This window comes from Malus domestica, chromosome 11, assembly GCF_042453785.1.
Source record: "Malus domestica chromosome 11, GDT2T_hap1".
Lineage (NCBI taxonomy): Eukaryota > Viridiplantae > Streptophyta > Magnoliopsida > Rosales > Rosaceae > Malus > Malus domestica.
The window spans coordinates 39612690-39749814 of NC_091671.1; the positions used below are offsets into that span (position 1 = coordinate 39612690).

The window sequence follows — 137125 nt, forward strand, 5'->3', positions numbered from 1 at the left end:
CGTATTGCATTGTAATCCTAAGCCGAATAGGTTCGCCACCTCTTCTGATTAGCTTGGGTAACCATGACATACTGCTAGGTGTCACTCATGATTTGTGGAAGCCCTAAACGTGTATAATCACTAAATGGAGAATTAAAAGTAAGTTTCAATTCACAATTGATTTGAAAGAGTTATAATCGCCCACCGCCTCGCTAAAAGGAACCTAATGGATCGCACACCGTGTAAGATAATGCTTGAAAGATTTGACGGAGATGAGTAAGGACAATTAAATGGTTTAATTGTTTATGGCAATAATTAATTAATATGTTAATTAATCAAACGAATAAGTTCGTTTTAAACCTTGAGTTAGTTTTGGGCCTTAAAACCCAAATTGGGCTTCGAATCGTCAAGCCCATTAGCTTAAGTTGTATGACAACTTAACAAACAAAATTCAAAAAGCCCAAAACAGCCCAAAGGCTTGGGAAAACCGGCCATATAGAGAGGGATAGTGAACTTGGCTTAATTGCAAGCTTGCCACTCCATTGTGAGGTGGTATAAAGGCAACTTTATAGCCATTTCATCCTTAGGGTTTCTTTTGGAGAAAAGATGAGAACACAAGCTCCATTTTCTCTCTAAGAGGTCGGCCACCCTAGATGATTTTAGCTAGCAATCTTACTTCCTCTAGGTCACTCATCTTTTCTTCAAGTCCTACCTTGGTGTGGAGACTTAGATATTTTCAACTTTGGGAACTTGGATAATCATTTCAACCATCCCCATCCAAGAAATCCATGGAGCTAAGAAGCAAGAATGAAGGCCATCTCCTTGGGTGATTAGCCTTTGCTTATGCAAAGAGGAATCAACAAAGGTATAAAGTTTCTCAACTCACTTTGTTTTGAGTTGAGTCTTGGTTCACCCTTCTACTAGGCTTTGAATTTCATGAGTAATGTTTTGTTTTTGAGTGCATACAAGCATGATTCCACCTTTAATTGTTAATTGCATGCCATAGATGTTGCTCAAATGAACATGTTTTTTACAAAATTTCCTTTAGGGAGGAGGCAATTTAGAACTTTTGTATGAATTTTTGGTTAAATTTATAAGAATAATAAAAAGTAGGCTAAAAATCATTTCATGGTACAAAATATGGCTAGTTATCCAAATTTTTCGTATTCAGTTCATAATTTGAGAGATTTTAATGGATTTATAAATCTATAGAGTTTAAGAGAGTTTAATTGATTGGCCTTTTTGTTTTGGGTCGCTGCGTAATTGGGCTTAAGGTTTTTCTTGGTCGGGTTTGGACTTTGGGTTGCACCCGATAATGAGGAGATAATCGAAATGATTATCAAATTGGTCATTTTTTACCCTAGACTCTCCTCGCCTGACGAAAGAGAGTAATGCTAGTAAAATTAAATTTTTAAATCAAATTTGCATCCAAATGAAATATGTCACCAATAAAAAATAAGTACGTATCAACACTTAAGTAATAATCCAAACATCAACAACCACATCATTTAATTTAAAAAATTTGATCTCTCCAGCATTAACCGGGCCCAATTGAGCTGGAGAGGACAAAGTACACATTCCGAGATAGTTAAAATTGGTCATGGCTTGCTTACAGTACGCTCCCATCTCATGGCTGCCATGTTAAAGAGGAGCTAATAAAATTATCTTTTTGTTAAGTTGCAATTCTTCGAAATCGGGGTCTCTCTTTCTAGACGGATATTGGACCACCATGGCTTATGGATTTGTATCTTTGATGAGCATTTTATTTCTAATTAATGTTGTTTTAGCATGTGTGACACTCTTTTTTTAATTTTTTTTTTTTAAATTTTTTTATACCTAAATTTTGTCCATGCAGTTTTTCTTGAGTAAAGTTTTGATGAGTCGATTCTTTTACAAGTCCTGTATATGTTTTTTGGTACGGAATCATATTTAGCCTTTGAAAAATTGAGGGCTAATGAATTTTTCGAAAGGGAAATGATTTTCAAGTTTCATTATCTCTTCTTACAACATTTTTAATTTTATTTTTAAGCCTTGAATTGAACAAATAAAAGAGGATCAATTTATAGAAATTAACATGGGTATGTAGAACTATAAATTTTTAATGAGTCTGTGAAAATTATTTTCTTATACCGAAGTTTTTTTTTTTATGGATTCTCAAGTGAATTTCATAAATTTCTTAAAATAAAAAGTAGAAAAGCACAAATAACAAACTTCTATGCAGGAAATATTAGAGCTTGTGTGAAAATATTTTTAAAATGACTAAAAATGTAAATGAATCTTGTAAGCACTTTTAGAATCTAAAAATATTTTTATCAAAAACATTTTCTAACTTATTTCAAAAACATTTTCAAACGAAACCCTTAGATATCACGATTATTTTAACTTATACTCTCTAGGCATTACCAAATATAATTGAAAGTACAACAAGGAGCTCTCAAATCAAATGTTCACAAAACCAAGATCTTCTTTGGGTCCCAAAATGTTCTACACAAATAATTCCAAATATTTTATTGGAAAAGAAAAGGGTAATAATTAATACAATATAATTGCGGAAAATAAAAGAAAAATACAAAAGCTCAGCGCATTTTTCCTCACTCGATATTTGGCCTAAAAAGCCCTCCACTGATGGACGCATCAAACTTGTCGTTACTTGCGGGCCCGCCAGATCACTCAACGGTCGGATCTCCACAAATTCAAATTGTTTTCTTTCCCAAATTCCAAGGACCGACGACCACATGATTTCTTCTGAGCAAATGACATTTTGACTTCCATGTTTGGTCGTTATTACTAACAAAGTATCAAGAGAAAAATTATACTGTAATAATTATTTCGATGTAAATTTAATGGGATACATTACATTTCGATGATCGAATCGATATATGATATTTATTGTTTTAACATGTTTTCTTATTAAAGAAACATGATTTACGAAATAATACAGTCAGATTTGATGCTATATAATTGTATTTTGTTGAGTTTGAATTTAACAGTTGAATGTATGTTGAAGAATTCCTAAAATATTATAATATATTGCTTATATTAACGCCTTAAGAGGTTTGTTTGAACTGCTTAAAATACAATGTAACTATACACTGATGTATGGTAGAACGACTCTTTAAAAGCTTTTTAGCCAAAATGGTTTCTGAAATTTGTATAACTCTTCACTTTGGTCATTGAGATTTGAAATAAATAGAAATGTTCATGAGTTTGTCCATTATTAATCATTTTGGTATTTCCTTGAAAAATCTCAATTAAATAAAGATCAAATGACAAAAACATCGTCATTTTTTGTCAAATCATTTTGGTTTATTGTTTATTAAATTGAGAGTATTTTTATCATTTAGTCCTTAATTTTTTAAGGAATAACCAAAATGATTGATAATAGACAAACTTAGGGACCACTTTTATTGATTTCAAATCTCAGGGACCAAAGTGATGATTTATACAAATCTCAATGACCATTTTGGCTAAAAAAAAACCCTCTTTAAATTTATTATGAGATCCTACGATCAAATATTTTAGTTCTTCGATCCAATTATGGATTACTTCGTCCATTCAAGTGGGGAAATTAACATGAAAAGTGATAAATTTAAGCATATGAGGAAATTGGCACGTTTCAAAGGATTGTAAAAATTTGCATATGACATTTTATCGTCGTGAGCAAAAAATCATGCATATGCACTCTGGTATGTATTTGATCCTCCATTGTTTTCCCTCCTTCTAATAAGTTAATAACTAATTATTTAACTTAGTAACGTTTTCGTTTGTAAAAAAAGAAAAAAATTATCATATTATCAATGCTTAATTGTGATGTAATTAAATGATGTTAACCATTGACTTGAATGAATTCATAGTAAAGATTTGTGTTGCCAAAAAATACCGAAAGCCAAAGTGGTACAGTGGCACATTTGTTATTTCTATAAACTAGGAGGTCAAAGTCACCAAACGCTGGAGATAAAGTGAAATTTCAAACGAGTGGCCGTTTGAACTTCGAAAATAAGTTGGAACTTCAAAAACCCTCGCACCATCTCTTCAATGCGATTCAAAGCAACCCTCAGATTCTCACACTGCGACTGAGATTTGTACTCTCTCTCTCTCTCTCTCTCTCTCTCTCTCTCTCTCTCTCTCTCTCTACCCCAACAGCAAAAGTCTCAGCATTTCGGAGACACCCAAAAGATTTTACAGTGCAGAGAGAAACACAGAGAAGGGGAGATGACAGGGCTTGTGATGCTGACGAGGGGCGGCGGCTGCGGAGGCGGAGGTGGCGGAAATGGGAAAGGAGCAAAAGGAGCTAACAAGAGTTCAGAAGAAGAGCAGAACCAGATCTCTCTGGCTGCTCTTCTGTTAGCGGCTGTGAGGAAGTCCATGGTGGCCTGCCGTGTCGAAAGAGGCGAAGAAGTCATCTCCGCCGTCCACAACATGGAGATCGGGTGGCCCACGAACGTCCAGCACGTTACCCATGTCACATTCGATCGGTTCAATGGGTTTCTGGGCCTTCCGGTGGAGTTCGAGGTTGAGGTTCCAGGCAGAGTTCCCAGTGCTAGGTAAGTAAAGTTCTTGTTTTTGTTTTTTTGGGTAGTCCTAGGTTTACGAAATTCGACATGGGTTTCTCTTAGAATGTTCAAATTATTGTTCTTTATGATGTTTTTATAAATCTTGGAGAATTAAAGTAAGTTGCTTGATGAACGTGTATTTGAGTTTTGAGCTCTTTTAGCTCTCGTCTTTCGACAAGGCGACATTCTAAACTACTCTAATCTAACTCGAAGAAAGTAGCGCATTTCCTTAGCCAATTGGCGTAACTCACATAGTCAGCTCAATTAACTCTTTATGCTTCTGATGTGGGGTTTTGAGGTCGAGGAAGATGCTTGGTTTCGAAGAAATTGTAGTGCCAGGCAAGGGTTTAAACTTGACCAAACTGTTTTATTACATCGAGTGTGTCCTACTGTAGTAGTTATCTTCAGTAGCCATTCAATGAAAATTGTTCAAAAATGTGCAATTTTTGTTTCAGTAGTTTCCCAACCCGCGATTACCCCAAGGACTAGATGGGATTATAATCGTGTTCCGGTATCCTATTTTTCAAAGCGTCTAAAAGTTCTAATGTTAGGCTATACGGGAGTTAGATGTTCCGATTGAGGTAACAAAGGGAAGTAGAAGTTCATTGTGATTTATTTCTGTGTGTTTAATGCGTTGTCTAACTTGTAAATTGTCTAATTTTACAGTGCAAGCGTGTTCGGGGTCTCAGCGGAGTCAATGCAGTTGTCTTTTGATTCAAAAGGGAATAGTGTCCCTACTATTCTCTTGCTGATGCAGGAGAGATTATACTCACAAGAAGGATTGAAGGTAAGAAATTTTTTGTGCATTTGTGAATTTCGTATTTCGGTTCTTTTATCCTTATCAGTCTTCTTACTGGTCCTTTTGGAAGTTTCAGGCAGAAGGAATATTTCGTATAAACCCCGAGAACAGCCATGAAGAGCTTGTGAGAAGCCAATTGAACAGGGGAATTGTGCCTGATGACATTGATGTCCATTGTTTGGCAGGCCTAATCAAAGCCTGGTTTCGAGAACTTCCTTCGGGAATACTAGATGGACTGTCTCCTGAAGAAGTTCTTCAATGCAACACGGAAGAGGAATCCGTTGAGCTTGTGAAGCAATTAAAGCCAACCGAGACCGCATTGCTCAACTGGGCAGTCAATCTGATGGCTGATGTTGTTGAGGAAGAAGAACTCAACAAAATGAATGCGCGAAACATCGCTATGGTTTTCGCTCCAAACATGACTCAGGTAATTTAAAACAGCAGAAAATATGTTTTTTTTGCCTAGTATTGCTCAATGATTAAGGTTGATCAATTAACCCCTTTTTGCAAATTCTTTCCCCACCAGATGTCTGATCCTCTGACGGCTTTAATGCACGCTGTTCAAGTAATGAATTTGCTAAAGACACTGATTATGAAGACGCTAAGAGAGCGTGAAGAAAACGATGAAACTGGAGGATATTCACCAATGTCATCTTGTTCATCTGATCATCAAACCGACGAAGACTCTGATGATAGTCAGCAGGAAATGGATACTAGATCTGAATTGGAGGGTCCAACATCAGACTATGATGAAAACGCGCACTCCATCCACAGCAGCGAAGATGAAGATGAAGTCCGATCAGTAAGTGAGATAGAAGAGCGTTTTTTAAGGCACTTAGGGGAGAACAAAACTGCCGGAAACAGCTTGGTGGTGGCAGATCAACCAACAGGCGAGTTGTGCGGGGAATATCTGAGCCCTCAAAGTTGCTTGAGCTTCAACATGGACTCTGGCACATCGTTTTGTGACAGCAAAAATGGGAACTCCGCCCTCAGTACTACGAGTGATGGGGAAGCCTCATCAGGGAAATGTATGGCAGCTGAGGAAACTAATGTTCAAATGGAGAGCCCTTCGTCAGCTTCGAGTTCAAACAGGATTAAAATAGAGACAGTGGACAGATGAGCGGAGTCTAATTCACCAGCGCTTCATTTTCGCATACTTTCTCTAGAGATTTAGTTTGCTTTCCACAGTCAAGTTTCTTCTGTATATTATATAATGGTTTGTGAGATGATTTAGTTGAACCAAGCTTGGGAAAGCTTGCTTGTCGTTTGAATTGTGACTTGTTTAGCAAGTTAGGGTACAGCTTTGGGCTGAACTTATGCTGGATTTGCAGTAGAATTAGGACCGTTACGGTTAGGAACTCTAACCTCTCTCTTTCATGTTCTGGATAGTTTGTGTGGAAGTCTGTTGTTGAAATCATGGGGAGATTGAATCATAATTTCTGAAATTCTGCTTGTTATGTGTTTTTGTAGTATCCTGATGTTCCTGTAGTTCATAATATGCATAATGAAACCTTTTCGTGCATTCGAAATTTTATATATTCCCGGAAAATTTTATCATACAACGTATAGCATACATCAGTGTTTGTATCCCATTATATGCATAATGAAACCTTTTCGTGCATTCAAAATTGTATATATTCCCATAAAATTTTATCATACAACAATGTATAACATACATCAGTGTTTGTATCCCATTATATTGGACACGTCCACATTTTCCTCTTAAAAATAGAATAATAATTACTGTTAGATCTGTAATGTACATTAGACATTGTTGTATGTCGTACGTATATTATCCGTAGATATTTGGAAAGAAAATTAAACAAATATATGGAATTAGCCTTTTCTTTTGAACATGTAATTTGTTGAACAACTGCTGTATCTACCACTAGACCTTAAAATATATATTTTACTTTGAAGAAAGTGGAAAGCAATCTCATCAGAAAACCACTGCTTTTTGAGGTACATATATCCATCCGAATCCAGTTCGCATTTTCAACAGTGTGTCAACTTCTTTTTTGTAAAACATAAACTTCATTGGTAGAAGAAAATGTTACAAGAAATAAACATAAAGATAAATTGCAATTAGGTCAAATAAGCAAAAAAGTCCAAGCAAATCACATGATGATCCAATTAGACTCAATCCGTTGACACAAGTCATCACCACCACAGCCACCATGCATTTCGCAATTTCATCATTCGAGTAAGTGGATTCACCGTCAGCACCCACAAAAACCAAACGTACAAATATAATGCCAATCTAATAGAACTGGAGAGAGAGATGATGAGAACAATTATGTCTTCATATATCTGAATCTGTTATGTACAATTGCAATATCATTTAAAATACAGGAATTATTTTTTTTAAACACAAATCCTTCCGTAATTTGCGAAACCTGCTTTTTATATCCAAGCTTAATTTTCCCCTTCCACTCCACTTTTTGAAGAAAAAAGAGAAAACAAAGTTGAAAAAATTGATGACTCAGAAATTAAGCAAAGTCTCATGAGGCCAAGCAAGTTTCCCAAAATAGCCTGCTCTTCTCCACCTCATTCAACAACTCAAACTCTTTGGTTGAATCAACGGACACAGTTGATTTCAGCTGGTGTCCCCCCATCAATGGCATACCAACATTTTCCCCACTCCTCCATCTTTGATGATGATCATAAACTGATGAACATTCTTCTTCTTCGTCCTCCTCCTCATCGTTGCCACGATCATCGTCATCGCGACCATGATCATCAAGATCATTGAGCACATCATCAGCAATAGGGTTCCGATCAAACGAATCGTAACTGCACGATTGAGCATCATCCTCATCAGCCATAGACAACATGGGATGATCATCATCTGATGATACTGCATCAGCCTCAGAATCACCAGTTGCTTCAAACAACATGAAAGAAGACACATCCATAACGTTCTTCTTCTTCTTCTGCATCGTCGTTGCGTCGAAAATGTCGTCCTTCACGTTCGCCTCCACATGAAACCATGAATTATGAATCATATTCGAAACATGAAGAGTAAGTTTACTCCCTTTAAGGCTGTGCAAAAGTAGGGTAAAGGCCTATATATATTACAGAGAAACGTAGGCTGTCTTGTTTTGACACTCAAAAGTCCTGCGGCCCTATCTTACCTGGTCGATCTGGGTCGCCTTGGAATAATAATATTACTTAATTTTAATTAAAAAATCATGGAAAAATTATAATAAAAAATAAATGGAAAAGAGAGTACTTTTTGAAAAAGACCTGCATATATACTAGAATATAAACCATGTGAATTGGCTGGCTGGCTTCTAGAAGAAAACGAAATACAACTAAGCTTTTGTCTGCTAAAAATGGCCAACAGAATTGACCTAATCTTCCAGAAGGAGGGAACAGTTTAACCCTTGTTGGCTTCTACGTGTCTGAAACGTAGGCTGCCTAATTTCATCAACTTGATTTACTGAGTCTGTGCACATGCATGGTTCTGAAATGTTCTAGTATGTTTTAGAGCACTAAATATAAACGTTGTTTCTCTTGCATTTGCTTTTACTGGTAGTGCGGGAGAGATTTTTTGCTACACGATTTGGTATACCAAGTCTCTTACGTGTTTTTGGAAATTTTTTTCCAGGAGGTTATAAGTGAAGTTTTCTTTTGCGTTTTACCATAGATTAATTTTTTACTATTGTTAGTCGACACAATCCCTAAAAACTATTAAGGAAATTGTTGGTCAAGACTCAAGTTTCTTTCTATGACGTGTTAGTACTGGACCTTCTAGCAAACAGTTTTAATTTAGTTGACAAACCTAATGAAGACTTCATCAATACGTCAAGATTAAATAAACAATTTTTGCAGTTGTTTGTTTACCACTCAGACATGTCAAGCTTGAGTTGAAGAAGAGAAACGAAAAAAAACAGAAATGACTCATTTGCATGGGGTTGTTTATTTCAAATGATCAAATCTATTTACAATTTGCGTACATCTAGTTATTTGAAATACATTCAGTTCAACGTTAATTTTCTAGTTTTTTGGCAAAAAATTAGCCTTGTTAATTAAAAAAAAAACAATACCAACAAAAATCGAACCTTATATCACTAAGTATGATTGGGTGTATGAATCCTAAAACGTCAATGCACTCATTTTTGTGCCAAATCTTCCTTGTTTATCAAGTCTGAATTTTTCCTATCAAATTTCTTTCACTTTCTAATCATGAGTAATTAGGTAACTTTAACTTTAACACACGTAATTCCGTAGAATAATCACCAAAGATGAGTCAAAACCTACAATTTTTTTTTGGGTCAAATCAAAACCTACATATTTCGGTGGCCACGTTTGGATGTTTCAAATATATGTGTGGATAGATGATGAACTTTCCTACTTAATTAAGAAAACGTGTCCGGCCGGGAAAATGAAATAGCACTACAAGGATTTTTCTGCATAAATTTAAAAAAGAAAGTCGACCAAGAAAAGTTTGTAGCCTGATAATTATGAGTGATGGCTAACACTTCCAACATCTCTATCCAATAAGATTAAAACATGCGTATATATGTGTGTGGAGTTCTTCTGCTTTTTTTTTGTTTTTTGCGTCATATCTGTGCCTGGTATATTTGGGTTACACGTATTTTATTGACTTAATTTATTTTTAATTTTTAAACTTTTTATATGTTGAAGAGTTAACATTGTTAAGTGCAGTTTAAATGTATGGACTAGCATTAACAAATAAGATAAGCATAGAGAGGCCACAAAGAGTTTTGGGTGTTCATATTCCATAAATTAAGTGTCAATTATAAGACGGAGATCCTCTTGGACTTATCTAATTAATTCACTTGATTAATTTTGATGTTACTTGTAATTATATATTAATTTAGTGAAATTCTTGGACAAAAATGAGGTTGGTGATTGTTGAAACTGAGCTATACCAAGTCTAAGTTTTAAAATATGTTAATAAAAATAATTTTACGTGTTATCGTTTGAGAAAAATAACAAAGCTGAAATTTCACGTGTTATATATTAATTTTGATGTTATAATTTGATCATTGTCAAATTAACTTTCTTCAAGAGATAAATACGTATATACCAAAACCCTTACTTCCATTTCCTGCAAGATTTGTCAAATTGATTTGTTGGGAAAGGAACACAGCAGAAACAACAACCATGATCATCGGTCACTCCTTCATGTCAGTTGGGGCATTGATGTAACCTACCATTCATCAATATTATTATAATTTCCACGATATTCCAAATTTGATGACTGGGAGTTAAGTCATAATTTCAAATTCAAGCTGTTAACATCTTTACACAAAAGGAAATTTGGCATACAAGCTACCGACAGAATTTTACTTCCCTGAAAAATTGTAGTAAATTTTTTCTTTGCAACTAACGATTAAACCCAATTAAACAACCCAACTCACAACTTAAAACATGGAAGTCTCGTTTGGAAGTACTTTTAAAATAGCTGAAAGTGTTTTTGTGTAAAAAATGTTTGGAACCAATTCTTAGTAAAGCATGTGAATCTTGGAAAAACACTTGAAGTGCTCCTTGCAAGAGGCCCCAGTTATGTGCTCGCATGAAGCACTTTAAGTGCTTTAAAACTCAAAAATATTTTCTCTACAACCGTTTTTAGTCATTTTAAAAGCACTTCCAAACGAGTACATAAACTTTGCTCTGAGTTGTTAGAGAAAGTTACTAAGAGTTTCTACGTAACTTAATAACATTTTAAGTCCCTACTAGTAATATTCTATAAAAGGACAAACCTCTAATAGGTCATTAATTAGCTAATAAACTTAATATACACTATAATGGTTGGCCTCCAGAGGACCACACAGCAACTAGTTGCATGTTAATTAGACTAAAATTAAGGTTAGTATATATACTTATTAATCAGTGCCCTCTTTTCCTTTTTTTTATTGGAGTACTCAGTCTTCTCTGCTCAGCTGTGCTAGGATATATATTTATTAGAAGTCTGCTTTATTTATTAGTGTTCAAGCGTGTGACACCAAAGTCTCATATTCCCATGAACAATAATGCAGACGGCATTAGGGTTTGGAATAGGTCCAACTTCAGAGCTCGGTCATGATAACACTGCATTACATATATATATATATATATTTTTTTTAAATTTATTTATTTATATAGAGTCCTCTTTCACTGAGGAATTCCTAAAATAATTATTTGAGAAACACCTTGTGCGTTCTTTTTGTCACTTTTCTCAACGATCCAAACTGTCTATATTTTAGTATATTATTTATATATGGCGTTCATTTTGGAACCAAATATTAGAACACAAGTGGTTAAATATTTGAAGGAAAAAAAAAAGTTTAACCATTAGATATTAAGGAAAACTAATGAAAAGGGCTTGAAAACTTTGAGTTTTAATGATAAGGACAAAATAAAGGGTAAAATGAATAGTACCAGGATTGACTTTTTAGTGTAAAAATGTGGTTTTTCGTTAAAGTGAACAGTACCGGGTGCTTTTTGTTAAAGTTCCCTAGATATTATGATACTTGATGTACTGAGTCGACTTCTTGGTCCACTGAAAAATATTTCATCATAATGTGGGTTATTAGTGAAGTTTCCTTTTGCTTTTTTACTATAGATTCATTTCTCACTATTGTTAATTAGTTGACAGTACAATCCCAAAAAACTATTGAGGAAATTGTTGGTCAAAACTCTCAAAACTCAATTCTTTCTATGACCTGCTAGCATCACCTAATGGAAAATAAACCATTTTTGCATTTGTTTGTTTACGACTCAGACATGTCAAGCTTGAATTGAATGAGAAAACGAAAGAACACAGAAATGACTCGTTTGCTTAGAGTTGATTATTTCAAATTCATTTACAAATTGCGTTACGTTTAGTTATTTGAAATACGTTCAGTACGAGATGTTAATTTTCTAATTTTTATAGCAAATTTTTAGCCTTGTTTATCAAATCTAAATTTTTTATCGAATTTCTTTCACTTTCTAATCACGAGTTTAAAATCTTAAACTTGAACGCATGTCATTCCGAAGAACAGTCACCAAAGATGAGTCAAAACCTACATATTTGGGTGTCCACGTTCAAATATATGTATGGATAGATGATGAACTTTCCTACTTATAATTAAGAAAACATGTCCGGGAAAATAAAAAGCACTAGTAGATTGTGCTGCATAAATTTCAAAGAAACAAAGTCGACCAAGAAAAGTGTAGCCTGATAATTATCAGTAATGACCAACACTTCGAACATCTATATCCAATAATAGGAAAACATCTGTGATATATCTGTGGAGTTCAAATCTTATGTACTATGTGACATTTTTGTGCTCTATCTACTTAAGTTACACGCGTATTGACTTAAATCATCTTTAGTTTTGTATTTTTTTTATAATATGAACAGTTAGTGTTATTAAGTAGGGTGTAAATGTATGGCCAGATGTCAACAAATAAGATAAGCACATAGAGGTCACAAAGGATTTTGGCAGAAAATTTGAACTCTTATGTGTGTTCGTATTCCATAAATTAAGTGTCAATTATAAGGCAGAAAGTCTGATGTTAATTGTAATATATTTAGTCATATTCTTGGACAAAAATGAGGTTGTTGAATGTTGAACTGAGCTATATACCAAATCTAATTGACCAGATTTTACATATTATAAGGAGGATAAACGGCATGATTTATTGTAACATCTCACATCGTCCAAGGGAGTGATCCTTAAATGTATATTCTCGTCTCTACCTAGCACGAGGCCTTTTGGGAGCTCACTAGCTTTAGGTTCCGTAGGAACTCCGAAGTTAAGCGAGAATAAGGCCAGGTCGCTCCCAGGATGGGTGATCCACTGAGAAGTTGCTCGTGAGTTCCCAAAAACAAAACCGTGAGGGAATGGTAAGCCCAAAGCGGACAATATCGTGCTACGGTGGTGGAACTGGCCCGGGAAGTGATCCGTCTCGGGCCGGAATGTTACAAATGGTATTAGAGCCAATCCCTAGTCGGAAGTGTGCCGACGAGGACGTCGGACCCCTAAGGGGGGTGGATTGTAACATCCCACATCGCCCAGGGGAGTGATCCTTAAATGTATATTCTCATCCCTACCTAGCACAAGGCCTTTTGGGAGCTCACTGGCTTCGAGTTCCGTAAGAACTCCGAAGTTAAGCGAGAATGAGGCCAGAGCACTCCCAGGATGGGTGACCCACTAGGAAGTTGCTCGTGAGTTCCCAAAAACAAAACCGTGAGGGAATGGTAAGCCCAAAGAGGACAATATCGTGCTACGGTGGTGGAACTGGCCCGAGAAGTGATCCGTCCCGGGCCGGAATGTTACATTTATTGAAATCTCACTTTTAAAGTATACTAATAAAAATAAATTTACGTGTTATAATTTGAATAAAATAACACAGCTAAAAAACCGATGCAGATCGTTTTCAAACTAATTTCTCCTAGAGATAAATATGTCTACCAAAACCATTTCTTCCATTTCCTGCAAGAATTGTGATGTTGGATTTTCACCCATGCGTCTTGGGTTCGAAACTCTCTCATTCCCTAAATTATTGTAATAGTTTTGAATAATTTCCCATCTCCTTAATAATATAAAATTAAAAATGAAAATGAAAAAGGAACATAGCAGAACAACAACCATGATCCTTCATGGCATTTGCCGCATTGGTGTTCACAAAACCTACCATTCATCAATATTATTATTCTTTCCACAATATTCCAAAATCCTTTTTTTTTCTTTTTTTTTTTGAACGATCCAAAATCCGTTCTATAAGCATCTTAAATATATTTCATTTGATGCAAAACTTGCGAATTTGATGACTGGGAAGTAAGGCATAATTTGATCAAATTCAAGCTTGTTAATGTCTTTATACAAAAGGGAATTAGACAGATAAGCTATTCAAAAAAAAAAAAAAAAAAAAAAAAAAGCCCTAAAAAATTGTAGTAAACTTTTCTTTACAAAAAAGGATAAAACCCAACAAAACAACCCAACTCACAACTTAAAACACGAAGCCTTTTTTTTTTTTTGGGTAACAAAAAGTTTAAAGGGAGAGAAGGCTACCCCGTTCCAGGATTATGACATACGTACCATAAGTCTCTTACTCGAACCTAATGCTCTGTCTAATAAAGAAAACGATCCTTACCAACTCAACCAAACCACGTTGGCACCTTAATTATATTTTTGTTTTCAATATAAACTCTGTCCTTAATTAGTTGTTAGAGAAAATTATTAAGAGTTTCTAAGTAACTTAATAATATTTCAAGTCCCTACTGGTATTATTCTTTAACAAGGAAAAACTGCTCAAATAGGTCATGAGTTAATTAACCAAATATAATGGTTGGCCCTCCACACTCCACAGGACCAGACAGCAACTAGTTGCATGTTAATTAGATTAAAATTAAGGTTAGTATATACTTAATCAGGGTCCTATTTTTCCCTTATTTTTTCATGTCGGTGTACTTGGTCTTCTCTGCACAGCTGTGCTAGTTTATTTTTTTAGAAATCTGCTTTGTTTGTTAGTGTTGACATCAATGTCCTACATTCCCTTGAACAATAGGCAGTCGGAATTAGGGTTTTGAATAGGTCCAACTTGAGAGCTCGGTCATGATGATCTTGCATTACATATTTAAAACGTGAATTTTACGCCGTAGCCTTCACAAGTTTCGAAAATGTATATAGAGATCTAGACAGTGATTCCTTAAATAATTATTTGTGAGTCATCTCGTGATACTCACTTTGTAACTTTTCTCCGCGATCCAAATTATTTATATTTAAATGCATTATTCATAGATTATCGTTGTAAAAAATAAAAATTAGCTAAATTTAAAACTATTTAGATATCCAATTATTGTGAAGAAAATATACGAATACGGTTTTTTTTTTTAAACATTATTATGACTACCATTTAATCCAAAGGTCAAATGGTTTCGGATTTTGGTGATTTTTTTTGTAGAGATGATCTTTGAATGAAGATCTAAAAGCTGAACGGTTGGGTCGTTGAAATACGATGTATAGTTACCCCTATAAATAATCCTTCAAATATATGGCATACGATCTTGGACATCTTTTTTTGACACACAATTTGTAGGGAAGCTCTGTAAATTTTTTCACAGATCTAAACCGTCTATCTTTTAGGTATTTCTTTAAAGTTCATGCCTACAAAAAATCACCAAATCTGAAATCATATGACCATTAGATTAGATGATAGTATTTTATATGTATCTTTGCAAAACCGTATTGTCCATTTTCTTCACTACAAATGAATGTCATAATAATTTTGAATTTGTCTAATTTTTTGTAAAAATGATCTATGAATACTGAATTGAAATCTAAACAGTTCGAATCCTTAATAAAATTACAAAATCAACCCTACAAAATATGTGTTAAAAATGAGTGTCCTCCAATCTTAACCCGTAAATAGAGAGAGAGAGAGAGAGAGAGAGAGATAGAGAGAGAGAGAGAGAAACTCAATCAAAGTACGAGATTTTAATGCCTTTTGTTAGTAGGTGAATGTGTCGTCTGTGTGTGGGAACGTATATACATAGAGCTTATTTGTCATTTGGTCCAAAACTTGCTGCAAATAAGATGCTCTTGACTTTTGTCGCAGCTGGCTGGCGGGCTGCCGGCAAAAACCCTAATCATCGAGTAGCAAAATTGCAATCACAAAGAGCCAACTGTATCTTTCCGATGTTGATATATGCACAACTTTCAACTTTGTTAGTATTTGGAGTTGTTTCATTGGTTTAAGTGGAAGTGACTTGACCTCCCCAACTTCGATAAGTCTTCTATTTCTCACTCGTTCTTCGTTTAGAGACAATTATTTCTGAGCTAATTAAGTACGTACATTTTAGTTATATAATCCACGTTTTATTCCTAAGTTAAGCTTGAACAAGTTCGAATTTCTCTGTTCGTAATTAAAATTAAATTAGAGTACCGTTTAATTATATATATGATGTACTATGATCAACCCTATATCGTATATGAAGTGATTAAAGTCAACAGAAAACAAAGGGTGCATTTGTAAAAAATCCAATAGAATATGGTAACCCGTGGGCGATTTGCTTCCATGCATAATGGATGGACTGATACTGTTGGCCAAAGTTGGAGAATTCCTCTGAATGAATAAGATATTTCTTCTTATTAATTTTTATAGAAAACTTCATTTTAATCATTGACAAAGATGACTTTTAGATTAAAACCATGAGTAAGATCAAAATCTAATTTTAGTCTCTTGATACATTAATAACCTCATTTATTAATTATATTTTAATTTTTTTATTATTTCTCTTTTTCTTCCTGATTTTTAATGTATTAATTTTATTTCATTTTCATTTCATTTATCGTAATATATTTTGTTGTAAACATTTAGATGTTATACAATATATTTCGATGTACTTTGTCTTCTTCATTTAGGTATATTAAATTCATTATAATACATTTCGGTGCATAGATTTAGGTACACATATTTCGGTATATACATTTCGATACAAACATTTTGATACAAACATTAATTTAATATAATACATTTCGGTGCATATATTTCGGTACATACATTTCGGTACACACATTTTAGTACTAACATTTAGGTACATTAATTGAGTCTTTCAAGTTTGAATAATGTTAAATAAAATTAATAAATAAATAAACTCTTTTTTGGTCAAAAAAAAAAATTAAAATTTGTATATTAATAAATTTAAATATTTAATGGGAGATATTAAATAAAATGCACATTAATTATTTTGAATTAAGGACACATCAATGAATTATAATTAATATGTAATCTAACACCAGGTTTATTTTAAATTTCAATATTCTTGAAGGATTAAAGTTAAAAAACCCCTAATTTTTATTTGACTAAGACCTTATTTAGAAGTGCTTTTAAAAATGATTGAAAGCGCTTCTAAGATATTATTTTTGGGTTCTAAAAACACTTAAATTGTTTCCTGAAGGAGGCATCAGTTATGTGTTTCTGCTAGAAATCACTTCAAGAGTTTTTTTAAGGATTCACTTACGTTTGATTAGTTCTAAAAATATTTTCATCAAAAGTGTTTTCAGTTATTTTAAAAGTAATTTCAAACAAACCCTAAATTTAAATATACACATACGTATGTGCTTCTCGTTGTAATTATATCCACTACTCAATTTTCAGAAAGGTAAAGTAATGTTGTGATCCATTTTTGGTAAATCTACCACCAGAATTCTCGGCATAGGAAGTCGTCAATATATTATTTCATTTGATAAGTCAATGAGTTCATGCGCTCATCAAAAAGCTTTTTCCAGAAAGTTGCTTCTCATCAAAAGTCAAATGTTGTTCAGAACATAATTAAGTTCATATAAATACAGTGCACCATGTACAACACCACATGAGCACAAGTATTAAAGGCATATTTATCGATTTGTCCACTGAATTTGCATAGAGGTGCTAATTTTTTCTTCTGAACTTTAATTTTAGCCGATTATCCTCCTGAATTTTTATAATTAGCTAATTTTCCCATTGAACTTTAATTTTAGCCGATTACCCCCTGAACTTTTGTAAATGGCCAATTTCCCCCTTGACACTATATTTTAAAAATTTTCATCCATCCATTTTTTATCCATTTTGATTACATGGACAACACATGACAATGTATTGGGACAAAAAGAATGGAAAATTGGATGGATGAAAAATTTAAAATCTAACGCTAGGGAGGTAATAAGATGGCTATTTATAATATTTTAGGGGGGTAATCGGCTAAAGTTAAAGTTCATGGGGAAATTGGCTAATTATAACAATTCAGGGGAGTAATCGGCTAAAATTAAAATTTAGAGAGGAAATTGACACTTCTATACAAGTTCATGAGGCAAATCAATAAATACCTCAATATTAAAAGGCCATCCACAACTCAAAGTATACTCGGTTCTAGAAAAATAGAAAAAGTGTCTTTGTATTATTCTTCTCTTAAGTGTCTTTGTATTATTAAGAACTTATTAATAAGTATAATATTTGGGACAGAAATCCACTCCGGATCTCACAATCCCGAGTCCAAGGACCAAGCAATCCAGACCACTCAAATTGAATTAACCCATTTCGCTGGCCTACCTAACACAAATCAAGGGCTTGAATTTCCTATTCTTAGACTCCGGACGCTAAAGTCTAAAGGGGATCCAAATTTTATTTGTTGTCTATAAGAAAAAAAAAACTTGCATATGACGATATGTTTTTGTTTGTTTCTTTCCTTGTGTTAGAGAGACAGAAAAAAGATAAGGGAACTTTAACGAAAAGCTCATGGTACTATTCACTTTAACGAAAAACCACATTTTTACATTAAAAAGTCAATCATGGTACTATTCACTTTACCATTTATTTTGTCCTTATCGCTAAAACTCAAAATTTTCAAGCCATTTTCATTAGTTTTCCTAAAAGAAAAAAGTATCTAATATGGTGCAAGTAAAGTTTTCTTGTGCACTAGCAACACTACGTCATTACTAGAAGGAACTGAAAGCCTGAAGGGGAGTTGTAATGACTTGACAAAGGATGAGAAAAAAGAGAGAATATTGCCCAGAATTCGACATCAAGCTTTTGAGTTTTGAGAATTTTAACGATGTTGGGAAGTCATGAGTAGGGAGATTGAGACACTTTGAGAGAATGGGGACCGGGCACCAAGAGAGTGATCGAGAGAGCTTGGAATTTGATACCAAAAAAAATAAAGAAACAACTTGCCAAGATGTTTGTTGATATGTAATCAATATTTGGTAGATATAATTTTGGTATTTGGTATCAATACGTCAATATAACATTGTGTATATAAGGTCAGTATTCGATTGCAAGATTGTCGTTTGAGTCCCTCCGTGTATCACATCAAGTCACTTTTGAATCGCTCATATTGTATGTTTACTTTAATGTTTCCGCCGTAAAATACAAAATATGTTGTAAGCATAATTTACTGAACAACTATGGAGGCCAGAGAGAAGGAAGATGAGGCAATAGTAGAGAGAAAGAGAGATGTGTAATTGTGGGTGTCTGTTATTCCGTCCCATTCTGCCTTCATTTGTAGTAGTAGGAAAGGTTAATTCCTTACCCTTTAGGATTACAACATTTAATAGGTAATCTACTCCTAATAGGAATATAAGATACATTCCCATATCTACTAGGATTTACATAATCACATTTCTAATCTAATAGAACTGCAACAAAATACATTTTTTTTTAAATTTATTATTAAGGGAGGGATACTGTTATAATAATTTGAGGGAGAAAGAGCTTTAAACCCGGACACATAGATGAAAACCTAACTCCCTATCCACTCATGCAAATACAAAATACATTTTGTTTTTCATTTTGTTGGTGATGGAAGATCAGTTGTCACGCACCCGATGGTTGCTGACGGAAGATCAGTCGTCACGTAATGAGAGAGACATAAAAAGAAGAGTATAAAACCCGTTACAATTATAACTTTTTCCCCACCACCAAAGTGGGCCTTGACAACAACTATAATGTACACTCTTTCACAACAAATTATGAGATTTTTTTAGTTAAATTGAGCATATATAATATAACCTTTACAACTCACAAGAACACTTTTTGCTATTACCATAAAATGTAGTGAGATACAATCTATCTACCATTTCTGTGCAGTGAAGCTTAGAGATGCAGAATTGGAGTTCCATATGGTAAAAAAAACTTAAGTCGATTGCAACAAAACGAAACAAAAAGCAATTACTCTTTTACCTAAGTTAATTGACTTGTGCTTACAGGAGGACTGGAAGGTAAAACGTTGGGACGAGACGACAGAAATATGAGAATTCACCGTTGGGCCTCAGAGATACATCAATCAATGAGCATAAAATGGTGGTGGGATGCGGCATCGAGCTGAAGCACCACGAAGCTTTGCTAGCTGCAGATATCAAAGTACCGATTTCGAAATTTCAAAAGGAGATCCAACAGAAGGGGACAGAAAGTTAGCTAGTGTAGCAGGAGAGATACAGTGGTTCACATCAATGTCATAATGATAGACAAACATATGCATTTTAACAACATCAACAAGATAATTACATTCCCGACAAACAAATGATCTCAATCCAGCTTCCTCCACATGCACGTTCAACCTAGGCAACCTTTTCCACTTCGTTCATCCTGAACCCTACTCATTATTCAATCCAAGTGATCTAAGTTTCCGCGTTTCTTATTTTTCGTTCCAAGTTATTTTGACCAAGGTCAACCCATGGTATGCGACAAATCAATCTTTGAATCTATATAAAAGCACCAAACTCCTAACAACAAAGATCAAGGAACATATACATTCAGCAGACTCTGCACGAAAGGGTACAACAGGCGTAAACAAGAGAGAGAGAGAGAGAGAGAGAGAGAGATGATGTCCACAACACAAGTTAACGAGTTATGCTTATAAACAATAATAATACTCAAGTCAATCAAAATTTCAAAAGGAACTATTGATGTGTCCAAGGTTATGGCATACCTTCATCAGCGACAATCTGGACTACAATACGGGTGCTGTGAATTCTTTCATCTGCTACTGAAAACGCCTCAATCTCCTGGTAATTTGATAGTTAATAGCAAAGGAGAAAAAACTGAGACTACAGATGCAGAGTCTACATTTACCCCACAACAACAGCAATATTTAGGCAGTTTAGTACTCGTGAATGTAGCTAAAGACATAAAACATGCTCAAACTTCAGTCCAACATACATCCGCATGAAAATGAGCCAGCCAAATCTCCAAAATTTCATAACATAGTGCCAGATACAACTTGGATAAGAACATCTTAAATCACAACCGTTGCAGCAACAAAGTCCATGATATATTTAAATTGTAACCGTTGCAGCAGTAAAGTCCATGAAATATTTAACATATTGGGAGACAAGTATCTATTAACTGGTAGGCTACAAAAATCAAAATTTACCTACCAACCTTCATGGGAATAAAAATATATTAGTAGCAAGTGCTCCTATCTACGATTAAATGCTAAATAGCGAATATAGAAAAAAAATGAACACCCAAAGAAGAACCAAAATGAATAGCATCAACTTATAAATTAAATGCACAGCATTCAAATGATAACTAAGAAATAGCAGAGACAACCACTGTACCTAAAATGTAACTCTGGCATGAGTATACAACATACCTTTTCAAATAGAAGACTGCTTGCTGATTACCTACTTACTTCAACGTATGCCACATTAAAACAAGTCACCGGGATACAGCAAATGAGATAAGAAACGAAAGAAAATATGAAAATGTCTTTGAACTGTGAAAACGAAAGAATTAGGGATCAAGTATACATCCAGATGTTCATGAGAGAAGAATGAATAAATTGATAGTTACTGACTAAATGAACTTTCATGATACCCAAATTACAGATTGTATTGGCACAGTATGCACCATGAATTACAAGTTTGAGGGCTTTCAATCCCTTGAGGAAGTTACAAGAAGGATGGAATAGCCCTATAATTGCAGATCAGCTCCTACGATGTTGATGAAGTGACTCCCATACATCCGATTTGCATAAGACCAGAGGACTCGCATCCTTGTGTAACTCACCTTCAAATCAATATGGTTTGCTCTGTTTGTTGTCTCTCTTAAGCTGGACCTTCAATTTCTTACCCCCTAATTGGTATCCATTCATCATATTTATAGCAGATTCAGCAGACTCTGGTAAATCGTAACTTACAAATCCTGCAAACCAGAGACTGATTAGAGGGTAAAAATTTCCACATAACTTGCATTGCAATCAAAACTAAGTTGAGAATATTCTCACCGAAACATTTGCTGACGCCAGTTGCTTTATCAACAAAAACCTTGGCACTCAAAACCCTACCAAATGGTTGAAAAGCATTGGCAAGCTCTTGATCTCCAAATTCTTGAGGTATGTGATAGATAAACAAATTAGCACCAGCTGGACCTAATCAAAGAAGATAAGAGTAACTCACAAAGTACCACCACCAAGAACTATATTTCTAATTTGAAAAAATAAATAAACGTGTAGATAACAACCTTCAACCTGACCCCCAGGGCTTTTACTAGTGCCAGGCGATGCTGGATTAATGTTCACAACTGTAGGTGACACTGAACCAGGTGAACTCAATGGCTGGTGGCTCATTATTCCTCCAGGATACATCATCGGATGCCGAAGACCTGGAACTGCATGATAAGCAGAGGCCACATAACTTGTAGGAGGCATAGGAAAATTTCTAGGGGCAATATTGCGAGGTGTGATTCTATGCAAAGCATTTTCTTGGTTTATGGGGGGCATCATATTTTGGAAACCTTGTTGATTCTGCAATCCAGGTATGCGGTATGGCATGAGTCCATAAGTCCCAGGAGCCTACAGAGGAAATGAAATATGACATTACTCCATTACTACATAAGACCCTACATGGATATAAGGTCAGGAATTCATATATAGCGTAGGTCATTATACTCTGATGCCAAAGCCCAACTACAAAAGTGCTAATGGTTTCCTCACCATGAAAAACGAAACAAAGAAAAAAGTAGTTTATAGAGACATAATTGTGGAAAAAAACTGACCTGATAACCGTAACCATTATACGAGGGAACATAACCCATGGGCAAGGCTCCAAATAATGAAGGATGTTGTGAATCACCATTTGGCTCGTTAGCAGCCTGGGAATGAGCTTTCTGAGCTCGCCGAGCTAGCCTTTCCTTTTCTGTGTCTGCCCATTTGACAACTAAAGGAACACTTGAACCCTGATACACGAGCCATAAGAGTGGGTTAGAGCCTTGTATTGATAGATCCATACTACTACCAAGTTGTCGTATTTATAAGCAAATGTCAAGAACAAATTCAAATCAATGAGTCAATGAGTAAGCATACAAGCCTTTTTATTAATTTGATACACAAGGATAATTAGACAAAATCTTTGATGGCTGGCTTATCATCCATCATTATGGTCCCCTCCAATCAGAAAAAATAAAATGTTTCTGCCAATGTAATAGAATACAGAACATCCAATACTACGTGCATATTAACAGTTTTCAATATACATTTCCAGCCACCAAAACATGCATTAGACACAAACCTCCATTTTATACTTTCCATTGATGGCTTCAAGGGCAGCAAGAGCTTGGTGTTTTGTCTCATACTTTAAGAATGCACAGCCTGCCAAAAGAAAAGGGCATGGAAAATTCATTTATTAGTTGACAATCAGTATATTTTAGTGTTTGCCTAGGAATAAACCAACCCCGAGGGGCTAAACATACCTTTGCTCGTTTGCTGAGAACCTCTTAATATTTGTAGGTCCTTTACTGTCCCATATTGAGAGAAAAGATCAGAAACTTCAACTTCGGAAACATTCTTCGGAAGCATACCAATAAAGAGCTTATGTTCTGGATTGCAGGGGAAGGCAAAGATTAATAATTAGGGTACGTATAATAACCAATAAATAAACGGGATGAACAAAAAAAATACACAATAAGCATTGGTTCAACAAAACTTCATAGGAACAAGACAAATCAGTAATTAAATCATGAAAATGTATTAACCTAGTCTTTCCAACTCGCCATCAGCATACTTCACTTGCAAAGGACTAGATGCCTGGATTGGACAGAAAGAACAGGGTAGCTTCGAATCAGCTGAGAATAACAAACACAACAAGAGGAACTAAAAGCACAAACTGCGAAAAGTTAACACCAGCCTAGGAAAAAGTGGACAGACAACAAATTTTTAGTTGACTTTATGTTTCTTTTATCAAGTAATACATTTGTGTAAAGTCGCATTAGCAGGCATAGGCAAGAGCCCAACTGAGAATCTTGCCTGGGAAACCACTTGAAGGTCCAGCAAGGCCTACATAGGCTCCCCCAGTCGCTCTAAGACCTATGCCAGGAAAATGCCAAGTTGCATAAGCACACATTTTATATAAAATTGTCCAAATATCAATCTGCCAATCATGGATTCAAGTGGATATACTGTACCAAAAGAAGATTGCCTGCAATGTTGGACAAATTCAATACTTTACTCACATGATGTAACCCAGTCACTGATACTCATATTTTCTGGAACAAGCATGCAGCCTTCTTTATTTAACTATTTTGTAAATTGACATCATAACCATATCGAAGTTTGCCAAAATTGTATCTTTTTTTTTTTTCAGGGCACCGGTTGCACCTTAAAACTTTCATGGGGCAGAGCCAATTAAATCAGTTCATAATCTAACCCTAAACCCCTTTTTTTTTCTTTTTTGGGTGGGCACTGTAGCCAATATCTCATGCATGGTCATGCCCTGATACTCTACTTTCAGTAGTCGTTAGGCCAATCTGCATTACCATACGCAAATTACAATACCCATTTCATCAAATCGATCTTACAACACCCTCTTGGGATTAACATCATGTCCATATCTCATCTGATGTAAATTTGCTAGCCCTCTACAAATGTCAAAGGAGCCTATTGCAATTTAACTAGGAATAAAAACAAAGGAACTTTACCATGAGGCTATTCATTTCCCTTTTTCCTACGGTATATTAATTGCAGAACCTTTTGGTCACAAGTATCAACATTCTCAAATTAAGTAAGTGGATATAGTTTAGTTACTGTTAAAAGTTCAAATTACCGTGATCTGCGATCGACAAATAGTCAGACACTACGCAGCTACTCTTCCTACTATTAATTGTATACACTTTCGAATGACTTACGAAATCATCTATTCATACTTTACCAGCTTAGATTTGAATCACATTCTCCGAAATTCGAAGCTATGAGCCTACTAACTAAAACAACAAAAGAAGCACACTTAAGTACAGTGGAAAGAGCTGCAAATTGCACTAACCCCGGGCAAAGTCGTCTTGTTATGACACGCATCGACCGCTTTATCCGCCTCCTCCCTCGACGGGCATATCACAAAGCAACACCCTGCAAACACACACATGCCCGCACAAATCCGAGCACGAAATTAGGGTTTCAAATACCAATTCAGCTACTAAACGCCACAATCCTCCAAATCGTGGAAAATCACACACACTAACCAAATCAAGATACGCACATTTTTCAACTCAAACAAGATTGCTAAGCGGAACAGAGAATGTAGAGAGAGAAAGAGGAGGGGAGAGAGAGAGAGAGAGATTTGAAACCTCTGGAAGCGCGCGTGGCCTTGTCCTTGATGATGTTGACTTCGTCGACGAGAGCGAAGTCTTTGAACATTGCGAGGAGCTGAGCCTCCGTCATGTGCTTCGGCACTTGGCCGACGAACAGCTTCACGCTGTCCTCGCCGTGCGAGTTCCTCTCCTTCTTCCCTCCTTCCGCCATTAATGCCTGCCTTCTCTCTCTCTGTCTTCCACTTTCTCTCTCGAACTTCTCCGGTTTCTTTGTTTTGTTTCTCTCTCCCTCTCTAATATTTTCTCTCTCTAGATTTCCTCTTCTTTTTTTTATTATTTTTTCCTACGCGGAGTCGTCGAAGGGAGAATCTGGGGCTTTACCCGCGCATTTCATGTTTATTACAGGACTGCCACTTTAGACCAGATGAAATGAGTTTGAGTGAACTTACCTTTCTACCCTTTTCAAGCTTAGTCACATGATTAGGTTGTTGTTCTACTGAAATATTTCTCGTAAAAAATAATATAACAATTATGATCAAGTTGTCCTACGACAAATTTTCTTCTACAAAGAGTTCAAGATTTTTCACCGTGCTCGAAATATTGCTACATGATGTTATCACTTAAGAATACTCAAATAATGTTGTGTTTAGTTGACAGGTATATTATGTGGCTCTAAACTTGTTTCATGCAAGTTATTTTTTTACCACAAAAATTTTACAATGTACCCCAGAAAAAGATTTTCCGATTACAGAGATAATAAAGGATGATTGAGACCATAATGGTACAAGTTGGCATGTAAAGAATAAATATTTCTCGTAAATATAACAACTTTGTCACAATAATAAGAAAAATAAATTTGTTATCAACTGCAGTCATAGTTCTAATGAAGAGATGCTCAATTTGTTTATTCTTATGCGTTGAAAATTATTAAAAGTACTCAAGCAAAAAAGAATGAAACACTTTCAATGTGCCCACTAACAATGCAAAGCAAAAAATAATAATAATAATAATAATTTGACCACTTAAAATGTTATATAACATGTAATAGTGAAAAAGACTTTGTCTTCACTACCATTTTGTATATATATTACTTTTCCTAAGAACATATAGACACTTTATTCAAAGATAGAAGTATTGTCCTAATACGCTAATTATATTCTAAAGAAAAAAAATCTGAAAAGGATAGAAGATAAATTTAAATATGCTTGCTTTATATTTGTGTATAAACTTAATTAGTGTTAAAAAAAAAAGTTCCCCACCTTGTTTCTATTTCAATTTGGATGCTCTACGAACCTTACTGTTTGGAATTTAAAGACAAAAAATCTAAAGCTTTAGTTTGTGTGAAAGAGAAATCGGAGCTCCTGGATTATGTTAGGCAGACTAGCAGAATTGGTTAATAGGGATTTTCATATTCAATTTGAATGGTCTTGATTACTTAGTCCTTAGGCTCCAGACAACTAATCCGAAAACAAATTTTGACCTTATTATTTTAAATTGAATAAACAATCACATGTCAAAGAGTTATTCTCCGACCATTCTTCTAGCAAATGGACCGAATAGTAAGAGAATCTTAAATCCCACATGGCAATGGCCATCTATGTTTGGCCCTATTATGTTTCACCTTTTCTTGTATTGAGACAACTCTAGACATTTCCAAAATTGTATGCAGAAAATGAAAGGCATGGTGAGTGTGCGTGTGCAAGCACATGCTCATGACATTGCTAAAAAATAACACATGATTATAATAAGCCATAGTTACAAAGATATATTAGTGTTCAACGAACAGATCACTGTTTGTATGACTAACATATAAAAAAAGATGAGATTTTACATTTCTTTATCACATAAAACTTCTTACCCATGTCATAAATGATATACAGGCGACCATATAGAAGAATCTACTGTAAGTTTGCTCATGTCACCTGAATCATATGCTTTGTTGAAATTTATCAATTTGCTACTTCAATTGAAATTTTTGTAACAATGTGTCACTTATAGTCACATTTAATTTATTATTTCGTTCCAAAAGTTATAAACGATTCACGTGTGACCATTTTGAAGAATATATTGACGTTCGATGTATCAATACAAACCTTTTTTTTTATTAACGATCATTTTCACTACAATTTTGGGTTAGCTGCGTTTTGAGTCGTTGACTAAATGCGATCAATGTCGTTTCCACAAGGAGTTCGGACATTGCCGTGTTTTGGAAGTAAAAGCTGGTGAGACTTTTGCAAAGCAAGGGGGTAGGATGGTAACTAAAGAAAGAAAGGTAGGGAGGGTAGTTTGGACAAAAAGAAAAATGGTAGGAGTGTAATTTAGTGCTGAAACAGCGGCAAAAGGATAAGCACGCCAGACTGTCCCGCCAAAGCTGCTTCTCTTCCAACTCCAACAAGGTTGTCCAACAGTTACACTGCCACGTCACTATTTTAACGTTGCAAGTTGCAGTGCTTGCACTGCTGACTGCTCTCCCAACGTTAAAACAGACAAACTTTCTGACTTTCACTTAAAAGGAAAGGGATCATTTATGAATCCCTTCCTTCTAATCCATCAAATTAAAAGGAAATGAATCATTTCCAAATCTCTTCCTTCTAATCATCAAATCAGAGAATCATTTTTTACCATTGAAATTTGATTTAACGGCTACAAAGAGAGGTCATTTAAAAGTTATAATAACTTCAACCATTAGATCAAATTTTAATGGTACAAATTCCCTAATTTTATGAAATAGGAGGAAATGATCCGGAGAGAATCCATTTCCCAGTTAAAATTAGGCATGCATTGTTTTGGTTTTCACTCTGCGGAAAAATTTTTGGAAGCATTTTTACTCACCACCATAAACTATGGTGTATACTCACCATACACCTAATTAATTTACATGTGTCATTTCGCTTAACTCTATTTAACTTTCACATTAAATGTTAGTTTTTCAATTTTGAAACAAATTAATCAAGATTAAATGAAATGACACGTGTCAATTGATTAGGTGTATGATGAGCATACATCATAATTTATGGTGATGAGCAAAAATGCTCCCAAAATTTTATGCAGAGGAGTTTGTCATTGGTGACATAAGATAATCACTCCTTAAATTTACAAATAACATAGCAGAGGAGTTTGTCCAAAGATAATGACTTACAAATAACAAGTTCATCGCCACGTGACGTCATGTTACCGTAATGTAAGGTAATGTGAGGGATAAGGACTAACGTGGAACATGTTCACTGTCACATGGCGTCTCTTGTCCAATATGCATTGTCAGGTGTAAGTTTTTCTTCACATCACAATGTAACATTGAACTAAAACACTACGTGACATTGAACTTATTTTATATAAGTTGCTCAACTCTACATGTGAAAATTACAAATAGGAAAAACTAATGAAAAATGTTTGAAAATTTTGAGTTTTAACGATAAGGACAAAATAAATGGTAAAATGAATAGTACTAGAATTGACTTTTTAGTGTAAAAATGTGATTTTTCATTAAAATAAATAATATCATGGGTTTTTCGTTAAAGTTCCCCTTATTATATTGCGATGCTACGATGATCATAAATTTGTATGAAATTTGCTATGTTGCTCAATAAATATTGCATCCGCCCCTCATGTCGTATAATTTTACTTTTAATTTACTTTCTTTTTTTCTTTGGGACAATAAGGGTAGTTTCCTTTGGAAGAGGATCATTTCCGGATTCACTTTGTGGAGGGATCCCCACATTTTAGTTGTTCATCGTAGATCATGCTGTCAGTTTTCATCAGATATTATTTGTGTTTAGTTTTAAATAAAAAAAATATATGATTTATGACTGCATGATATATAATGAATAACTAAGATGTGGGAATCTCTATGATCCCCACATAATGGATCCGGATGGGATTCAATTTCGTTTCCTTTAAAGCAAAAAACTAATTTGCAGACCACATAAATAAAAATGCAATTTAAAAAACCACTTGGGCTGATGATTAGAAAGACTATTAATTGGGATTTGATTCCTAACCGGATTCAAATTGTGGGGATCTTAAGATCCTCACATCTTAGTCATTTATTGTACATCGCGCGATCAGAAATTATTTAATTTTTTTTATTAAAATTAAACACAAATAATATCTGACAAAAATTAACTGCACAATATATTATAAACAATTAGGATACGAGGATCCAAAGATTCCTACAAAATGAATCCGGAATCCTCTTTCTATTAACTGGACGCCACCAAGAACCAGCTCACATGTTAGTAGGACCCAATGCCACGTTGGAATATCCTCCCGGGTCAAGATTTGTAAAAGTGGGCCGACGGGTGACTTGAGGAGCCGTCTTTTTTGGAATAATTTGATCGGCAATAAGACTGTGAGTCTGTGACGTCTTAGACCCAGTGTTTAAAATACAAATATAAGTGTAAATATTAACACGTAAATTATAGAGCTATTGATATGTATTGTCTTTGATGAACATTATGAAAATTTGTAATACGGTGTGTACATCAATTCATTCAGATTTAGTTGAAATAAGAGAAAAAATTATCAAAAAAATTATCAAAAGTTTGAAATTTGCAATGAGTTTCGACAAATTTTCTATAGTCAAAATATCATCAATTTCACCGATATAAGATGAAGTTTGCATTTCAACCCCCCTCCCCTCTTTCCATATCAATCCATGGTTTTTAAGATATTTCGACGGAAATATAACAATTTTGTGGATATTTTAAACATTGCTTTGACCGCATAAGGATAAGTATCGGTATCAAAAGTCAACATCATTATGTAGAAAAAACCAAATCACATGATAGTGCAGGATGAGCATGTAATACTGTCACCGTGATATCTTATCAAAGGAAGGTTCTCCCCAATTGTCGGCACACGAGGGATTGGTCTAGAAACTCTCCCTAAAGTCAACATACAAGTTAGTTGTACCTAAATCTCTAATCAAGGGCCCTGCTAATCAAATACAAACAAATATTGTTGCTTAATAGGCTTCTAAATTCTAACTCAATCAATTTTTGGAAATACTTCAAACAGTAGATAGAAAACGGAAAACGACACGAGTGATTGTACGTATCTGGAGTTTACTTTAAAATCTCATATCGATGATAGAGGAAGTCGGAGAGATTTCCTGTTCAATTAAATACAACCGAGTTCGAGCGAAAAAATGTGGAATGACAATGATGCATGGAACCACCTTATGCCATTGTTCTGTAAAACTGCCTAAACAAAACCAATATGTAGAGCAAGTATTGTTTGAGTGGATATTTAATGATGGGCTTGGTGAGAGTGAAGGCTCAAGAACACAAAAAGCAAAGGGAGGATTGGGCTCGGACAAGACAACAACCAAAGAAGAATTAAAAATCATTTTTGTCAAGGAATAGGCAATAGGCCTATAAGAGAAGTGACACTTAGAAGGGCAGCTCACCCCAGCAAAAAGTACTTTTTGAGGGTATGGATGGGTAAATAAGTGGCGACTCACCACGTTCCGGAGGACATCACCAAAAGGCAAAACTTGTACAGTTGGGTTAAAATGTCTATAAAAACATCAAAAGACCACAGAGATATAGACACTCAACCATTCAATCAAAAGGCATCCCACTTTGCTTTCAAACAAGCAAGAAAGCAGAAAACTTTAGTTTGTCTAGACTTTGTTCTTTTAGTCATAGATTTACCATAGAAAGCCATCTTTTGTCAAGTTTTAGAAGCTCTGCTACTTTTCCCCAGCGTTTTAGTATCAATTCCCTTTTTGTAAACTCGTTTTACCTTTCATTCCCCAAAGATTACAACCCTTGTAAAACACAAAAAGAAGTGGCTACAAGAGGATGAACCTTGCCTGAAAAAGTTCTAATCTTTCCCCAGTCTCTTTTGTTTGTACTTATGTAAAGTAGATATGTTGTTTAATGCATCTTTGTTTGTGTTGTAAACCATTTTCAACTGCTTTTCAAAGTTCATTTGTGATTAATCTAGCTAAACTAGTTAACCTTGCTTCTTTAGTGTTAACTGTAATCAAAGAAATAGTTGGAAGGGCCCTGAACTTCCTTTATTGGGTCATATAATATCATGAGTAAAAGTCCTTGTTTACAAGGCAAGAAAAAGAACCTTATTACAAACTTAACCCATCAGTAACAATCCAGTAAGATCAATAAGTCTAAGTAACCTGTGACACAAGTAATCAACCCAGTTAAAAACCAAAAAATAACAATATGTTATACAAAGGTAACAATGGCACGCTCAGATCTATATTAGTTTTGATTGAGAGCCTCAAGGCCTAACAAAGGCCGTACAAAGGCACCATTCAAACTAATAATAGCAAACTCATATTGCAGCGCACCAAGCAGCAAACCTTGCCCGACAGGCAAGGCCCCGGGGAGCTGTGCGAGGGACGAATCTAGCCCGAACAGGTACAAGTAATTCCCTTCCTCTAAATCGGAGTTTTCAGGAATGTGGGGTGCGTTACCTGCCGATTCGAAAAAATTCTCATTGCAGCCAGAAGCGGGGGCGATTGCAGGCTGCCAATGCCGAGGCTTAGATTGCATTCAATCCGGCAAGCTCACGCAACTTCTCGCAGAGTATGAAGGTAATTGTAGTTTGTGGACCCAGTCTTGCAAAAGTTGCAAGGCTCCTGAAAAGTTTAACACCTTATTACTAATGTAGGCACTCAGACAGACGTTTTCTCTGTAGTTACACGAAAATTCAAACTACGCACCGCTGATTCTATTGAATCCAAAGACTATAATATCGGAAAGTTTGAAGGTGTATACGAAAAGCATGAGTATTCGAGCTTGAAGGGAAACTCACCCTTTGTAAAGACCCCTGGGACCTTCTGTAAGCATAACCTGAAACAACACACCATAGCACATCAAATAAGATCTACGCAAGGAATTAATTTCTGGGACGCCAAGAGTCAGTGTAGACCATATAGACTCTACAACGAACCAACGCAAAATAAAACAGGACCAAGTTATCATGCTCAATTACAGCTGCCGACTGTTAAGGTTGTGAAAGCTTTTCCAGAGGCAAATCAAATGTTAACCACATGCCGACAACCTATTCCAATTTAATGTGTTTATAAACTGTGTTCTAGAAAAGAAATCCAAATACACCAAGAAAAAACACCATTAAACTGTAGCGGAAATGAAAAGACTATGTAATCTATACCTGGTATGCGCAATGAAATCCATTTTTATAGTTTCCTGCCTTTTTAGATTCCTGTTGCAACATGAGACGGGTTTTTACCATGTCCACGGGTGCAGTTACGAGGGTACTCACCAAGCCTGCAACTGTGCTTGAGCTTCACAAGGTGCATAATATATTTAGTTTTGATCGATGTACTATCACCAAGTTAATCTACTTCAGTTGAAGAAATGAAAGACCTGAGATAGATAAGAACATTGGCAACAGTGTCTTACATGAGATGAAGATGGAATCCTTCTTCGAGTGATGTCAACCTAATCAGTGTCTGCATTCAAAAAAAAGTCGGGACAAAATTTGAAGTCAGAATGAATTAAAGAAAAATGAGACGAACACTTTCCTATTGCCAATCAAACATTAATGATTTAGAAACAAATGGAAATTACTTAGAACTTGACCAGCTTGGTTTCGTCATATGTTGCTAGTTGTGATGCAGTCAACATAGCAGCTCTAGCCATAGCAGGGCCAACCCCCTCCCAAAGCGCTTTCGCTCCCTCTTCAGTAACAATTCTACGCAGTTCTCCTGTTGGACTCAAGTTTGGATTCATCTGTAACCGCACCTAATGAAAGGAAGCAAATGAAATGATCTTGAAGTCAAGTCTCAAGAAATAGAAAGCAAAAAGTTCAACAAGGCCCACCACGATGGCATTACCTTCAAAACCTCAACTGGATTCGTCAATGCAGTTGCAATTGCACCTGCAAATCCTCCAGACCCAATCTTAGCAAAAAGATTGGAGGATCCAAAAGCCCAATTGCAGGCATACTTTGAAGGTTCATACAAGCCTAAACGAAGACCCCCATAAAGAACAGACCTTGTCAATGCCGGTGTCAATCCCAGATACAAAAATCTTGGCCCTTCCTTTTTAAAAGTATGGAGAAATAACCGGCCCTGCACATCACACCTTTATCACGATCCACGCTGATAAATTGGATCAAGATATGCACCTACGAAAAGAGCTGGGAAAAATACCATTCCAGTGAGAGGACCCTTCTGCCCAACAAGTTGCATTTGCAGCCTAACTTTGAGAACATCTGCATCCCACCAGTGGAGATAAATAAAATCTTTGCATCTCTCAAATTTTCCCTTAACCTACAATCTACAGCCTCTGTTCATCATGCCGAGAAGTTTTTGAGCAAGACTATCATAGAGATGTATCTATTTAGTCACACTGTACCTAGGTCCATAAGAGATTAACCATGTTGTCCATTCCATATAACACGTGAATTAGTAACAACATGGGTCAATATGGCGGTCACACTAAAAAACTTCTCCGATTCTAAATCGGATCCATTGCCAAATCTTAATACCATAATCTCTATCAAACTCGGAACAATGAGAAATCATGCATAACCATATAACACGTGAATTAGTAACAAAATGGGGTCAATGTGGCCGCCAAACTATAAAATTTCTCCGATTCTACGTCTAATCCATTGCCAAATCTTAATACCATAATCTCTATCAAACTCCGAACAATGAGAAATCATGCATAACTATATAACACGTGAATTAGTAACAAAACGGGGTCAATGTGGCCGCCAAACTATAAAATTTCTCCGATTCTACGTCTGATCCTTTGCCAAATCTTAATACCATAATCTCTATCAAACTCCGAACAATGAGAAATCGTGCATAACTATATAACACGTGAATTTTTTAGTAACAAAACGGGGTCAATGTAGCCTCCAAACTATAAAATTTCTCCGATTCTACGTCTGATCCATTGCCAAATCTTAATACCATAATCTCTATCAAACTCGGAACAATGAGAAATCATGCATAACTATATAACACATGAATTAGTAACAAAAATGGGTCAATGTGGCCCCCAAACTATAAAATTTCTCCGATTCTACGTCTGATCCATTGCCAAATCTTAATACCATAATCTCTATCAAACTCCGAACAATGAGAAATCGTGCATAACTAAATAACACGTGAATTAGTAACAAAACGGGTCAATGTGGCCGCCAAACCATAAAATTTCTCCGATTCTTAATCTGATGCATTGCCAAATCTTAATACCATCATCTCTATCAAAATCGAAACAACGATAAATCGATGCAGAACCAACCAAACCGGAGTTTGAACAACCCATGAATCAAACCAAATAAATAACAAAATGTTTAAAATTCTGCTACAACATAAGCTGAAAAGGTGAAATTTTTACAGAGGCAAACAAAACAAACATGTTGGAAGCCGCAAAAAGGAGGAAAAAGTAAACTTTTTGGGTTCCATAAATTACCTAGAGGATGAGTTACTGCGGTGGCCGCCGCAACGGAAAGTCCACTGGTGCCGAAGTGATAGACAACCTCGGACGGCGACACCGCCGCCCAACTCTGCCTCTCGTTCTTCACTTTCATCTTCTCCGAATGTTTCAATCACAAAACATTGCAAAAAAATACAAAAAACCAAGCGAAATTTCTTTATTTGGGAACTCCGAGGATTCTGAAATTTTTGGGATCCGAGGAAATTGAAGCTTTTAACTAAAAGCCTTCAATTATTTTGGCTGTTTGGCTTTCATTTTCGTGAAACGCATTCTGTGTTTTTCTTTCCGTAAATTTTCTCGGGAAACAAACAGAAAATTAAGGTACGACGTAACGGAACCTGAAAGCCAGAGTTTTCGGGAGCGGATTTTGCCGTCCAAATCCGACTTTTGAGGTATGGCTTGCGGTTTGCCTCTGTCGTAATCGGAAAGACTCGTAGGATGTGGAAACGACGCGTCGTTTCAGTATTTTTGTTCAATGTTTACTAAGAAGTGCTTTTAAAATAACTTTGAAGTGCTTGTGTAAAAAGCATCAGTTATATGCTTCTTTCCGAAAGAACTTTAAGTGTTTTTTCAATATTTACTTACATTTTTATTAAAAATTGATTCTAAAAACCTTTTATCTAAAAACGCTTTTAATTATTATAAAAATAGTTTCAAATAAATTCTAATTCATAATAAGGAATTTGATTTAAGTGTAAAAATTTGAGGAATCAAATTATAATAAGTACATCTATGTTTTTATTTTTTTTACTAACAGAAATGAGTTTCACGCACTATTATTAATTTTCACACATCCTTATTCATTTTGTATCGTCAAATAAAACGAAAACAACGAATACAATTAAACAAAAATATGTAAAACTCTAAAAAAAATATGTTTAATATTTTTGTAATTTAATATACTTTAAAAGTACGACTTTATGCCACCCAGTTCTACAGTCTGATGATATTTTTCTTCACTTAAAAATTAGAGGTCTTAAATTCGAATCTCGTAAATGGTGAATTCGATAAGTCCATTAAGTTAGGCCCAAAAGCCCACCAAGCCCAGAACCTTCAATTCATTACTTCTCAGCTGCACTGGCGGGTAGCCAGAACCTTCTTCTTTCTTCAAGTCCCCTAGGGTTTTTGCATTACTCCAGTTTCAGTAAATCCCCAATTCCCGAACCCTAATTCCAGCGATTCAGAGCAATGCCAAGGTATCAACTCTTTCTCGTTCATTCAATATCACACTTATGCGAATCCTATCCCAATTTCATGAATTTTTTAATCTTTAATCGATTTCTTGTTCCAATTTTTCAGGTATTACTGTGATTACTGCGATACTTATTTGACCCACGATTCGGTAAACTCTCTCTGCCCTCATTTTTTTAGTTTTCGGATCGTGTTTTCGATTATTTTCTTATATCGTTTAGAGATTTAGATTTTGCTTGATTATTTTTTTGATTAATTTCAAGAGTTAATCACGTTGAGAAGAAAAAAATTGGGATTTTTATATCGGGTTAAACTCGCCATGGTAAATTAGTGAAATCATGATCATGTTGGTTGCTGACAAGTTTTTGTTTTTCCTATTTTTTCAGCCTTCAGTGAGAAAGCAACACAATGCTGGTTACAAACACAAGGTATTATTGGCTTATTTTGTGTTGTTACCGTAAGTTACCGTTTCTTTCCATTTTGCTGATTTTATGCGTGAATTCAGGCGAATGTGCGGGAGTACTATCAGCAATTTGAGCAGGAACAAACCCAAAGTTTGATTGACCAAAGGATCAAAGAGCACCTTGGCAATTCTGCAGCTTATGGTGGTCAGCCTTACGGGAATATTGGTGCAGCTTACAGTCAGCATCTAATGTCTCAGCCCCGTCTTCCTGGCATGCCGCAAATGATGGCTCCAGGGATTAGGCCTCCTGTTTTGCCAAGACCTCCTGTACTCAGTGCTCCAGGTAATCTGGAATGTTTACAGTAAAATCTTTATTTTTCGTTGGCATTCCACTGTAGTGCTGGTTCTGTGATTTATTAGTGCACGTATTTTGCATTTTGACGTATAGAGTTTTTGGCTGCTTGACCAAACCGATGTTTGCATTATTGTTTGGAATTTTTCTTTCCGGGTGTGTGGTATATGTAATTCTGTTCCTATCAACTTGATGTTTTGCTAATAATGCTACCTACTTTTTACGAAACTACTGTTACTAGAAGGCAGGGAAAACAGAATGCGTATTTCTTGCTTGGTTAAGTATTGTCCTTTAGTCTTCTGCATAACGTGATCTTTTTTCGATATTTTCCTATGCGATCATTTGGCATCCCTTTTTTTCCATGGCTATGGACGTTAGCAATGATGTGTTACCCCGTTATGCAGCTATATTCTAGATCCAATTGCTGCAGTATTGTATTGGTTATTATTTTCCAGTCAGACACCCAGCGATATACCTTTGGCAGCAGAATCTTACTATCTAATACTAATGATATGTAAAAAAATTTCTTGGTGGTGGCAGGTTACGGCCCTGCTCCACACATGATCCCAATGATGGCTCCACCTGGTGCTCCCAGCATGCCTGGTCAATTAAATGCTCCCATGAGGCCTCCTCCTGCTTTAAATCCTCCACCAGCAGTTCCTGGCAGCGCAGCACCAAATGCTTCTAATGGTGCCCCTCCTATGGCTGCACCTCCGATGTATCAACCCAATCCAACAGCACCAACAAGTGGAGGCTATGAAAGTTTCAATCCGAATACTCAACCTCCTGATTCTAGTCAGTAATGTGTCAAATTGGTATGTGGTATTTCTTTACTTAAAAACATCTTTCGTCAATATGTTAGGATTTTAACTATTACTAGCAAGTTTGCAAAGTTCATGTTGTGTACATCATCATGTTTTAACAAAAATACGGTTCAAAATTATGGGAGTACATGCGTATTGGCAAGAATTCGGCTTAGAAATTATTATTTTTCCCTCTGTGGACCTATGGTTCTTATGCTTGCACAAGCACTAAAATAAGCCTATAGGCGGGATAAACTGATTGTAATTGTAGCACAAAAGAAAGTTTTTACTTCTTTTTAAGTTCACTGCAAAACCGAAAGCAGAAGTCTCTCTTTTTTTTTTTTTAAGTTCCATGGAGTTTCTCATCACTGGAAATCATTACTAAACCCGGAAAATGCCTCGTGTTGCAGCACCTTCGTTGGAGAAGTCTTCTGCCATGGTTCGTGCAAAGTGGAGATTGTGCAATTTAACATTTTTGTAGACCCCTTGTATGATTGTATCCTCTATTTGAAGTTGCACATCTTATTTGGACTGCTTGTATTTATAAGAGGAATTTGTCGAAAATGTGCAGTCAGAGACCGATTTAAAACGTGTGGTTCTCAACCGTGTTATTTTAAGATAGTATGCTGTTGGCATTTGAACATTCTTTTACCCCCAGTCCCCTCTACTCCCAAAACTTGTAACTGTTCTAAAAATCCGGCGCTAGGCGACTGGCCATCGTCCCGATTAATACCTAGACGTTTGAAAATTAAGAAATGACGTTTAGACTTGCTGAGGCCCCTGCCTAGATCGCCTAACCCGTCCAAACCAGCCTATGTTGTGATTCAGTTGGACAGAAAATAAATAACTTTCATTTTGCATTTTTTTTTATTAATAAACTATAAAAGATTTGTTGAATACTTAAATGAGCATACATTATGGGGTGTGATGTCCATACATTCCATTTTACTTCTCACACATTTTTAATCTTCGGCCATTTGATAGAATGAATTGAAGAAGATCAACGGACTGAAATTATCAAGGGGTGTGTGGGATGTGTGGATAGCACACCCCTACTTCAAAATATATATGTCATTCTATTTTGTAATTTATGATAAAATTATATATATATATATATATATATATATAAATATAAACAAATATTTATTTACACGAAATATAATATATTTACTTAAAATCTGCCTAGTCCGTCTAGGAGCCCGTCTAGCCACATAAGCATTAGGCCCCAACTCGTCATCCGATTAGCGCCTAGCGTCTTTTAGAACCTTCATATGGTTCTTTACCAGGTTGAATCGTTTACAAAAGAAATCGACGATGAAAGCATCGATTCCAGGCCTAAATTTTGTTCAAAACAAGGATAGATTACCAAAAAACTGGAGGCTAATCACAAGCTACCATTCAAAATGCCACTGAAATCCAAGAAATGTTCCAAAATGTACACCAGTTTAAACCAGAGCCGGCGCGATTCAGCAGCTTCACCACAATCCCGAAGGGATTCATAATCTGGAAAAGTTCTGAACAAAAACTGCGAAAACAACAATAATTACATGACTTTACAGAGTTTTCTTCACTACACGGAAGGGCCTAAGGCCGGTGGACAACTCCTCTAACTTCAGTTGTGAAGAGCCGATGTCTGCAAAGCAAAGTATTAGAGAAACAAGAACTTGTTAGCCAGATTACCCACAAAGTAGGCATCGCCTAATCGTAATTACAAGTTACTTACAATCTGCTAAGTAATAATCTTCGAAATTAATTCCGTGGATAACTTCAAACCATGAATATTACATTCATGTGTTACTATTACTCACCTCTTGTATTCCAGTCTCTGGATAACTATACCATTTAGCAGAAGTTCTGAACTGTAAACTGCTGCCCCTGAGAGGCATGATAGTTACAAAGAGTCTTAAGTTACTAACCAAGACGGATAAATGAATGGAATGCTAGTACCTTGCTCAAGAAAAGGCAGGCAGACCGCACGGTCTTCTTCGCAAGAAAGAATCAAAACGTCCTTGAAATTCTTTTTATCCTTTGCTGCAGACATCTGAACCTTCTCCACTGGCTGAGGAACATCTTGTATTATTAAAAGTTCATTCAAGGGACACTAACTATTAAACTACGTATGTAATGACAATGCAGATACCTGGCCTTGAACTGCCTTCACCAAGCTAATCATCATTTCTTTATCGGGTTTTATGTTTGGTGTGATGAAGACTTTTCGACCCTGCTACTTAAGCACAATCATATAGGAACACCCCAATAACATGGATGAAAGAAAAATGGTTATCAGTTTAAATGAACAAAAGCGCATGCTTTACCTTTAGAAGTGGACACCGTTTCGCGCAATCCAGTGAAACAAGCATGCTAAAGCCTATTTCCTTTTCCTTTTTGGCATCCCTCAGAATGTAGATTTTCTCACTAATCAAACAGTTTGCTTGCCCGCAACTCTCAAGCCACAAATGAGTTACCACTGGTTTACCAAGAGCAATGAATTCCAACATGTTCCTTGTACGTGCAAATTGATCTGCTACAAAGTGTGTTGCATCAGTAGAACATGATGCAACGGATAGGCCCAGTCGTGCGATGACCTTTTATGAAAAAAAGAGGTAACGTTAGATGTGGATCATCTAGCTGTCTCAAAATCATACAAACTCAGTATCTACCTTTTTCTGTTGCTTAATGATAGCATCATCCAAGTGCTGGCTAAACAGAACTCGAACATATGCCATGTTTCTTCGCCTTCTTAAGTCTTTCCATGCGTAATCTGGTGTTGACTCAGGGACACCTAGTCCAATAAGCTCTTTCAAAAGGGACGATTTGGGCAAGTTTTTGTTGTATGTCCTTCTGTGATGACCATCAGACACATGTTTGGATGATCCCACGTTTATGCCAGTGGTAGAGTTAGATTGAGCAGTATATTCTGAACCAGATGACACTACTGAGGTATGGCTTTTTACGTCTACCAGTGATGTAGGATCTCTGGCATCTAGCTTCCTGGATTGTAATGCTAGCAAGGATCTGTCAGAATCTTTATCCAATGAGTGTATTTTTCCCTTTATATTGTTGTTGCTTTCTGGCCTTTCATCAAAACGGGAAGTGCTGTCCTTTCCATCAACTATTGGAAATGAAGTGCAGAGGAAAGTAGCTAGGCAAGAATTTCTTCGGGCATTGAGACGTGTTCTTTTCCCTTTTGGATGGCTCCATGATTCTAAGTTCAAAGTACTGGTTGTTCTGTTTTTATCTCGCTCAGACGAAACACAAGATTTGGAAGAGTTTTCTTTGGGGCTGATACTCTTCTTTCTCTTGTATGTAATAATATCCCCCTTCGTAACTTTATTCATGCTTTCTACTCGCTTGTTAAATCCGCCCTCACTCCCACTGATTATTTCAGATGGATGAGCATTTAAACGTCTCTTCCTTCTTCTGTATTTAATAATACAGTCCCCTGTAACATCATTCACCCTTTCTCCTGGATTCTTAGGTTCATCCCCAGTCCCTACTGACCTACCTCCAGTAGCTCTCTCTACCTTTTGATGCTTGGTATGCTTAGGAGATTGTCTACAAAAATTTCCATTGGCGGCAGCAAAATTACTACAATGTTCAGAAAAGAATCTGCTTCTTTTCCCTTTTGTTTGTGCTGCCAAGTGAGGATCTAACTCCCAACTCGAAGATTGCCTTTGATATGAAGCAGCTACTCTCCTTACTGTTCTAGTTGAACGCTTTCTTTGCTTTGCATTTTTGTTAATGCCTCCTATATCAGGAACATCACTCTTTCGAAGAGGAAGTTCCAAAAGCGCTTTATTCTCTGGAGCACCTCGTGAAACATCTGCTGTCTTCTCCATACCTTGATAAGCATCAGCAAAATTGCAGTCGGGAAGGTCCCCATATGCTAAGGCCTCCATAGCTTCAGCAGCAATTTGAGTGTTAAAACCAACATCAAACATGTCAACCATATCTGTTCTTACGTCACTAGCTTCCTCCTCCAGTCCTGTTGATTTCGCATTCAAATGTTGTTCCGACTTATTGTCAGATTCATTTCCAATCATCCCTTCCGATTCTGTTATTTCCTTATGGAGGCCCTGAGTTATTTTCTTCTCTTTGCTCTTACCGCCCAAGCTGATACATTTTTTGTCACCACCACCATGCCTGACTTTCTGATTCTGTACAACGGATCTCTGCTTGCACTCTCGAAAATCAGAAGACGAATTGATCTCCTTGTTAATGAGATCAACACCCCATCGCTCCTCAGGAAGATCAACCCATTCAAAGGCCTTGTGTATTTCAACTTGAGACTTCATCCTAGCCAACCTTTGAAACCCCTTTGTGTTTGAGACAGGAGGGGATTTCTCCCTAACCGGTTTCTTGTGATCATCAATTTTCGGAGAGTCACCCAAAACGTCGTTCAATGACACAAAAAGGTCCACAAAACCAAGTGCATTGGCTTGGGCTGACTCCCCAGGTTCCTGAGAGTCAATATAATTTAACCTCGCAATTGGCGGAGATCCTTCATCCTTTTCCCCTTCAGTCGTACCAAAATTAATCGGAGAAACTAGTCCTTCAAAGCATTCAAAGAAAAGTGCTTTTCTCAATATCACTTCCTTACAGATTTATTAAACAGACATTCGACATAAAATCACTTTCTCGCGCATTCCACATAAAATACACACACAAAGTATTCAAAGAAAAGTGTTTTTTTTCTTAAGATCAATTCTTCAAAGATACATCAAACACACGCTCCATATAAAATCACGATTCCACTAAGTATTCCAACAAAAGTGCTTTCTCAAAATCACTTCCTCACAGATTCATTAATCACACATTCCGCATAAAACATGAACAAAAACACAACACAGAAAAAGAAGAAAAGAACACTCTGAAAGCTAACCTGCAGCGAATTGCTCGCGATGAGGACCGAGCTTTTGATCCAACAACACATTGGATTTAACACTCACTATTCTGCTTCCATTCACTTCATCGTCCTCACTGTCTAGCACAACTTCTTCCTCGTACTCATGTACACCAGTCCTAGTCTTTTCGGAAAAATCCGAAAAATCGACCAACTGGGTTTCCTCCATCGAAAGGCTGTCAGGCACAAAAGCATCTTCAAGCGGCACGGTGTCCTGAAATTGTAGCTGCTGCTGATGTTCATCAACTTCATCAACACCCTTGAGTTCATATCCTAATCAGAACCCAACAGAAACTCTAATCAACAATTTACAAACTCTACTTAACAATAATTACAGATGGGTTTGCAAGAAATGAATCAAACAACAGACGAAAAGTGAAGAAATTGATATGAAGATGAGCAGTGATTACCTGATGGGTGAGACAGAAGATCCAAACTCTGGGTCCCGGTGTGAGAAACAGCCATAGCCCAAGAGGGGTTGTAGGCTCTGAGAAGGAGAGAACAGATCACTCTTTCATCACTGAGATGGCTGTTTTAGCAGAGAAATTGAAATGGAAAATGTTAATTCTTTTTGGTCAAATCAAAAACCCTAATGTGGTTGGAAGCCAGAAGGTTTTAATTGGAGGGAAAACTCAAAACAGGAATAAAAGTTGAGTGAGCGGAACAACGATCGATATATAAAGTGTCATAATATAATTTTATTGAATTTTTTCTATTAAGTTTTTAATTAATTATATTATTATATTACATATATTAGATCGTATTCTCGATACATTAAAAATTTCTCCAAAATAAAAAATTGGTAGATCAAAGCTTGATATTTTAAATTATTCTAGTTTAGCAATTAATTTACAAAATTTTAATAAGAGATTTCAAGTTTGACTTTTATGTATAGCGAGTTTCGATACGTAAAGATAACTGATAATGCTTAATTTTGATTTTTATACAAAAATTTATTTCAATCCACAATAAGAAGAACGTTTACTTCAAACTCGAGTGAATGAGACAACTGATAGAGATTCACTCTGAACTTCTATACACGAAGCCACGATCAAAAGATTCGGACAATTCAATATCAATCCTATGATTTTTATTAGCCAATCTCACTAACTTACTTCATAAAAATCCATAAACTTGACGCCCCGTATCTTTTTCTCTCCTTTTCGAACATTCGTAATCTTTCAGTCTGCCAACTTCGACACAAAAATTCGAAATGGATCTCATTCATGAGACAAACACACCGCCAGTGGTATGTTTGCCTGGGTGGTAGATTTTAGCAAGGGTTTTGGAGGGAAATAACGACAGATTCGGTTAAAAAGGTTAAATTGACAACCAATAGCGAGTTGGCATTTGGTCTAGTGGTATGATTCTCGCTTAGGGTGCGAGAGGTCCCGAGTTCAATTCTCGGAATGCCCCTTTTGTTCCCTTTTTAATGTCTTTTTAGCTGAATCATAAGGACAAATATACCCCCACCAGCCAAGAGTTCTTGCCTTTTGTTCCCTTTTTAATGTCTTTTTAGCTGAATCATAAGGACAAATATACCCCCACCAGCCAAGAGTTCTTGCTATACTGGGATACTTTTTTGAGTTTATTCTTTTAACTTCATCTACAATTTTCATATATTTCTACAGGTTCTTTGTGAATATATCAAGATGAAATGCAAGAACAAAATATTAAAGACACCAAGATTTTAACGAGGTTCATCAACAGTCAGTTTAACTGGAGTACGTCATCGGAGCAGTAGGAGCTCACCCAATAATCCACTATCAATCAAATGAGAGTTTACAAAGTGTTGTCAATCTCACAACCCAAATGCCCAATACACCCAATAGCTCTCTCACACCAAAGAAACAAATAGAGAGAAATATAATGAATAATTTCCTCTCTATACAAAGTTCAAAGCTATTACAGCAAATAACATTTTGATGGAGTGAGAACTAAACAATGAGAGGGCACACTTTCTTCTTCTCTCCAAAATGAAGCTACTGAAAAAACCAATATGTGCTCTCTATTTTTCTGCTACTATGTGGCTGCCTTGCTCTCTCAAAGATGGGCTACTAAAACAAATGGTGCTCACCCTTCTCTCACATTTGGCTGCACACTTTCATCTATAAGAAAGCATCCAAAAACAAAACCAATAATAAGGCTACTTGCTAGCCTTTACCTTTTTTTTCTACAAACATCATCATGACCCTTTTTATCTTTTCAACAAACATAATAACGTTTTCTACCTTTTTTGTTTATTTTATTTAGCCGAAAGTTGTTTTGTCATTTGGTCATAATTCAACATAGTAATCGTAAAAATGATCGAGAGTCGAAGACCCGTCAGTTCAAAGGGGTATGGATCTACCCAAAGTTCTACCAAACCTCTCCAAGTGATCAGACTTGGTAATATTTATCAATTACTAGATCAAATCAATTCAGATATTGGTTTTTGGGTCTTGCTTATTTTTTTGTTGGTGAACTTGGTTTTGCTACTTTTACCGAAATAATTGTAGCCATTGCTAGAACACTTTTCTTCTTTTAGTACTGTTTAACATTCTTCCTAATCAAAATAAGCACTCAATGGCACGGAGAGTGTTGTTTATAACGAGACGAATTATTTTTCGAGCGATGATGATGCGGAAGAATGGACAAAATGTGACTTCAAAGGGGTATATGGACCTACCCTAGACTCTACCAAACCTCTCCAACAGATCTCACTTGGTAAAAATTTGATCAGTGCTTCATCCATCAATCATGGAATCGAACGCTAGCTTCTCACCATTGTTCTTACCATTGTTGTGCTTCAGTTTACCAGAAAGTGTTAGTAGTTTCCAAGACAAAGTTGGGTGCTTTGACAACTTAACCTCACCAATTAAATCTGTCCCCTTTTAATTAGTAATTTCATCGCGACTGTCACATTGTGACTTGCGGTTCTACATCAGAAATCCATGACATATCAATAATGTCGTGAATTCATATTATAATACATATGCTACGAATTCAAAGATTGACTACCTCCATGACAGATTAGTGGATAGAGATGGAGGAGGAGAAGGATGAAAACCATAAGCCATTGCAGGAGAAAACTTCAAATTAAATTCTAAGGAAATAAATGCGATGTAGGAACTATATCACAGATCATTGATATGCCAATAAATCACCAACACTTCAACAATCAAACAGAATGACGGAACTATAAACTCAAATATAAAACCAGTTGAAAAACATACCTGCAGAACTTGAACTCGAAGAAGCCATAGTAGCTTCACAACCAAACAATCTGCTCCTCTTTAGCAAAACTAGAAAGCTCTTTGAACAATACAATAGGTATTCAATACAAGATGAGCCGTAAAATTTGCAAGAGCAATGATTGAGGTTATATATAGCGTTAATCCAACTCATTCTCCCATTAGAATTAGTGTTGAACTCTAAAACAAAACCTTTTCACACAATGAGTGTACAAGATCAATTAGTGCAGGATCCAAAAACTTTTCCCAAAGGAACACTAAAAGCACTCATAATCCTACAAGAAATAGGATTCATACGAACACCTTATCAAGACTTTTCCATTCAAGAATTCATCCAATATTATAGCTAATCCTCAAACATATTTCATACTCACAATCTAACATGCGAAACAATGTAAAAGTAGTGGAACTAACAAAACAACCCTAAAACTAATGAAAACGTTGTTTTGAACCCTAAACAACTCCGAACGCCTCTAAACTGCACGCATCATACGTCAAAGCAACTTCTTTAATCCTACGTCAGTGAGTTATTCCTAAAATATGTTGATACATTTGGGTTCAACTCTAATTGTCTATTTATCCATTTAAGCAAGCTATATTAGTTATTTAATTATTTACTTTTACAGTTCAAGAAGGCAATGAAAAGCTGCAGTGAACTACTGAAATTAGAACTCTCGAGTTGTGGTTATAAAATGGTATAGTAATACTCTTGTGCCATTAACAACCCTTCGATTGACGTTGTTCTTTTTCTGGTAGGGCTTCTTCATCCTAAATCCCAGAGGTATGAACATTGTTATACATTGTTCGATCACTATTAATTATGATTTACACACATCCATCTTGTCCGTACGGTCCCTTTTCTCTCTGGTCTTTTTGCATAGATAAAATAAATCCAGAATCTATGGACAGAAACAAGGAGAGTAGATATAAGGGTATATTTCGGGCTTGCAGAAATTATTTCCTATCTTTGAATTGAGAGAAATTGAACACCATGTACTATTACAATAATTCGGGTTCAACGAAACTCTTGACATTCTTGAATTTTGATGATGTCTTTTATGTTTTACGTGTTTTTTTCTTGGTGAAATTAGGTATATGCTATGAATCATTAATCCAAAAACCAATTAATTACGAATACTTACAGATAAAGAATGTGCCTCGCTTTAATCTGTGTAATTCTTTTTCACATGCATGCTCCTTGTTGTGTTTGGTCTGTCTTTTGCCATGTTCCTTAATTGTAACATATGTAGTTGGGGCCCTTGACAGTTGCAGCCATATATATGCAATGAGCAACTGTGCCAAAAGGTACGAAGGCCAATGGTCCGATCTTCCCCCTGAACTTGTCTCGGACATAGCAGACCGTCTAGGCACCGACGAGCTTCAAAGTTTTCGCACTGTCTGCAAGGCTTGGAATTCAGCTTCTTACACAGCCGTAGCCAAAGTCGAACCTGCACCGGATATTAAACCCTGGTTTCTACTCTATGGGATCACGGACAATGAGCTTAACAAAGATTCTGATCTTCAAAGCCAGTTATTGGTAAAAAAAAGTGGTGAAAAGTACCCGATATGTCTTCCACAACTTGATGGAACGACAACTTGCCTTGCCTCGAACCAAGGATGGCTTCTTTTGTTCCAACCAGGAGGTTCAATGTTCTTTTTTCGCCCCTTCGTTCCAATGAAAATAGACCTCCCGAAATTCCCAGCCTCAGAGCTCTCTGATCATGTCGCTGCATTTTCGTCTCCCCCAACTTCCCAAGATTGCATGGTTTGCGTCATGAGCCGGAAGAGTGATGGAGAATTTGAGCTGAATGTGCTTCACCGTGGAGCCAATGAATGGACACAACACAAGTATGATCGTCCCATTGATACAATCAAATGCGCTGCTTATCGCAACGGAGAATTCTATTTTCTAGACAGTAAGAGTGGTTATATCACGTTTGCTAAAGACTTGAGCTGGAATCGTGATTATTTAGTTGAAGTTAGCAATGAAGTGACTGAATGCAGGCCATCGCCGGATTATTTTTATACCGAGGACAGTTATTTTCAGACGAAGGACATGAAGAAGAAGCTGGGGTTGGCAGATGATGTCTCGATATCTACGTGTGGGACACTAAAGCAGTATCATGGCCTTCCCCAGTTTGTTTTCAATGAGACTATTTCCAGTAATCGTGTTCAAGAACCCGAAAGCCGGCAATTCAAAGGGGTATGGATCTACCCGAAAATGTTCTATCAAACCTCTCTCAAAGATGAGACATGGTAAGGCTGCGTACGCTAGATATTTCTTCTGGCTCTCGTAAAGCGGGGAGCCTTGTTGGAATTTAGGTCGCCCTTACTACCGGTCTTCATACTGATTTTCTACTGTTTTCGGGGGAACTTAATTTACTTGTCGAAAGAAGCCTTATAAAAACTTGAATTGCTTTTTGGGTTTTGTTTTTTGTTGGCGAAGTTAAATTTAATTTGTTAATTATGCTACATTTTGAGTTTAAGAAGGTGACGAAGAAGTCCGATATGCATGATTCAGTTGTTGAAAATCGACATACTATTTCGTATACACGAATGCCGAATGGTAACTAAGGAATGCAGTTGGAATGCAGTTTCAGTCAAAACCCAAAACAACTTATGGCAAAAACTTCATCATTCCATGTCATCCTGTGTATATGTTTTTCCTTCGTAACCCGACATACTTTAAGGTATTAAAATTGTATCAATATGTGCTTTTGATTTGAATTGATTGTATGATAATTTAGGTGTTGCGCTTGAGACCCTTATATGGGCTACCGTGTAAGCCACAATTGCACCGCATGGACAAAAAAAACTCTTCAATATAATGGGGGATAAAGTTCAAAGAGACAAAAAAGATATACCGAAATGAAGATAAAAATTTAAGTACCAAAAATAAAGATCATACATTACAAGAGAAGTAAAACAATAGTCTCATTCAATATCACCAAGATAACATAGAACACAATTAATTAGTTTTGAATCTAGAACACGTTTTACCGTGATAGTGTAAAACAATCATGTCTATGCACCTTGGTACAAGTTTGATTTCCACAGAGTTCCCTCCCCCTAACAATTAACAATCTAACCCACTAACGCTATTGTGCGGGGGAGGTATGAGGATGACGTTTTATTCCATACTTCTTGCGCAACAAGAAATGTGGATGAGGACGAAGGCCATGAAGGGTAATGTCCTAAGAAACAGTTTAGAAATTGTTGGCTATGAAATATTTGCATATGTCATCAAACTTCAACTTGTTTATGATGGTACAACCTCACCCAAATTCGAACTTATTTACGATACCACCATTGCGCCAAAAACTTCAACTTACATACAAAATTATCACCGCCCATTGTCCATCTAATTAAAGAAAGTTAGGCGTCTTTGGATTAAAAACAAAAAAGTTTATGAAGCCCTTTTGTATTAGTTTTCTAAAGAAAATAAGAAATAAAAATCCTACCTTCCAATCTTGTAGGCTTTCTTATAATTTGGAAAGAGAAAATAGGTTTTTAATTGTTGTAATTTCTTGGTCGCAATTGATTATGAAAAATGCCACATTTGTTTCAAAAATGCACTTAAATCCCAATACCATGAGAAATGACACTTCACCGCCACCTTATGAAACTACTTTGTCATGTCCATCATCACCATTTCAATAATAAAAACTTAAAAATAATAATGTTTATTAATAAGTTGGTCGTTGAAAAGTTTATGACAATTCATATAAAATCACTACAATTTGCAAAAGTATATCATTTAATTTATTTCTTTTTCAAAAAGGTATACATTAAAAGTCTAAAAAATCTTTAAAAATTTATAATAATCGGTAAAAGCGTACTAAAATCTGGTCAAAATCTCTCACTTTAAAACTCATCAAAATTCCATAGAAATCATATGCACCGCACCCACCTTAGAGAAACTGTTGGAGATGTGACAAAATCATATACAAAATTCTGTACCAAAAACAAAGAAACAAAATGCATGTGTCACATGCACCGTGTAACGAAGTCATTGGACCACACGTCCACATGTGCACCAATATATTAAGAATGCTTTATTTTTCTTGAGTCTTCCTTCCTTACCTTCTTCCTACTTGTCGGTCCAACCCCAACCAAAAGCATATAAAATCAACCGCTGGCCAAGATTTGAAGGGTAGAAATTCACTCAAAGGTGCAAGTCGAACCAGTTGAGCTCAAATATCAGAAACCCCATCTTTGTCCTTCAAGTATGCTCAAGGTTGCATTCAGGTAAGCTTCTCCTTTTGTTTTTTCTTTATAGTTCAAGCGATATTCTAATTAATTTAATCTATTCTAATTAATTTAATCTAATAATGAAGAATTCGAACTTGAGTGCAGAAAAAATGTCACCATTTCAAGAGCTCTTTTGGCTTCTCCGAGCTTCAATATGGGATTTTCATCCCATACTGGGAGGTAGGCGAAATCGAATAGGTATTCGGGTGAATGATTTAAATTCCTGAATACCCTTTTTTCGATTTCGATTACATTTCTCATCTGCTTGCCCTTTTGTTGATTTGGTTTCATGTGTGACAAAGCAGGCTTGAAGGCAAAGTGGCATTGATTACCGGAGCAGCAAGCGGCATAGGTAAGGCAACCGCATCGAAATTCATCAGCAATGGCGCCAAAGTTGTCATTGCCGATATCCAACAGGACCTCGGCCAGCTTACGGCGAAAGAGCTCGGTCCAAAGGCGACGTTCATTGCCTGTGATGTCACGAAAGAGTCCGACATCTCCAACGCCGTTGATTTCACCATCTCCGAACATAGCCAGCTTGACATTATGTACAGCAATGCTGGGGTACCCTGCTACACACCCCCGAGCATGGTGGATCTCGACCTAGCAGCATTCGACCGTGTCATGAGCATTAACGTGCGTGGAGTCGTGGCAGGAATGAAGCACGCATCGCGCGTGATGATCCCGCGTAAAACTGGCTCCATTCTTTGCACAGCCAGCGTGACGGGACTGATGGGAGGACTAGCACAGCACACATATTCCGTCTCCAAGTCTTCTGTCATTGGCATTGTGAAGTCCGTGGCTTCAGAGCTATGCAGGCATGGAATCCGAGTCAACAGCATATCGCCATTTGCGATTCCAACCCCGTTTGTGATCGAGGAACTGACTCAAATTTTCCCGGGGGTTGATAGACAACGGCTGATGGAAATAACGCACAGTGCAGGAGTCTTGGCCGGCGCAAAATGCGAACCCAACGACGTTGCCAACGCTGCACTTTACCTAGCTTCAGATGAGGCTAAATATGTTAGTGGCCATAATTTGGTTGTTGATGGAGGTTTTACATCTTTCAAGAATTTGGAATTTCCTGCACCAGATCAGGTGCATTAAGCATTCATTCATTGTCACTACTTATTTGCAAATTGCAAAGTGATGTAGAACAAATAGCAAGTGGATTGAAGAGGAGATGGACAGACGGAACGGGAATTTTCATATTTGGCGTCCATGTTCCAATTTTGGCTCATGGCACTTTTCTGGAAAGAAAACGACGTTGTGGTTTAAACTCACTGCTTTGCTGTAATGTACGATGGGATTTCGCCATCCGAGACCGTTTAGACTCCCAAAACTGCATTTTAAAATCTGTAATAAAAATCGAACTTTTCATTTGTCATCCAATTAATGTCGTTCTTGAGTTATTCCAAGGTGTTGTAATCATTTTATTTAAGCCATTGGCTGGCTCCTGTTGTAATCATCTATCAATTATTAATCAAACAACCGTTTGAGATTTCTCTCGAAATCTAGTGGACTTCAGAGCTCGTTCTTAGGGCTTACGTTGGTATCTCTCATTAGCTTCATGCTGAGTGACAAAGGATATACATCTATAAATAGCTAAGATGTGAGGATCTCTAGATCCAATAGGATCCAAATCCTGGGTTATTTTCTTCCTCTGTTTCTGTTGGATTTTGTCTGGTGAGAAAACGGTTGGTGGCTGCAAACTTTGTAAAGTTTTGATCCTTTTGGATTAGGGTCGGCCTGTGGGTACTACGACGTGAGGGGGGGCCAAACTAGGCCCAATATAAACGAGGATCCTGCTATCTTATGAACACGTACTCAATACGAACATTTGAAATGTCATAACTTAAACAAATTTAGTCAAAATAGTCTGTCAAATTGGCATAACTCTATACTTTAATCCCTGACAATAAAATTGATTGAAGTGGCTTCTGAATTCATCTAACGTAACTCATTAAGGTGCTTCCATAAAAAAAATCTGTCAATGCCATTATTAAATTGTCACGTGAACGATCGCCTAACCACATTTTTGTCAAGCCAACCCCTCCACTTAGCGACGATATTGAAAGATATTTCATGGAAATACATGGAAATATCAAAATGATTTACGGTAGACAAACTCAAAGACCACTTCTATCAATATTCACCGTCAGTGAACAAAGTAAAGATTTGTGTCAATCTCAAGGACCTTTTTTACTAAAAACTTTTGCAAATTCTAGAGTCCATCATTCGGATCATGTGACTGTGCGACACTTCGAAGGTCTATTACATCATCTAATGAGTATTATATCGTCTGATTTGCCTAATACACCATCTAATAGGTCACTTGTAGGCGTTGGTACTTCATACGTTCTAGCAACTTAAAAAAACAACAACCATCCAATGGTAAAATCTTAGGCTCCCTGTCTCACAAAACACTAGCATTCTTCAAACAACAACCAACGATATTTTTATGCTTTTGGTTTAACTTAAACAATATGCATACTGAATCTGCATTGCTACCCTTGAACTGCAAATTGTCACGGTTGCATTGGCATACGTACCGCAAAGCGCTCATCGGTGTTTCAATTAGACATGTTTGCCGGTACCATGTGTTCGCTGTCTTGCGCGCAATCTCATTTGAGCAGATAAACACATGTGACCTCTTAGCGAATCCTTAGACGGATACTGCATTCAGGGAGCCTGGATTCAGATTGTCGATTTCATTTTTTGGACAGATGAACAATCGCTGCGCCATGGACAGGAATTCGCTGCATATGTAGCGTGATTACCAAGTTAGTAACAGATCAGATGGTAAAGCACAACAGATATCGAAAACTTTTAAGTCACAGCATAAGTTCTAGTTCTTAACTGCCACGGGTAATCTCCTACCAGCATCCTGTCTCCGACGTCATCCATGTAGGTTACCTGCCATCCACTGCTTCCACCGATCAGGCTTCCTTTGAAATCGAACATCTGGTCAAGCTCACGAATGAGTTCATTGTAACCATCAAAGCGCGTGAGATCAATCGATCTTCCAACAGGAGCTCCATGTTTGAGCACCTGAAAGAGCGTCAAAATCTTGTCAGGATTAGCTAGCCTTCAGCAACCAATCCACCCTATGCGGATGCTTGCTTGTTAAGTAAACATACAAATACATCTTAAGTTCAATTAGCATAAATTTTTCCTCTACTTGTTCGGAAAGGCAACTCAGAAGACGTTATATGCATAATGTACCTTTATGCGACTCCTGTTACTGACAGAGCAACATTTCCTGCATTGTTTCTCTGAACGAACACCAGAGACACTCTTCGATGTCTCTGACAGCTGGATTGTTTCAGAAACACTTGAATGATATATTGGAGGAGTAGAACAAGGACTATAAAGTTCAATAGAATTGGCAACTTGGGGTGAAGGAAGCTCCGGGTAACTAGTAACTATCTTGACTCCAAAAAGCATTGTGGTCTTGGGTTGGACAAGTGGCGATTGAGTCTCACTCCTCAGTTCGAAGGTTCTCAATTTCTGGGACCCCGAGGACCAAATATTTGGAACTGACATGCTTCTTTTACACGCGCCACTGTCAAAGACTCCGAAACCAAACATTGGTGGCCATTGGTTAGTAAGGCTTGGAGCTTTTGGACTGCCAGGACATTGATAAAATGAGTCGTTCATTGGAACGTTGAGATTGTTTTCCAATCCCAACTGTGTGTAGTCCCAGTCAGGATTTGGGGGTGGAATGAACTGTAATAGCTGTTTTGGTGTACCCGGTTCATGAGCAGGTGGATCACTAGTTTCTTGACCTTGAAAGACCTTTTTTTTTCTTGGACGTGTGGACTCAACTGAAATCAGCAATGAGCCTAATAGGAGAAAAACAGAGATAAGTTGAAGAATCCTGAGCTAAATTCCATTAAAACTGAGTTGAAGAATGAAGCGTTTATGAAATCTAGGCAAACTTTCCGCGAGGAGATATATAAGAGTTACTGACCGTTCCTGGCCAAGCTAGAAATCCCGGGTGATGGCAAATCAGGTAAACGTGCCCTCTTGTTAGGTTTGAGAGGTACGATATTCCAAGGAGAGAGCCTTTCAGAATGGAAGCAGGTATCTGATGCGGTATCCAATCGCACCTGGAAGGACACATAAAAAAATGGAACAATTAGAAACAGATGCTAAGAGAATTATTTATGAGATTGAAATGGTCAGAAAACGGAACTTGGGTACCTTCAGACACCTCCATTCTGAATCGGGCCACCTCAAATAATCGTTGTCCTCGATATCTATAATAGTTCCTTCCAACCTGTTTCATACAATAACATGTTCGGTCTAAAGATCGCAGGTGTTTAAGGGGGGCAAAAGTAGATATATAATCAACAATGTCTAGTGGAACTTTTATCCATCCATTCTTGCATTCGCAAGTCATGGCTTGATTACCTCTTCTTCTGATCTGCACATTCTTCACCTTCGGAATACATTCTGAATCTCATTCCAATGGAATAGTCAATTTCGGCTGATTTCATGTATCGATCATAAGGAATTATGAATGCAGCAGGACTTGTCCTGCAGACACATAAACAGATTCATGCTTAAAACATAAGAAAATGTGTGTAATAGTACCCAATGACACTTTTACACATTCAAACTAAAAGTTATTAGCTCATAGGATCAAATAGCTTACCATGGACGGTAGTAAACAGTAAATATGGTACCAGTAGAAATGGCATGGAAAGCGCTGGCGAGTATGCCATGTTGCATGCTGTGGCCAGAAATGAGAGAAGCCGATGCAGTATCTTGTGTTTTGGTCGCACGGTGTATGCCAACACGCAGTTCTCCATTTTCTCCTCTGTGAAGTAAGAATAACTTAGAGAGAGGGAGGGAGGGAGGGAGGGAGGGAGGGAGAGAGACAGAGAGCATACCTGGCAAAGATACATGCATCCCCAGAAACAAGTCTTTTTGCAGTCACAAACGTAGTCCAACCACTAGTAAGCAAGTGCCTCCTTGGCTGACCTACATTACGGGGAATGCATCATAAGTTTAAGATTAGCCTTATCTGATGAATCCAGTTGAGAAAGTTAAGCGAAAAACACGCATGAGTAGCAAACCATAAAGCTGATTACATGAGCAGAAACTCGTTTGCAGTTGGATTATTTTGCATAATGTATTGCACAGAACCAGCCGCCAACCATGGAAATTGCATTCTTTTTCGCCTTGGCGCAATGAGGAATTTTTAAATTTTCTAAAACTACTACAAAAGAAGTACTAATAATGACACTTAAGTTGGTTTCACAGATGAATGTTCAAGAGCGTCTGAATTTAAAGATACCTCGAAATATATGGCGAAAGCTCCATTCATTTCCCTGCAAGTCCTTTGCTACCAAATCTTGTACTGGTGGCTGCTGAGACATGTCCTGCAAAACATTTGAAACATTTAAATGACCTAGCTTCTAAACCATATTATTTGATATAAATATTATGTGGTAGAGATGAGTGGAAAAAGTGATGAACTGATGCAAGACTGCCGATGACACTTGCATAATACAAAGTAATAGAAACAATAGACGCCTAATTCAAATTTATTAAGGCATTTATCCAATTGATTACTTAATGTGTATCATGTATTTTCGATGAAAAGACAAGGATACCAACCAGAGCTGGAAGGCATTCTTCAGCTTGTCGCTTCGGAACAGAGAATCCACCGTGGGAGCTTGTGTCTGACGGGGTAAGTGTCTTGCTAAAGGATATTGTACTGGTTCGCCGAGGCAAGGGTGGAGTATTTACTTCCTCTACACTTAGCTGGTCTTGCTGCAAGGTGCCAAAGCAGTACACTTATGTTGATGTTATATCCAAAATGTCATAGGAAGTTCCAAAGCGGATAAATAATGTAAATTTCCAATGAGACCGTAAAAAATGTCATCTGAGCACTCATCAGCGAACCTCGGTCACAGGAAGTAAGGTGATTTGAGCATACACTTCGTCTGTGTGAACTTCAGCCTACTCCGACAACAACCAAATTCAGATCAATCGCGAGCCGTTGAATTTTCAATTGCACATTTTGTTACACATCAAGAGAGAACTGATTTACCTTGAGTTGAACACATACAACATTGCAGAGGATCTTGGGAGGCAAATTGTATCTTGGCATTTCCATTTTACCGTCTTGGTTTGCATATGCCTCAACCTGTTCTAGATCAACAAGCAAACATGTCATCCATTTGAAACTCCTCACACGAAAAATCGAAAGGATCAACTGAAGTTCATAATCCGTGACGTATTTTAATGTTCATGCCCTCATTCTCAATGGACCATCAAAACAGTAAGAAAGAAAGTTACGTACGCTAGAGATGAGTGACACTATAACATTGTACTTGTACTATAATGACATTCCCGTTGCGTGAATGTTTTTCACTATGAAGCATGGATACGGATACGGATACATCAATACGACACGACATGACATGACAATACGGAAAATCTCTAAAAATTAAGATACGATACGCTATGGATACGGCAAATAAAAATGTATATAGCAATAAAACTATACATTTTAAAACATAATTCATCATTCAAAATTTAAGTACATTTGAGTTGTTAGAGAATAAAAGTTCGAAATCTAATCCTCTTTATACAGTAGAAGAAGAAGTGTGAGAGTCGTGTTCATGATTTTAATTAGAGGGAAGCTCTTTGTATTCATCACATTTCAATTATAGATGTCTCCTATTAATTTTTTCCTCCTCATTACCTTTTTTTGAAAGTGTAAATGTATCCTAAAAGCCGGATACGTGTATCTTAAATGTAGGATACGCGTATCCATCATGTCAAATATGTGTCTTCTATTAATTTTCTCCTCCTCATTACATTTTTTTGAAAGTGTAAATGTATCCTAAAAGCCAGATACGTGTATCTTAAATGTAGGATACGCGTATCCATCATGTCAAATATGTGTCCATCAATTAGGATACGTGTCAGATAAGTATTCGAGAGTATCAGGCAAGTATCGTATCCAATCAAATATCGAATACGAGATACGAGACCAAACAGAAGTATCCGTGCATTAGAGGTTTTTCACAATTTACTAGGGAAAAACAGACCAGGGGACAATGGAGCTGCCACAAAAGAAAAAGTAGTAAGGGGAATCAGGGGTGAGGAAGAGAACCTGTTCCTTATGACCTTGAAGAAAGTAGAAAACCTTCTCGCCGGGGCGGGGAACGTAAACATTTGCCCCGGCGCACGCATACCAGAGGTGTGTGTACAAATCATCTTTCTCACCTAACATCAAAATTCAAATCACATTCTGGTTTCAACGGAAAAATCATAACAACACAAAAACAAAATATTAAAAAAAAATTGGGGAAAAACTCAAACCATGAGAACCCTATTTTTGATATCTCTGAAAAATCAAAACCCCATTGAAGATTTTGCGGTTTTGATTCAAATTTTAATAATTAAAAAATAGAGTTATAAAAAAACCATATTTTATGCTAAAAACGAAAAAAAATCATTAAAATTTAATATTGGTCACAAATGGAAATAAAATTAAAATTAGTAACTAACAAAAATTATTAAAATTAATTTCAAAAAAAAATTAAAAATTAGAAATTAAAAATAAAAAACTAAAACAGTACAAATTAAGCAAGAGGACACCGGTTCAGCTCTACACCTTGGTCGTTGTTAGCTGCCGGCAAGGCGGCAGCGTCGGTACATCCGCTGCTTTCTCCAGCATTCACGGTGGCGGTCCGCGGTGGTCCTTCCACACCAGTGGTTCTCGGTGCCATATCTATTTATCAATTTTTTCTCTCCGCCGTCTGTAAAATGGGAAAAGTTGCAGAACGAAAAACTCAGAAAAATAGAAAAAAATGGTGAGAAATTAGTAGGGGGAGCTAGAGCGGAAGAGGACAAATAGGCGTTGAGAATCGGGTGTACCCGCGTCCACCGTAAAGTGACCTGCTTCCTTTAACGGCCTCTCTCTCTCTCCTCTCTCTCCCTCTAAGATCACACTTTCTCTTCCTCCACTGCTATATCACACTTCACACACCACCACACACCCCGGTCGTTTCACGCCGCTTCTCTCTCTCTCTCTCTCTCTCCTCTCTATCTCTCTCTACAAAAATGCCGACGGCGTGAGAGAGGCGTTGATCTTTCGGTTTGTTGTAACGTTTAATGGAAGCAGCAAGAGAGGAGAGAGAAAAGCTTTCTACTTTCTCTCTCTAATGCCTGTGTGATTCGGTACGCCTGCACCTGCCAGGCCCTTTTTGCTCCTCCCTCTCTCTCTCTCTCTCTCTCTCCCCCCCGCCCTCCTCACTCTCTCTATCTATCTACACACTCTCTCTCTCTCTCTCCTCACAGTTCTACACTCCACGAGTCGTTCTCTGTCCGAGCTGTGCTGGCTGGGCGATGTTAGCTAATCTACGCCGATGAGTCCGATGCGCTCTTTTGCATGCTCTCTAATCTCTCATGCATCTCTCTCTCCGTCGCCTTTTCCCGCTTGTGTGTCGCGGTCCTGGACTTAATTGTTTTGTCCTTTACTTGATTAATTAGTTGGTTAATCAGTTAATTAATTAATTAGTGTTGTGGTCTATTTTATCTGACAGAGGGACTAGGGCCGGCGGCAGAGAGAGAGAGGAGAGAGATGTGTGTTTGTAGAATTGTAGGGGAATGTGTGTGTTGTTATCCCTCCTACATTGTGCCTTTATTTATAGTAGTAAAGGGAGAGAAGATATTCCTTCTTCTCCAAGTAATACAAGTTGTAATAGGAAAGGATAACTAGAATCAAATCTTATCTAGGATTTACACGATCATACTTAAACTAGGAATGTTTACAACACTCCCCCTTGAGTGGGTAAATACTCAAGGTAGATTCAGCATCATGCAGAAGTTGAGGAAGTCGACTCGTTGGCACTGATTCCAAGGAACAACGCTTATTCTCAATAAGGTAGGAACTTGCATAAGTAGTAAGTCTCACTAAAAACCCTAAGGCTATGGCAAAAACCCAAGTAGGGACAAAATCCATAGTCTAAGGAAAAATGCGTGAGAAATGCAAAGTCAAAAGAAACGTCTACAGGACGTCATCAGGGATATGACCAGCCCAAGGTGGGTGCCTCGTTAAAACCTAGTTAGGTAGCAAAAACCCAGTGGGAAAAATGCTCCTAATCGTAGGGAAAAAGAGTACATTAAGATCAAGCAAGTATCCAGAAGATACTCCCCCTGAGTTTGACATAATTCCAAAGAGAAATAGCAAAGTTACAACTCAGAAAGTTTACGCATACCAATTCCATGAACAAGCTTCTGAAACGTCGCCTTCGGTAGTGATTTGGTGAAGAGGTCGGCCAGATTGTCTTGTGATCGGATTTGCGTGACTTCAATCTTCTGATGCTCTTGTTGTTGATGTGTAAAGAAGAACTTCGGCGCAATATGTTTGGTGTTGTCTCCTTTGATGTAACCCTTCTTGAGCTGTTCGATGCAAGCTGCGTTGTCTTCAAAAATCGTCGTCGGGGCATTAACGGCGGGATGAAGATCACAGGAGCTTCGAATATGGCCCACTACTGCTCTCAACCAAAAGCATTCCCGAGTTGCTTCATGTAAGGCGAGAATTTCAGCATGGTTAGACGAAGTGGCAACTAAGGTCTGTTTAGTTGACCTCCAAGATATTGCGGTGCCTCCAACGGTAAAGACATAACCCGTTTGAGAACGCGCCTTGTGCGGATCAGATAAGTATCCAGCGTCGGCATAACCAACAAGGCGAGAATCAACCCGATGAGCATAGGGTGCGGCATCACTCGAGGATTCGTAGGGATAAAATAAGCCCAAATTCGTAGTACCCTTAAGGTAACGGAAGATGTCTTTCACGCCAGTTCAATGTCTGCGTGTTGGTGCATTGCTGTATCTTGCCAAAAGATTAACAGCGAAGGAGATGTCGGGTCTAGTGCATTGAGCTAAGTACAATAAAGCGCCTATCGCACTTAGATAAGGAACTTCAGGCTCCAAAATCTCTTCATCATCTTCCTTCGGACGGAAGGGATCTCGCTTTGCATCTAGCGTACGAACGACCATAGGAGTACTCGAAGACTTCGCTTTATCCTCATTAAAACGGCGCAACACCTTATGGGTGTAGTTCGATTGATGTACTAGGATTCCATCCGAACAATGCTCTATCTCGAGACCGAGACAGTATCGAGTCTTACCTAGATCTTTCATCTCAAATTCCGACTTCAGGTGCGAAGCAGTTCTCGCGAGCTCTTCAAGAGTTCCGATGAGATTCATGTCATCGACATATACTGCAACAATCGCAAATCCGGAATGTGACTTCTTAATGAACACACAAGGGCATAGTTCGTTATTCACATATCCCTGACTAGTCAAATACTCACTTAAACGGTTATACCACATTCTTCCGGATTGTTTCAAACCGTATAGTGAACGCCTCAGCCGAATTGAGAGCGTGTTCCGGGGTTTGGAAATATTTGAACCAGTCAATGTAAGTCCTTCGGGAACTTTCATATAAATTTCCGTATCAAGATCCCCATAGAGATACGCGGTTACTACGTCTATCAGCTGCATATCCAGTTTTTCGGAAACTACCAAACTGATAAGGTATCGAAAAGTAATCACATCCATAATGGGTGAGTAAGTTTCGTCATAGTCAATCCCGGGGCGTTGTGAGAAACCTTGTGCTACAAGACGAGCTTTGTAACGCACAATTTCGTTCTTCTCATTACGCTTCCGAACGAAAACCCACTTGTAGCCAACGGACTTCACATGTGGAGGAGTAGGAACTACAGGTCCAAACACCTTACGTTTCGCAAGTGAATCAAGTTCGACTTGGATTGCTTGTTTCCAGTTTGACCAATTAGCTCTACGTCGACATTCATCAACGGAACGCGGTTCAATGTCATCGCTCAACATGATCTCAGTAGCTACTGCAAATGCTAATGCATCGTCGACAATCATCTCATTTCTACGCCACACATCATCTAAGCTAGCATAATAGACCGAAATCTCACGATTCTCGGGAGGAGGATTCGTCTCTTCAAGGACGCTTCCATAATCTAGAATTTCCTCATGAGTTGGGTAAAATGAGTAAGCGATAGTCGGATTCACGGTAGGCTCTTCAGGACCTTGTGCCGTGGTTTTCCTCTTCCGGGGGTGTGAATCCTTTGAACCAAGGGGTCTGCCACGCTTTTGTGTAGGGGCAGATGATTGGCTAGCCGCTAATGTACGTGGATCACCAGAATTGGCGTCCCGGGCTTCCAGGAGGGTAGTCCGTCATACATTTGGTACATCCATCTTTGCAGGCGTATTCACAGCTGGAATATGTGATCTTGTCACGCGCGCTAGATCGGTGAAAGCATCTGGCATGCTCTGAGCTATGCTCTGGAGATCTAATATGCGCTGCACTTCAGCTTCAGACTGAGCGGTGCGGGGATCTAAATGAGACAAAGTGGGAGTCGTCCACGATAATTCGCGTCGTTCATTAGGAACGTTGACGTTCTTATCTCCCCCTAACGACGGGAAGACTGTCTCATAGAAGTGACAATCCGCGAAACGAGCGGTAAACAGATCGCCTGTCAAAGGTTCTAATTAACGAATAATCGAAGGAGAATCATATCCGACATAGATTCCCATCCTTCGCTGAGGCCCCATTTTTGTACGTAAGGGCGGCGAGATCGGCACATAGACCGCACAACAAAAAACGCGCAGATGCGATATGTCGGGTTCGCATCCGGTGACCAACTGAAGGGCACTAAATGGTTGTGTCGCAACAGGCCTCAGGCGGACCAACTTTGCTGCGTGCAATATTGCATGGCCCCAAGCAGCGATCGAGAGCTTGGTACGTATGACCAACGATCGAGCAATCATTTGTAAACGCTTAATGAAAGCCTCTGCCAGGCCGTTCTGGGTGTGAACATAGGGTACATGATGTTCAACTTCAACCCCAACCGACATGCAATAGTCATCAAAAGTTTTAGATGTGAATTCTCCAGCATTATCCAATCAAATAGATTTGATCGGATAATCAGGGTGGTGAGCCCTGAGCTTGATAACCTGAGCCAACAGTTTGGAGAATTCAGCGTTCCTTGTGGACAACAAGCACACGTGTGACCAACGTGTAGAAGCGTCAACCAAAACCATAAAATATCTAAATGGTCCGCAGAGAGGTTGAATCGGTCCACAAATGTCCCCCTGAATCCGTTGTAGAAAAATGGGAGGATTCGAACGAATCTTGTCATAAGAAGGCTTAGTAATAAGCTTTCCCATAGAACATGTTTGACATGCAATTTCATGGATCGAACCTAAGCTTCGGGTTAGTGGATGCCCGTGTGAAGTTTTGAGGATACGGCGCATCGCTATTCATCCAGGATGTCCCAAACGATCATGCCAAAGTGTAATTTCGTGCGCGGTCCCTGTGGTAGGGCCGGCCACATAGTGGCATTCTATGGGGCGTATGGTCGTAATATACAGACCACTCGGGTTACGCTCCATCTTTTCTAGAATACGCTTCTGGCCATATTCGTAGGAAGTTACGCACAGAAATTCAACTCCGTTTTCTACGTGGGTTTCAGCGTGGTAATTGTTATCTCTAATGTCCTTGAAACTTAGTAACGTTCTTCCGGAACGTGGAGAATAGAGTGCCTCAGCAATGGTCAAGATTGTACCATTGGACAACATTATACGTTCCTTACCGTATCCTTCGATCAGGTTGGATGGGCCTGAGAGGGTTGTCAGAGGTGCATTCTTAGGTACGAAGTTAGTGAAATAGATGCGTTCACGCAAAACAGTATGCGTGGTTGCACTATCTGCCAGACAACTAACTTTCCCACTAGTCATACCTAGAATGAAAAATTAATTTGAATCGGTCACATGCATAAAAGTTTATAAAAACAAGTATCAATTCAAAATAATTTCATTTATTCAAGGAAAAAACTTAATATCCAAAATAAATCGCCAACTAATAATCCAAAACATAAAGGAAAATTGTTCAAAATCAACCAAAAAACAAGGTGGGGTTCGGCCACTAGGTGGAATTCGGCCCCAATTGTCTTATTTTAACTGAAAAATAAGTCTATGTCTAAGATTCTAATCTTCCATAGGAGTGGTATCCTCCTGAAAATCAGAAACCTCCATCTTTGTAGTCTCCGGTTCGTCCACTTGCAGGAAGTTTGATTCAAACTTCGTACGACGAGAATGATATGCATCCACAACCTTCTTGGGAGCACGGTAAATACGGGACCAATGGTCCTTGGAACCACAACGATAGCACATATCGTCATTCATTGTGGCAGGTGCTTTGCCCTTATTCTTGAAGTTCGGGGCCTTGGGAGCGAGGTTTGGGCGCTTCTGGGCTTTGTTTCCTCCCTTGGATGGGTCTTGGCTCTGTTGACCTTGGTGGGATGGCTTCTGGCCGCCCTTACCACGCCTCTTTTGGCGTTTTGGGTGCTAATTAGTGCTATAATGTGCTTCAGGCACAGCAGTAGCCCCAGTAGGTCGAGCTTGATGATTCTTCATCAACAGCTGGTTCTGCTTTTCAGCAAGAAGTAAAACAGAGATCAAATCCGAGAACTTAGTGAACTTCTGAGCTCTATATTGTTGCTGCAGGACAATATTAGAAGCAGAGAAGGTCGAGTAGGTCTTCTCCAGGAGATCCTCTTCAGTCAAAGTTTCATTGCAAAACTTGAGAAGTGATCGGATTCGACAAACTTCAGAATTATATTCATTCACAGACTTAAAGTCTTGGAAGCGCAAGTGCTGCCAGTCGTGTCTTGCTTCAGGCAAGAATATGTCCTTTTGGTGATCGAAACGAGCAGCCAAAGCGACCCATAATGCACGTGGATCCTCCTCAGCAAGGTACTCAGTTTGTAGAGCGTCATGGATATGTCTTCGGATGAAGATCATAGCAGTGGCTTTTTCAGCCTTGCCAACAGGTTTATCTGTTGCTTCTTCAATAGCAGGACGCAAGTTCTTTGCAGTGAGGTGGAGCTTCACATCTTGAACCCACTTGAGGTAGTTCCTTCCAAAAACCTCCAAAGCGGTGAAGTCGAGTTTGTTCAAGTTCGACATGTTCCTATCACAAAATAGATGGACAAGATGTGGTTAATGTAATGGAGAAAAATCAATCCATTCACATAGGAGTAGAACATACAGGTTCTAATAGACATGTATTGGTTTAATTTTGCATGAAAAACTTCGGGTTTTCATGGGTGATATATTTAAGTGAAAACTTCGGGTTTTCTAACAAGGCATGTGTATAAGAAACTTCGGGTTTCAAAGTAATTATGAACTTCAGGTTCATATATTCCTGCAGGCAAACACAAATATATATGCAAACAAATATGCAAAGAATATATGCAGAGATATTGTATAATGATAAGTGAATTAATTTATTTTTGGTCTTCGGGGCCAAATTAAAGTGTGGGTGAAAATATAAAAACCCATATTATTTAAAAAAAAATTAAATAATAAAATCTCGGGGCCTAAAAATATAGGCCAAGAACCCTCGGGTGGGATTACAGGCCCACGGGGTGAGAAGAGGGGAATGGGCTGCTGTGTGCAGCCCTAAAAATTTTTTTTTCGTTTTTTTTTTTTTTTTTTTTTTGTATTCAATTATATTATATGCATGTATAATTTTAATGAATCACATATTTACGTTGATGCATATGCAAATAATAGTTTCAATGCATGTACATATGTAGGATTCAATTCATGACAAATATCAAATTCACATAATTGTAGCAATTTTGATTATGAAGCATACACAATTTATGTAGAATCTAAAATACGTAAAACGTAAAGTTGGGTCATGCATCATGGTGAATGTTCATGCTATCAGGGCTTGCAAAATATCGAGTTAAAAACCGTTGTTTGGAAAGAACCTGATTGCGTGATGATATAGATGAACTGGTTTGATGCAGAAAAATTATTTCTTCAATTTCGGCTTTCATCTTCAAGCTTGTATCACGTTCAACATAAGAAGAAAAATAAATTGAATCAATAACAATATATGAATTCAATAAAATCAAGATTTAATCAATTAAAAATAATTGAAACGTAATACTCCCCTGATTGTAGACGAATAAATTCTCTTTAAATTCTTCTAAGCACAGCGTGAAGAGCGTGCTGATAACGTGTTGTGGTCTATTTTATCTGACAGAGGGACTAGGGCCGGCGGCAGAGAGAGAGAGGAGAGAGATGTGTGTTTGTAGAATTGTAGGGGAATGTGTGTGTTGTTATCCCTCCTACATTGTGCCTTTATTTATAGTAGTAAAGGGAGAGAAGATATTCCTTCTTCTCCAAGTAATACAAGTTGTAATAGGAAAGGATAACTAGAATCAAATCTTATCTAGGATTTACACGATCATACTTAAACTAGGAATGTTTACAACAATTAGTTAAATATTGTGTTTTGTTTTTGGTCATGGAGATCAAGCGTCGGCTAATCATGGGGATTTGGCGTAATTAGACCGGCTGCTTGGCTTCAATGTGTCATATGTTCCCTTTGTTAATTGTTGGCTTGTAATTATCATAATACAAGAAGTGGCTAAAATGTTTGCATAATAGAGATTTTTTTAGTATGTTCGAAACACGAGAAATATTTCAGTTGTATCATAAATATGATCCGGTATATCAAGTGTTATAATATAAAGTAGTTAGACCCGCACTTTGAAAAATCTGTCCGGGAACACGAGACGGTACTCCTCATGTTATTATGGAGGGACACATAAAAAAAACTTTCATCTAATTATATCATAACATGTGGAGTACTGTCTCGTGTTCCATAAAAGATGTTTCAATGTGCCGAGAATATGACTAATACATCAAATATCATAATACAAGTGATTAAAATAAGATACATAAACAATCGTGATGCTAAATGTCAAACGGTTAAATAATTTATGATTTGATTGGTTTATTTTGCATGAATGAACATTTAGATATGGTACGAATTTGGATATGTACGAATTTGGATATGGTACGAATTTTGGAAATGAACATTTCAGATGATCTTGATGGTACGAATTTTGTTGCGGCGGACGGTCCAACAAGTGCAAATTTCAAAACATAGTTGCATTCAGCCTAGGTAGGTTCTCGTATAGATTCTAGGTAGGTTCCCATATAGGGAAAAGGATCTTCGCCATATTTTTTTCCTGGGGATCCTAGAGATCTTGTGATCCGGATCATCCATTGTACATTGTGCGGTCCATTTTCATTAGGTACTATTTATATTTAATTTTAAATTTTAAATTTTAAAATGATTTGTAACCGCATGATGTACGATAGACGGTCCAGATCACGGGATCCCTAGAATCCCTAGGAAAAGGATATGGCGATGATCCTTTTCCCCCGTATAGATTCTAGGTAGTTTAATGGGATGGGATTACATCTTTATAAACTAACATGAGTCATGTTAATGAGACTCTTTTAAAGTAGGACTTTCCGCCAAGGCGCCACCTTATGTTTTTGCACAAAGTTTTATAATGTTGGCATATAAATTGTGTAAAAAAACATGAGGTGGCGGATAATCCATATAGAGTCCCACTTTTGAGAGTCTCCTTAGCATTTCTCAACTCACATTTAGACTTAAAAGTTAATTAAGGTGTCTAAGACATGATCAATTGGTCTAACAATACAAATGTGGTAACAACATTGAACGCGATACATGTTTATGATGAGCAATGGCGCGGTTATGAGGATGTACAATCAGTGGTGAAGCTACGTGAGGGCGAGGAGTGGTGGCCGCCACTCCCCTCGCCGGAAAACACGCTTAGGAACGCTGGTTCAGCCCTTCCGCTCTCGTCGGAATACATGGCATAGGGAAGGGAGGAAGAAGCGGCGCCAAGTCGGGACCAACGAGTGAGCAGGTGCGTAACTACTACCATGGTGAATGAGAAGGTTGGGTATGAGTGGGCAGGATTCAGTTCGACAGAGGAGAGAGATTGATTGAGAAATTCGGGTTGGATTTGAAGCAATGGGATCTGCGGCATGAGCACAGGACGAGAAAGGAGAGAGGAGGGAGAGAGGAGAGAGATTGATTGTTTGGTTACGGGAGCAATCTTAAAGTTGGGTGTTTGGTTATAGGTTTAGAGGAAACTTTAAATGACACAAGATTTTATGTGATTGGGCCACATGTAATTTCAGTATATTGGATCCTTCCTGGTAAGGACCCAAGTATTATCCCGCTTAAAATACTGTGGTTTATTAACCCATTTCTTTCCTCTTTTTTTTTTTTAAATTCTTGTATGTATTTTTATTTGCTCTTTTAAGACTCTCACCGTATTTATCTTAAACTTTCACATTATTTATAAATATTGTATTACTATTTAAAAACACTGTAAATATTGTTTAATGCTTATTTTACGATAATTTAAATCCATCTAGGCTCCTGCCTAGATCTCACCTGGGCACCTAACTACTAAGTCCCAGTCCACTATTTGACTAGCGCCTAATATTTTTTAGGATCTAATCCTAACCAATTTAAGCTTCTTACATTGGCTTTGATATTATTGTTTACAACCGTTTTGGTGGAGAGACTATTTTCTGCTATGAATATTGACTCAAAACTTTGCATCTCCAATATGAAAGCAACCGCTTCGATTGAATCTTGCACTCTTTTGAATTTCGCCCCTCCCCTCCGCAAATCCTGGCTTCGCCACTGTGTACAATAGGTGTCTTTGCACAAGACTCTCAATCTTAAAGGCCCTTAAAAGATGATATCATCTACATAAATACCAACTTAGTTTGTGACAAAAAAAAAACTTCATCTTTTAGAACTTTTCTAGGTTCTGCATGTGAATAAGAGAAATCACTTTAATTTTATGTTTCTAGTTTGGTTCAGCTGGCTTTACGCTAAATATTTTTTGTGATTTTTGTTGATTTGAACTATAACTCAAGTAATAATACTTCATTTAGATCTCTTATTAATACAACTATAGACATATAAATTAGCTTTGTAGCAAGAGTTTTAATACAATGGCTCATTTACTATCTTTCACACATAATCCTAAAATCTCAAAGTCGACCCTGAAGATGAGTTTGAGAAACTTTTGTTAAGTTGTAGTTCATTATTACTATATTTATGATAATAGTAATGATAAAGAGACTAAATGTGTAGACTAAATTTTATAAACTAAATAACATCCTCTGATATATTTCATTATATTCGTTACTGCATACTTATTATTAGACAATGTATGCATTTTCTTAATCAATAGAGTAGTACATAAACATTTGTATCACATTTGTACTTAAAAGTGTATCACCAAACATTAAATATTCAACAAAAACGAAATTTAAATGTTATTACAACAACAAAAAACCTTATTGCATTAAGTGATCCAGCTGTATGAATTCTAATATGTCATTGCGTCCGATTTTGCGCCAAGATTTTTATGAGCACCAAGTCTTCCTAGATCTTCTTATATACTTTTTGTCCTGAACATCTGTCTCATAATCGCATCTTCTAACCAGAGTATTTTTAGGTTTTTGGTTCACATGTCCAAACTACCTTAATTGATTTTTTCTTATCTTATCTCCAATTGTAACCACTCATACTTTACCTCAATTTCCTCATTATTAATCTTGTTATTTATCGTGTGCCCATACATCCAACGAAACTTTTTCATTTCTACTACACTCATCTTTTGGAATGAGGATCCTCTTTGGATCCTTTAATCATATCCGTTTATCGTAAATCGTGCGACCAGTTTTCATTAGGTACTATTTGTATTTAATTTTAAATAAGAATTTTAAAATAATTTATGATCACACGATGTAAGATGAATGGACACGATTAGAGGATCCCTGGGATCCTCACAAAGGATTCTCATTCCATATTTTAAAAGGAAAACTAATGAAAATGATTTGAAAACTTTGAGTTTTAATCAAAATAACAAAAAAGTGTTGTAAATGAATAATACCAATAGTGACTTTTAGAATAAAAATGTCATTTTCGTTAAAAATGAACATTATCTGAAGTATTTCGTTAAAACTTTATATTTTAAATGTGTTGACGTTTCACCTCTCATTGGGTTTCCAAAATTTTCTTTTCAAAAAAGAAAAAAAGAAAAAAAAGAAGCATTGGCAACTTATTTTTCAATGCAAACAAAAATTATCAAGGCTAAGGTTAACGGAGGAGTGTTTAGCAGATGAGAAATATAAATATCTGAGGCACGTGGAAAATGACGGGAAGAGACATGAGCAATTAACGCGGTGATAGGGACGCGTCCTCCCAGCATGCGGGGAATTAATGGAAAAGTGGGCTCCATTACATCGTTAACCGCCCACGTCTGCATCGTCTCAAATTTCAATTACCGACCGGTGGCCCCACCGACCACCTGCAGATGAACCAGACCTGACAACACCAGGCAGTTCAGAACTAGACACGTGCGTAATGTCCATTTACTAATCAATTGGGCTATTGCGAGACGCAACCCTATAGCCTAGAAAAGAACACATCCCAATGCAACATCAACGTCTACTCGTAAGTGAGAAGTCTCAACTTCGACTCGTTTAATTGATGAATTCAATACTTAGTTATTATGTGTTTAGCGCTAAAAATTCATATCTTGGTTTTTAATCAGAAGCTAATAAATGCAAAGCAAGAGGATGGGGCTTAGGCCGAGGTGGGCATACGAGTGGCATCATCATCTTCAATGTGTCAAAACAACTTCGGATAAAAGAGATCTCGATTCACGCATTGATGAAGAGTGCAACGAGTTGCGATACTTGGTGTGAACTCACCATCAATTCTCTAAACGCAAGTTTCGTCCGAAGCTATTAGGTTGAGGGCATGTTTGCCTGGGCGTCACACAACCTTATGCGTCCCCTCGCTAAGTCATTTGCGAATGTACGGGGGAAATGGTGGCCTTAGGCGTGCTTCGGCTCACGGATGGCGTAGATGCCAAGTCATGGGCGTCAAACACCATGAAGCTGGCGAAATCAAATTGCGTAACAATAATTGGGTTCGGTTCGGTGTTTACTTTCAATGTGAATTAAAACCAGATCAAATCCGTAAATGGCAGTTGGTTTGACCAAAATTTATATGTGAAACTAACCTAAACCGGACCGTGCCAACCTCAAGAGAGGGCATCGTAACGACTCAAAATATTTTCGGACCCAATTTGACAACCCAAGTAACCACAAACTCAAGCCCATTTGTAATAGTAGGACCAAAAAACCCAAATATAAACGGGCCGGCAGTCTCCCAATTCAAACCCGTAGGCGCCAAAATTACCCACGCCCGAAAAAGTCCAATTATTTACGGATAAGGAAACGCAACTTCGTCTTCCAAAAACCTTCCTTTCAGCGGCGAGCTCCGAGCTTCCATTTTTCAAATGGCCGTTGCGGTCGGCAACTGCTGCTTCTCTGCGCTCACCTCCACCGTTAAAATCCGCTCCTTCGTCTCCGTCCAACCCTTCTTCGCCACGTGGCTCTGTTCCGGCAGCTACCAGTGCCAAGCTCTTAAGCCCGTCAGTCGGAGCAGGAGAGAACGAGCTTCCAGTTCGAGAAAAGGCTCGCCGTCGTCGCCTCCGTCGTCCGCTGATAAATATCAACCGGAGGTAAAATCCTAACCTTTATACCGCGCCGTTTGTGCGGTTATTTTTGGTAATTAAGTAGTTTGTGATTGTGTTGGGTTGGGAAATGCAGGGAGAAGGCGTTCCCAATAAGTTTAGCGGAAATGGCAGAGGGAAGAAGGGGCAATCTCAATCGGTGGCGTACAGAGGGTTCGGAGCGCAACGAAAAGAGCGGAAGGAGTCTGTAGTTAATCAGAAAGAGCAGCAGGTTTGATGATTGTTGCACTGAATTCGTTTTGTGATGATTCAATTTCGGGTTTGGAAAAATGCTCAGTGTTTGAATTTGAAATTCTGTTGATTTTCGATTCAGGTTGAACCGAAAAGTCTCCAGGATGCCGATTTTCTCAATGCCGTTGTTAAGGTAAATTTTGTTTACCCTTTTTCCAGATTAATTTGCAATGCATTATGTCTTCTGAGTAGTATTGAAGCCGAAAATTGTATCTTTGAGAATGTTTACGGGGTATAGTTTGTGCATAAGTTCATGTTTGGAGTAACATATCCGTATATCGAGCTTTGTGGTGCACGTTAGGTCGCTTAGATGCTGAGCTTTTCCAATTACTGATGACTATCTTCTCTTCAGTGTGTAAATTATTTTGAGCTTGGGATGTTGGTTCTTATAGAAGCTTGGGAATGAAATATCTCTTGTTTTGTCAAACAAAATATTTGCTATCCGTTGTTGTCCTGGTGATCTATGGGAGTTTGGTGTTTATCAATCCTATCACTTTAATATCAAAGTCTACAGATTCGGTTGGTCGCTAACAATTATTTGGTTAGGTTTACTGCACCCATACCGCGCCCGACTACTCCCTTCCTTGGCAAAAACAAAGACAATATACAAGTACAGGCAGGCAAGTTTTGAAATCTTATCTTGTTAACCCATTTCACTAGCCTGTGTGCAATTTTAACGGACTTATAATCTGAATCTTTCGATGCAGTGCTTTTATGATTGGTGACGGGAAACTCTTGACAAATGCCCACTGTGTTGAGCATTATACTCAGGTACTTTTCATCCTTAATAGTGAATGATTAGTAAAAAAGGGTACATTAGTATCATTTACTTAGCAGTTTACAAATGCAAAATTATTAAAAATTTACCTGGTCAGTGAATAGGTTTGCCTTTCTAAGCGCACTTGTCGGGCACATGTCAACTTTGGATTCAGTCGGCGTACACATTTTGTCTACCTTGCGTTTTATGTGTTTTACATTGAGGGTTTGGGGTCTCATTAGCACGGTCATATCTTTTTCTATAATACGTACTGATTTATTGTTACTGTTTTCATCATCATCATGTTTTTATTTTCCTTACAAATGCAGGTCAAAGTGAAGAGAAGAGGGGATGATACCAAATATGTGGCTAAGGTATTTCACCCTCAGAAAATTAATGATGTCTTGGAGATAAATATGATGTTGCAGCTTATTAGTAGTGGGGATTATGATTTAGCTTTACTAGTGACTTAATTTGCAGGTTTTGGCCAGAGGTGTTGATTGTGATATAGCCTTACTTTCAGTAGAAAGTGAGGAATTCTGGAAAGGAGCAGAACCACTCCAATTGGGAAGCTTGCCACATCTTCAGGTATTACTCCTGTCTCTTGGAGATAGTGAGTTATTCTGTACTATTCAATGCTATCTACAATTTGGTTATATGCACTTGTAATAGCCCTTGCATCATCTGGAAGGTAAATTATCGTCAGGATATCATATCTGGTTAGTGTAGATACTAACATGAACAGAGGACCTTTCTGAGAGTTGGGTTAGTTTAGATGTGTTAGTACTTAGTTGAGATACTAATTGTGGATCATAGAGGGTGTGACTGCAAACATTGTGTGAAAGTTAATTAACTTCTGTCACATAATTTCAGGATTTCAGAAGGCACGTGCATCCCCTCTATCCAAATTTTTATTGAAACTATTAATATGACAAGATAAACTGACCACCCGCATGTCGAAATCTAGATTTAAATTTTCAAGTGATGTTACAGTAACTAACAGAAGTCACTCCTTATCGTACACCCTCAAAATAATGTCAGCCCTTTCAGTTCTGAAACTGCAGAAGTTGATGTTGTTATACAAAGGTTTAGATTTCTACATTTCGGAATTTTCTACAGCTCTGCTATTAGATCATTTTGGTTCGTTCCTTTAAAGTGTTCTATCTGTGGCTTTTATATGGACAGGAATCAGTGACTGTTGTAGGATATCCCCTTGGAGGGGATACCATTTCAGTAACTAAGGGGGTTGTATCGCGTATAGAGGTTGGTTTTCCCTACCTGAATGTAATTGTTTGATTTGTTGCTTCTTGTTGATAGATATGGCTCTGATATTCAGTTGATGTCCTTAAAAGATAAATATTCCATCCTATCTAAACTGTGCTACACAAATATGCGGGATCGAGTTCTTACAATTTAATAACTATATCCTCAGGTTACATCATATGCTCATGGGTCATCTGATTTGCTGGGCATTCAGATTGATGCAGCAATAAATCCTGGTCAGTCTATAACTCAAATTTACAAGTATAACAGTCTCTTCTTCTGAAAGTTATTTAGGTGCCTCAAGATTACCATCGTTCTTTATACATTATAACCATTTTTGTCATAGCTATTGCTTATACTTTGCTAGATTGTAGGTAATAGTGGTGGCCCTGCATTCAATGATAAGGGGGAGTGCATTGGTGTGGCATTTCAGGTAAATTTGTTGGCTTGCTGTCAAAGTTTGTTTATCCCTGCTTACTTGGTCTTAGATTTCTTAGCTGTATAGGCAATAATGTGACATGAAAACTTTTATTTTATATGATTTTAAGAGACAATTCCTTTAGGTCTACAGATCTGAGGAGGCTGAGAATATTGGTTATGTCATTCCTACTACAGTTGTGTCTCATTTTTTGGATGACTATGAGAGGAACGGGAAGTACACAGGTAATAAAGTCTTACCAGCTTTCATCTGTGTGAAGGGAAATTAGTTGATGCATGTGGTATATGAACTTTGGATTGTATATGACTTCGACTTGTGTTGAATTTTTTGTACACTGCTCATCAATGCTCTTCCAAAGTATCAAGAAAGTAGAATTATAAATATCCCATATATTGTATATAGGAAATTTAGATTCATGTATATCTGTAACATCAACTCAGTTTGCCGACTTTCATAGTGTCCCTTCATCCTTGAACCATGGTTCTAGTAACTTGTTTTGGTTACCTTGTAATAGGGGTCTTTTCAAAGGATTAGGTCGTGCTTCCATTTTTCTTTCCTGTCATCTTGTAAATGTCATGTTTTCTGTAAATATTATCTTCTTATGCGTGCACACATGCCTCTATCCATATATGAATATATGTTATACTTACATGTGTATTTTTCTTGCACTGTGACTAAGTGCCAAGTGTTATGTAACTAAAGCAAATGATCTGAATACCTGTTGAACTTGTCTGTCTAATACCTGCTGCTTTCTTTGGTGGCCTGTTAGTATTACTGCTATATTTTCAATTAATTTCACCTTTACGCTTCTTATTATGATTGAAGCTTGACCCTGCCAACTTATTGTGGACTTATCCCAATAATTTGGCTTTGACTTTCAGGTTTCCCTTGCCTTGGTGTATTGTTGCAGAAGTTGGAGAATCCAGCATTAAAGGCGTGCCTGAAAGTAGAGTCTATTGAGGTATGTCTCTTTGTCTGGTCAAGTGTTTCTTGGATCCGTTGGTGTAACCGTGTCAGTAAAAGTATGTATAATATGCGCAAAGCTTTCATCAACTAAAATTATTTCTTGCAATAAGAATCAGAGATGGATTGGAAGTGAAAATGTTTTCATATAATCTTGTGAGCAAGGGAATTGCAAAGGCTTTCAGTCAAGGGCACATGAGGACCATGTAAAGCATGCAGGATTTTACTCAAGTAGAAACTAGAATATACTATCAGGCCACGTTTCAACACGTTATTATAACGATGGCTTAGTAGCTATTGATTTTTCTTAGGCTTGTCCTCATCACATCTGGTTTGTGCAGGGTGTACTGGTCCGAAGAGTTGAACCCACTTCTGATGCACATAATGTATTAAAGGAGGTATGTTGGCTATTTGAATTCTTGAGTGATTGCTGTAGCTGTTTGTAACTCTACTTGTTAAACAGTCCACAATGGAATGGTTAAGCAACTTTTTGGTGCTTCTAAGCTACAGCTTGTGTTACCATTAGGTTTTAGCAGTATCATATTTTCACATATCTTCGAGATAAACGATGAAACGGGAGCGGAAATATGATGTGAAAAACTATTAGAACCAGAAATAAAGTAACAACAATCGCATGTGTTGAATGGGAAAGGTTCTTAAGCTAGTTTTGAGGAGTCAAAAGCTAATGATGTATGAGAAGTTGGAGTTAACTTAGCCACATTTGCTACTACTAGAGTCTGTCGTTTCACTATAAATTTATTGGAATTTAAAGCACACTGAACAACTTTGAATCTTTTATACGAACTTTGATGGTTCCTGTGTTTTTTCAGGGGGACGTCATTGTAAGCTTTGATGATGTTCATGTAGGGTGTGAAGGAACAGTACCCTTTCGATCAAATGAGCGCATCGCATTCCGCTACCTCATTAGCCAAAAGTAAATCCCTGGTTCTTATACAAGAAATTCAGTTAAACACTGCATTTGTTTTTACTTTCTGATTGTTTCAGTAATTGCGTTCATGTTACAATTTGTTCAAATATGGGTTAACAGTGCTCCTATACAGATTTGCGGGCGATGTTGCAGATATTGGTATTATTAGAGCTGGAGAATATATGAAAGTTAAAGCAGTTTTGCACCCACGAGTGCATTTGGTAAGTAGAAATTCGGAGCTTTTTGCGATGCCATGAAGTAATTATCATCAGTCCCATAATTTATTTAAATATCTTGATACTGATTCTTTCGAGTTCTTTGTCTTCCGATAAGGTTCCCTTTCATATCGACGGAGGTCAGCCTTCTTACTTAATAATTGCCGGTTTGGTGTTTACCCCCCTCTCAGAACCACTGATAGAGTAAGTCGTGCTCGTTTCTGTCACTCAGAAACATGTGCAATTATCTTTTTACTAATAACCTCTTGTGCTAATTATAAACTCACCATTTCTTATGTTTCTTTCTGCAGTGAGGAGTGTGAAGACTCTATTGGGGTAAGTTTCCACACGCTCTTAAGCACAAAATTCACGTTTAGCTATTTCCTTTTCGTTTGCTAACCAGTATGCCGCTTTTGGTTTGAAAATTGATTAGTTTTTGGTTTCCTTTCTGGTCAGCTTAAACTCTTGGTGAAGGCGCGCTACTCCTTGGCTAGATTCAAAGGGGAACAGATTGTAATCCTATCACAGGTTAGTCGCGTAGATTTTCCTTGAGCAATGTGCGTCAATGTGGAGTTTGTGTTGTCGTTTCTCTGTATGTTATTGGAATTTCTGTTCTCATGTCTTTTGCGCCGATAGGTCTTGGCAAATGAAGTAAACATTGGGTATGAAGACATGAGCAATCAGCAGGTAAGTTACCTGTTTGTACTATACGACTTTTACATCTCTCCGCCAACGCTGCCCAAACTAACAGAAGAAATTGATCTCAGGTTTTGAAGTTAAACGGAACTCAAATAAGGAACATTCATCATTTGGCCTACCTCGTAGATTGTAAGTCGTAATGTCCCTTCAAATACTTCCTCTTCACTCTATCGCCCCACTCCAGTGCTCACGGTTTTTCTGTGCTCTCAATCAGCATGCAAGGACAAGTACTTAGTCTTCGAGTTTGAAGACAACTACATAACCGTTTTGGAAAGGGAAGCAGCTCTTGCTGCATCATCCTGCATTCTCAAAGACTATGGGATTCCATCCGAAAGATCTTCCGATCTGTCGGAGCCCTACGTGGATTCGCTTGGGGACAACCAAGCAGTTGATCAGGATATTGGAGACAGTCCAGTTTCAAATTTGGAAATCGGGTTCGATGGAATTATTTGGGCATAAATTATCATTGCTTACATCTTGGAGAAGCAGAAGCTATCAGTAGAAAACTAGAAAGATGGTGGTTATGATTCGCCGGCCAACGACTATTTATCGATTGGCTTCTGCCGCGGCGGCGCAGCCGTTACAAGGTGTTCGTTTTTGTAATTTCTTAGCAAGTGTGACATTTTTGATAATTTGTATCCATAAGTTGTTGCTTCAGTTAGAGTGGCAAATATTTCTTGTAATTGAATTATTTACTGTAATAAAGATAATGAAATGCCATTTATTATATATTTTGAAATTCAATTCAATCAAAAAATGATGTCTCAGTATAAATATTGTGATGCTGGTTTTTCAGCATTATATTAGTACAGTGCAAAGGAAAACTAATAAAAAGGGTTTGAAAACTTTGAGTTTTAATGATAAGGACAAAATAAAGGGTAAAGTGAATAGTATCATGATTGACTTTTTAGTGTAAAAATGTGGTTTTTCGTTAAAGTGAACAGTACCATGTGCTTTTCGTTAAAGTTCCCACAATGCAAAGTAAGGTAAGGCTGCAGACGATAGACATTTCTCCTGACTCTCGCAACCTCCAAAAAGAAGGGAAAAAAATGAAAAACAGAATGTTGAGAGTGGGATTTGAACCCACGCCCTTTCGGACCAGAACCTTAATCTGGCGCCTTAGACCAACTCGGCCATCTCAACATTTGATGCAAGGCTTCTGAATTTACATATATATATATATATTTCCACGCAGTTGTTGCTTTTGATATCTTTACGACATTGTTTGATCAAATTTTTTTAGTATGACAGTTAAATTACCACATGGTGTCACTAATTTGAATGTATTACATAAGTAGTCTGTGTGTTTGATATGACATGAACTTACAGTATAATATTAATAGTTAAGTCCATGTAAAAGTGAGATTGCCTATAGACATTGGACTCTATGTCATCTTATGTTTTTGGCAAATGTTTTATAATGTTAGACAGGAATTGACGTTTAACTATAAGGTGTTAGAGAATCTTACTTTTAAGATAGTACCCCTCAGCATTTCTCATTTCCCTATAACTAATTCATAGACCTAGAGGTAAATGCAAAATGATGTAAAATAATAATTTAATAACTCATATTACCTATTGAGATTTAGTTGTATATATTTTATTCAAATCGTGTTACATATATGCCGTATTTGAAATTATCACTGGTACCACAACGTACAGATATTAATCGAACAACAAAAGGAAGCTGCACTTTCAAAAAGGCGGATATTTTTTCTCACCATTTTCAAGTGATGGTGATGTTCACTATCTTATTTATCACCGTTTGATAAGTTTAAATTTTGAAATCTCTGTAGTGGACAAACACAAATCTTAAAATTTAAATTTATCCAAAAATAACAAATAATAAGACTCGAGGGCTATGAGCAAAAACCCTTTTAAAAAGGGAGCAAACAAAGAGAAACCACATGATCTGCTAAGCTGTCTGTCAATATGTTTCCAAAATACCACAGCCCATTAGTCTACTTTCTACACACATGCTCACTCTTTCTTCATCATCAATAAACCAATTATTATATCTAATATTCTACCTGCTACCGGGATAAAAATATGCTTAATGGCCAGAAAAGCAGATCCATGATCAGAATATTATACACAACAAACCCAGAGACTTCGACCCAGAACAACAATTGGAATGGAATCAGAATCACAATCGGTCATCATTGTTTGATCATTAGCTGACCCCTTAGTAAGAAATCGAAGTTTGACACGCGAAACTTTTCTTTTTGTGGTTTGTAACAAGTAATTTCCGTTCATGCATCACATTGTAACATACAAGTAAGCATCAGTGATATATAGGTGTTTGTGTCGGATTGCAAAAGGGATAGAGGTGTTTTGGACAAGTGAATCGAAGACTTGCAGATGCGCCGGTTAGAAGATCTAACTATGAGAATGAGAGTCAAGGCAAAAGAGGTATAAAAAGACTTAGAAAGACTTAGAAAGAGACTTTAAGAAATGATATAGAGTAGTTGGAGCTAGCAAAAAACTTGGTGCAAAACTAAACGTAGTAATGTTTTAAGATTCATACAACCGACCCCACTTAATGAGATATAGCATGATTATTGTTATAATAAGTAATTTTCGTTTATGTGTCATACTGTAAATTTGTAATATACAAGTAAATATAAATGATACGTATATGTGTTGGATTGCAATTTGCAATATTCGAAAAACCAATAAACAAGGAGTATGAACTTGCTCGTTTGTAGTCATCACAAGTTACCAACGTAGCATGCAACTATGAAAACTGTCATTCAGTTACTGCTGCAAAGTCTACGTGACAAGGTTTAAAACCCTAATAGCAGATCCACGGACTCAGGCTGCAGATTTTAATGGCAAAAAAGATGGACACCTCACCCTCATGCTGTACAGAAAGAAAATAAAAAATAAAGCTTGTCCCTTAGCAAAACATACAGATCTGTAATACCAAAGCCAGCTTCCAATTATATTTGGCACTTTATGTTCTGTCCCCACTACGTAATTATTATATAACACTGGGGTATAATCACATAGTATATATAATCAGTTTACATGTTATAATCTGAGCGGATTTTGATGTTACATTCTAAAATTGGAAAATATCAACCTTATAGTTCAAAGAGAAACTTGGGTAAGGTACTCTCACAAGAGAACGGATTTTACTGTATTTCTATATCTCATGTAAATAAAATTCATAATGCATGCGATATCACTCTTTGTGAAAATAACATAACCAACTAATTAATCAGTTACCCAACTAATAAGTTAATTGTTCTTTTACCACTTAAGACGTTGATTGGTTATACAATGTAACTTTGTTCCATTATCACACAATAATATTTCTATCCCCACCCCCACCCCCCCCCCCCCCCCCACCCCCAAAACACTCTCTCACTACACCCTTTTAAGCCTTAAACTCTCCTCAACTCCTTTACTCTTCCCCCCCCCCCCCCCCCCCCCCCCCCAAAACACTCTCTCACTACACCCTTTTAAGCCTTACACTCTCCTCAACTCCTTTACTCTTTCCCCCCCCCCCAAAAAAACACTCTCTCACTACACCCTTTTAAGCCTTACACTCTCCTCAACTCCTTTACTCTTTCTTTCCATCCTCTCTTCTCTCATCCCCCAAAACACACATTTATTGAAGCTCCATACTACTCTTGTGAACTTGATCAATCATACATTCATTAATGGCTTCCTTTTGGTCATCATTCTTGGCACTCTTCATACTTTTCATGGCTTCTCACTCCTCACTAGCCTTACAATCCCAACCAGAAACACAGTTTTCAAGCATATCAGCCGCACCTGCATTTCTCCCCGGTGCTCCTCTCTCTTCCTCTCCAACCCCATCTCCTGATATTTCTCCATTGTTTCCATCTCCTGGTGGTGTGCCTCTCTCTCCCTCTGACTCTTCTCTCCCCACCATCCCATCGAGCCAGAGTCCGCCGGACCCGGACGTCCATGTTGCTCCTGATCAACCAGACCTGGCTCTTGCTCCATCAGGCTCTCTCCCAGTTTCCCATGCAGTTTCTGTCACTTCATCTCTGCCTATAAATGTAATGTTCTTTCTTGGCTTGCTGGTTTGGTCTGGTGTGTAAGTGTAATGCAGATTCTTGTGATGATTGCGGAGGAAAACAAAAAAAAGGAGAAATGGTGGTGGGGAAATTCAATTATTGTAACTAGTGGTTTACACTTTATGTTTGTAAACTATATTTTTTTTCTTTCAGTTTAATAGTTATTTAGTGTGATGTTTGGTAAATGCAGGTTGGTGGAATTGTTAATTTCATATGGATTGTGATTAGGATAGTATTGTATCCAAAAGAGTGTTTGAAAAATAAAAGTTGTAATTTTGGTCATGTATTCTCAAGATTCATGTCATTCTCTGGAGAGTTTTTTAGTGTGCTCAGAACACGAGCACATACATCATGTGTCATTAAACAAGTGAAGAGATACATAAAAGAACTTTATTCCACTTGTATAATAACATATGACGTACCGTCTCGTATTCCGGGTACATTGAAATCTCTCCATTCTCTGCCTCTTTACCTCCCTCTCAAAGCATAATTACTTTTCAAATCGTACTGTTAATTATCGTTCTTAAGCAGCACTATCACTGAGAAAAATGATTTCCTCACACCTCTTTTTTTTCTTATGCATGCACATTTTATTATTTAAATCTCTTAATTTTCTTTTATTTATTTAATTTAAATGACAAAAATAAAGACGAGTAGAAAAGAAGGAGAACGGATCCTCTTCGAAGCTAAGCAGCCGGATCCTCCTTATCAAACAATCTAGGCCGCTGATTGATGTGCAAGTCAATCAGGACCGTTGGTTGTGTGCCAGGAAAATGAATTAATAGAAACCGTTGAATTCAATTTATGCGGTACAGATTGTTTGATGAGGAGGCTCCGGCTGCTTAGCTCTGGAGTTGATCCGTTCTCGAAAAGAAGTGTGGAAAAATCAATTCCCTAATCATTGCGGTAAATATTCCCTAATCATTGCATTAAATAGTCTCGTTATACTGAATGTTGTCAAAGATATGTTAATAGCCTTGATATTGCATAAAGAAAGTGTCAATATGTTATTCATATTGTCGGTATTGTCGATCTAGTACAGTAAGTAGTGCTGGGAAAAGAGAAATTCTAAAAAAATTCTTTCAGAATGAGATTCTTGATAAACTCTTTGTCACCTCAAAGTTTAACGTCAATATATTATAAAACAACGTGTTAAATAAATGATGTAGGAGATAGTCCATGGAGAGTTCCGCTTTTAAGTTCCCCTTAACATTTCTCTTGGAAAAATTACTACCGTAATAGTGATATTTGAGAGTTGTTCCATATATAATGACAATAATTCAGTTACAGGCAATGAAATTAACACAAGAACACCACATGAATGTAAGAACTAATACAAAGAAAACACTTAAGAGAGTTCCTAATTGGATTAAATTAGAGAGGAAATGCCCCATCATATCGACACATCTACCTAAACTGTGTACTACAAATTATACAAACTGCAAACATGTAAACACACAACATCTAGAGTGCAACAATTGTTCCATGAGACCTTGGAGACCTGTTAAACAGCTTCCTCAAAAATGTCCCGGTGAACCTGTTGAACTCGAAAGGACTCGAATTATTCGGTGGTTCTCCGGCAGGACTCGAAGTATTTGGCGATTCTCTGGCGAAACACTTCTTTCTCAGCTCCACATTCTCCTCTTTGAGCCAATCCACAGCTAAACTCAGCTGTCTTATGACCTCTCTCTTCTCTTCATCTTTCTGCTTCAGTTCATCCTTCTGAGTTCTGTTCTCTTCCTCGAGCCTTGCTATTGCTTCCCTCAATTTCCTAACCTCGTCTTCGCTAAACATGCTCAATGCGTTCTCTTTTGTTTCCTCATCAACTCGGGGTTCATCCTCTGGTTCAGGATCATCAACTTCAGAATCGGAATACTCTTTGAGCGAATCCACAGCTGAACTCAACTGTCTCATGGCCTCTCTCTTTTCTTCATCTTTCTGCTTCAGTTCATCTTTCTGAGTTCTGTTCTCTTCCTCGAGCCTCGCTATTGCTTCCTTCAATTTCCTCACCTCGTCTTCGCTAATCCTGCTCAATGCATTCTCTTTTGTTTCTTCATCAACTCGGGGTTCATCCTCCGGTTCAGGATCATCAACATCAGACTCGGAATACTCCTCCTCAGGTTCATCGCAGCAGGTTTCGGAGTGGCTATCGAAGCTCAAATCCACCACACTCATCGCCTTCTCAGACTGGCATTTTGTTGAAGAGAATGGAGACCCTAACGTTGTCAGCAGACGTGTTCCCGTATCAGACTTCACTTGATCATACCGCTCAGCCAACGAACGGTGAATGCGGTAAAATTCTTCCACCATGCTGATCAGCTGCGGCCGCTTTTTGTAATACATCTCTGCACGTTGAGCAAATGAATCTGCATCTTCCTGAATCAGCTTTAGCATGGCATCCGTCTTGTGCTCTAGCTCTGCCATTGAAAAAAAATAAACATCCAGCAATTTTCTCCTAAAGAAAACATCATCTGGTGAAGTGAATAGTTCACATGAACAAATTGGTAAATGATACAATTTCACTTAGAATTATGTGGGTACATTGATAGATTTACATTAGGTGCCGCATATGTGTGTTAGGTTAGTTAGTTAAGACGGTGTGCCCTCTCTTGTACCCGAGTTTGGACCTTCTCTCCCCTTAAACTAGGATAGTTTAAGATACAACATATGGCTCATTTGGAGTGTTTTTTAAATGACTGAAAGCGTTTTTGGTGAAAATGTTTTTGGAATCAGTCCTTGGTAAAAGGGCAAGTGAATTATGAAAAAGCACTTAACTTACGGAACCCTAAACATTTTTTCTAAAAGCGTTTTCAGTTATTTTAAAAGCACTACCAAACAGGTTATGTTAAAAAAAAATTGGAAGATGTTTATGTGCCTAATAAGGTTCTTTTGGAAATAACTAGATTCAAGTGAGTCCAAAACATGATGAGGCAACAAACATAACCACAGCACATAAAGTCTACAGAGAAATATCAATCCTGAAAGGCAAATAGAAAAAACAGAAGTCAACAATTTTCTGTGGAGCACAGTAACAGCACTGAGGACCACAATTAGAATCCACTACTGCACCGTATCTAATCATCAAAACTCTGACTTTATATATGACCTAAGAACTAGAGCCACATGGTGATAAGATATTTACCAAAAGAAAAAAAAAAGATGATAAGATATAGTACATCCTCCAGGGTTAATTTCCCCACCCTTATCTCATCTAGTTCCCCCCAGTCAACCATTCCATCATTTGTAAATGGGGTACCCCTCCACCCTAAAGCAATTTTTTTGTTGTCACCGTTACGTGATGTTATTAATTTCAGTGTTTCTAGTTTCTAGTTTACAATTTCGTCATGTGTAGGATCCCTCCACCCTAGAGCAATTTTTTTTTGTTGTCACCGTTACGTGACTCTATTAATTTCAGTGTTTCTTGTTCCTAGTCTACGATTCTGTCATGTGTAGGATCCCTCCACCCGAGAGACTTTCCTGCGCCCGTTTCATACACCTCTCTTCCTAGTTTGGATCACGGTGTAAGAAACTAGAGCGGTTACATTATTCTGTATGAAATCAGAATGTTTGCTAATGGCAGAGTTTATCTTACGAAACCTAGTTTGAGGTTAAACAACTTGTCGATAAGTTCAAAAAATAATAGTTTACTAAAGGAGATATCATAAACATAGGTCGGCACACAAGTTGTTTGATCCAAGAAACACAAAAAATAAAGAGTTAAAGACATAAAATTAAGGGACAAAACAAAATTGCAAAAGTCACCTTTTTGGATTCAGATGCACAAGGGTGGTGCTATTTACGCACCCATTTTTAACTCTCATCCATTCCCTGTTAATTTTTGTTCTTTGATATTTTTCAATTCATTCGATTCGATAGCCAGAAATTGAGAAAGGTGCATGTGAGGTAAAAAGGAGTCTATGGATACCACCATCCTGTGCACTTTCAATTTCTTTTATTTATTTATTTTTAATTGGGAAAGGAGTAAACAATTTCAATAAGCTGGTCCATGAATCTTAGCATCAAATTTCTCAAATTGGTAGCAGAAATGAAGGAGAACAAACCCACATGTTTTGTTTTGAAAAAACCCCAATTGGGTAATCAATTTCCAATCTCACCAACCATTTTTCCCAGCTTTCCTCACTCAAATCTCACAAAAAAGTTTCAAACTTTATAGGGTCCCCCCACTTCCCCACCTCAATTATTATAAAACTAACCAATCAGAATTTCAAATTCGAGGAGTTTAGAACTGTGTCAACGGTCACAAATAGTACAGTAACATCTAAAAGAACCCCCAAATCTCGATCTAGAAAAAGCAAAAAGGAAAAGTAGGGATAAAAATAGGTACCAGAGAGAGTGGTTTGAAGCCATGGGGAGCGTTTGGAGATGCTATGACTGTCGTACAACCACCAGTGTGTCGTCTGCTGCTTCGTCATTTCTTCCCACTTTTCTCACCTTCAAATTCAAAACCTTGCACACTCAGTTTTCACAACTAGCAGTATCTTAAGCCAATCACGCATAAACACATCTTAACTTGTCTGCTTAGCTGAAGGCGATTGATTTATAATACCGTCACAGTTAAAAGAGAGTTCTTTGAGTTCACCGAAAACCCCAGTAACCAAAAAAAACGAAATTTTAATTCGAAAAATTAAAACTTTAACTAACCCATTAACTCAAACAACAGCAGAAACAAAATTTGAAAAAAAATAAACCCAACTCAAAACATGAAAATCAAACTCAGACAGTGAAATATCACCTTCAAATTCAAAACTTTGCACACTCAGTTTTCACAACTAGCTTCTATCTACACCCGAATATTATGTAACGGTATCTTAAGCCAATCACGCATAAACACAGTCTTAATTTATCCGCTTAGCTGAGGTCGATTGATTTGTAATACCGCCACCGTTAAAAGACTGTTCTTTGAGTTCATCCCCAAACCACCCCATATAACCAAAACATGAAATTTTAATTCGACAAATATAAAAAACAAAAATTAAAACTTTAACCAACCCATTAACTCAAACAACAGCAGAAGCAAAATTTGATAAAAAATCCAACTCAAAACATGAAAAATCAAACTCAGACAGTGAAATATTACCTGTGTTTCTGGTTAAATTTCCAGGGAGCTCCTCTCTCTCTCTCTCCTCTCTCAAATATGGGGATGCAGTTCGAATTTAAATACAACTTCCTCGACCTTCGAAATTATTTGTCACCATATACTCCTCGGATTTTCTCCCTAACCAATCCCGTTCGGACACATACATGCATGCCCTTTGGTTTTTGGTCTTATCCGGGGAAAATTACAAGATTTCATACCCTAAAAGGCGGACACAAATTTAATATCTTCTCGCAATTACGAAATTGCCGACCTTTTGTCTTTTTCTTTCAATGATATCCAAGGGCATTTTGGGAAATTGAGGGTTTTGTGAAGATTTGACTGTATAAATTATAAATCCTAGGTGGAGTTTGAGTGTATCAAGGGTGGGGGAGCGTGGTGTGGGCCCCAACAGCAGCAGAAGAATATGAATGCAAAGAGGGCAGTGTAACGGTCCTCTGTATGAGAATCCACCATACTATGGTTACATATATTTCTTTATTTGCATACATTTCTATATTCATGGGATTTGGATTTTTTTTCCTGTTAAATTTTCTTTTCTTATATTCATTTATTTTAAACGGTTACAATTAAGTCACGTCAATATCTTTGTATTACTGTTTTAAAGAGAGAGAAAGACAGAGGAAAGCGTGAGAGGAGATGAGAGAATTGGTTTAGATTCTACGAGGACAATAAAATTTGTTTTATCACTAGTTGTATGAGTGTGGTTTGAAGAAAGGTTTTGGAAGAAAAAATAGTAGGTTCTCTTTTGTGACTGTACGTCTCACGCGATATGTGATAAAAAATATAAACACATGATTGTGTATAACCAATACATCTGAGATTTTTTGTACGTGAATGATTATTTTTACAATTTATGTTAGTTGTTCAATAAATGGAAGCCAATCATAGCACATATCATGGATGAAGCGAGCCTATCGAGACATTCGTCTTGATTTTTTAGTTCGATTCCCAAACAACTCTAAAAAGGTAGGCTCTTGAGGCTTAAGCCATGGTTGGTTTTAACCGTTGCATGAGTTGTGAGGTCAATTTGTGTGATTAGGGTTTCATCATCTTTTCTTTTTGTGTATACTAATTAACTTCGAAGTTGCTTGAGAATGCTAAGTTTGAGAGGGGATGATTCATCTCCTCATAAAGGAAAAGATGGAAAAACAAAACATGGATGAACAGTACAATTGTCCTTGACACATGCATGAGTTTACTGAGTTTACTTGATGAGTTTTTTGTTTCTTCAAATTAGGTCCTAATTATTAGCCAATAATGGTGTACTACAAGGGAATGTCAACTTTGCACATGAATCCACGGTTTGGGAACCAAATATTTGACCAAAAGATAAGTCCAAACTTAGGGAGAAAAAAAAAGGCCAAACTTTTAGTTGTCTTCCTTATATAAGAGATCTCCAAGATTAATATCTAGATATCAAACAGTCATACAAGAATATGGTTTGTATTATTTTATATATACATTTGGAGATTCTTGATACTTTTCTTTTTGTATTTTGATTACAGGAGCAGAAATATCTACGATGATGGAAAAGTAGCGAAACGATGAAGTTTTTTGAGTAATTTCAATTGGGGTGGATTCTGAAGACATTAAAGTTTATTGTGTCAAAATATCATCTTTAGATTTGACGCCGTTTGATCATGGTGATTAAAGAGTATAAGTGCATTGTACTAGACAAAATTGACATTTCAGGATTATTTGTGTCAAAACCCTCCTTCTACAACTTTGAAAATGACGTCGTAAGCTTTCCAATGGTTTCTCATAACGGATCTCTTTCACCAAGACCACCAGATCAAGTGATTTGAACCTTTGAAATTTTATCCGACGGTTAAAAATTATTATAACTTTTAAGGGGTTGAAACAGATGGATCGTTGGAAGAAATTTCAAATATCCGGATCACTTGATCCAGTTGCCTTGGTGAAAGAAATCCGGAGATGATCTATTTCCTTCTCATATGACCGATTTTATGCAGATTTGCCTCTCCCAGACCCTGCGTAAAGCGGGAGCCTTGTGCACTGGGTACGACATTATTTATTTATATTTGGTCAGTAAAGGAAATAATCTTTGCAGATTTGACTATTTTATTGTCTACAAAAATTATCTTTAAGTTTTGACGATTGAATAGGACTATTTTTTACTGGTTATTTAAGTAGCTTGTTCTTAAGAAAATTTAAACAAGAAAAAAAATCCTAATATTGAAATTGCATGCCAAAATTGTTCATCAACTCTATGAGATCAAGAACAAACAGGATGACCCTCTAAGTTTTCCAAAGAACTCAGAGAGAACTGATAACTTTGTAGCACATAATTTATTTTCAACGAAAAGAGAGATAGACATGCATGATCATCATCTAAGCTTGAGCTATGATCAAGACCACTTGGCACAATCCTCAGGAACAAACTTGAGCAGCGCATTGTTAAGGTCATATATAAATCTGTAATTTGTTTGCTGCAATGATCCAACTATAGTACGAACTGTATTTTCCATCATCGCCAAACACAAAATACTGCTCCCATCTCGATCCTCCAGCGTTATGAACGCCTCGTCTTTCAACTCAAGGTCAGCACCCTCAAAGTGAAATGTAACAGCAGGGAGGGGAACGATCGGCGGCGCCCATCTATAACAAAGCTCGAACGCGGGATTAATGGGGCCAAGATGCCTAACATAGTTTGGATATCTCATATAAAACATTTCCAGGAACTTTACCAATGCCTTATAAGCTGGGGTGATGAGATAAGTAACTGAACTGCCATTGTCCATGAGGCAGCCTCCTTGATAACCCCCGGATCGTAGAGCAAACACCGATGGATCGATCAGGAGCTTCTGTCCATTCACACTTATGGCTTTCAAGTTCACGTAGTAATAGGGTATCTCTGGAATGAGGACTAAATTCGTGACGCGTAGGCCGCTGGATGGTTCGGGTATGTCTCCGCCAAATCTGAGATATGTTGGAATCTCTCGGTTGTGTGATAGGCAGAAGGAGAATTTTCCTTGAATAAGATGGGATATTTGCAATGGAAATGAAGAAGGAGAATATCCCAAACCCATAAATCCGGCTACCTTGAAGTCTTCCTGGCTGCCAAAGTCTACGTTCCTTGTGTCATGTGCACAACCAAACACTATGTCTTCGATAGGCAGGGGCCGCCCTTTGTTTGACAAAAACGTGAAAGTTTCTTCTGCAACGACCGAACAATCGTCATGTTACATGTCACATTAGTTGTCGAAAACTAAATCTCATGAACGACAACTGTTTAATTAAATAAATAACAAGTGTAGGGAAAAAGTGAGAGCAGTCATGCCTGCAAGAATGGCAGTAATATGGGTGCCGCCCACGTAACCTGTGGCTTCGGAGCAGTAATCGCCAATACACAGGTTTGGTGTGCAAAAGCGGTGTTTGTTGCAAGGGAGAGGCTTATAAGATTGGGATTCGCCGTTAGGGAAAGGGGGTTCCCTGGTTTTAAAGCATCTCGGAGGCTTCTGCTTTTCGCAATCCGCGCAGAGTACCCAGGTGAGGCTGCTCCCAGTGTCCATGTACAAGTAGTATGATTTGAATGGTCTCTCCGGGAACTTCGCGTCTGGGAAAGTGCCAACGCCTACTGCTACAATGTAAGAGGCGATAGGGTAATATTCGACTTGCGGACGAATAAACTCATCATCAAGATGGTTCTTTGCAGTTTGTGACATGTTATTGCTTAGGGTTAGGGCTGATGCAATGGTAGCATCGATGTGCCGCATTCGCACATCCGATCGCTGTAAGAGTCGTTGCATTTCTTCTTGGAAGGAAATGTTGCCGGGGTAAAGAGGCGATGCTGGTGAAAAGATGTGCATGAGTTCGACGCTAAAGCCATTTGGTTTGGATGATACAGCGATGGCAGCACCCCACAGTAGTGACAGCAGCAAGAACAAACTAGTTGACAGTTTGTAAACTAAAGCCAGTGCTGCCATGATCTACTAGACGAAGGTTGCTCTTGCTGCTTCAAATGCAGTGTGCCTTGGAATTGGATCGAAGGTTGCTCTTGCTGCTTTATAGTTTATAGTAAATGAAATATTTGGTATGATATTATTATTTATTTGATGAATTTGATTTACATTTTTATGAAAAAATTTGAATTGTGAATGAGGCAAACGATGAACCGTTGATGCATGAATATTGCATATCGTATTTGTGGGAATATTAGTGGCATTGAATTTTTATGTAGTCGTTACAATTATTAGCCAATCCCATATTTATTTCGGATTTTCAGTTACATATTTATTTCGGATTTTCAAGGTGATTTATGTTTGTTTTAGTATTGGGAATTGCTAGCGGGACAAATGACCATTTTTTAAAGTTTTTTACACAACTTTTGACATTTGTTTTTGTGTCCATTTTGTTGTGTATTTCAACAACCCGAATAATGTTTTAAAAGATAGACGATTCAAATCGTTAAAATACATTATAGAATGGCCCAAAAAAAACACGTGTCAAAAGTTATGTAAAAAAAATGGTACCTAAAATCTGCTCTCATAGATATAATATAGATATATAGTGTAAATATTGTTGATACAATGTTCATAATATGTATAAACCGTTTATATTTTCAAAATGTTGTTGATAATGGTAATAGATATTGCCAAGGGGTTAACCAACACTAATGAAGATTCTAAATGTCCTAAACTTCAGCTATATAGTGTGTACTTCAATGCAAATTGATGTGTATAAGATTTCCATCCTAGTTAGGCCTTGATGTAATATTTCACAAATGGGATGAATTTGTGCAATCTGTTTATCTTTCTTTTATTTTTAATTTGTTGGTCAAGGTCCAATTGGATGCCACTTAACCTTCAATTTGCAAAGCAAATGTGAGTTAAGCTAGTTTGGTCAGAAGTTCTAATTCGATTTGTCACTGATATAAATGTTAACTCTCAATTCATTTCAACGAAAAAACATTATATATTAGGCAACGACAGTTTGTCTTCCTTTTGCACCCAAGTTCGAACTTCTCTCTTAGTAAATTATACTAGTTTAGATTATCATAATGAAAAAAAACTCTTCAATTTATAGCTTAAAAGTTGAAATATTAAACACAGTATAAAGATTAAAGTTGTAATGACTTCTTTGAGATGAAAAGAGGGAAACCAAAGAGGCTTTCACTTCAAGGCAAATGTATTGGGTCAGAAGGACAATGTTGTAAAATTAGGCCCTTAACCCAAGTAAGGCCCAAGGTATGACTTGGTTTTCTTGCCTTGGACCTTTAACTAGGTTTGGCAATTTCTTGCAAAAATAACAGATTTCAAATTTACCTGCTAACGAGTCTAATCGTTATCGGATAAACCATTAAGAACCGTTACATGTCTGGTTGTAATAGGGTTATCTGTTAAGAATCCAATAAGATATCATTTGTCAGGTCTAAACATTAAGTATGACTAGTTAACCTGATACAAACGACACAACCCTTGACTAATCAAGTCATTACTGGATCACCAGTTAAGAACCCGTTAAAATACTAGATTTGACACGACACGACCCGACCCATTAAAATAACGGATATAACACGAAAACAACACAAACACCAACAAACACAACTCGTTTGCCAGGCCTACCCTTAACCCAAGTGAGCCCTATCCAAGATTCACGGGATAGGAATACAGAGAATGGTGTCCCATCTCCTTTGAACCTGTTATTCAAACTCCCACAAAATCAGAAAGAGAGGAGTCCATCATATTCTAGTTCAAAGGAAACAGATGTTTAAGCCATAATTTAACCCCGAAAGACTTTGCAAGAACACGAAAAAGCATACCCGAAAACAAACAAAAAGAAGGAAAAACGAAAAAAGTTTTGATTTAAGTACAAAACTACTACAAACTACTGCGAGTCCAAGCATTATGACTGTAGATTGCAACCTGCTTGCCGATCATTCGCAAGCAATCTTGGTGTCGAAGCTGCTAAGGCAAATGGCAAATGCCTGGAAGGCTGAGATTGGATACCGATAATCCATGGTGAATACATCCTTACCCACTTTTCCAAACTGAAGGATGACATTTTCATGCTCCTGGCCCGCAGCAACTCCATTTTCCGGAGAAGCAACCAGCTGAAAATTTTTTACTGAGGCAACTGTTACTCGTCCATTGAAGTTGAGACACCAGCACTGGAGTTGTTCGTGCCACCTAGGGGCCTTGTTTCTCAAAACTAGCATGCCTTCATTCTCACCAGACTCTAGTGGAGATGAGAAATTCTCTGTGCGGGTTGATGTTGATCTGGAAAATGGGATGGATGGAAAACTATCAAGGCTGCCATGCAGAAATTCAGTCTGTGTAGGTGCCACCCCTCCTGGCTTAACAGCACGGGCAGGGATGGAATCCATTACACACTGCATTCTCCTCGGACCTCTGATATTGACAGTATTTACATAAAATGTTACTCACATAAAACCCCCCAAAGAAAAAGGACAGTTATGTAAAATAATACTCTTAATGCTTTCGGTAAATTGTCTTCAACGTTAATTTCATTTGAAGGCAAGACCATGAAGTTTCAAAAAAAGTTTCTCGTACCTGGAACCCAAGACATTCAACTCATAAGCAATATGGGCCACAGGATAGTTGCCAACAGGAACTCTGGGGGAGACTTTATTCACAAGCCTGGTTGAACGACATTTAGTGACTTTGGCTCCACTACTGGTAGGTTGCGCATCATAGATTGTGAATTTAGTGCCCAGAAAATTTGATCTGTTAAAGGAAAATGGAACGATCAACTTAGGTTTAAAAGATGATCAAGAAATAGTCATGTTACAGGCCTGATGAACATACCTGAGCTTTCCAACAAAGGCACTGTTCCCTTTTGACACATCTTCAGAATTCAAAGAGATGGTGTAGTCTGTGCAGGTTGGGCGTCTACATTTTTTTGCCGCAAGAAGAAACTTCCCATCATCAGTTGAAGCTGGCAAGTGCAAAAGCTAAAACAATTAATATTTACATCCGAAAAGAAGACTTAAGAAAACCTAATCTTGTTTTCTATGTTTTAGCAAGTAAATTGCTACTGCCCCACTTAATGAAACCCAAAATCAAATAATTAACCACCTTTACAATGAGCATCATAGAAAACCAAATAAAACAAAAACTTGACAAGCACAATCACACAGGCCAGAATATTCAGTAATTACCTTGACTTAAGCCCAGAAAAAGATAATATGTCTGGTTGCTACAACTCCGCTTTATATAACACTGCAGAAGGGAGTTCCTTGGACCAGGCTGCAAAATGTAAACCAAGACTTCAACTGTTATTTCAATGGAGAAGGGGCAGATACGATAACAACAAGATTGTCGAGTAATAAGCAATTGATCAAGGAAAAAGCTTTATGAAAAACCTTAAAAAGAAGATATGCCAAATTTTACAAATCACATCAATCACAAGAATGTTTTAGTCTTTGGAAAACTTTCAAATCAGTCGAAAATGTTACACATTTTAACACTCGAGCCAGTCCATTGCAGCTTATCCTATATATTAAAACTTTTCATTTGGTCCTCCAAATTATTGAGATCACAAAAACATGAGCGTTATAACCATTACCAAGTGAAATACTCATACTCAGGTGTCCATCATGATTCATGAATATGCATGTCAAAATTTGCCAGCTAGCATTGTCACGTATGGTATAAGGATATTTTACTTACTCTGAAAAATCAATTCTATGTTACACCAAGAAGTATACCAAGGTAAAATATATACATTATGAAGCACAATTGGAAAACAACAAGAATCTTTGTTAGGCCGGATATGGGCCAGTCTCACAAACCTGCTTCAAAGAGATTGGGAATGTCAGCTTGCCCGAAACTTCTGGGGATTTCACAATCTCTTTCATGATTTCTCTCCAATTCCTGCAAACACCAGCACAGCAGACCACATTTTTCCTCGGAGGCCATGTATCATCAGACGCCTCTATTCTCATCAACACATCCCTCAAAAGCTCTGGCGGCATGTTTGCCCAACAACTCTGCTTCAAAGCATCAATCCTGAAGGAGGTATCCTGAACCACCCGCTGAGACCTCGATCTCATTCCAAATTTAACATCAAAGCTTTTCCTCGAAATGCTCCCCAACTCACCCTTCATATCTTGAATCATACTCTTAAAAGACATCGCTGCGTCTTTATCCTTGCCTTAGCAAAACTCAAAACCGCAAAACTTTCTACAAATCCTCCAACCTCTCCAGGTTATCCCACACTCATCACAAAAAACACAAACTTCGCCCCGAAATACAAATTACTCAAGCCTAAGAAACAAAACCCAGAAGCCTAAACTGCCAAAGTCCTATACTTTCAGCCAAAGCGGCCAATCATTAACAATTCAATACAAAATATCTTCTCTCCAATACCTCCAATGATATATCAATCAGTAAAATTCACCAAAAAATGTTACATCCACACTCCATCAATCATCCCAAGTTCTTATCTTCAGCCACTGATACACTGTTTATAGATCTAGAGAACCAGATTCAACCGATACACACACATATATCACTGATAAATCCAATAACTGAAAAGAACCAGTACAGATAAACTACAATAAACCGCCAAATCGAATCAAAATTTGATATTTTCCCACAGATCTTTCTTTTCAACAGTTACAAAGTCACCCCAAAAGAAACTGAAAGTCTAACACTTCTGATAACCCATTAAAGCTTCACACTTTCAAAGAGATTGAGCCAGACAAGCCTCAGAAACCAGCTTACCAGGAGCAGATTTTTGTCAGGGACCGAAACCCATTTGCGAGATAGGTGTGAATTTGGGCGCTGGAGGGTGTAAATTAGGGTTTGGTGATCAGTGCTCTTGTGCCTGGGTGAGTGCTGTCGCTGAGAGACCACAGTGATGGCAGATAGTGGGTTCTGTTACCAATACACTCCCTCCTTATCCATATACTTTCTGTTGTCCGAATCGAATTTGGTTCCGGGTTTGGATAGTCATATATGGATTTGAATAATGCGTTCGGATAGTCCGAATGGGTTTTGGTTTTCACTGGTTTATCCCCGATCCAACAATGGATTGAAGATCAAAATGGCATGTGAACAAAATTGACATGATAATGGAATGGAGAGTGGTACATGCAAAAGTCCCCTCTTTGAACTTTGAACACATTTGCATTTGGTTTTAAATGGTTTAGATTCATTTCGACCGTTAAAAGGTTTTGAGCGCTTAATGGCACAAAAGTATTGTCGTAATATGAGTAGATACTGATGTACTCTTACTATTTTGGATATGGAAATTCGACCGTTGCAAGGTTTTAAATGCTTAATGGCACACATATTTTGTCGTACAATAAGTAGATATTGACAAAATCACTATTTTGTTTATTTGAATTGGACCATTGAAAGGTTTTCAGCGTTTAATGAAGCGCAAGTATTGTCGCTACAGTAAGTAGATATTGACATTTTACTATATTATTTATGTGACTCGACCATTTGAAAGGTTATGAGCGCTTAATAATAGCGTACAAGTATTAACTATGATATAAGCCGATCTATCATAGAATTTTTTTAAACAAAAAAGAAATAGCACTATTACTTTGTACTATGGTCTTTCAAGTTTCTATTTTTTCTCAATCGTATTACTCTCTCTCTCTCTCTAACTTTTGACTCAACTCTTTTAAGATAGTGTATTCAATTAGAATTCTAATGAATTAAATTGGTATGAATTTTAATCAGAACTGATTACATATATAAGATCATTGATATTTTGTACATAATGTTTTTTTTCGTTTTTGTCAAACGATAGATTTGTTAGATTAGATTGTAGATTAGATAGTCGACGAGATTCGAACCTACGCCGTGGTTGAGAGGTAAGACTCTTTTCCCACTGTGATAGAGGGCCACTTGCCAAAACATAATTACCACAACATAATAACCCAAAAGATAATACAAAGAAATATTGCACATAATTTATTGTGATGCATGTTTTTCCTGCTCTAATGCTTTTGTAGGTGAAATAAAGGACGGAGCTAGAAATTTATCGATTAAAATCCCTCCTTGTATTCACGTTGTTGATATATAACCTATCAAAACATATAAAAATATTTGATAAAACCAAGACAACTTTTAGCCAAAGAATGAAGTTCTTGAATTTGAAAACTAAGAATAAACAATATTATGCCACTTAGTGGTTTGGGAAACTCGGAGAAAAATCATAATTAAGCAATTTAATTAGTCAAGAAATGACTAAGAATGTTAGACTACGTCAATAATACCGCACTAGCAGAAAACATATGTCTATTCATTACAGTGCAAGTTATCTTCGTTGATCCCCTTTCTCCTTAACCACTAATAACTTAACCCATTAACGTTATCGTTTATAAAAAGAAACACAAAAAAAATAGGAATAGGATATAAAAAATAGATTTGGGAAAACGACAACAAGAAGTGTGAGTTTTTAATTAATTAATTTGTTTCCTTTTTCTTAATGGTCTTCACGGATTTAGATCCTCCCCTGAGCGGAGCGAGGGAGGGGGATCCGAACCCTGCTCATGAGAGGATCCAAATCCTACAAAAACAGGGTTAAGAGTTGTTGTTCTTGATAACAACAACAACGACTAAAAAAAACTTTGTTGACCAAAAAAAGACCGAGTTAAAAGCATGTAAACCGGCAGTTGTTGTCAGTTGCCCAATTGGCGGGGAATATTTACTTTCCCCATCGCGTGGATTGCACAACACGGTTTGATCCTCGGTCCCACTTTAATCCAACGGTCCATAATATCCCGCTGCACCTTACCCGCCTGCCGCACCCTATAAATGCTACTCTCTCTCCTCTCTTTCGCGGTCTTTCGCTTCAAGTTCTCCTTCTCTCTCTAAAAACTCCGTATTCCCTCCTTCGCATTCACTCTCTCTCTCTCCACAACTCTTTGACTCCTTCTCTCTCTAAAACTTCACCTTCTCCGGTTACACCCCGACTCGAATCCTCTCTCCTGCTGCTGCGGGTTGTGATCACAGGTGAGCGATGTTATTTTCTGAGTTCTGTTTGGTTTCCGAGAAAGTGGAAGAAAATTTGAAAAGAAAGTTTTATTACTCAGGAAGAAAAGAAAGCTTTCGTTTTGACGTCTTAAAGCCTTATGCTTTACTTGAAAGTCGAACTTAATTTTCGGCTCAAATTAGTGAATTTATTTGTTCTCCGTGTTTGAATTTCGTTAATTTTTTGTTAATGTTTGGTTAAAATCTTCATTAGTGTATATATACGATCGAATGTGCGATTTTAGTTTTTAATTTTTTGTCGCAGGGAGGTTTTGGTAGGATTTCGTTTAGATTTCGGGACCCGATGGGGGTCTCTGCTGTGGTGAGATTGGGGGTGAGATCGGCCGCCAGTGAAGCTTCCGTAAATTCGATCACTTTGTTCGTGGTGCTCCTATGTTTATGCATTTTGATCGGTCATCTTCTGGAGAAGAATCGATGGATGACCGAATCAGTAACTGCGCTTCTCATCGTAAGTTTCCTCGAATTTTATGCTTTAGGATTAAAACCCGTTTGGGATTGCTTCTCGAAGGCGTTAATCCAAAAGTTCTTTCTAATTAGGTTTGCTAGAAAAACTAAAAGTACTTCTGGAAAAGCACTTAGGTTTTTAACAAGAATTTGAATGTGTTTCTAGTCTAGCATAGCGCTTATGAGCAAAAGTTTTTCTTTTTATATAGAAAAAAAAAGTCCCGAACGATCCCTTAGAATTGGATTTTGCCTAATTGTTTTGAAATTTGTGGATGATTGTTGGTTGCAGGGTCTTTGTACTGGAATTGTTATTCTACTAAATACCGAAGGCAAAAGCTCACACATCTTAGTGTTTAATGAAGATCTCTTCTTTATATATCTTCTGCCGCCTATTATATTTAATGCCGGGTAAGCCATGTATTTCGTTTATATTTCATGTCTATGCCTTCTCATTGTGATCCCCCCGCGCGCGCGCGTGTGTGTTTGTCTTGGGCAATACATTCAGCAGGTGGGAAGGTTCATTATGCTCAAACCGTTTAAGTGACATTTTGTTATCGATACTTTTCCCTTGTGGCTTGTTTGTAATGATTTTTCTGTGACCAGAGTTTATACATATCTTTCCCGGTTTCATTCTTTTCCCATATATACCAGATTTCAGGTGAAAAAGAAGAGGTTTTTTCAGAACTTCATGACAATCACGTTGTTGGGTGCTGTTGGAAGTTTGGTATCATTCGTCATTATATCGCTAGGTTAGTTAGATATCCTAGCATGCCATGATAAGGCTGATATTAAAAGACAAACGCACAAAAGCTATGGTTTATAATGTTTGCAACTTTTATGATCTTGATGCAGGTTCAATGCAGTTGTTCAAAAAATTGGACATTGGTTTCCTCGAGATGGGGGATTATCTTGGTAATCTCTTCGTTACTTTCTCATATTAATCTACATAAACTTCTATTCGGTTTGGGCTCATATTTGTTTTATGTTTGAAAAATTCGTTGTTTTCTTTGCCATTTGTGTACTCTTATTTTTTGTTTCACTTCTGTAGCACTTGGAGCAATCTTCTCGGCTACAGATTCAGTTTGCACCTTGCAAGTACTTGATCAAGACGAGACACCTTTGCTCTACAGTCTAGTTTTTGGAGAAGGTGTTGTAAATGATGCCACGTCTGTGGCACTTTTCAACGCAATCCAGAAATTTGATCTCTCTCACATCAACTCAACAATTGCCATGGAGTTTAGCGGCAGTTTCTTAGTTCTCTTGTTCGCAAGCATGGTGCTTGGTGTAGCAGTGAGTCTCTTTATCTCTCTCTCTCTCTCTCTCTCTCTCTCTCTCTCTCTTTCTCTCTATGAAGAGCGCATGTGTAAATCTCCGTTTCATGAAACGTAACTTAAAATCAATTTCCATGCATGATATCAACTTGCAGGTTGGATTGCTTAGTGCATACATCATAAAGAAGTTGTACCTTGGCAGGCACTCGACTGATCGAGAAGTTGCTCTTATGATTCTAATGGCTTATTTGTCATACATGGTGGCAGAAGTAAGATTTCGATTTAACCTCTTGGACTGAAAGCTCCATCTAGTTTAGTTTCAGATATTTGTTTCTTGTTCAGTTGTGAGTCCGTGACACATTTGCACCCCTGTTAACGATGCTGACCAATTTTGTTCATCTTCCAGCTATTCAACCTAAGTGGCATTCTTACCGTTTTCTTTTGCGGCCTTGTTATGTCACACTATACCTGGCATAATGTAACTGAAAGTTCAAGAGTTACAACCAAGTAAGCCAACTTTGATAGTTTGCCATAGCCTTTGATAGTTTGCCATAGCAGCGAAACTTGGTTTTCTTTTTTCTCATACAAATGCACACATCTATATGTATATAAATATACAGAACTTGGACAAAGATGTCCTGTTTCTGTTTCTCACATGCTATTTCCGCAACTGCAGGCATGCTTTTGCAACGTTCTCGTTTGTTTCTGAGATCTTCATCTTTCTATATGTTGGTATGGATGCCTTGGACATGGAGAAGTGGAAATTCGTAAAAGAGAGGTAACACCTATACAAGCACATCATATAATTTATAAAACATAACTCGTTACAACAGACATGTGTTTCTCTTTTGTCCAAATCGAGCTTAATTATTTCTTTTTTTCTTTTACAGCCCCGGGACATCAATTGGAGTCAGTTCGATATTACTTGGCCTGGTTCTGGTTGGAAGAGCGGCTTTTGTATTTCCTCTATGTTTCTTATCAAACTTAACCAGGAGATCACAGACTGACAAAATCGGGTTTAAGCAACAGGTTAGCTATTTTCCGTATCTGTTACTTCAAAAAGTTTCAGCCTCTTGAATTTCTTAGCGACTGACTCGTTGACATAAAACAGGTGACGGTATGGTGGGCAGGACTCATGCGTGGTGCTGTATCTGTGGCTCTTGCCTATAACTGGGTAAGGATAAGATCAAAATTATCGTGTTCCTTAGTTTTTGTTTACTGCCACCCGGTATTCTATTTGGTTTATACAGATTGTAATTTGATTGCACGCTACGTGAAGTACGAGCACTTGTTATTCATCTGCAGTTGTGTTTTAATGTAACGAAGTTCATATTATGCTGTGCTTTTTCAGTTTACAATGTCAGGGCATACTCAACAGCGTGGAAACGCAGTCATGATCACTAGTACGATCACAGTAGTTCTCTTCACTAATGTGGTATGTTACTTTATCACTGAACTTTTTCTCAGTTCATATGATTAACTATTTTCTCATGAGTTCATTCGTTAATTCCATCGGTATTTGGCCATTGTAGGTGTGCGGATTATTGACTAAGCCTCTCGTAAGGCTCTTGTTGCCGCAACAGAAACAGTTTGATAGCATTTTGATGTCCTCCGAGTCAGAGATGTCTCTGGCTATGCCGCTCCTCCTCGCTAACGGGGAAGATTCAAAGTCAAGTATGTCTAGTGATACCATGCCCCGTCCATCCAGCCTACGCATGTTCTTGACGACACCAACTCGTTCTGTCCATTACTATTGGAGAAAGTTTGATGATGGTTACATGCGTCCTGTCTTTGGCGGTAGAGGGTTCGTTCCTTATGCTCCTGGTTCACCCAATGAAAACATGCATCAATCGCTCCTCGGCGAGCAGATAATCGTTGAGTAATATTTGTAACTCGGGGATTGATTGTTCGTTGGGTTACTTTGGTGTAAATAGTCAAAATTATAATTTATAGGCAGTTCTTCCTGAGCCTCATTAGTCTTACAAACTCGAAAACGTGCCCCGAAACGTCAATGTTTTTGGGGTATAGACTACAACTCATTGACATAACTCAAACAGGTGGGGATGGTAATGGTACGCATTTGGCCCAAATGGGTGACTACTAGGTGCTAGCTATGTGTTAATTAATTGTGATGACGAGTATTGGAGAATGTTTGAGGATGGTTTCACGAGTCCTGTCTAATACGCATCAATCGCTACTTGGGGAGGAAATAATCGTAAAGTAATTACCTTTCATTTTGTCCTTATTGTTCAAACTCAAAGTTTTCAAGTTTTTTCATTAGTTTTCCTTAATATTTATAACTTGTAGGCACTAGGCAGTGCTAGATCCCTCTGAGCCTCATCGATCAGAAGAAGTAGAGTGCTTCGTAAAATGACACTTATAACAACGTTCGATAGAGATAACACTATACCTACTTGATAGCACTTGAATTTTCAGTAAGAATTATGTGCTTGTAGCGAAATGCTTACGAGCAGAAGCGCTTTCTACATAAGCATCTTCAACAAGACATTGAACGCATTTCTATGATCTCATAATTCCTTTGACATAAAGGTTGGTAGATTTTGTAGCATGGTTGCTCAATCAATACATCATCAATTTGGAAGAAATTAAAGAACAAGATTATTTAAAGTAATAGTTTAATAAAATGATTCAGAATTCACAATCTGTACCATGGTCACTGAATCAAATAACACACTTCATAAGATAAACAGTGTAGTGGTAAAACAAATTGGCATCACAAGATTCAGAAGGGAGGAGGGGGTCCTCCGGGAGGACCAAATCCACCACGAGGACCGCCGCCGAAGCATTCCTGCAGCAAACAACAGCAGCACAGGCAGTAGAAGCTGCAATATTCCAATTTTCCACCAACAATGAGAACAAGAATACACTTCAGATTCAATTCTGAAGTTCGAATATTTAAAGGGTAGCGATTTTAACACTCGTCTTTTATGCATTTGCAAGTAGAGTTTGGGATGCTAATTGAGAAGTGTGAAAATCGCTGAAATGATATACTTTGCAAGCAGTATAAAGAATAAAAAATCATATAAACATCAAACTGGTGCATAAGAATAATGATCAGAAACAAAAATGCAATAGAGGTGTGTTTAGAAATCATAATTACCAAGAAGATATCATGCTGCATAACCCATCAGCAAACCCTCCAAAAAAGCCAGGTCCTCCCATGAAACCAGGACCCCAAGGGCCCCCCGGGCCAGGGCCCCAGCCACCAGGTCCTCCAGGCCCAGGACCGCCCCATCCGCCAGGTCCTCCAGGCCCGGGGCCTCCCCATCCACCTCCTCCCGGACCGCCACCACCTGGGCCTCCCCAGCCACCTCCACCACCCGGTCCTCCTCCTCCACCAGGTCCTCCAGGCCCCATAGCTAACTCTTTATCTCACAATTGCACCACGGCAGTCACCACCCGATCAAGGTAACAAAGTAGGAGTGCAAAGATGTAGCTAATCCTGATAAAGAATAGAATACCAAAGCTAACTAAACAAGTTTTTCAGCTGACTATATTTAAACATAATCAACGTGGGAAGTGGGAAATGGGGAACGGATGCAGGTAGGCAGGCGGTTTGAGAGCTTACTTACCCTCGAAGTCAAAGCAAATTCGAAGTTCATGTGCACACACTTCTAACAACTCTTACAGCCAAAGCTGCAAGTCAAACCACACAATCTTTCTACCTACCATTCTAACTTAAATCACTGCTCTATACTCACAACTTACAATCAAGTCATTCGAGTCGATAGAGCCAATTGTAATCGTGTCTAGTTTATGGACGTGCATGCGGACCTATCAAGCAATTTAAACAAATGTCAATCTGCATGACAGGTCCATAAACTAAACACTATTAGATAGCATCATCAGGCTTCCTTAGTGAATACTAGCGCAATCTCAGATGCTGAAGTCAGTTGGGAACATAGATTCGATACAAGCCCTATATGTATCATAATCTGGATATCCTCCATCCAACCCCGGCCAAAATGAATTAGGGGTATCCTATCGTTGTCGATGTTGTGTTACCAATAAATATGTTACTAACACCAATGAAAATGGTGAATTTGCATCGTGCACCGTTTGCAAGCCCTAATGAAGCTAGCAATAATTTAGAATCCACCCATTGAAACATAAGCATAATGAAATCAACACATTGACCTGATAAGAAATTTGAACCTCTTGACACTTTAAGTAACAAACCACAAACAACTCTTTAAACAACTGATACTTTTGGCCACACAGAATTAGTGGGATTGATCATTCCCCGCCCTTGAGATCACTGCAGTTCTTGGATGAGGTGAAATTATTTAAGCATGAAGGTCACTTACTGTTATTAATTGAGGTGTTAGTTACAACAACAAAAAGGTCAAACTCGCATCTAATCCACGTTACTTACAACAATAAAAAGAGTGAACTCGCGTCATGCGCGATTTGGAAGCTCCAATTAAGCTGAACCATAGAACAAAGAAATTAGAATCCGAACACTGAAACCCAACCACGATGAAATCAATTCAACATATTGGGATCATTGCAACAAAATTTCAACTATTAGACACTTAATAGTAACAAACTACAAAATCTCACATGGTCACAACTTACATACAATTGAGACACACGAGGCTTGAAATATCGCTATATTAGTGTAATACGGTGTCCTCGTCGTATGTTTCTTTCTTTCTCTCACCCTTAGCCAGGAGGCACATCGGTTTGGGTATAATTCATGCTAGATTTGGACTCTACAAAGTCGTTTTAAGATTAAAAAAATGTTCAGTGATTTACGTGTTTTATTGAAACATCATGGAGTTTAAATTCTTCAACCAGAAGAATAAAGTTGAATTATTTTCTTGCAATTTCTCGGAAACCAAACAGTCCATTAAGATTTGATAAAACAGAGTTTAAAAGTAAGAGAAGGGAAAAGGGGGCCTCAGATTAGCATATTGGCACATTCCTCATCCCAACGAACGACCATGTGTAGGAAGTATGAATCCACACACATGCGCATAAACGTCGTCGTTGCTTGTGGCCTTCATGCTTCTCATCATCGGCAGCGATCTAGTGATTGATCCAAAAATCTACTTCTGAAACCCTAATCGAACAAAACCGACGACATTTTATTTTGAACAAAAATAAAAGATTGGATCCTTCGAAAATTCAGAACACGCTGAGATCGAAAACACAGCGAGTGAACTCCGATTAGGGTTTTGGTTAATCTTACACTGTCGTGGCAGAAGCCTTGGTGGTGTATATATACATATACACATATACATTTGGGGATAATTAATTAGAGATTCTCTATGATGTCCATGTGTCACATCAACACACTAACGAAAAGTTTAACATATCGTAACGGTAAGGACGAAATTGATTGAAAGTCAAAACATGAAGGATGAAATAAGTATCTGCAATACATAAACGAAGAGTATTGCTATAAATTATACCTAAGATAAGAGAAGTCAAACTCTTTTACAGCTCTGGAGAAGGAGTAGCAAGTTGGAGACTCCCACCATTTGTGATAACAACCGAAAAAAATATCATTAAACTAAGAGCTAGTTGGTTCGTTTCTTTAACTCTCGAATTTGGTTGATTTTTTGTCTCTATACTCCCGAAAACTACGAAGCACGACATGATGTTATAAGTTCACCTAATTTTTAAGATAGTACTTGAATTTATACTTAAACAGGTGAACCTTAAATTGCTATAACGGAAGTGGATTTGTTCATTACGTTATTATGTCACGCAATGATATGACCACGCACAAAAAATTATCAAGAAGAAAAAGGATGCAAGTCTACAAGCTTGATCTAATTTTCTTTTTGAGTTGCAATTTTTTTTGTTTAGTTTTCAAGAGTTTTAGGGCGCAAAACTGGGTCAGTTACACTCTATGATTCATACAGTCGACCTTACTTAGTGAAATAAAATTTTGTTGTTGTAGTAGTATTCAAAAGCTTTAGAAAGCATCAATGTTGATTAAGATCCCATGTATGATATGGGCTATGGGGCCAAGATATGTGAGGGTTGTGGAGATGGGCCTTCACATATGAATGTGAGGCCTTACCCCAATAGGGCACAAAAAGAAGAACAAACCCCAAAATGTCACAAATCAAAGCTTTGATATAAAGTATCCTCTGGAAAGAGAAAGGATTAGTGGTCCACTCCACTCTTTGGTTGGACCATTTAATTAAATATTAAAAGGTACGTTCGTTAGGTTAATAAATTGAACTAGATCCATCGGTTCATAAATTGGTTAGGTTTTTAATTTGAGGATTTAAGATTTAGGACCACGACAGCTAGCAAGTTATTTTCAGCCAACCAAAAAGTGCAATTGGCCCATGACATAAACTTCTCGAAACCTACAGATGGAATTGATAATTCAGAAGTCATGGCAACGTATCAACATATGTGGTCCAGTGATTAGAGACGAATATTTGAAGCCATATTTTACAAGACATGTTCTGAGTTTGGTTTCTAACGCTGGTGAATTACATGATTATGATCAAGTGAAGGTTTAAATAACTTTATGAGTCTTATTAGCTTCTAGAAATATGGACTACCGTGGTGAAACTATTAGATGGTCCATTCCCAAAAAAAAAAAATCATCACAACCTACTAGAACCTAAAATTACTAACATAAAAAGAAATAAAATAACTTTCATGCACCATTTTTGTGATGTTGCCTTTTTTTGTGTAGTATAATTAGTTGGACATTATTTAGCTTCTTATATGTTAAGGAATTATTTCTTTTACACAATAGCGTGTTATATTTGACCATACAAATGTAACAAGCAAAACCATTAATTCACTTTGATTATATTATAAACAATTTATATTGATCTGGAGACCATTAGTCATCATATGAATCAAAACAAATTGAAGAAAAATAAATAGTTCCGATTATGACATATGTAGAGCGAAATGATGTATGTCGTCATGTAAAGATAAATAACTCTTTACATATAGGAGCTAAGTATTGTTCTACTTAGTTTATGTCCTAATTAAGAGGGTGTGGCTAGTTGGCTACAATTTCCCCCTTATTATTATTATTATTATATTTTTTGTATTAGTAGTTAGATTTTAACATTCCAATATCGAGGAAGGGATCCAAATCGAGAAAGGGATCCTCTTCGGGTCCCTTCTCCCTAATCCATTAAATCAGGGAATTCGTGCTATTGAAATTTGATCAAACGGCTGAAGTTATCATAATTTTTAAAGTGACCATTTGTTTATAGTCGTTAGATCAAATTTCAATGTTCAGATTCTTTAATTTGATAGATTAGGAAGAAGAAATCCGAAAATGATCTCTTTCCCCAATATCGTTGTTCATTTTGAGATACTCAATGTTCCGTTGCATTGTAGAAAAAAAAATATAAAGGGCAATTAAAACAAGATTTGCACAAGGCAATATCTCTTGACTATTGGCTAATGATTTGAACTTGGAAGTCTAAACCATCAGCTCAAGCGTGCTGTGGGTGCCGAATCTTAGTTTGTCATCTTGCACAGACAAACGCTGCAGAGAAAGTTTCTAGGAAGGCTGCTCTGCTGAGATGGAAAACATGGTGCCGCTACTTTTTGGTAACATCACACATCTTCGAATTCGGATCATTTCCGAATCTCTACGTTTAGAGTTGACGGACTAGAAAATTCGGATGACTTGATTTAATTTCTACGATCCTTCTTAGTCTAATCCTCTATCTTACTTTACACAAAGTCAAACTTTTGAACAATCTGAATTTCTTTTTTTCTCTTTTGAAGAATCCAAATTTTTTGATTTGTCGACACTTAACACAGAGATCGCAAAAAAGATCTTAATTCAACATCACCCTACATATATTAAGCAACTTTATTGCAATATATTATATTTACCGTCTCCCTACATATGATTCATTGTGCATGTCAACTTAAGCTATCTAAGATTTTACCATACAATTGGATTTTGTGCATTTCTTGTCTCTTTACTAATTACAGGTTTATAATTAGGAAGCGATTTTTGTATATCATTTTTCACTTTTTGTATATTTTTTCAGATATGATCATTTAATTTTTACGAAAACTAACGAAAAGTTAAAAAAAAAAAGTTTTAAAGAAAAATAACAAATAAAAGTGTTGTGAATAGTACCAAAGAAAGGTAAAAATATGATTTTTCGTTAAAAGTGAAAAGTACCGGAAATGTTTTGTTAAAACTCTCCTTCTGTTTTTTTTATCCAACCATAAATGAACATGTGTCAAATTTGTGTTTATAATTTCAATTATTTAAACACGCGTTCATCTTTAATTGAGCAGAAACCGAAGTTGCTGCTGAATTTGAAACAATCAAGTGGTATACGAAAAAAAAATGTGTGCACTAAAGCGAAACTACTTGCACGTAAACTAGAGATTGCCGTGACCTTTCGTCCCAAATTCTATAAATTAGCTTCGGTACTGTAATCGTTTCTCTCCAAGTACTTCGTCAAAATCATGTTTTTGATTGACGTGTATGTATGTAGTTATTGTCAAGTAAAGTTGGGAGACTCTTCTTAGATAGGGCTTATCCATTGTGTTATCGAAGGCTTGTCATTCTAGACTTGAACTCTCACAATCACCCTTGAATAAACTATATTATTTACACGAAGAAGACGGGATGAGCTTAGCCTCATAATAGGCTAGTAATAATGTGGTTCAAATTCACCTTTGATCATAATCGAACCTCATTTACAAATGAAGAGGAATATCAATAGACCATAGTATTAAGTGACAATCACCTTTGAATTATGTCGTGGAAAACATTCAATAGCCCATGCAGTTAAGATATGCTTAGTTTACCAGTAAATCCAGTCTTTTGCAAAGGTTGGGTGAAAAATGTCAGCAATGAGTACGTATTAGACAATGATTTTGTTTTTAATTTGCTACATTTCACTTGCAATTTATAATTTGACACATTTTCAAATTATCTTGCATAGTACAAACACAGAACAACACTTTGAAAAGAAAAAGAAAAAAAAAAGCTCTGCTGAACTCAATTGTAAATGCATTCGCCTATAGTTTGGAAGTTTTACTGTTTTTTCAGTAATTTGATTTTTGAATTATTACATAAATTAAGTATATAAAAAAACTCGTTTAAAATTTTAATTAACTTATACAGACGTGCCAAAATCTTAATTAACAAATCAAGAGTTAGTATTTTTCCATAGAAAGGGATAGCAGTTGACAACGACAAATTGATCATCTTTGTTTAAGATAATCTCGAACCCACATTTTAATCGTGTATTACATAAACACGTACGAAATTTGGTCAAATGATACCCACTACGCCAGGTGGCAGCACGCATGGTAAGGCCGAAAAATTAGGTAAAATTCAAGCTTGTTTTTTTAATCAAAAGCCTACTCCATAGTACGTAACTGTGAAAAAGAGTAATAGAAAATAAAGAAAAAGAAGAAGACACGTTTCCCTCAAATGATAAGAGCAATAGACCTACCTAAACCACAGTCTACCATTTAAGTTAACAAGAGAAAAAAATCGTTCCCCACCTAGTAATACGGGTTAATAATATTTTTTATTATTTATAAGTGAGAAGTTTTAAATTCGATTTTCTTAAAAAATGAAGTTGAACTATATTATTATGGTTGATCCAGTGTGAGACTTAGTCTACTCCTCCTTCCATTTTATGTAAATATTATAGTTTGTTAAATACAAAAGAGAGAAAAAGCAAGCCAATCAGATGTCGCCACCTACGTACTAATACACGTAGAAAAGCTAAGAGGAGAGGATTAGATTAGAGGGTAACTAGTTCAGTGTTAATTGTAAGTCGGGAACTAATTTGCCTCATATCTCGTGTCAAGCGTTTATTAGAGAAGTAATTCATTTTGAACGTCAGGATCAGGATCCTAAGCTAAAGGTGATCCTCCTGAGCAAGTCTATCAGGTCGTTCACATTTTATCCAACGGTTATAATTATTATAACTTTTAGAGGAGTCATTTGTTTGTAACCGTTGAATAAAATTTGAACGGCCTGATGAGCTTACTCAGGATGATCCTCACCTTTAGCTCAAGAGAGGATCTTGATCCTTGAACACCAACAGTTAGTGTTTATTGGACAAACAATGCTACTAAGACTATCTTTCAGTAACAAGAAGATAATAACTTGCAACATGACGTTAAGTCGATATCATGTAACTATGTAAGAGAATCTCACGTTGCATAAACAGATAAACTCAAAAACCGTCACTTTTGCAAACCTTCCTTGTGAGTTCTTTCTTGCGTCAAACCATGCAGAGACAGTAGAAAGATAAAAAAGTTACACAGAGAGAGAGAGAGAGAGAGAGAGAGAGAGAGAGTCACTGAAGTTTTGATTGGACAGTGCAGGTCGGGGGCACACTAGGGCAGGCAGACTTTTGCCACCCTCTACTCTCTCTAAACCCAGAAAGAGCTCTTTGTTTTGTTTTCATAAGGGACCCATAATAGAATTAACTTGATTTTTCATGATAGAAGTTGGTTTTCTAGCGACTTACGAAATTTGTGCTTATAACAGGGATTATTTATATTAAAAATTATTTTGTAAATAATCAGTTTAAATATAATCGTTTAATTTAATTAATTATAGCAAATAGTTAAACGATTTATATACTTTTAATCCAAATGAACATTTGTTTTTATGCTGTTTGAAAAATAAATGATCTCATTTTTATTGATTTTTTGCACAGTAGATCTTTAAATAATGATTAAAGTATGAACGATTGTAATTATAAATATAAAATTTCGTAAATCGATAACAAGGCATCTTGAGGAGGAACTCCTCTTCATCCATTGAGAAGCCAAGTTAATTTCCCACAATTATTGGGCTTCTGTGCTTGGGTGCTTCTGTGTTGCGTCTGCTGTGCCGTAACTAGGCATTTGCTTTTTGGGTTACCTTACAAGTGCAGGTTATATTACCACTAATGAAATTCATGGGGTCAGAGACACTACACTATATATGGTACACTTTGTAGTATGAGGAAAATATTTTCATTTGATAATGCACTAAATGGTGGAAGCTTATGAACTGCTTTCAAATTTGGAGAGTGGGACTAAGGAGGCACTACTTCCAGCTAACTTTCATGGCCATATTTGCATATATGCTATTAGAAAGCTTTATCCTCTAGTTATATGGCAGCATCAAATTAATTATATATGGCCTTTTCTCTAAATGGCAAACTAACCTTTTCAAAGTTGTATAATCATCCCCCGTCCCGGCGTTTTTGTGCAATAAACCCCTCTGGGCGAAGACCAGTGGTAGGTGGTCCCGTTGAGCTCTCGGAGAAGGGTGGTCTAGTGTGTAAGGATATTAATGAATCACGGGGAACTTTTAGACAAAAAAGTTTTATAAAACTCTTAAGGCTCTTGAATTTGGAGTTTTCCACTTTCACGCAATTCACATCTATAAGTAGGCTTGGCATTTTGGACCCAACCCGTTAACCCGATCCGACCCAACCCGTTAATATTTGTATTTGGGTGGATGTTTAACGGGTCGGGTCGTTAACGGGTGAACCCGTTAACAACCCGTTAAATAACGGGTCACTTTGGGTCAACCCGTTAGACCCGTTAGGACCCGTTAACACCCGTTAGTTGAGGATATTTTAGTAATTTTAGTAAAGTCTTAATAACAAAAAATAAACTTTATGCAAAAAAAATAATAATAATAATTGTTAACGGGTGAAACGGGTGACCCGTTAGCTTAACGGGTCGGGTTCGGGTGACCCGTTAGCTTAACGGGTCGGGTTCGGGTGACCCGTTAGCTTAACGGGTCGGGTTCGGGTGACCCGTTAGCTTAACGGGTTGGGTTCGGGTGACTCGTTAACTTAACGGGTCGGGTTCAACCCGACCCAAACCCAATAAACCCGACCCGTTTACAGGTCTATCTATAAGGTTTAACAAGTAATCAATATTTCACAACCAAGGGTGTAGTACTCTTTATAGTAACAGTCCTTATATATCATTTTAACAATTGAAAGATTGTGAATCATAAAGTGAGGACTTGGAGAGAATAGAAATTTGTCTGAGTTCAACTATTCACGGTCATTTTTTGAAAATATATTTTTGGTGTGAGGTGAAACCAGAATACAGGAATCGGTGAGGAGCCAACTCCCGATTAGAACCCGAATGTGTTCTTCAATCTTGGGTATGAGCAAGACGAAACTAATGATGTGGCCTTCTTCTTTTGCCTGGTTTGTAGATTTAGGATTTAATGGGCAGCAGATTTTGCATCTTTTTTTTTTTTTTTTTTTTTTTTTTTTTTTTTTTTTTTTTTTTTTTTTTTTTGTAGAGAATCTATCTGCGTATTTTATGCCAATAGTTGAAGGCTACAAGAACACAATTATCATTTGAAACTATTGGCATCCATATTTTTGGACACATTTTAGCAGCCTTGATTTGTTCGCATTAATTTAGAAGTTCTTCTGTTTTATTTGTTTGTATTATTTGATCCACAATATGGAGTACAACTTTTTAAAATTATGAAAAATGCACACATTCTCAGTTTCAGAAAAAAAAAGATATAAATAATGGGTGACTCATATAATTTGTAACTATTTATATATGTTAATGGACGAAAAGAAGTCAAAAATCATAATAATTTTAATACTCACTGATTTAGTGCGGGAGCCATACCCCAATTCGAAATGTGACAAAGTCATAAAGTGATTTAATCAAAGTAAAAGAGCGTATGTGAGTGGATTAAACGTTTGTTACAAATAAGGAAACTTTTACGAAAAGCTTCCGGTACTGTTCACTTTAACGAAAAACCACATTTTTACACTAACAAGTTAATTATAGTACTATCCATTTTGTCTTTTATTTTATCTTTATCATTAAAACTTAAAGTTTTTATACTCTTTTCATTAATTTTCCATACAAATAAACAATGTCAAATCATAAGTATGAGTACAACATAAAGTAACAACCACCACCCGCCATCTAAACGGAGAAATGGATACATCGACCTTTATTCTTTTTCAAAATGTAGTCAACAAAAGTTTGCTTAATTTTCTATTTGGTGGCCAATAGCTAGCCACCGATCTAGCTAGATGCTTGAGTTTTCAGCTACCGAAGGCACAATTAGGAGATCAATCATATAAGGCATACTGTTTAGACTTTTGGGTGGTGATTGCATGTACAAGTAATTGTACATGAAATATTAGAGTGAGAGAGAGAGAGAGAGAGGGGTAGCTTTTGCTTTAGCTAATTAAAAAGTAAGAAAAACTAATGAAAAGGGTTTGAAAACTTTGAGTTTTAATGATAAAGACAAAATAAATGGTAAAATGAATAGTACCAGGATTGACTTTTTAGTGTAAAAATGTGGTTTTTCGTTAAAGTGAACAGTAACGGATGCTTTTCGTTAAAGTTCCCTAAAAAGTACTCATCTCTAGTTACTAATTAATAAGAAATGCTAATACACAAAGGTGATTAATTAACAAAACGAAATTAGGGTTTCAATCAAGTGAAGGGTAATATATATGATATGAATCGGTATCAGTTGATGGGAACAAGATATCATTGAAATAATGGCACATGAAATGATGGCCTTGGGTAATATTCTTGCCATTAATTACCTAGTAGTGTTTCCTTAAATTTCATTAAGGATTGCTCTTGAGTCTTGACACATCTCATCATTTGCAAGTTAGTGTTTAATTACTTTTGCAAGTTGGTGTTACATTTTTCAAATCATATCCCAAAGTTAAAAGTGAAGCGTCAAAGTTTACAGTTAAGGGGTTTTTTTTATCAATAAAAGTGAAAGATCAGTGCGACCTTCAAATATCTCGGATTCCAAATATTGTAAATTGAAACATCACAAAAATGTTGAAATATTGCATTATTGTTAGATTAATTTCATTGTTTTATCTAGGGTTGTGCTACCTACACGTCCTTTTTATCATTTACACATATCTGATTAATTCTTGTCATTTCATCTCTTTAATTCATTTGATATGACGATCAAAAAATGATTTCTTGTGCTAGGTTAATTTTGCCACCGAGGGAAAGGAAAAAACAGTAGAACAATAATAAGAGAAAAATTTGTGACCCATGTGACAATAATAAAGTTGATAGTGATACAAAAAAAAAAAAAAGTGCGTAGCTATAGATAGGGACCTACACTTATACATGTAAGCTAAGGGCCTACATTTTTATATACCCCCTTGATCATAGAGAACTTGATTGGAAATGCTCATAGTTCGGACTCTCGATGAAAATATTGAAAACCCTACTCGACCCTACTTGCTACAAGAAAATATAAAAGTTTCATATATATGAACCAAAACTACATGGACAATACTTTTTTGTCGTGAATATTTGAATAAGATGAAATGCTCAATGAAAATCTTTACTTAGAGTAACACAGTTAGGATCAATAGACCGATCAATTGAATGTATTTTACTAATTTCGGCGATCCTTCACTTGATCTTAGACAATCTAGCATGCATATTATTTGTTAATCAACAATTTAAATTATATTGTAAAACTTGTTTGATTCACTTCGATAGTTTAATAATGTAACATGTTAGACTATCTGATGTAATAATAACCTTCTAAACCTATAATGCATAAACAAACGAATGACCGTTGTTGCAAGAAAATGCACAAGCTTCATATATGAACAACATCTATAGATAATATACTTCTTGATCCTGAATATCTAAATAGGACAAATTGCTAAGTAAATATATATATTTTTTCACAGTAACACAATTAGAATTAATAATTCGATCAATCGGAATGTGTATTATCTTTATGTAGACGATTTTTCACCTAACCTTCGATAATTTAACATGCATATTATTTACCAACTAACATTTAAACTATATCATTAACCTCGATTGATGCTCATTGACTAGGACAATTCAAAAATATAACATGTTAAGCTATCCAATGACAATGACTTGTATGTAGCTTTATGTGCCAGCATGCATATTTTCGCTCAGCTGTCACAAATTTTGGATTGCTCATACAAGTACTGCCACTGCTTAAATGTTCTTCTCTAATTAATCATCGACATCGGACTGCAACTTCATTTGTGGGACAAAAAATAATACATCGTAACCTTAGTAGGTAAAGATAATAAAAAATACAGAAAAATATTTACATTTTTAAAGGGATTAATGGATGTTTTTGCTACGACAATTTATTCTTCTAGATGTTTTAATGATTCACATAAGTATTTTAGCATTTTCCTAATCATCATTGTGTGATTCACCAATGTTAGAATTTACGCCTCAAATATGTTGTGTGGAATACAACTCTGAATTTCGTTTCAAATTCACTAGATCACCTAATGGTAGTTCAGAAAAATATACTATCAACCAATGAGACCGAAACATCAAAACAAAGTCATAAGATTGGAATATTATAATTCTACATCTGCACTGAAGAAGGTGTAGAGTTGATCTTTCTCTTTATAAAAAAACAATTTTATTTTTTTTGAGGAATCCTAGAGATGGTGGAGGTTTAGTGATTAGAGCTGAATTTTAAGTCAGTATTTCATACGGTACGTCTTAAACTCAACTTCTAATGTTGTTGAATTACATAATAATTGTCAGAAGAAAGCTGAAATCATTTTATGAGTCTTCCCAGCTTTCAAAATAATGCATATCGTGATGCAGACACCAACTAAACTTTTATTTTTTTCAAATATCAAATTTATGTAATATAATTTGAAAAAAATATCAACATTAACATGATCGTGGAATTAGTGGGCAAAACTATATGCAGCTGAGTACACTCGAGAAGAGGAGAGATTCTCGGAGAACCATGCGTGGGGTTAATAATTAATTCCTTTGATTTTGTAACTAATTAATTATTTTTTAATATCTTAATCACGATTTTTCACCATTGAAAATCAACTTTGCTTGCAGGCCAGCTCACCATTAAACTATTGGATTAAAAAAAATAATTAACTGATTAAGACCTAAGTTTTTGAGCGAATTTTCAAAATATATATTTTTTCTAAGCGCTTTTTTTTTTCTTTTTTAATAAGATAATTTTGAATAAAGACGAGCTTGAACCAAGGGCTGAGATCTTCTCTTGACCAGCACCAATTATGGGCCGTCGATTTTAAAGAAAATAGTTTCGCTCATCATTTACAAGTGATGATAATGCTCACTATCCTATTTATCTCAAGTGATGGTGATGCTCACTCCTCTATTTGTCATCGTTAGATAAATTTAAATTTAAAGTCTGTTAAGTAAATACTTCTAAATCTCAAAATTTAAACTTATCCAATAATAATAGAATGGTCAGTATTAGCACCACTTGAAGAGATGACAATTTTTTGCATGACTTGTTAACTCGAGACAAAAATAACAAGTTTCGGGTCGGTAGATAAAGAGTTGGATCGTTATTAAGTCACCATTAATTGAATCAGATCGTTATCAAGTCACTCGTTAACTAGTTCGTTCATTATCGAGGTACCTATGAACACCTTATAACATATCGTTTGTAAGATCTAGACATTATGCATGACAATTTCTTGCATGATTTGTTAGCATGGTACCAACAACACGACATATTAACGAATCAGATCATTATTTGGTCATTTGTTAAAAACTCATTAAGATAATAAATTTGACACGATACAATTTGATAAAATAACATGTACAACAAGAACACAATAAACACAATTTGTTTATCAATTTTTTACTAAGGACAGTGAACTAAAATACACCCGATTTTAAGGGCTGATTTGATATTGTTGTGCTTTGAAAAAAAAAATACTGTTTATGTTGTGCTGTGCGAATAAGCTCATTTTTGCTGCTTCACATTTTTCAGTTTTTTTTTTCACAAAAAATTATGAAAATAAGCTGTTTTTAAGTGTTTACCAAACATCTTTTTGAGCTCAACTTTTTTTTATACACTTTTTATAAAATTACTTCAGTACCAAACCAGTACTAAGTCAAAATTAGAAGGGACACGTCTCACTGAGCTCACGCCGAGGCAGTGGATCGAAATAATACCATGTCCTTTTTATACTGACAATAGTACCCCTCATATACATGGGAACGAATGTAATTGGGGGGCATTCCAAAGCGGGCAATTTCGTACACTCAGAATTTTTGTGAGAAGGCCCATGTAAAAGTACGTACGCGGCCCTGGGTGAACCTGTAGGGGCGCTTACCGATTTTGGGTAAAAAAGTAAATTACCTAGATGCTTTTATAGGTGAGTAATGTAATGTTACTCATTTATGGGTATATATTACCATCGGACAGTACACTGGGAAAAGGCCACATCGTATGGTCTTGATTAAGATGCAACGTGCACTTGTTTGTTGTACATTTGAACAAATGTTCTGCCCATCATTGACCATTTTATTGGTTGGATAATAAGTAAGGATACTATTAGCATTATTATTTTATATGCAGGTGTTCTTAAAAGCAAATGAGTTTTTGGTGTTATGCACTAATGACGGATTCAGGATTCAAATCTTAGAGTTCAGTGTTGTTAAATGTTTGAGATTTTTAAATATAAATAGAGTGCGAAACGCGCAAAAAAGAGATTTAGTTATTCATTGAGATTGTTTTGTCAAGTACTTGGTGAACTTGTTGTCTTCAGCCAAATTATATTGTGCTCAATATCTCTCATATACTGGAGCAATCTGATGAGTGATCTATTTAGTGTTGTTGATGCAATTGTCAAGATATGTTAGCAGAGATTACATTAAACACTTGATCAGCACAAAAAAAAGACTTTTACCAAACATTCGGAGGTCATCGAAAGACCTTTATATGTATATTTTCTGAACTTCGGGTGGTCCTGGGACCACCTTAGCCCCAATATATTTTGTCTCTCTTTTCAACTATAGTTCACATAAAATTCCAATTAAGAAATCAAAGTAGGTCAAGACGTGTACCAAAAATTGAAAAAGATGGCTTATAACCCATCTAATCTTTGCATGCAAAACAAAGTTTGGTGCTATATGTTTCCATTAACACAACTCCATAAATTGGTTTTGCATGACGGTTCCTACTTCCTATTGAAGATTAATTTGGGTTGGTTTTAAAATATCTTAGGACTCGTTAATTTGGTAGAGCGCTTGATTATCCAGCTGAACAACTTGTTATATTACAGAAAAAAGGAAAATCAGTTATGAGGATGTTGGACGACTAATGTGGTTGGTGTGCTAGACCCATTTTTTCTTTTTAAGATGGCGCACATCATCTCCACATAATTATATAAAATTGATATCGGCGAAATAGATACATAATAATATTACATGATACACGTATCTTTATCTCATTAGATAATTGTAAATCTGTAACTAAAAAAAAGGTACATGGCCCCTACTAGAATGAAATAATAACAAATTATTGGACGACCATCACCACACTTCACTTCAACCCCATTTGATCTCGTCCTGGATAATTACCTACGGTGTTACCGATTGGTTTAAGAGTAGTATTCGTACTTGTACATTATATGTTATAAGAGTTCGATTCCACCATTTCATTGCTCCTTGCATAAGAAAAAGAGATAATAGGAGCGAATACGTTAACAAACGTATCAATTTTGTAGTTCTAAGTAGTCATGCAACGACCAGTTGCATAACTTGCATTACAAATTAGTGGTGTTCTCCACTTAAAAGTTTGACGATACATAACAAAGACTGATCTATTATATAATTTAACCCAATTCATTTCCTCGAATACCGTTAGGCTTAAACATATTTCTACTGCAATTCAATATCACATGATGTGACGTGTGATGAATTCAATAAACAACAAACGAAATAAAATCAATTTGACAAAAAGCGAAACCGTTAATTAACGTGGGTTTCATACATTATTTGTCACATTTTGAAAACCACATGCATACGTGTTCAATCAACATATAAACGAGATAAAATTATTAATTAACGTGACGTTTACACGATTTATCGGAATTGTGCCCTATTTCCACAGATAATATGCACTCCAAAATCTTCGTTTGCTTTGAGACGCCCCCCGGGCTCCACCCCCTTTGCGTACACCCGTTTTCTGCGGCTGCCCTTGGTCGCCCAGCGGATAAGACCACCCCACCGCCACCGCGCAATCCAACGGCTCTCAACTCCCACCCCACAAGTATTGTCATCTCAACCGTTAACCAGCATCAGTCGCACAGAGCCCCACCACTAAATTTAACCCCGGTTAAAATCTAACCTCACTCCAGCTCAACATAAAATCCTTATCCTCTTTCTTTTTCTCTCTCTCACTACTTCTCTCTCTCTCTCCCTCTCTCTACTTTCTCTCTCCTCTGCAACTCTGCAACGAATAAGCTCGTTAATGGAGTCTCAGATCTAATCTAAACGACGTAGCTTCACTCCCCCTGCTTCGTCTCTCCTTCTCTGTTTCGCTGTTTCTCCAGCTGCTTCGAATCCAGATACGTCGGAAGAGCGACGTCGTTTTAGTGCCCTTTCGACCAGATTGAGCTGCGGGAAATGCCGAAAATGGCGAACTCGTTTCCCGAGGAGGTGCTGGAGCACGTGTTCTCATTCATACAGACGGACCAGGACCGGAACTCGATCTCGACGGTGTGCAAGTCGTGGTACGAGATCGAACGGTGGTGCAGGCGGCGGATTTTCATCGGGAACTGCTACGCCGTCAGCCCTAGGATGGTGATCAGGCGGTTCCCGGACATTAGATCCATCGAGCTCAAGGGAAAGCCTCACTTCGCTGACTTCAATCTGGTCCCCGAAGGCTGGGGTGGGTACGTGTACCCCTGGATCGCCGCCATGGCCAGCGCCTACCCTTGGCTCGAAGAGATCAAGCTCAAGAGGATGGTAGTCACCGACGAGACCTTGGAGCTGATTGCCAAGTCCTTCAAGAATTTCAAGCTCCTCGTGCTTTCGTCCTGTGAGGGGTTCAGTACTGACGGGCTCGCCGCCATTGCTGCCAATTGCAGGTTTCTCGCTTTGCTTCTGTATCTTTGCTTTGCACTGTGTTTGGGAAATGAAAGCTTGAGCTTTGCTTGTTCTGTGTTACTTTAGCTGTAAATTTCGGGTTCGATTAGTTTCTAAGTTACTTATTTTATTTATTTGAACAATTTGTGGGTTCCTTTTGGTTGCTGAGGATGATTTAAGAGTTCAAAAGCATTAAAGTTTGAATCTTTCGAGTTTTGATAGCGAAACGAGTGAGATTTCTTCACTCTACTCTTACAGCACGAGCACATGAACTGGGATTACTCAAATAGTAGAACACCCATGATTCAAAAATGCTCAATTTCTTGCCCTAGATTTTGTATTTGAACATGTTTGCTCTGTGAGGAGTGTTAAGTCTGTAAATGTGTGTAAAGAGATCTGATTTGGTGGGTTTTGAGCTGCACATTGTTGCCTTTATTGGTGGTTTGCAGGATTTGATTTCCCAGTTTTGGGTTGTCCCAGTTGGTTACCATACTTGGATCTGAATTATTTATTTTCTGCTTTTGTTCTGATAGATCTGAGTGGGGGCTTCTTGTTATGTGAATGGTTGATGTGCAAAATCTAGTCAAGATCAATTGGGTTACTTTTTACTTTCTTGTTATCTGGGCTGCTTTGTTTGATATGGAGTACCGTGGATGTGAGGTTGTTTTCAAAATTTTGGATGGTAGTTCTTTGGATGGTGTGTGGATTACTTTTGTTTTCTTACCACTAGATTCTATTTTTCTTTGCTACTCGAAGATTCTTTTGATCTAGTTTCCCATTTTTTGGCTTTTGCTTTTGGGAGATTACTCGTAGCATGTTTTTTACTTGTAAGAATGCTGGGTTTGGAAAGAAGTGTGAACTTTTGTGTGGTGGTGATGGTTCAGTGAAAAATAGAAAACTTACTTTTCTTGTAAACTTTAGTTTGTGGAAAAGTAGAACAAATTTAGAAGTCTAGTCGCCGTCATTGGATGAGTTGCTAATTATTATCGGTAATCTAAATTTTGTAGGTAGTCTTGTTTCGTTTTATTCAATTGCTTAATTTAGAAAATTTTTCTTTCATTTTTTTTGGGCTTAAATTGTGAGATATATCTACCTTGTCTTATGGATGCACTCATTCGCTTTTTGCTGATGTAGGAATCTGCGGGAGCTGGACTTGCATGAGAGTGATGTGGAGGACCTAAGTGGGCATTGGCTCAGCCATTTTCCTGATACGTACACATCACTAGTTTCCCTCAACATTGCCTGCCTAGGGTCTGAGTTGAGTTTCTCTGCCCTGGAGCGCCTGGTGGGTAGGTGTCCCAACCTGAGGAGTCTCCGGCTCAATCGTTCTGTGCCTCTTGACAGGCTAGCCAATCTACTTCGCCAGGCACCCAGGCTGAGTGAGTTAGGCACAGGGGCGTACTCAGCTGAGTTGCGGCCTGATATCTTCACAATCCTATCAGGTGCCTTCTCAAGATGCAAGGAACTCAAGAGCCTATCTGGATTTTGGGATGTGGTACCACCGTATCTTACGGCTATTTATTCTATCTGCCCTGGGCTAACATCACTAAATTTGAGTTATTCCAATATTCAAAGCCCGGATCTTGTAAAGCTTGTTAGCGAATGCCCGAATCTGCAGCGCCTCTGGGTATGTCCTTTTTTATGCAATGTTTTCAGTCTCCTGTCAGTTTAATTAAATTTTAATTTTTCTTAGGGTTAAAGGGTTCGATGCTTACAGATGCAAATATGTTCAAATTGTAATTCGGATTAGTAGCTAATTAAGGACATGACTACAGGTATTGGATTACATTGAAGATGTTGGCCTTAATGCCCTGGCGGAATCTTGCAAGGATCTACGAGAGTTGAGGGTGTTCCCTTCAGATCCATTTGTGGTGGAACCAAATGTTTCCTTGACAGAGCAGGGCCTCATATCTGTCTCTGAGGGCTGTCCAAAGCTCCACTCAGTTCTGTACTTCTGCCGGCAAATGTCCAATGATGCATTAATCACCATTGCTAGGAATCAGCCGAACTTTACATGTTTTCGTCTTTGTATAATTGAGCCTAAAATTCCCGACTACCTGACCCTTCAGCCTCTTGATGTGGGTTTTGGGGCCATTGTTGAGAACTGCAAGAATCTCCGGCGATTGTCCATCTCTGGTCTACTAACTGATCGAGTGTTTGATTATATCGGAACCTATGGTAAAAATTTGGAGATGCTGTCTGTAGCCTTTGCCGGAGATAGTGACTTGGGGCTTCATCATATATTGTCTGGGTGCGATAATCTTCGTAAGCTGGAGATCAGGGACTGTCCTTTTGGTGACAAGGCTCTTTTGGCCAATGCTGCAAAGCTGGAGACAATGCGATCCCTTTGGATGTCTTCTTGCTCAGTGAGTTATGGAGCATGTAAGCTGCTAGGCCAGAAGTTGCCGAGGCTTAATGTGGAAGTCATTGATGAGAGGGGACACCCAGAATCCAGGCCGGAGAACTCTCCCGTTGAGAAGCTCTACATCTATAGGTCGGTTGCAGGGCCTAGGTTTGACATGCCTGGCTTTGTATGGACCATGGGTAAAGATTCGACGTTGAGGATTACTTGAATGTTGACATGGACGAATCCCCACGATTCAAACCTTTTGGATGTACTGGATGGGCGGCGGCAGGTACACGCTTAATATATGGTACTTAAATTGTTTCGCATTTAATTTCATTGGTACGGTAGCTTAATATAGATGCAGCTCTGATTGGAACGTGAGGCTGCGGGGGTAGGGAGGAGAGGTATACAGAGGCTCGAGAGCTCGATCGCCATCATTTTACCATTGGCTGAGCTATGGGATACCAGTTAGCGATTAATAAAGATTCAAAACTCGAAACTCCTGTTGTTGTAATGTATTGAACTGAAACAGAGATGCATTTTTTTCTTCGATTCGGCGTAGCCACCATTTGTATGCTAGCAGATGCAGACTTGTGCTTATGTTTTTATGCATTTTGTTATGTGGCTCTTTATTTTTCAACAGGAAGTAATTGCCTTGCGGACACAAATCTATCATTGTTAGCCTTCTCAGCAAATAAAGCTTCATGTTTTTGCGTATTACCTTTTTTCAACCATTGTAATGTTTGTATTGTTGATGCGTCCTTGTTTCTTTCTTGGAGCTCATCTTTGATGGGAGAAATTAATTTCGGGAGCTATCTCTCGTCAATCGAGAGATACTGTTACAGTAGCATTTCGAATTTAGACAAGTTTGGTAGCATTTCGAATTTAGATAAGTTTGGTAGTAACGCTTTCATCACGTCGTTCATAGGGAACATTTCAAGAAAGTATAAACCTAGTATGTGCTCTTGCAAAGGTTTATTTAGTCACTGTGTTAAGTGATGTCTCTGGTGCAAGTGTAAACTTGGAAGAGTGTTCAAACACGAGATGTTGTGACGGTATGTCAAACCAATTTACAGAGTGAAACCCTAATGTTGGTAAAGCTTCTCTTGTGTAAATATGGCAAAAGGAGAAGAAAGGGAGTTGGGTAAGAAAAAGCAAGCTCCTTCGGTAAATGGTCTCTTCGGCCTGCTCTCTGGTTAATCTTATTGGGTAGGGAGGAGAGAGAGAGAGGAGAGAGAAAGGGAGGGAGAGAGAGAGACTTGACTGTAGAGCCATGTGATAGATTCGGTGACATTGGATGGCGTCCACAACTTTTTGCTTCTTTCACGCGCTCTCTCTCTCTCCTCTCTTTCCATTGAACATCAGAATCTCAGATAGCCCCCCCTGCCTGGCCACACTAATTAATCTCAATTACTAAAAACAAGGATAGATTGGGGATTAACCTGAACTATTATTTTAGTTGAAATTGATTATCTAAATTATTTTTTTAGGAAATTAACCTCTTGAATTATTTAAAATCAATCAATTAACCCCTTGCCGTTAGACTGTAGAATCAATTTCGTCAAATTTAAGGGCAAATTTTTCATTTTATAATCAATTGTTACTTGTCAGCTATAATTGCCAATAAAATTTTGACACATGGACATAGAAAAATTCAAAAACATAAAAAAACCAAATGTTTACATAATGGACCATCTCACATTGTCATTACACATTATTTTGTTTTCAAATGTTATAAGTTCATTGGTGGTTATAGTTGACAAGTAAAAATTGATGAAGGAAACACTAATTTTCCTTTGAATTTGACAAAATAGTGGATGGAATCTACCGACAAGGGATTAGTTAACTGATTTCAAATAGTTCAGGGGGTTAATTTACCAAAAAAATAGTTCAGGATGTCAATTTCAACTGGAGTAATAGTTCAATGGGTCAAATGACAGTTTATCCTAAAAAAAACAAAACAAAATTTCTAAATATAATATAATAATATGATAATCTAACAAGAGAGATAGAGAGACTACATATATAATAAAGAGTTGCGATTGTCTCTGAATCTTTGTGTTTAGAACATCTGGATTAAAAAATGGACCGTTTAAAGACTTCGTTTTCTGTGAAGTAGACTAATGGGATGAGCTATGAAAAATGCAAGGTTTAGATTGAGCCGTCCAAATTTCCGAATCTGCATGTCCCGAACACAGAAATCTGCAGAGGTTCTTTACCTCATAATACATAGTAGAGATGATAGGGTCATATAGATTGAAAACAACATAACACAGACACCATCAACCCCACCACATACTGAAGACTGACCTAAAGTTTTAAAAGAACAAAACGAAGCCAGAACACAAAACAAAAGAATAAAAACAATAAGGTCAAAGTTTGATTTTGGTATGTATAATTTGGAGGAAGTTTCACGGCGTTTGTGGTTTAAATTGTCGGAATCTATGTTCTTAATCGGCACATTATTTTACTGTGTGGTCCTCACTTAGCAAAATGACAGACCATAGAAGAGAGATTTGGAGTGGTGTATGCTTACAAAGTAGGTTTCTTTGATCCTGTTTTATTTCATAGTTTTATTTGATGCTTAGGTGAATTTCTATGTGTAGGTTGTTTCGCTAGATGTTTTGACGTCAACAAGGAGTTCTGAGTGTTTTCTCGAGATCGGGATATGACAATTTTAGTGAAGTTGACAAATTGTTATAGTTTATAGATCACTTGTCTTTGTCAAAATTTTATTACCAAAATTACTTAAATTAACACGCGCGTGAGATGTAATGGTAGCTTAGTCTTTTTAGAAGTTTACAAGTTTCACTCACATACCTCTCAATTCATATTTCTTACGAAAATTGACTAACTCAAGTCATTATCCTTGAATTACACGATTTATAAACAATAAAAATTTAAGTAGCTACTACAGCGACTAAAGTGAAACTTAATAGAACAAAATCATACTTTGTCAAAAAAAAAAAAAAAAAAAAAAGGAGAAGAAGAAGAAGAAGTTGGTGAACGATTGAGATCATGAGATGAGAGTTGAGATCCCTGTTGGATTTCTGTGTCCTGAGTCGACGGATTTAATAATTTGGATCGTTCAAGAGAAATCTAAACCGTTCAAGAGCTTAGTTTCTATGACGTGGTCCAAGTGGCACAGTGAAATATGCTAATATAGGCCGCATAATTCAAGTTGAGTGGTTCGATTTTTAAAATCCGACTGCTCTTAACATAGAAATCTGAAAATAACCTCATTTCATGAGATGAGTGAGTGAATGTGGGGCAAATCAAAGTTTTGGCAGACACTTTTATTGGATGATGATGGCCACACGTTTGAGGGTATTGATTGAAGATCATCATTTTTATTCCCCTCCTTTTTATTTTTTTATCACTATTCTTTTGGTGATTTCGTCACTCTCTGACCTTATGATTTTACTGTTTCACCCCCAATCAACCCTGCCTATCATGATATTATCCATCGAAGTAAGCGTTGGTTGTATCATGATGTAAAAGCAGTAAAATGCCCTCAGTTAAAGTTGCAATGCTTCAGGCTTTCAGTATGTGGCTTGGCCCCATTGATTTTAAAGTTTGTACCCAAATTATTTACTGCACCTGCAATGCAATCCACAACTCAGATCCTTTGCTGCCCAAAACGTAGGATTTGGATCCTCTCCGGGGCAACTGGTCGGGATCCTTCTGATCAATGTTCGTGGATCGTTGAATTTTTATCCAACAGCTACAATTATTATAACTTTTAGAAGGCCTCCCTATTTGTAGCCGTTGGATAAAAATCCAACGGTTTACGAATATTGGTCAGGAGGATCCCGACCAGTTGCCTCGGAGAGAATCCAAATCCCAAAACATAAATCAAGTGAGTGACGTGGAAAGGTTAAAAAAAAAGAAGGGATGAAAGTGAATACTGTGGAATCCAAGTATGTTAAAGTTACGGATTCGAATCAGGTCACATTGGGGTAAAACAATTTAGGTTTTGACCTGTTTCACTTGCCAACAATAATCCATAGTAGTATTATTCTTCACTTGTAAGTGAGATGTCTTAAGTTTGATTCTCGCGAAAGACGAATTTAAACCACTTTATTATGGTTAGCTTAGTGTGAAGCTTAGCCCACTTCTTCATTCCCTTAGTGTAGATATTATCGTTTGTTCAAAAAAAAAACATTAAAATTTCATATTCGAATCAGGTGGGTAGAATAGTTTGGGTTTTGGCCTGTTGGGTTCTAGCAAGCCCATTTCACTAGCCAATATAGCTACATCCGCGTCTACGTCAATATTCTATTTTAAACTAATCAAGTTGGGCGAGACGATGATCCGTACTCAAGCGCATAGGAGGAAGCACACCCACTCTAGCCAGTACATCTCTACGCCAACATCTACGTTACTCATCACTTTGTAAAGGAAAACGTAATGAAGATTAAGGTATGGGCTTCGAATTGAGTGCTCTAAACTTGGACTTTGTAGTATAGCCCAAAAGCTTTGGACTCCCAAGTAAAACGTTAAACGGGTTACCAGCTTCATTTGTGTACCCTGTTTAGAATGTATTTAGATTAGAAAATCATGCTTAAACTTTCTTGTTGCACGAGATATATGAGGATTGTTCTTGAGTAATTTAGTTATATTATTCCTGGAAATTTCAGAAACTCAAAATTTGTGGATGCAGTCTCATCAGTTTCCAGTTTCTACTTGGGGTTTTTTTTGTTGGTAGGATTAGGATGAGTCTTTGTATGGTGAAAATGACACGAAAATATGTTCAATAAAATTTGAAAATTGATCAAATATTGTGAATTAACATAAGTTCACGGCTTTGAAAATAGGTTTTATATTAATTTAGTAAAAAATTAAAATTGATAAAATATCATGAGTTAATATAAGTTCACGACAATGTTAAAAATCTCCCTTATAATTCATCACATAGAGGTGAATGAAGGAAAATGTTATATGTTATATCAAACCTATAGGCTTGCTATAATCTTGGCCGTCCGTTTACAAACATTAAAACTAAGAAACGAAGCTTTCAAAATGGATCAAACAACTTTTTCTTCATGAACATGGCTGCATAGCTAATATAAAAGTATCGATCGACAAAATTCATCACCAAAACAATCTCCCTCTAACTATTTCTTGTAATATATTATATGACACTACCAACTTTAAACTTCATTTCTCAGCCTCATCCTTTCTGAATCTTCAAAAATCTGCAGAAAAGTCATCGTACAGTTCTAGTTTCGGCTGATCCCTATTTCCACCGTTTGCTGCCCTGTCACCGTTGGCTCTGCCATTTCCATCCAACTTCCCACCATTCTTGCCGTTGGAGTTCCCACTACCATTCTTGGCGTTGGATTTGTTGTGTGATGTTTCGTCACCGTTGGACTTCCCAGAATTGCCCTTCCCGTCGCCATTGGCTTCGTCGTTTCCCTTTGACTTCCCACCGTTCTTGCCGTTGCCATTAGCTTCGCCGTTTCCCTCATTCGACGGTGCTGGAGGACGGGGATAAGGAAGAGGACACCCCTTTGGGAGGGAGTCTTTCACAAGATGTTGTACCATCTTTATGAGGTATTTAATCTTAAGTGAGTTTTTTTTTTTTTTTTTTCTTTCTAGATTCCACAAGCAGATATTCAAGGCAGTCATCCACCTTGAAAGAGCATGTATCACCTTTCATAATTGCCTTCAGAGCTTCATTCACCTCACAAGTAGATATGGTCAATACTTTTGGCTATATCACAAGCTTCATTCACCCTTAAAGAGCTTCATTCATCTCACAAGCTCTTTCAAGGTGGGGTGAATGAAGCTTTGAAGGGCATTCTGAAGGGTGATATCTGCTCTTTCAAGGTGGATGACCGCCTTGAATATCTTCTTCTGGAATCTAGAAAAAACTCACTTAAGATTAAATACCTCATAGAGGTGGTAGAGCATCTTGTAAAACATTCACTCCCAAAGGGGTATCATTCTCCTCCCCGTCCTCTAGCACTGTCGATGAAGGGAAACGGCAGAGCCAATGGCGACGGCAAGAACGGTGGGAAGTCGGAGGGAAATGACGGAGCCAATGGCGACGAGAAGCAACTCTGGGAAGTCCAACGACGACGGAGCAGCACACAACAAGTCCAACGGCAAGAACGGTATTGGGAACTCTAACTGCAAAAACGGTGGGAAGTCGGATGGAAACGGCGGAGCCAACGGTGACGGAGCAGCAAACGGTGGGAATAGGGATCTGTCAGAATTGAAATTGTAAGATGACTTTTCTGCAGGTTTTTGAAGATTCAGAAGGGAGAGGACTCAGAAAGGAAGCTTAAAGTTGGTAGTTTCATATAATAAATTACAAGAAATAGTTGGAGCGAGATCGTTTTGGTGATGAATTTTGTCGTTAGGTTTTGCGTGGATTGATACTTTTATATCACCTTTGCAGCCATGTTTATGAAGAAAAGGTTGTTTGATCCATTTTGATAGCTTCGTTTCTTAGTTTCAATGTTTGGAATGCGAAAAGGATTAAAAGTTGGAATTCATTGCAAACTTGAATTGAAGGAGATTGAATTGAAAGAGATATTAGAGAGGGCAAAAATGAAGGTGTGTGAATTATAGCCCAATATCCACCCTATTTATGGACATTTGAAGATGAAGATAATAAGTGCCACGCAAATAAGAATCTTATCTAAAATTCGCACAATAAATTACATCTCAACATGTGGCACTCGAAATCCTATCCGAAAAATTATTAAGATTACATATCGACAAGAAATCTGGGGAATTACTCACATATCGACACGTGACACTCGAAATCCTATCCGAAAAATTATTGAGATTACTTATCGATAAGAAATCTGGAGAGTTACTCAAATAGCAACACGTGGCACTCGAAATCATATCCGAAAAATTATTGAGAATACATATCGACAAGAAATATGGAGAGTTCATCACTTTAGCGACACGTGTCACTCGAAATCCTATCTGAAAAATTATTAGGATTACATCTCGAAAAATTATTTGAGGTAGTTTAATTTAAGTAACCATATTAATTCAACTAAAATAATAAATTATGTTTTGAGTTTCCGAAATTTCCAGGAATAATATAACTAAATTTTTCAAGAACAATCCTCATATATCTTGCGCAACAAGAAATTTTAAGCATGATTTTCTAATCTAAATACATTCTAAACAGGGTACACAAATAAAGCTGGTAACCCGTTTTAACGTTTTCCTTGGAGAACATGTTTTGTATGGATATCGAGGAAATTCAACTTTGGAAAAACACAATGGAGGGGAAGCTCTAGCATTGCAAGTTTGCAAACCAGCAGCGAGCCTCCGAAACGAACAACTTCTCTCATACAGTTATACTCATGTTCATCTGCAAACCACCTCCGAAGCGCTCTCTAATTGCTGCGCATCAGAGACACTGAAATCTTCTCAGTCGAACATTTTGGCACAGGCTCGGTTCATTTCCGAGTGCTTGTGTGTGTGACAAGATGATAGAGATGGTGTTCTGCTCGGTATATGGTTGGTTCAGTAGTAACATATCATCTAAACGGGTTTTATTCTGGTTGCAAGCTAGATGAGGTTTTAATACCGAGTAAATAAACAATACTTAAGCGTTTAAACGTTCATAGAAAATGATGAAAAAAACTATCACAACAACATGTAGAGAACCGATTCACTACCCTCACGGTATCAAAACTGTTTTTCCATTGCTCGAGTAGTAATTCAATCAGCAACATTACAATTATGATTATCCAAATATCAAAACAAGTTCGAAAACTTACGCAAACTATGCTTGCTTCGAAGAACCTTGAATAGTCTCCAAAAGATGCTGAATTCTGTACTTCATAACAGGCTGACCTTTATGCGTTTTCTTAAGCATCTTCTCCCTAGAAGACTTCCTTCGTGCTTCCGCCTTTTCTCGTTCTTCCTTCTTTGCCTGAATAATCGCCTCCCTCTCCATTCTCTCCTTCTGTTCATCTTCATGTTTCATCTCATACATTTTCATTATACTACGAGCACCGTACTTCTTTTTCTTCTTGTCATTCTTACTCATCTTACTACCACCTCCAGTTTCGTTCTCCTTTTCACTACTATCTCCAGCTCCACTCTCCATTTTACTACCACATTCAGTCTCATTCTCCTTCTTACTAACATATCCCGTTTTGCTCTCCCTTTTACCATCTTCGGTTTCCATCTCCTCCTGTACACCGAAACAATACACAACTTGAGACTTCAATCTCCAAATAATGTTTTCACAACAAGAGTGTAATTGGGTTTTCATAACACACAATCCCTGTCCCTAATTTCAAATAAAATCCAACAAAACATAAGCCAAAGAAATCAAACCTCGAAGCGGCTTATCGCCAACGGAGGATTGCTCTGCTGTTGTTTCAGTGACTTCTTATACTTGTTCACATACTTGGAGTTCTTGTAGAGCTCCTTCTGCTTCTCTGATACAATAAACAGAACCAACCCAATTCATTAAAATCACAATAAATCATACCCACCAAGCAAAAAGTAAATAAAAATTGAAAGAAGATGATATAAACAGGAAAAATATTGATACAGAAACAAATAAAAATTGAAAAAAAATAAAGACAAATCGAAATGAAATCAAAGGAGAGGGCTTTTCCATACTAATCAAAGCTGGGTTGAAGTAGCTGCTGTTCGATTTGGCACTCGCGAAGGCCTCGAGCGAAAGGCCTTGACCGCCCATCCTCCTCATGTTCTTCTTCTTCTTCTTCATGCTACTCGATCTCGAGCCGCTGAATTTCTCTCTGTTTCCTTCGTGTTTTGGGTGTTGATTCTTCATTGTTGAGCGGAATTAGGGAAGTATTGAGAAATGGGTAAAGGAATTGGGGAGGAAAGAGGACGAATTGGAAACCCTAATTTGCAGATTAGGGGTAAGTAAAGCGTGCTCTAGTGCAAGTGCAAGGGAGAGACTTGCAGAGGATTTGCCCAGGCAACACAAATTTAGGCACAAATTTATTTGCAAGCCGCTGGATTTGCATCGACGGCTATGATTTGTTGGTCCGGAAGAAAGGGATATGCAGAGAATCTCCAACAATATTAGTTAAATTTCGATTAGGGAATTGTTACTGGCACTCCTAAAATCTCATTTTGAATTCAGAATTTTCTATAATTAGAAAAAAAAGAGTGTAGAATAAGATATTTATGAGTGCTAATAATAGTTCATTTTTATTATTGTAGCTAGCCAACTGACCCAACAATACTAGCTTTTTTTTTATAGTTTTTAATGTTTAGCAAAAATTTAACTTTCTTTTCCCTCCTAGCTAATCTTGTTAGTTACTATTTACGAAGTTAAGATAGCTAGTTTGTTGGAGCTTGGTTTTTCTCCATATTTTTTTTTGTTTAAGTCGCCAGAAAGCCTCATTAGCTAGGTTGTTGAAGATGCTCAATAGAGGATTTGTTCTCATGTGTGTTTGGGTTAAAACTTGAACTTTGGACTCAAAAGGAAGTTAGCCCAAAAGAATTCCTCCAGACGAACAATGTGCATAGGGAGCACATCCGCTCAACCCCTTGGGTACATCCACGGATTCTTTAGCATGTTGCTATGCTCGCATTTGCCCTTTTAAACCCTTTATAATGTTGGGCAAAAAATAGATTGAAGTTTTAATAGAGTTAGCCAAAAATATCATTGCTCTACATTTATAACTTCATGAACAAATATTCAAAAATTTTTAGTTTAGAGACCAAATCTCCAATTGTACCAAAGTTCCTCTACTCCAATACTCTCAACAATATAAAGAATGATTTGGATGCATGGTCTCTCCCAGCGGAACTTTCAAATTTGAAAAGTATTGTTAATTAGATTATGAAAGATGTTAACATTTTATCATCATTTTTTTTGTTGGAGCAATATGTTTCGTAAGGGTACGTGTCTGCCTACTTAGTAGATTAAGTTGACAGCATTTGTTAACTAGATTAGGTTTATCGCTACATTTGTGATCAGATTAGGTTTTCTCCATTCTATTTGCTGTATGCAATTACTTTGGTACGAAAGGGCCACATGGTAGAACAAACCAATAATAGTATTGGCAAAGAAAAAGAGAGAGAAGATAGAAACATTAATGGGGAACTGGCTAGCTAGAACTAGAAGAACAGCAGCTGTTCCAATTTGCAATATCCATAGTGGCCTTAAGGATATCAAAACCCTAATGGCAGTTCTAAATGTATTCATGTGGATCATTAGGTATTTCATCCACTCTAAGTCATCACACAACTGATTCATTTTGTTCTGTAGTTGCATCTTCAACCTTGCTTGTCATGCTCTCCAACCGAGCATCTTCGACCTTGCTTGTCATGCTTTCCGACCGAGCATCTTCAACCTTGCTTGTCATGCTCTCCGAGCAAACATCTTCAACCTTGCTGTCATTTGTGTCTTCTTCTTTCAACTGATTGTCATTTTCTGCAACCCCATTTTCATTTGGTATCTCTTTGAGAATATATTGGGGTAAGACGGCTTTCTTTGATTTCTTGAACACTAGGTACATGATCATCTGCGCAATCCCGAACCCGAACCCTAGGATGTTTGGTGCCTAAACATGGAAGAAAAAAAGCAAAAGAGTTTTAAAACAGTGGGGCAGTATTATTATAGTGCAACATCACATATGTTACTTAGAGGTCAAGGAGCTGAGAATTCGTACCGCTACGAATAAATCTCTTAGTAGAAGGCCATAGAAGAACCACATCACAGCGCATAGAGTTAAGCAGAACGACAAAGGGAAGGACATGTATTCCACACTCCTTGTTTTAATAACTAGCCTCTGAAAATGGTAAAAGGAGATGATAAATTAGGTGAATTGATCCGTATTTATTAACATTAAAAATACTAGGCTTAGTGTGAATAAATTCTCTTACCATTATACTAAGAGGAGCAGCAAATACACATACAGAAAACACAACGTTAGTCCACCCAACTATTTTAATCCTCAGATAAGGATCTGTGATTAAGGAAGTAGCAAATAAGATCACACCATAAGCCCCCACATTGAAAAGGGTAAGTAGCTTAGCCGTATAAATCTGCAAAACCAGAACAAAATTGTATGCGAGTAAATAAAAGCTGAACGTGAAATGTTTTATAGGTACGCCAAATCGGATCGCACCTAACCCTACAAGATAGAGCGTATTATAATTATGTACCCTGATTTTTGCTGGTGCATAAATCATGTAGATTACAAGATAACTTGTTTCGATGACGCAGGCGATGGAATTGATGGTGATGAGCATGAAAGCATGTCCCTTGAGGAAGGCATAGTAGAGCATCAACATGGCGCTAAACAGTGCCACTGCATAAGGTATAGATTGGAATCCCTCTGTTGATTTTTTCTTGAAAATCCTATAAAATGTTGGCCTAAAAAAAAAGGAAAAAGAAAGTTAGATAACAATTACAGATGATACATGAAAATCCCATATGCATATATGAGAGAGAGAGAGAGAGAGAGAGAGAGAGGGATTACAGTGGAGCTAGTAACACCATGAAGGACACAATGTTACCTGTAGAAATGAAAAAAGAAAAAAGAAAATCGAGAGAACTTAGAATTGAAACCAAGTCGAAGACGAAATAGAAAAAAAATTCAGATTTACTGGGGAAGTTTGGGAAGGGGAGATAGAAAAATTAGAAACTAATAAGCTAGGGGCTAGGGTTAGTAGCCAGGGCTACCTAGAATGCCAAAAACTGAGGCCAAGAGAGGAGCATCAGGGGCTGCCATTCTTGGCTTGATGAAGCTCTTTAATGACTGAGAGAGTTTTGAGGCCGAGGGCTCTCCAAAAACTCAAACACTCAGAGCTTGCTATAACTCTTGCATAGCATGCGTTTATATACAAGAGAGTAGAAGGGAAAAGGAAAAGGAAAAGAAGAAGAAAAAAGAAACCGATTTGATGAGTTAAGTTAGCTAACTGTTGGAATTTGGGAGCTAGCTGTGAACACACTGTATTTGTGTGGTTTGATTGGGTGTCTTGTGGTTTTGGGCAAGGAATTAGTGAGCTTGGAAAGCTCCATCGTTAATTGGGAAATTAAGCTCATAGCTGGCTAGCTAATTACTAGACGTACTAATTAATCTTCGAGAACATAAATGCTAAGGAAACTCTTTTAAAAGTGAGACTCTTCATGAAATCTTTGTTATCTCACAGTTTAACGTTAATTATCAAGCCAATATTATAAAACATTGTACAAAAAATATGAGGTGACATAAATTTAGAGTTCAATAAATTTGGAGTTTAATATTTTGTTATTGGCCTCAGTTTCGTGGAGCTTGAGCCATGAGGTTTCGTGAAGCAAACAGTAGAGCGTTTTGCAACAACAAAACCAAAAGGGTTTACATTGGATACCTGATAGGCCACTAGCAGTTACGTTTCAAGGCCTTTATGCAAAATGTATTGTTATATGTATTCATTGTATTGTATATATGCCGTGTGTTGTAGATCACTACATAACTTTTGCTTGCCAATTGTCAATTGGAGTACGCTTAGCTTTTGTATTCTTACATGAACAAGAGGTCGTTTTGTCAACTCAATATACTAGCGTATGATACCAAATTAAAGCAGTTTATTATGTTTATGCTCCTGTCACATCCTGGCCTGGCCCCCACCACATCCCGAGTTCGACTCCACCATAACACGATATTGTCCGTTTTGGGCCTTGACTACTCCATCACGGTTTTTTTTTCTGGGAACTCACAAGAGAACTTCGCAGTGGGTCACCCATCATAGGATTGCTCTCGCAAACTCGCTTAACTTCGGAGTTCCTATAGAACCCGAAGCCAGTGAGCTCCCAAAAAGCCTCATGCTAGGTAGAGATGAGAATATACATATAAGGCTTACATGATCCACTCCCCTGGGCGATGTGGGATGTTACAATCCACCCCCCTTAGGGGCCCAACGTTCTCGTTGGCACAATTCCGGTCATGGATTGGCTCTGATACCAAATTGTCACATCCCAGCCTAGGTCCCACCACATCCCTGGCTCGACTCCATTGTAGCACGATATTGTCAGCTTTGGGCCTCAACCACGCCCTCACGGTTTTGTTTCTGGGAACTCACACGAGAACTTCCCAGTAGGTTGCCCATCATAGGATTGCTCTCGCTCGAACTCGCTTAACTTCAGAGTTCCTACGAAACCCGAAGCCCAAAAAGCCTCATGCTGGGTAGAGATGAGAATATACATATAAGGCTTATAGGATCCACTCCCCTAGGCGATGTGGGATGTTACAGCTCCAATTCACTGACATAATAAGTATCCATTTTACACGTCTTGATTGTAGTTTTGGTGTGACAGCCACATTGCTACGTGATGTTATAAGTTATTAATACTATATCATAGTTTTTTTTTTTCCTTTTTTGAGTACAATACTATATCATAGTTGCAAAATGAGAGAAGCTGACTTACGCTGGAGATACTACTGTCAAGATTTCCTCCATTGTCACATAATAACACCATGGTAACATCCTTGTGCCATGGAAGCTTCTTTTATTAATCTTGCTATAGTGAAATAAGTATTTGTCTTTAATAAAATATCAATCATGTCATCTATTCATGTAAAAACAAGCTATTGAATAATAGTAACGTATCGGTTGCGAACTATCACACTATTAATCTATCATAAAATGAAATCCAAAACTTTGATATTATTGTCGTGTGTGCTACTTTTTTTTAACGCATCATGTGAGAAGTTGGCAACTTATTTAACCCAATAATGTGAGTCTTGCCATATGCCAGTTAAGATTTTATCTGCAAAAGCTATATCTTTAATCTTTAATCGTGCTTATAATGGAATGGCAACTTTAATTAGGTAATTAAATTTCCACATTGAAAAGAGAGAATTTGCGGCTTGATTTAATATTGACCCTTCAAATGTTGAAAAACCAGCACAATTTCTTGAATTGTGTTATGCGCAGCGTAGTGCATGCCAGATACGACTTTGCAACGTCTGCTAATTACTCTGTTTATTTGTTTTTATTTTCACATAAACCTTTTTTAGCAGCCATGCAATGCATGTCCACTTAACTTGTTAGGTTTCTTTCTTGTTCAGATAAGGGCTTACTTTATATTTCATTCATAATTCTTATACTGCTATATATGTTAAGACAACGTTTAAAATTATTTCAATTTTAGTTTTTGGTTTTACAGAATCTTCGGAAAAATAAAGAAAAAAGACGATGTGAGAGATAATATTTGAACAAAGAAAAGCACACAAAATAAGAACCAAAACCTATTTTCAGTTGTGTTTTCGCTATCAAGATTTATTTTCATTCTTCATCCCTTGTTTTCTCTATATTTTTGTCTTCAAAACGAAGTAAATATCAAACGAGCCCAATGATAAGTTTTCATAATCATATATAACCATATAAATATATGCATGTATGTGGGTATTTAACTTATACCAATACACTTCTCTTACACTTTTCCTTTTTTGGTTGGTCTTTCTGGATTTTCTTTGTAATCTAGTGCATCCGCAGTGGCCCTGAAACAAACTATAAATACAACAGAAGGGGCCTCTTGCAGCGTAGAGGTTAGAAAGTGTACGTCTTTCTGTTTGTCATGTTTTTAATTTGTTAGAAAATGCAGTCTTTTAGAACTATCGTGTGTGTATAACTGTATATCATCTATATATTATCTTATATATATATTAATATACTCTGCAAAGTCTAATTAAAACTATATAGGATTTTAACTTCGTAAATAAATTCCTATTATTTTGATATGGTTGAAACAATTACTATATAGCGAGGAAATAACCTTTTTGTTGTATAAATTTCAATTTTCTTGTGTTTTCTATCATACGGCGAGGAAATTGCTTTCACTGGCGCTTTGAAGGCTTTTAAGAACGAAAAGCTTCACCAGTGTCGGCACTGTAGACTTTTCCTGAGGGTGCTACAACGAGAATCTTGTGAGGAGCTCCATCTTCTTGGTAAAAACATTCCGCGGACGAAATGAGGACTTCAAGTGACGAAACAATTCCTCCCTAAACATCTATTTTTTGGTAGTGTACGAAGAATCAAGTTATTGTATATCTTTCTCGCCTAATCGATCTCCACTTAGAAAAAAAAAAATTACTCAAGAAAGCAATTAACTATTTTTTCTTAGAAGATAAGAAGTTTACTTGCAAGTAATATATTGGTACGAGTAAGAGACCATAAAAAGAACGAAAGGTTTCTTCTGGGTAAATTAAAACCGACAAATATGATGAAGCTGGAAAATACCTACAAGGCTTAATCTTCAATTTCTCTAAGCAATATGTGATTAATAACTATGTCATGAATCATACCAGAGTGGGAAAAGGAAACAGAAACCCCTCTTGCTCAAGGTTGTAGCTAGGATTTATATTGGGTATGCGGGCTAATTTATTTTCCTTGTAGTATAGAACGAAATTTTCCTGGTTCGAAATTTGGATCTTGATTTCTTTCGTTTCACGAGTCTCTTTTATGGAGCGAAATTTTAAGTGCTAACGGTAGGCTAGATTTTTGTTTTGTGCAACATTAGACTTAATATTCCATAATACATATTTTTTCTAACACTAAAATCATCTTTTCACATTTGGGGTCTGCTAGATTTCAGGGCAGCCACTGGCTGGCTCCGCCCTTGCTCATACTCTCTTAGTAGAATTTTTTTTATATTTTATTTTGATATGGCTGAAGAGGGGGATTCAAATATGGGACATCTTCCAATTTGATAAAAATCACTAAACCAATAATATTGCTATTCTTAGCTAGCAGTTTTCATAAATTTACAAAAACAAAATTTAAATATTGAGTTCAATGTTTTCTGTTGTTTATCCTTTGATTAATACTTCTAAGCCACTTTGGTATGTACTAGAGACGTGCATGGTTCGTCATTTGCCTCATTGCACATATATGCATTCCGCTATATATATGTATGTGTGTGTGTGTGTGTGTAGGAAGCCTCTAAGGAAATGGATCCCCAATTTTTTATAAAAATAGGGATTAATTGTGGGGTCCACACTACATCGAACTTTAACTATCTGAACAGTCTATTTTTCAAGTTGTACCTCATAGATCATCCTTGCAAAATATTAGCCAAATCGGAAATATTTAAGACATCTAATTGTGTTCAAAGAAATGAACAAATACTTTGTTATATAAGAAACAATGAAATTTGACCTTGATAATTAAATAGGCAAATGGTTTCGGATTAAATTGATTTTTTGTAACGATGATCTATGAATCGAGACTTACAAAATAGATGGTTCGGATCGTTGAAATTCGATGTGGAGTGGGCCCCACACCTAATCTCCATTAAAAAAAATGGGGATCCCTTTGTATAAAGGTGTGTGTGTGGGTTAAGATTTGGGGATACATGCTTTTAAAAGGCTACTTTGTAATGTATTTTAATGATATGAAACATTTATATTTTAGCACATCATTCATAGATCGTCCTTGAAAACAAATAGACAAATTCAAAACATTAAGACATTCATTTGTAATAAAGAAAATGGTCGAATACGGTTCTGCAAAAAAACATTAAGTTTAATCCAATGGTCATATGATTTTGAATTTGGGTGATTTTTGGTAAATATGATCCTTGAGGGAAGACAAAAAAGATAGATAGTTGAATCGTTGAAATACATTATAGAATGGGTTCCACATAAACGTGTGTCACAAGCGAGTATCCTTGAATAATATATATATTCCTTTGGGTGATAATTGTCTGATAAGAAAATTTAAGCAAGGCAAAACTGCTCTTATGGAAAAAAACCCTCATTTTTCCATATAAAGCGTCTTACCAACCAATATACATGTAACTCAAAACCAGTATTGCAATACATGCATCTTTTCAAAGACATGCATGCATCATCTGTAATTCCAGAAAAGGAAAAACTATGCAGGGTAATTAATTGCTATGCTAATATGGAAAAGTACGTTATATTTCTTTATTTGATAAACCCTAATAAGGAAATTTAAGCAATTAAAGGAAAAAAACTGCTCATATGGAGAAGTATATAATTTTTCCTTCAAAAAAAGTTTTAAGAAACCTAACAAATATGCAGCCTACCAACCATGGCTATTAGATATTCGTATACTATTTAAGCAGCTTTGGAGTTGCAGACAAAATATATTAAGCCTTCTACCA

General features: G+C 37.1%; 19 protein-coding genes, 1 long non-coding RNA gene and 2 other non-coding genes across 31 annotated transcripts; 9 read left to right on the forward strand and 13 right to left on the reverse strand.

Annotated features, from left to right (window-relative positions):
- The first annotated feature begins 3944 nt into the window (after positions 1-3944).
- On the forward strand, positions 3945-6788 carry LOC103449102 (rho GTPase-activating protein 2). Of its 2 annotated transcripts, XM_070808576.1 has the most exons (5): positions 3945-4084; positions 4115-4523; positions 5199-5319; positions 5408-5758; positions 5858-6788. In XM_070808576.1, the coding sequence occupies exons 2-5, from the start codon at positions 4192-4194 to the stop codon at positions 6449-6451; spliced, it is 1398 nt and encodes a 465-aa protein (XP_070664677.1). In that variant the 5' UTR covers positions 3945-4084; positions 4115-4191; the 3' UTR covers positions 6452-6788. The 2 variants fall into 2 exon arrangements, with proteins under 2 accessions (XP_070664677.1, XP_008386606.3); XM_008388384.4 differs by having other exon boundaries at positions 4080-4523.
- A 1044-nt stretch (positions 6789-7832) lies between these two features.
- On the reverse strand, positions 7833-8336 carry LOC103449241 (uncharacterized). The gene has a single exon (XM_008388526.1). The coding sequence runs from the start codon at positions 8334-8336 to the stop codon at positions 7833-7835; it is 504 nt and encodes a 167-aa protein (XP_008386748.1).
- An 11483-nt stretch (positions 8337-19819) lies between these two features.
- Positions 19820-20877, reverse strand: LOC139189323 (uncharacterized). Its single transcript, XR_011573117.1, has 2 exons — positions 20738-20877; positions 19820-20155 (listed from the first exon to the last, which is right to left on the reverse strand). It is a non-coding gene; the product is annotated as an uncharacterized lncRNA (long non-coding RNA).
- Positions 20878-21569: 692 nt separating this feature from the next.
- LOC103449108 (RNA-binding protein BRN1) lies at positions 21570-25702 on the reverse strand. The gene is made up of 9 exons (XM_008388389.4): positions 25366-25702; positions 25065-25147; positions 23782-23833; positions 23500-23625; positions 23319-23398; positions 22807-22986; positions 22273-22603; positions 22037-22180; positions 21570-21954 (listed from the first exon to the last, which is right to left on the reverse strand). The coding sequence occupies exons 1-9, from the start codon at positions 25538-25540 to the stop codon at positions 21827-21829; spliced, it is 1299 nt and encodes a 432-aa protein (XP_008386611.1). The 5' UTR covers positions 25541-25702; the 3' UTR covers positions 21570-21826.
- Positions 25703-31326: 5624 nt separating this feature from the next.
- Positions 31327-35168, reverse strand: LOC103449106 (uncharacterized). 4 transcript variants are annotated; one of them, XM_008388386.4, is made up of 8 exons: positions 34749-35168; positions 33473-33534; positions 33155-33391; positions 32901-33062; positions 32721-32770; positions 32470-32602; positions 32110-32147; positions 31327-31933 (listed from the first exon to the last, which is right to left on the reverse strand). In XM_008388386.4, the coding sequence occupies exons 1-8, from the start codon at positions 34864-34866 to the stop codon at positions 31837-31839; spliced, it is 897 nt and encodes a 298-aa protein (XP_008386608.3). In that variant the 5' UTR covers positions 34867-35168; the 3' UTR covers positions 31327-31836. The 4 variants fall into 4 exon arrangements, with proteins under 4 accessions (XP_008386608.3, XP_070664681.1, XP_028945071.2 ...); XM_070808580.1 differs by having other exon boundaries at positions 33473-33608; positions 34749-34886; XM_029089238.2 differs by having other exon boundaries at positions 33473-33671; positions 34749-34882.
- A 650-nt stretch (positions 35169-35818) lies between these two features.
- Positions 35819-38164, forward strand: LOC103449105 (U1 small nuclear ribonucleoprotein C). Its single transcript, XM_029089239.2, has 6 exons — positions 35819-35968; positions 36072-36114; positions 36350-36391; positions 36469-36709; positions 37259-37533; positions 37932-38164. Exons 1-5 carry the CDS (start codon positions 35961-35963, stop codon positions 37519-37521), a joined length of 597 nt encoding a protein of 198 aa, XP_028945072.2. The 5' UTR covers positions 35819-35960; the 3' UTR covers positions 37522-37533; positions 37932-38164.
- A 731-nt stretch (positions 38165-38895) lies between these two features.
- Positions 38896-43069, reverse strand: LOC103449245 (uncharacterized). 4 transcript variants are annotated; one of them, XM_070808577.1, is made up of 8 exons: positions 42835-43069; positions 42404-42697; positions 40182-42073; positions 39837-40106; positions 39662-39742; positions 39469-39580; positions 39330-39387; positions 38896-39154 (listed from the first exon to the last, which is right to left on the reverse strand). In XM_070808577.1, the coding sequence occupies exons 1-8, from the start codon at positions 42887-42889 to the stop codon at positions 39106-39108; spliced, it is 2811 nt and encodes a 936-aa protein (XP_070664678.1). In that variant the 5' UTR covers positions 42890-43069; the 3' UTR covers positions 38896-39105. The 4 variants fall into 4 exon arrangements, with proteins under 4 accessions (XP_070664678.1, XP_028945068.2, XP_028945069.2 ...); XM_029089235.2 differs by having other exon boundaries at positions 39330-39396; XM_029089236.2 differs by having other exon boundaries at positions 39662-39745.
- Positions 43070-43768: 699 nt separating this feature from the next.
- Positions 43769-43840, forward strand: TRNAP-AGG (transfer RNA proline (anticodon AGG)). The gene has a single exon. It is a non-coding gene; the product is annotated as a tRNA-Pro (tRNA).
- Positions 43841-46942: 3102 nt separating this feature from the next.
- LOC103413422 (F-box/kelch-repeat protein At1g57790-like) lies at positions 46943-47917 on the forward strand. Its single transcript, XM_008351887.3, has one exon. It carries the CDS (start codon positions 46943-46945, stop codon positions 47915-47917), a length of 975 nt encoding a protein of 324 aa, XP_008350109.3.
- Positions 47918-49731: 1814 nt separating this feature from the next.
- On the forward strand, positions 49732-51421 carry LOC103449243 (secoisolariciresinol dehydrogenase). 2 transcript variants are annotated; one of them, XM_029089240.2, is made up of 3 exons: positions 49732-49905; positions 50014-50088; positions 50214-51421. In XM_029089240.2, exons 1-3 carry the CDS (start codon positions 49886-49888, stop codon positions 51013-51015), a joined length of 897 nt encoding a protein of 298 aa, XP_028945073.2. In that variant the 5' UTR covers positions 49732-49885; the 3' UTR covers positions 51016-51421. The 2 variants fall into 2 exon arrangements, with proteins under 2 accessions (XP_028945073.2, XP_070664270.1); XM_070808169.1 differs by having other exon boundaries at positions 49753-49905; positions 50211-51421.
- Positions 51422-52030: 609 nt separating this feature from the next.
- Positions 52031-57662, reverse strand: LOC103413419 (auxin response factor 2A-like). The gene is made up of 14 exons (XM_008351885.4): positions 57548-57662; positions 57044-57156; positions 55973-56068; positions 55825-55881; positions 55537-55692; positions 55214-55298; positions 54807-54897; positions 54569-54733; positions 54325-54450; positions 54115-54190; positions 53882-54020; positions 53134-53753; positions 52769-52959; positions 52031-52667 (listed from the first exon to the last, which is right to left on the reverse strand). Exons 1-14 carry the CDS (start codon positions 57660-57662, stop codon positions 52574-52576), a joined length of 2124 nt encoding a protein of 707 aa, XP_008350107.4. The 3' UTR covers positions 52031-52573.
- A 12456-nt stretch (positions 57663-70118) lies between these two features.
- On the forward strand, positions 70119-76672 carry LOC103449109 (protease Do-like 2, chloroplastic). The gene is made up of 21 exons (XM_029089241.2): positions 70119-70436; positions 70525-70659; positions 70762-70812; positions 71226-71299; positions 71387-71450; positions 71766-71810; positions 71917-72024; positions 72622-72699; positions 72869-72935; positions 73074-73132; positions 73263-73362; positions 74020-74099; positions 74443-74499; positions 74932-75035; positions 75163-75250; positions 75363-75448; positions 75556-75580; positions 75701-75772; positions 75881-75931; positions 76012-76072; positions 76158-76672. Exons 1-21 carry the CDS (start codon positions 70212-70214, stop codon positions 76400-76402), a joined length of 1875 nt encoding a protein of 624 aa, XP_028945074.2. The 5' UTR covers positions 70119-70211; the 3' UTR covers positions 76403-76672.
- Positions 76673-77005: 333 nt separating this feature from the next.
- On the reverse strand, positions 77006-77086 carry TRNAL-AAG (transfer RNA leucine (anticodon AAG)). Its single transcript has one exon. It is a non-coding gene; the product is annotated as a tRNA-Leu (tRNA).
- A 2525-nt stretch (positions 77087-79611) lies between these two features.
- LOC108173115 (classical arabinogalactan protein 26-like) lies at positions 79612-80019 on the forward strand. The gene has a single exon (XM_017331534.3). The coding sequence runs from the start codon at positions 79612-79614 to the stop codon at positions 80017-80019; it is 408 nt and encodes a 135-aa protein (XP_017187023.3).
- A 1218-nt stretch (positions 80020-81237) lies between these two features.
- On the reverse strand, positions 81238-85287 carry LOC103423115 (protein NETWORKED 3C-like). The gene is made up of 3 exons (XM_029089242.2): positions 85094-85287; positions 84341-84447; positions 81238-82412 (listed from the first exon to the last, which is right to left on the reverse strand). Exons 2-3 carry the CDS (start codon positions 84426-84428, stop codon positions 81460-81462), a joined length of 1041 nt encoding a protein of 346 aa, XP_028945075.2. The 5' UTR covers positions 84429-84447; positions 85094-85287; the 3' UTR covers positions 81238-81459.
- A 2196-nt stretch (positions 85288-87483) lies between these two features.
- On the reverse strand, positions 87484-89061 carry LOC103449246 (aspartic proteinase nepenthesin-1-like). The gene is made up of 2 exons (XM_008388532.3): positions 88416-89061; positions 87484-88292 (listed from the first exon to the last, which is right to left on the reverse strand). The coding sequence occupies exons 1-2, from the start codon at positions 89059-89061 to the stop codon at positions 87484-87486; spliced, it is 1455 nt and encodes a 484-aa protein (XP_008386754.3).
- A 1735-nt stretch (positions 89062-90796) lies between these two features.
- On the reverse strand, positions 90797-94141 carry LOC103449112 (tubby-like F-box protein 3). The gene is made up of 5 exons (XM_008388394.4): positions 92889-94141; positions 92256-92343; positions 91903-92032; positions 91648-91821; positions 90797-91485 (listed from the first exon to the last, which is right to left on the reverse strand). Exons 1-5 carry the CDS (start codon positions 93228-93230, stop codon positions 91011-91013), a joined length of 1209 nt encoding a protein of 402 aa, XP_008386616.1. The 5' UTR covers positions 93231-94141; the 3' UTR covers positions 90797-91010.
- Positions 94142-95889: 1748 nt separating this feature from the next.
- On the forward strand, positions 95890-99790 carry LOC103449111 (sodium/hydrogen exchanger 1-like). Its single transcript, XM_008388393.4, has 13 exons — positions 95890-96069; positions 96353-96556; positions 96842-96960; positions 97204-97301; positions 97405-97464; positions 97601-97842; positions 97979-98092; positions 98230-98330; positions 98500-98601; positions 98714-98852; positions 98935-98997; positions 99175-99258; positions 99356-99790. Exons 2-13 carry the CDS (start codon positions 96392-96394, stop codon positions 99704-99706), a joined length of 1638 nt encoding a protein of 545 aa, XP_008386615.1. The 5' UTR covers positions 95890-96069; positions 96353-96391; the 3' UTR covers positions 99707-99790.
- A 652-nt stretch (positions 99791-100442) lies between these two features.
- LOC103449110 (uncharacterized) lies at positions 100443-101556 on the reverse strand. The gene is made up of 2 exons (XM_008388391.4): positions 100945-101556; positions 100443-100666 (listed from the first exon to the last, which is right to left on the reverse strand). The coding sequence occupies exons 1-2, from the start codon at positions 101199-101201 to the stop codon at positions 100567-100569; spliced, it is 357 nt and encodes a 118-aa protein (XP_008386613.2). The 5' UTR covers positions 101202-101556; the 3' UTR covers positions 100443-100566.
- A 15194-nt stretch (positions 101557-116750) lies between these two features.
- Positions 116751-120759, forward strand: LOC103449113 (protein TRANSPORT INHIBITOR RESPONSE 1). Its single transcript, XM_008388395.4, has 3 exons — positions 116751-117697; positions 118830-119322; positions 119471-120759. Exons 1-3 carry the CDS (start codon positions 117234-117236, stop codon positions 120266-120268), a joined length of 1755 nt encoding a protein of 584 aa, XP_008386617.3. The 5' UTR covers positions 116751-117233; the 3' UTR covers positions 120269-120759.
- A 6927-nt stretch (positions 120760-127686) lies between these two features.
- LOC103449114 (rRNA-processing protein FYV7-like) lies at positions 127687-129058 on the reverse strand. The gene is made up of 3 exons (XM_008388396.4): positions 128653-129058; positions 128362-128465; positions 127687-128215 (listed from the first exon to the last, which is right to left on the reverse strand). Exons 1-3 carry the CDS (start codon positions 128825-128827, stop codon positions 127802-127804), a joined length of 693 nt encoding a protein of 230 aa, XP_008386618.1. The 5' UTR covers positions 128828-129058; the 3' UTR covers positions 127687-127801.
- Positions 129059-130049: 991 nt separating this feature from the next.
- LOC103449115 (bidirectional sugar transporter SWEET9-like) lies at positions 130050-131818 on the reverse strand. Of its 2 annotated transcripts, XM_029087759.2 has the most exons (7): positions 131699-131818; positions 131496-131532; positions 131179-131389; positions 130897-131058; positions 130683-130802; positions 130365-130574; positions 130050-130328 (listed from the first exon to the last, which is right to left on the reverse strand). In XM_029087759.2, exons 1-7 carry the CDS (start codon positions 131745-131747, stop codon positions 130251-130253), a joined length of 867 nt encoding a protein of 288 aa, XP_028943592.2. In that variant the 5' UTR covers positions 131748-131818; the 3' UTR covers positions 130050-130250. The 2 variants fall into 2 exon arrangements, with proteins under 2 accessions (XP_028943592.2, XP_008386620.3); XM_008388398.4 differs by having other exon boundaries at positions 130050-130574.
- Between the last annotated feature and the right edge of the window lie 5307 nt (positions 131819-137125).

What these genes read in the sequence shown, in the direction of transcription:
- LOC103449102 (XM_070808576.1), top strand. Translation starts at nt 4,192, where the DNA reads ATGACAGGGCTTGTGATGCTGACGAGGGGCGGCGGCTGCGGAGGCGGA. An exon ending in GGCAGAGTTCCCAGTGCTAG is followed by an intron (nt 4,524 to 5,198) that starts GTAAGTAAAGTT and finishes CTAATTTTACAG; the next exon opens with TGCAAGCGTGTTCGGGGTCT. An exon ending in TCGCTCCAAACATGACTCAG is followed by an intron (nt 5,759 to 5,857) that starts GTAATTTAAAAC and finishes TTTCCCCACCAG; the next exon opens with ATGTCTGATCCTCTGACGGC.
- LOC103423115 (XM_029089242.2), bottom strand. Translation starts at nt 84,428, where the DNA reads ATGACGAAGCAGCAGACGACACACTGGTGGTTGTACGACAGTCATAGC. An exon ending in GCTTCAAACCACTCTCTCTG is followed by an intron (nt 82,413 to 84,340) that starts GTACCTATTTTT and finishes TTTCAATGGCAG; the next exon opens with AGCTAGAGCACAAGACGGAT.
- LOC103449105 (XM_029089239.2), top strand. An exon ending in CTTATTTGACCCACGATTCG is followed by an intron (nt 36,115 to 36,349) that starts GTAAACTCTCTC and finishes CTATTTTTTCAG; the next exon opens with CCTTCAGTGAGAAAGCAACA. An exon ending in ATGCTGGTTACAAACACAAG is followed by an intron (nt 36,392 to 36,468) that starts GTATTATTGGCT and finishes GCGTGAATTCAG; the next exon opens with GCGAATGTGCGGGAGTACTA.
- LOC103449113 (XM_008388395.4), top strand. Translation starts at nt 117,234, where the DNA reads ATGCCGAAAATGGCGAACTCGTTTCCCGAGGAGGTGCTGGAGCACGTG. An exon ending in GCCATTGCTGCCAATTGCAG is followed by an intron (nt 117,698 to 118,829) that starts GTTTCTCGCTTT and finishes TTGCTGATGTAG; the next exon opens with GAATCTGCGGGAGCTGGACT. An exon ending in CGAATCTGCAGCGCCTCTGG is followed by an intron (nt 119,323 to 119,470) that starts GTATGTCCTTTT and finishes ACATGACTACAG; the next exon opens with GTATTGGATTACATTGAAGA.
- LOC103449243 (XM_070808169.1), top strand. Translation starts at nt 49,886, where the DNA reads ATGCTCAAGGTTGCATTCAG. An exon ending in ATGCTCAAGGTTGCATTCAG is followed by an intron (nt 49,906 to 50,013) that starts GTAAGCTTCTCC and finishes ACTTGAGTGCAG; the next exon opens with AAAAAATGTCACCATTTCAA. An exon ending in TTTTCATCCCATACTGGGAG is followed by an intron (nt 50,089 to 50,210) that starts GTAGGCGAAATC and finishes TGTGTGACAAAG; the next exon opens with CAGGCTTGAAGGCAAAGTGG.
- LOC103449106 (XM_008388386.4), bottom strand. Translation starts at nt 34,866, where the DNA reads ATGAAAGTGAAGAACGAGAGGCAGAGTTGGGCGGCGGTGTCGCCGTCC. An exon ending in CGCAGTAACTCATCCTCTAG is followed by an intron (nt 33,535 to 34,748) that starts GTAATTTATGGA and finishes GGTGGGATGCAG; the next exon opens with ATGTTCTCAAAGTTAGGCTG. An exon ending in CCCAGGGGTCTTTACAAAGG is followed by an intron (nt 31,934 to 32,109) that starts GTGAGTTTCCCT and finishes TAAACTTTTCAG; the next exon opens with GAGCCTTGCAACTTTTGCAA.
- LOC103413419 (XM_008351885.4), bottom strand. Translation starts at nt 57,662, where the DNA reads ATGGCACCGAGAACCACTGGTGTGGAAGGACCACCGCGGACCGCCACC. An exon ending in TTCAAGGTCATAAGGAACAG is followed by an intron (nt 56,069 to 57,043) that starts GTTCTCTTCCTC and finishes GATCTAGAACAG; the next exon opens with GTTGAGGCATATGCAAACCA. An exon ending in GTAGGAGATTACCCGTGGCA is followed by an intron (nt 52,668 to 52,768) that starts GTTAAGAACTAG and finishes CTACATATGCAG; the next exon opens with CGAATTCCTGTCCATGGCGC.
- LOC103449108 (XM_008388389.4), bottom strand. Translation starts at nt 25,540, where the DNA reads ATGGCGGAAGGAGGGAAGAAGGAGAGGAACTCGCACGGCGAGGACAGC. An exon ending in GGCCACGCGCGCTTCCAGAG is followed by an intron (nt 25,148 to 25,365) that starts GTTTCAAATCTC and finishes GTGTGTTTGCAG; the next exon opens with GGTGTTGCTTTGTGATATGC. An exon ending in TGGCGAGTTGGAAAGACTAG is followed by an intron (nt 23,626 to 23,781) that starts GTTAATACATTT and finishes CCTGCAATCCAG; the next exon opens with AACATAAGCTCTTTATTGGT.
- LOC103449115 (XM_008388398.4), bottom strand. Translation starts at nt 131,747, where the DNA reads ATGGCAGCCCCTGATGCTCCTCTCTTGGCCTCAGTTTTTGGCATTCTA. An exon ending in CTCAGTTTTTGGCATTCTAG is followed by an intron (nt 131,533 to 131,698) that starts GTAGCCCTGGCT and finishes TCATTTCTACAG; the next exon opens with GTAACATTGTGTCCTTCATG. An exon ending in TAAGAGATTTATTCGTAGCG is followed by an intron (nt 130,575 to 130,682) that starts GTACGAATTCTC and finishes TTCCATGTTTAG; the next exon opens with GCACCAAACATCCTAGGGTT.
- LOC108173115 (XM_017331534.3), top strand. Translation starts at nt 79,612, where the DNA reads ATGGCTTCCTTTTGGTCATCATTCTTGGCACTCTTCATACTTTTCATG.
- LOC103449114 (XM_008388396.4), bottom strand. Translation starts at nt 128,827, where the DNA reads ATGAAGAATCAACACCCAAAACACGAAGGAAACAGAGAGAAATTCAGC. An exon ending in CTTCAACCCAGCTTTGATTA is followed by an intron (nt 128,466 to 128,652) that starts GTATGGAAAAGC and finishes TTATTGTATCAG; the next exon opens with AGAAGCAGAAGGAGCTCTAC. An exon ending in TGGCGATAAGCCGCTTCGAG is followed by an intron (nt 128,216 to 128,361) that starts GTTTGATTTCTT and finishes TTCGGTGTACAG; the next exon opens with GAGGAGATGGAAACCGAAGA.
- LOC103449111 (XM_008388393.4), top strand. Translation starts at nt 96,392, where the DNA reads ATGGGGGTCTCTGCTGTGGTGAGATTGGGGGTGAGATCGGCCGCCAGT. An exon ending in CCTATTATATTTAATGCCGG is followed by an intron (nt 96,961 to 97,203) that starts GTAAGCCATGTA and finishes CATATATACCAG; the next exon opens with ATTTCAGGTGAAAAAGAAGA. An exon ending in TAGTTCTCTTCACTAATGTG is followed by an intron (nt 99,259 to 99,355) that starts GTATGTTACTTT and finishes TGGCCATTGTAG; the next exon opens with GTGTGCGGATTATTGACTAA.
- LOC103449109 (XM_029089241.2), top strand. Translation starts at nt 70,212, where the DNA reads ATGGCCGTTGCGGTCGGCAACTGCTGCTTCTCTGCGCTCACCTCCACC. An exon ending in TGATGCAGCAATAAATCCTG is followed by an intron (nt 72,936 to 73,073) that starts GTCAGTCTATAA and finishes GCTAGATTGTAG; the next exon opens with GTAATAGTGGTGGCCCTGCA. An exon ending in TGCACCCACGAGTGCATTTG is followed by an intron (nt 75,251 to 75,362) that starts GTAAGTAGAAAT and finishes TCTTCCGATAAG; the next exon opens with GTTCCCTTTCATATCGACGG.
- LOC103449245 (XM_029089234.2), bottom strand. Translation starts at nt 42,889, where the DNA reads ATGGCTGTTTCTCACACCGGGACCCAGAGTTTGGATCTTCTGTCTCAC. An exon ending in TCATTAAGCAACAGAAAAAG is followed by an intron (nt 40,107 to 40,181) that starts GTAGATACTGAG and finishes TTTTCATAAAAG; the next exon opens with GTCATCGCACGACTGGGCCT. An exon ending in CAGAGACTGGAATACAAGAG is followed by an intron (nt 39,155 to 39,329) that starts GTGAGTAATAGT and finishes TTTGCTTTGCAG; the next exon opens with ACATCGGCTCTTCACAACTG.
- LOC103449110 (XM_008388391.4), bottom strand. Translation starts at nt 101,201, where the DNA reads ATGGGGCCTGGAGGACCTGGTGGAGGAGGAGGACCGGGTGGTGGAGGT. An exon ending in TGCAGCATGATATCTTCTTG is followed by an intron (nt 100,667 to 100,944) that starts GTAATTATGATT and finishes GGAATATTGCAG; the next exon opens with CTTCTACTGCCTGTGCTGCT.
- LOC103449112 (XM_008388394.4), bottom strand. Translation starts at nt 93,230, where the DNA reads ATGTCTTTTAAGAGTATGATTCAAGATATGAAGGGTGAGTTGGGGAGC. An exon ending in TTTTCTGGGCTTAAGTCAAG is followed by an intron (nt 92,033 to 92,255) that starts GTAATTACTGAA and finishes TGCACTTGCCAG; the next exon opens with CTTCAACTGATGATGGGAAG. An exon ending in TTGAATGTCTTGGGTTCCAG is followed by an intron (nt 91,486 to 91,647) that starts GTACGAGAAACT and finishes TGTCAATATCAG; the next exon opens with AGGTCCGAGGAGAATGCAGT.
- LOC103413422 (XM_008351887.3), top strand. Translation starts at nt 46,943, where the DNA reads ATGAGCAACTGTGCCAAAAGGTACGAAGGCCAATGGTCCGATCTTCCC.
- LOC103449246 (XM_008388532.3), bottom strand. Translation starts at nt 89,061, where the DNA reads ATGGCAGCACTGGCTTTAGTTTACAAACTGTCAACTAGTTTGTTCTTG. An exon ending in TATTACTGCCATTCTTGCAG is followed by an intron (nt 88,293 to 88,415) that starts GCATGACTGCTC and finishes CGGTCGTTGCAG; the next exon opens with AAGAAACTTTCACGTTTTTG.
- LOC103449241 (XM_008388526.1), bottom strand. Translation starts at nt 8,336, where the DNA reads ATGATTCATAATTCATGGTTTCATGTGGAGGCGAACGTGAAGGACGAC.